This window comes from Peromyscus californicus, unplaced genomic scaffold (assembly GCF_007827085.1).
Source record: "Peromyscus californicus insignis strain IS unplaced genomic scaffold, ASM782708v3 Scaffold_8__1_contigs__length_139910024, whole genome shotgun sequence".
Classification (NCBI taxonomy): domain Eukaryota; kingdom Metazoa; phylum Chordata; class Mammalia; order Rodentia; family Cricetidae; genus Peromyscus; species Peromyscus californicus.
The window spans coordinates 15,479,910-15,624,088 of NW_026294606.1; the positions used below are offsets into that span (position 1 = coordinate 15,479,910).

General features: G+C 42.5%; 1 protein-coding gene across 4 annotated transcripts; it reads left to right on the top strand.

Moving 5' to 3' along the window:
- Positions 1-6,823: 6,823 nt before the first annotated feature.
- Positions 6,824-62,631, top strand: Ptpdc1 (protein tyrosine phosphatase domain containing 1). 4 transcript variants are annotated; one of them, XM_052727852.1, is made up of 10 exons: positions 6,824-7,033; positions 27,185-27,272; positions 47,262-47,433; positions 49,504-49,584; positions 49,798-49,916; positions 51,008-51,145; positions 52,743-53,983; positions 56,853-57,038; positions 58,906-59,016; positions 60,671-62,631. In XM_052727852.1, the coding sequence occupies exons 2-10, from the start codon at positions 27,191-27,193 to the stop codon at positions 60,788-60,790; spliced, it is 2,250 nt and encodes a 749-aa protein (XP_052583812.1). In that variant the 5' UTR covers positions 6,824-7,033; positions 27,185-27,190; the 3' UTR covers positions 60,791-62,631. The 4 variants fall into 4 exon arrangements, with proteins under 4 accessions (XP_052583812.1, XP_052583813.1, XP_052583811.1 ...); XM_052727853.1 differs by lacking the exon at positions 27,185-27,272; XM_052727850.1 differs by lacking the exons at positions 6,824-7,033; positions 27,185-27,272 and adding an exon at positions 46,505-46,828.
- Positions 62,632-144,179: the final 81,548 nt, after the last annotated feature.

Genomic DNA, 144,179 nt, shown 5'->3' on the forward strand with positions numbered 1-144,179 from the left:
TCCTCAGCCATGTATAGTGTTGAAACCTAAATATGAAACCATTTCTAAAACATTCTTAAGGTGTTTATTTGCCAGTCACTGTTCTGGATGATGGTTATGTAGACAAAGAAGACGGGTCAGAAGAAAACAGGAAGAAATGGATATTTCCCGGCAATCCACACTGAACCAGGCACTAGGAACCATGCCCTGGGCATCCCGGACAGTGAGTCTGACATTTGACTCTGATCGTCTTCACATATTCGCTCTTCAAGAGACATTGAACTCATCAAAGCTCCCGTGCTCTCCGATGAGCAGAATCTTTCCTCTGAATTCACTGGGGAAGACGAGCATGCTTCAGAGACCTCCGTGCCAGCCCAGCCTGAGCTGTCTTGGCCCCCTACTGCTTCTCCTCTTTATGGCCCATTCGCAGTGATGAACTATTCCACTCTCTCATCAGAAGCTTGGGTGCCCTGGGCCTCCGTATATGATTTAGAAGGTAATCAATTGTACTGTGGCAAGCTCATTTGCCCTCTTAGTTGAGGGCATCTCCTCCTGGTCAATAAGGCTGATTTATTGCCTTTTGACAATTTTGTATAAAGTCCTGTTAGATAACATTTTTGTGGTAGAAGTTAAACCCGTCCATAAAAATCTCAGGAAGACAATACTGGTTTTAAAAATTACTTAAGAGAACCTCAAGATGAAGAAAATCTCCCACAGTTCTCATTTCCTACAAATCTGTGGCAAGACACTCATTTTATTTAGTGTGAATGTGTATGTGTGTGGATATGCATGTGCCACAGTGTGTGTGTGTGTGTGTGTGTGTGTGTGTGTGTGTGTCAGAAGACAACCTACAGAAGTCAGCTCTCTCCTTCCACCTTGGGGGTTCTGGGATCAAACTCAAAACTGTCAGGCTCAGCAGGAGACATTTTGACCTCTTGAGCGATCTTGCCAGCCCAACAAGACGTTCATTTAAAACCAGTTCTAGAGTTATCCATTTGTGATAACTAAAAGGGGGCTGGAGAGATGGCTAAGTTGTTAAGACTAGTAGTGACTACTCTTCCAGTGGACCCAGGTTCAAGCCTCAGCATCACATGGCAGCTCACAGTCAACTGTAACTCCAGTCCCAGGGGATCCTATGTCCCCTTTTGGCCTCTGAGCATACTGTGTGCACATGGTGCATACACATACATGTAAGCAAAACACTCATGCATATAAAAGAAAAAGAAAAAGAGGTAGAAAAAAATACAAAAGTCCACTTCTCACAGCCACTAAACCTTAATCAATGTAACTTACAACACAGTAATTCTAGAATAATTAAATATAAATAGGTCTATTGAATACATTGCAAGGGAGTTGAGCTGTAACAATATCAATTGCTTGACTAAAAAAATCTTAAAAGTTAAAAAAAATAAAACTATCATGAAATGTTAGAAGAAACTTTGTGAATGTAACATGTTCGTATAGTTTTAGTGGGAGATGTCCTTAAGAAAATGTGAAAGCCTGAAATAAAGGTTGAAAGTCCGGCGCAGTGGTGGATGCCTGTAATTCCAGCACTCTAGAAGAAGAGGCAGGGGGAATCAATGAAACCAGGGAAAATGAGTGTCTTTCCGGGAGGAGGAGACTGTCTCACCTTGGGTGGGCTTACTTCGGTAGTTAGGGTGCTGGACACTCAGTTTTACAAACAAACTGAGCCAATGACCCTGAGTTCTTCTTTAATTTAAATTTCAATTTATTTATTTTATGTATATGAGTGCTTTGCCTGCATGTATATACGTGTACCAACTGTATGCCTAGTGCCTTTGGAGGTCTGAAGGTGTAAGATCCTTTGGAACTGGAGTTACAGCTGGTTGTGAGCTGCCATGTGTGTGCCAGGAATTGAATCCAGGTCCTCTGCAAGAGCAACAAGTGTTCTTAACCACTCAGCCATCTCTTCTGCCCCTGACTCTGAGATCTGGTCTCTCAAACTTATAGAATGAAAGACATGAGGGTGTTTTAAAGGAGTTTGTATTATAGACAGAAAGCCTGAAACAGAGAGAGCTGTTGCAGAAAGTAAGCAAAGCTCCGGAGCGGGCTTGTTGTGGTTTGAATAAGAACGGCCCCCATAGGCTCATATATTTGAATGCTTGGTCATCGGGAGTGGCACTACTTGAGAGGCATTAGGAGGTGTGGCCTTGTTGAAGGAAGTGTGTCACTGGAGGTGGGCTTTGAGGTTTCAAAAGCCCAAGCCAGGCCCAGTGGCGCTCTCTGCCTGCCACCTGTGGATGTTGAACTCTCAGCTACTTCTCCAGCACCATGTCTACCCGTGTGCCTCCATGCTCCCCACCATGATGATAGACTAAACCTCTGAAACTGTAAGCAAACCTCAATTAAATGGTTCTTTTGTTGTTGTTTTCTTGTTTTTTAGAGACAGGGTTTCTCTGTGTAGCCCTGGCTGTCCTAGAACTCACTCTGTAAGCCAGGCTGGCCTTGAACTCAGAGATCTGCCTGTCTCTGCCTCCCAAGTGCTGGGATTAAAGGCATGTACCACCACTGCTTGGCTTGGAAAACTTTTTATTGCTTTGATATCAGAAGTTTATTTTGGTTTCTGTTCAATGACATGAAACTACATTGAGATGGCATTTACAAAAGCTCAGAAAATATTACATACTGAAAAATACTAAATACTGAAAGTCGTGTTTCATCAGAATATAGAATCTCAGTAGATATTATCCCACAGTAAGCTTTAAAAAATAAATCGCCGAGTGGTGGTGCACGCCTTTAATCCCAGCACTCGTGAGTAGGGGCAGGTGGATCTCTGTGAGTTTGAGGCCAGCCTGGTCTACAGAGTGAGTTCTAGGACAGCTAGGGCTGTTACACAGAGAGCCCTGTCTCGAAAAAACAAACAGAAAAGGTGCTGTGGTCATGGTGCTTCTTCGTAGTGACTAAGTCAGTGCCCAAAGAGAGGAAGGAAAAAGAACTTTGTGTTAGGGCTTTTTATAGGACTTCTTATAGTAACTGAATGAGGACTGAGGTCATTTCTGTTGAGATGGGTTAATTCTCGGAGAATATTGCACACTGAGCCAATAGAGGATCCCCAGGCTCTCTATATGTCTTCTTCTGGCCCCACCAGGGAGATAATCACACGCAGTTCATGTGCTGCTCACTCAAGATGAGGAGTAGTCATGCTTTGAAGGCCCCCATGTGTCTGACTCGACTGGTTAACCTGCTGGTCAATAACATGGCCAGTAACATGCACCATGCTAATCACACAGCCTTTGCAGGGGTGGAGTGGTGGTAAATCTGAAGAGTGTGGAACTCGGCTGTCTTTGTTCTCACATTTATGTGACCAGCTATAGTTAGCCTGTGGAAGGGGCTATCACAGTCACTGTGAGAGGTAGATGTCATCGTCTTTGATCACCCCAGGAGGCTCTCACAGTCACTGTGAGAGGTGGATATCGTCATTCTCGATCACCCCAGGAGGCTATCACAGTCACTGTGAGAGGTGGATGTAGTAATGCTTGATTACCCTATATTCAGCTCCTTGTCTATGGGATGATTGGGGAGGTATCCCTTCTGAGATGGGTAGAAACTTATCAGAAGTTGTCCTCAGCGTTTAGTCTGTTACAGTTAGCTGCATTGGAGGCAAGATTACATGATATCCAAGTAATAAAAAGTTTGGACAGTGGTGGCACACGCCTTTAATTCCCAACACTAGGGAGTCAGAGGCAGGTGGATCTCTGAGTTTGAGGCCAGCTTGTTCTACAGATAGAGTTCAAGGACAGCCAGGGCTACACAGAAAACCTTGTCTTGAAAAAAAAAATCAAACAAGTCTCTCCTATACCCCCCAGTATGGTGACAACTCACAAAAGCTGTATCCCCAAAGTACCTGGCATGACTTGCAGTCAACTCTACAGACTAGAAAGTCTATTCTTGCCAGTAGTCCTTACTGCTTATATAACCATGAGGGCCTTTGTGGATCCTGTAAGTTTCAGGAACTTAAGAATTTTCAGTTATTTACTTCCTAGGTCTTAGACATTTTGTTTACTCCCCGAGTCTTAGTAAACATCTCTCTAGGATGCTTCAGTTTGTAAGAAACTGCTGCTACACAACAGCATATTTAAACAGTTCTTATCTCCTATCCCACTATTTTCTCTTAGCAAATAATGTGATTTGGCCTACCTGGTCATTTACCCATCCATTGACTGGGGGCACAGGGCATCGATACTGCCACAAAAGACTGCACACAGGGAGTAATCCCCCCAAAGCAAGGGAGAGAATGGATGCTAGTGGCCAAAGAATACAAATCCCCGGGAGGACAGTGTACAGCTGTTGTGACAGCATACTGCCTAGCCCCTCAGTGTGCTAGTTTGTGCTCTTGTTTACAGCCATGAGTCATATGCTGTCCTTTGATAATAACTCAGCTCAGTACTTGGACTACCATCCTCTTCCTGAGTAGATTCTTTCGAGTCTGCATGGAGATTTAGCTCAGTTATCGTTCCCTAGCAAGTCTTGTCCGATAAGTCTCTCTTCTTCCTCCCTTGAATGGATCCCTTCTCATCCTCACATCCCTTACACAAATAATCTCCACATGTTCATACTATCTGTATACATTTTACAATGTAGCTTAAGTATGTAATAGGCATTGTTTATTAAAGCATAAAACCAGTCCTTCTGCTTCTTAAAAACCCTAAACATAGGCACTATTTGTAACTTGGGATAGTAATAATACCAAGTCAATTTCAATTCTTACTTCCCATTTGACCAAAAATGTTTGTTTTCCAAACACTGCATTGATAATTTAATGTGAAAATCTCGTTTGTATTATATATGCATATGAGACCTGCTTCCTGGGCTACAAGGTGATATTTTTTCCTTATGTTGTTTGTTGATTTTTTTTTTCAAGACAGGGTTTCTCTGTGTAGTCTGACTATCCTAGAACTCACTCTGTAGACCAGGCTGGCCTCGAACTCACAGGGATCTGCCTGCCTCTGCCTCCGGAGTGCTGGGGCTAAAGGTGTTGTGCCACCATTGTCTGGCATTGTCGATTCTTGTTAACTTTAGACAGAGTGAACATTGTTAACTGAGTATACAAAAGTATATTCCTTAGGTTTATGAGCGTGCAACACTGTACAACTAATTCAAATTTAGTATACCTAAAGCCTCTCTGCATCCTAGCTTGTCACTGTTTTCATCCACCAGTGTCACGTGTACCACGAAGGAAGAGACGGCATGAAATAGGAACATATATGTAAAGCACCTAGCACAGGGCACCACAGAGCATACATTTGCCTAGCAACCTGTTCTGCACTAGAAAGACTTATTTCTACCGAGCTGTATGAGTTAATGCAACTTCTTGTAGAGTTTGATACCAAAGATGGAGCAGCAGCTGCTGGATGCCTATCCAGATTCATCCCTCCCTTTTTGGGTGTGGGATGGCCTTCAGCACAGCAATGTGCCTCTCAAAGACATTTCTCAACTACATGAGGCTGTTACTGAGTCTGAGTATATAAGATCTATAATATGGTTACGTTGTTGGGTGGGCTTCTAGAAAGGTCCTTCTATATTAAAATAAGGACATGGTGATTGATGCTCCATCTACCATTTTAACCCATGACACAAATTGGAAGGAAGCCATTTTTTAAGTGACAAAGCAGAACGTTTGGCTCCCTGGGTATAGCCAACTCTTTTATGAGAACAGGGGCATGCCTGTGGGTTCAGGTCAGAATTCTGGAACCTGGGGTTTCTGTTACAAGTCAGCCACTGTTAACTGCAGGGGCCTTGTTCTCGTCCATGGGTTCCACTCCTGGGTGGATTTCTCCAGACCTGGAGTCACAAGAGGATAGGGTGCTGGGAAGGTTTGGACAAAGGGAGGCTAAGAACTGCCAGAGAACAGAAGGAAGCGGCTCTGGTATTACGCAAAATTGACCAGGCAAGAACCAAACAGCTCTTTGAAAGCAGGAGAACTCATCTTTATTAGCAAGCCTATCGGGGCGGGAAAATGCTCTGGAGAGACTTAGGGGTTTCATATAGTATTTATGGGTTTTCAGCATTGGTGTTTCAGCTGCTACAGCACTGTTGGCTTTACATTGATGACTAATTGACCATTTGCAGATGGTCTATGTTTCACGAAACCGAGGGGAAATTTCCACTGTAGTTAAAGCATGTTTACAGAAGCAGATACTGTGGCGGTCAGGAATTCTTTAGCAGAGTGGATCATTGCAGGCACAGTTGTTTCAGCAGACAGCTGGGGAAACCATTTGCTATGACAGCCCTTGCTCTTTTTCTTTTCTTTTTTTCCCCCTCTCCTTAATTCAACTTCCCCTATTAGTTCAGTTCTAGGGCAGAAATTTATATTTAAACTATCATAGTGCAAGTCAATACTTTCATTATATTAATTTTGCACATTAAAGACACTGGATGCACAATATGGGCTTTTCTTCGCTGGGTGCGGCAACGGAACACGTGCATCTGTCAGCGAAGCTCCAGGGCTGTCCTCGCTCCTCCTTCCTCACCTGCGGCGACTGCATCGGTCGGCGCTGGTGGGGAGTCGGTGCCCCTATCTTGCAGGGTCTCCCTCAGGGCCCTGAAAGTCCTCCGGCTTTCCGCGCACCGGCCACGAGCCCACCGCGGGACCACACAGCCCCAGATGGGCCTCCCAGCCGCGCGCGCGCGCAGGTTCGAAACCCCTAGGCGCCATCCCTCGCGCCACGGGCCGCCTCCCGTCGCCATTGGCTGGTGCACGTCACGTGCACAGAGTGACTCTGGCTATTGGCTGGCGGGCCGGGCGCGCGCAAGGCAGCGCGGGTGACGCGGCGTCCTCGGCGGCCGGGCCGCGGAGTGGCCCGTGCGCGCGCCCCGGGGAGACGTTGTGTGGCGCGCCCGGCGGGGAGTCGGTCCTGCTGCTAGTGGCGCGCCCGGCGGGGAGGCCCGGCCCGGCAGGCGGGGAGCGGGAGCGGGGCTGCGGGCAGGCCGGAGCCGCGGAACCCCAGCAGTGCTTGGGCCTCCCGGCCCTAACGTGCGAGCCCGACCCGCCGGCTCCAGGGCTCCGAAGCCGGAGAGCGAAGCGCGCCAAGAGGTTCGGAACCTGCCGCCAGTTAGGCGCCCGCCGAGCGGTCCCCAGACGGTTGTCCTTACGCGGCGGGTTATTAAGGGAGGCGTTTTGTAGGAGCATCCCTAGGGGCGGGGCGGGGGCCAGGGCCGCAGGGCTGCGGGATCCCTTTCTGTCCTGCTCAGTGGGGCGACACTCGGATATCTCGTGAGCAGTTGGATGCCTGGGTGTTTTAGTTGAAATCTCTTGATTAGAAAATATCGGCAACTAATTTTTTTTTTTTTTATTAAAAATACACCAAGCAAGACAGTCACAAGCTGGTATCAGACTAGCACTTTGTGATCTCTAATCCAGACCTATTTCTGCTAGTAAATGAGTCACTTGACCTCGTCCAAGGCACTTTTCTCTGACATGCATTCTCAACACTGATGATGCATGTGTGTTTGTGTGTGTGTGTGTCTGCGTGTGCGTGTGAAGTCTTATATAATACAGGGTCTGTGGCCTTTCAGAGGATTACAACATTGATACACAGTACGTGGGGTATTAAATTTTAATGGAAAAGAAAATATAGTAAAGAAAGGAAGGCCCGGGGTGGGGGTGGAGGGCTTGAGAGACAGTACTGTAGGGAAATAGCTGATCAAATATTCCGCAAGAGTTGTCTATGCTGAGGAACACAATCATACATTGACTGAGAGCTTGAAGAACCTGAGAAGTCATTATCGTGGTGGGCGCTTTTAAGCTGTGTGCACATGTAGACATCCACATATACCCCCCCACCCCACTCCCACCCTGCACATAGCACAATCTTATTTGATTCTAACAACAAAGTGTCATTCTAGTTTTTTGTTGTTGTTGTTGTTTTTCTCTGAGAGAGTGGAAGGCTTGGGAGTGAGTCACCACAATCAGAGCTATTAACTGAAAGAAATAGGATTTAAACACGAATGTATGTCCCCCAAACCACTCACCCAGCATAACGTGGTTTTGGATCTCCTGTTCAGCTGTAGCCAAGTACCCAGGAATTCTACCTGTGGCTTTTTAAAGAGCATGGCTACCCAGGCATTGCTGGAAAACTAGGGCCAGCCTGAAGTTTGCATGAAGCCTCAGATGATTCTCAGCTGGTAACCCTTAGTCCATTTTAGCAATAACTAATTCCTCACCTGATTCCAATGCTTTCATAGGGCTGTGTCCTGGAGACTCAAATTTCCCATCTCAAGCACGGCTTCCATTTTTCTCTTCAAGAGGATGATTTTCTTCAGAAGAAAATCCTTTGTTGGTGGAATCCAAGGGTATGATAGCTCTCCTTTTGGAGGAAGTCCTGACAATTTGAATTTGCTTTCTTACTTTTTGTATGACCTTCCTTGAGTGCTATTGCATATATTAAAACAAAACAAAACAGGTTCAGGGTATTTATTTTAGAGTCAATGTGAATCACAGTTAAACCCTATGAAGAAAAGTTTAAAAACCACAGTTTACCCATAATACCACCAGTCTAACAAAATGATGTTCATGGTCTTTATATTGCTGTATCTTTGTTAGTGACATCTCTGATATCACACAAACTACTCAGGTTCACAAAATTTAGAAAATTCTCAGAGATGAGCTTGAACTTCACAATCCCAAATCTGGAAAAAATCTGAAAATTATTCTGAGGATAAACTTCAAATCACTGTTCTCTTAAAAGCACATTTCAACCCTTTTTCCAAACCAAAACCTGCCCCCGAGGTCCAAAGCTTTTTTTCTTTTTCTTTTTTCCCAGTTCTGATGTAAGCAGTATGGAGGGAGTCTGTTGTGAACAGTGCTAGAAGGAGCTTGGCCGTGCAGATGGCTCTGACAGACTGATTTCAAACTAATCAGTGAATACTAAGTGAATACTGTGAATACTAAGTGCGTTGTGACAGGGGTGAATGGATCGCAAAAAATGGTAATTTAGGTAAGAACTCTTTTGAGTGGCAGGTCTACACAGCCTGGTTCTGGCTGCTACAAAATACTGTCTCTGCTTTTTTTTTTTTTTTTTTTTTTTTTGGTAGATGTAATTCTGAACATTTTTATTAAATAAGAAACACAGAGCCAAATGCAGAGTTAAAAGCCCAGAGATCAGAGCAGTAACCAAAAGCTGAGACCACCTTCTTACCACCAGCTGCCGCTGCTGTCCTTCCCCTGAGAAAGAGCTCTGCTTTGGATCTTTCTGAGAATGAGTAAGCATGAGTCTCTAGACCAGACTTAATGTCTGGATTCTGTAATGCTTATGTAGCAAAGGGAGCTGGCCACCGCAAATTAAGAGAGGACCCACAAACAGTCGTGGGGAGGAAAGAATGTCTTTTTTTTATATGTCTGAGTTATGTCTATTATAGTTCGACTAACATTGTTCTCCACACACCTGCTCCACCTTGTGATTTAGGACATTACCCCTTAAACCAACTTGCCTCTCATATATCTGAGTTCAGAACATTCTTTCATCAGAAAATTTTGAGTACTTTGTACCAGATATTATAATGGTTTAAGCATGCCTTCTATAGCAAATTCCTATGTATTTAAGAACTCTGATGTCACTTGCTCATGGAAACAATTTGCATTTAGATTCACAGCTTTGCAAAGACAGCCTTTGATAGTTTTTATTTATTTATTATTTATTTTTACTACATGGTATGGTGATATTTTATTTGTATTAAAATGTTATTTGTATATTAATAAATAAAGTTGCCCGGGGGTCAGAGCTATTAGCAAGCCATAGGAAAGCAGGGCAGTGGTGGCGTACGCTTGTAATCCCAGCACTTGGTAGGCAGAGCTAGGTAAGTCTCTGTGTGTTCAGGGATACAGCCAGTATTGGATACACATGCCTTTAATCTCAATACCAATCATAGAAAACCTGGAGGTCTATACAGACAGGCTGTGAGGAGGCGGTCATGTGGTTGGGTTTACAACCAATGAGAAGGCAGGACAGGAACTCTATATAAAGACTTTAACACAGGAAGTAGCTCTCTTTTGGAGAGGTAGGACCACCGCAGGAGGAAGGGTAAGGTTTTAGCTCTTAGCTCTGACCTCTTGGCTTTCTTCTTTGCATTGGTTCTGTGTTTCTTATTTAATAAGAAGGTTGGTTACATCTACAACGTGGTTCTAGAGATTTTACATTTCTCCACTGCTTTGAGTCTTCTGTTTTAGGGATTAGTTACCTGTTTTTAAAAACTTGTGTTGTGGCTCTGTTTTTATTTTATTTTGTTCCCAATACTGATTCCTAAGAAGTATAATATAATATTTTATAAATAAAATGTTTTTCTTCAAAGATAAAATATACAGTCAAACTTAGAAAATATCAATAATCAGAGAAGAACATAAAACAAATCTATAATTCATTCTTAATTCTTTGGTGTATATTCTTCCACTCTTTTGTTTGTGTTCTATGTAAAACTGAGAACATACTCTGTATTGTGTGTGTGAACTGTATTATTATTATTATTATTGTAGTGTGTATGTAGAAGTGTGGGTGCACGTGTTAGATCAGAGAACAACTTTTAGGAGTTGTTTCTCTCCTTCTGTGGTAGGATCCAGGGATGGAACTTAGGTCAGCAGGCTTCAGAGGCAACCATTTTTACACCATTGAGTCATCTTGCCAGCCTGTGTATTATATTTTGTGACATATTTTTAATATGATGATACATGGTAAATAAGTATGTTCTTTACTCACATGACTCTAGTTCTTTTTAAATGGCCATTTTGTTCCTAGAATTGGGACTAGAAGAATCTTGTGATACCTTACAAATTCAGAAACATAAACTGCTGACCCAGGAACAAAAGCCTCTGCTCTTTTTCTTTCATTAATTCCTGCCTCATTTCCACGTTCCTAGTCCCAGGACGGTGGGATTCTTTTGGCACCATCCCCGAAGGAAGATTTAGTCAGAAACATAGTCTACACTGTAGCTTTCTTCCAGGGGTAGTTGGTCCTTCTAGAACTTCGTGAATCTGGAAGTTGCAGTTTATTGAAAAGGTGCTCCTATAGCTAAAGCTAGTGGAGGAGGCAGGCTTTATAGGTAGAACAAGAAAAGCAAGGAACGAACCCCAGATTGGTCCTTAGAGGTAGCTGCAGGTTTAGAATGGGGTTTTCTGTGTCTTGCCATTTCAGACGATCTGAATTCCTTCTGATTGGCTGCTGTTGACCACCTGTTTGGAGGACTGGTTCTTTACAAGTTTTGTTTGATAACCTAACATCTAGCACAAGTGACCATTTGGGCTGGGCCTGGCCTATGGGGCCTAGTACAAGAGCACAGTCTAAAACATTGACTTCTTGCAGGTTTTTTGTTTGTTTGTTTTTTGAGACAGGGTTTCTCTGTGTAGCTTTGCACCTTTCCTGGAACTCACTCTGTAGCCCAGGTTATTCTTGAACTCACAGAGATCCGCCTGCCTCTGCCTCCTGAGTGCTGGGATTAAAGGCGTGCGCCACCACCGCCCAGCCACTTCTTGCAGTTTTTAAACTACCACCCTCATTATGTGAATTGAATATACATATGTTGACTATATTATCCTTTTCTCCACCCACACCTCAATGCTAGGAACCAAATCCAGGGTCTGGGGCCTATTAGAAAAGTACTGTATCAGTGAGCCATGCTCCCAGCCACTAAGTATTTTTAACTGAGTCTAAGAATGGATGGTCTTTGGATATCTACAGATATCCAGGCCATCGTGAGCCTTTGAAGAAAGATGACTAATTAACTTTAATAAATTATTTCAATCATCTTAACAAAATAATAAAATATAAAAAGTTATATAGTGTAAAATGTAGAAACATAAGAAAAAAGATTTTTCTTTCCTTTTTTTTTGTGACTTCCTGAGTGGTTTATTGAGCACAGGTGTTGAGGATGGGGTAGCATCAGACTGCCCCATTTTCATAGTAACCCAGGCTCAGTTATAGGCTACAGGTTGTTGCTTCATCAGTGTCAATTAGTAAGCTAAATTTAAAAGAATTGGCTTTTCCAAACATTAAGTAACATTATATTGAAGTTGTGACTTAAAAAACAAGAATGTTAAATCCACAGGTGAAAAACAGCAGTCTGAAATGTCAGCTCTGAATCTTGTCTAAATTGTTTAAGCAGGCAGCACCCGTCTGGAGAGGAAAGGTAGAGGAGCCTGCCCACTTCTGTACAGGTAGCCTCCATACTGTCTTTGGCATATGTGGGTCCAGCCCCAGGCTGGGTGCATGACTAAAGAGGTGGCACAGGGTGGGGCCAAGCCTCGAAGCCAGAGCAAATGAAGAAAGAAGGTCCTCCCTGGCATTTCCACACTGTGGCAGCTCGGAGGTGTTTCCTGCCTGCCCAGCCCCTGTTGTGGCCAATTTCAGGTCTTGGGCCTGAGTTTATGGTTACTGCAGATCTGCTATTGCTCAGCTCCAGGCACTTATTCCCAGTCCTTAGAATCCAAGGGAGAAAGCTGGCCCCATGGCCTCAGGCTGGGGGTGGAGGGGAAGGAGGGTTAGCTCAGACCTCAAAATCAGCTGTTGCTCCTCAGAGCTGGGGCTCAGCACACAGGAGAAAGAGGTACAGCCAGAGCATGGATGTGGTCTCAACTGTGCAGAAGGCAGGCAGGGTGCAAGTGAGGGCATGTGCGGCTGCTAAGAGGCCTGGACTGCTGCATGGCCAGGCCCTTTCCTATGCACATTTATGTTTACCTTCTGCGTAGAGACTTTACATTTGACTTCCTTTGACTTCTGTATTTTTTGTACCATTGTACATTGATTTTTCATATGTTAGCATATTGCCAAAATAGTATGCTATAGTAAATGCCAGCACGTATCTTTCCCAGTTCCTCTTACACGAGGTTTCCTATATGCTGATTGTCCTAATTAGTTTATCATTATTGTTGTCATTTCCTGAATGCTTCTCATTTTTCTGGTTCTTTGAGTCAGTGGCCTATTTTGAACAAGCTTACCTTCTCTATGTCCTATTGAACACTGTTAATCGGCTGCTATGTCTGTCTTTCTACCCAGTAGCTGGGTAAGTTTCAGTCATGAGTCTGTGTACCTAATTCATAAAGGTCCTATGGTGCCACCATCCTAGCCTGACTGACTGTGAGGTAAGGACTGTGCATAGTAGCTGACTTTAGTTCAGGGTTTGCTTTCCTTTGAGCAGAAGCTTCTTAGAAACAAATGTGAAGAACCACAGGGCAGGGCCTTTCTCTGTGATTACTGTGTTCTTCCTGATGCACACGGGAGAAGTATTCTCATTTAGATCCTTCTCTCTTATCTGACGCAGATGATTGATTCCATGGTTCAAAATACGGAAAATAGCAGAATGTTACTCATGATTTGTGGATTTTTAAAGGATAAATGCCCACGATGATTTAAAATGATATAAACATATGGAGACTAATTGTACTCTTAGCCCATACCTCCCATTTCTGTTTTCTTAGTGATTATTATTTAGATCAGTACAAACCTCCTTGGCAGATAAACTCCTCAAATTAATGAACACAGAAATAAAGTTCAACTATTTATCTATATTAAAATTTAGACTTCTGAATGTTTATTTTTAGAAAATTGACTTTTCTAGGTGATGTCAAATTATAGAATAAAATGTTCTTTTATTGTGTAACTTAAGAAGAGGGGTTGGGGAGATGGCTTTGTGGGTAAAGGGCTTGCTGTGTAAGCATGAGGATCTGAGTGTGGGTCCCTGATCTCAAGGTAAGTAGATGAGGGGGCATATGCCTTTAGTAATGTCAGTGCTCCTGCAGCAGGATAGGAGTGGAGACAAGACAGTCGTGGGAGCTCACAGATGGGTTAGTCTGGCATAACCAGCAGTAAACAAAAGACCTTCTCCAACAAGGTGGAAAGCAAGGAACCATACCTGAGTTTGTTTTCTGACCGCCATCATGTGCTGTGGCACATATGTATCTGCACACACGTAGGTTAAAACAAACATATTTCCTGGAACAGAGTCAATTCTGTGTTGGACATGTGGAGATCTTAGCGCCCAGTACAGCCTGTTATAGACTACCCTTAATTCTTGTTGATTCTTGAGATCATATTCAAATCTTATTTCTCTTGATTACAGCAGCCCTTTGAATGTCTACATTCATTAATCCGGGGGTATAGTTTCTCATCCCTTTTACTAAGCACTTCCTTTTTAAAACACAGACTATTTTATTCATCCTTGCACCCTACCATCCTGCATCTCATGACTTTTGTGGTGCCTGTTAAGGGCTTGAGTATTTATCAGATTGAATTGGCTCATGCGTGCCTGTCACATGGTCTCTTTCTCTCTGAACATGTACTGGTTTGTCTATGTCCTTTTTGACCCATGTTTGTGTATGTGCTGTTTTCCTACTTTGGAAAATTAACCTGCCCAATTTTATGTTATCAAAAGTTGGAAAACCTGCAGGAAGTAGCTGAGTAGCCTGAGATGACTGCTGTGCATGTGAGGGGTTGTTGCTGCTGCTGGCCAGTGATGGCAGTGTTGCACTGCTCATTCTTTTCCTCGGCCTGCCCAGCTTTGCCTGCCATCAGAAGTGCTTGCTTTGGCCTGTTCCTGTGACATCTTTGTCTGCTAGGTTCTGAGCCCTTCTCTGCTCTGTAGCACTACAGGATGATCTAGGCTCATCTGGATATTCTCTGCTCTAGCCCTAAAACAAGTCATTTCAACAAGGGTCCCTGGGTCCCATTGTTGGAGAATGGTATTAGAAACCAGATTTGCTCTGATGTGCTCATCACAATCAGGTAACCATCTGTGACCAGAGTTATAAAGTATATATACTTTATATTATTAGTGGGATATATATTGACTTGTATAAACCTACATGCCTGTATTGTAGTGATTTCCCGTTATTTGTGGCTTCAGTTATCTAGTTAACCATAGTTTGAAAATATGAAGTGGAAAATTCCAGAAATAAAAAATGTGTAAGTTTTAAATTGCATGCCATTCTGAGCGACATGGTGCAGTCTTGCCCCCTCTGCTCTCTCCTGCCCTGGACATGAGTCATTCCTTTGTCCAGTGTACTCGTGCTGTGAATGCTCCCCACTCATTAGTCACTTATTCATAGGCTGTCACAATACTGTCTTCAATTATATAACAATGCATGTGTACCTTTGTGTAGCAGGCTAATGGCTTATCACAGTGCCTGTGTCCTTCACCTCACTTTATCTAATCGTGTAGGCATTGTATTATCTCACACAGTAGATAGAATATAATAAGGTATTTTCAGACAGCTACCTAACTATTAGCAGCATAATTATAATTGTTCTATTTTATTAGTTATTGTTAATCTTTCATTTTGCCCATTTTATCAAGTATTTTATAGTAAATGTGTATGCATTAAAAAGAGCAGAGGGCATCTGTAGTTGTTACTATGCATGGTTTCAGACATTCACTGAGGAGCCTTGAAACATGTTGTTGCAGGTAAGATGAGACTATTCTGTTAAGCTTACCAGGAATTCCCACAGTGTGCCAGATTAATGCAGACACTTATGCAGAAGGTTCACTTCTTCCTCATTTACCTGTAACTTCCTAGTTCACAGTTGGTGTTACTCCTACATTCAGCATCTCTTCATGGATATTTTCTAGTTGGTGTCCATGAACTATACTAGGATTGCTAACGTGACCTCCATAAGAAACATTACCCAGTGTGTATGGATAGTTCCTTCTCTGTTTCCATTCGTTTCCAAAGGTACTTGGAACTTTCTTCCCATCTCCTCCGTGAGGTTCTGTCCTGCTTTTGTAATGTAGTTAAATTCCTTTGCCTTAGTCTGAGGTCTGTGCTGAAACCCATCCCCATTTGGGGATTTTTAAAAATTTTTAAAAATCTTGGATTTTAAAAAATGTTAGTAGATATTTTTTTTGTGTTGTGAAAGCCCATGGTTCTTGATAAGTAGATTAACATATATTTATCATGACACTGATAGATAAAATAGTTTCTTGGTCCTGAAAATAATCTGTGCTGTAATTGGTCAGCCCTCTGTCCTGAAAACCCTTGCAGAAACTGACCAGTTTTCTGTCTGTGTAGTTTCTGTCTTTTCCAGAGAGTCTATAAATGTTATTCATATATACATACACACATATGTATACATGTATGTACACACACACTAGAATTTTCACTTAGCACAGTCCCAGAACACATGTAGAGATCAGAGAACTTTCTTGTAGGATTTACCCATGCTGCTCAGATAAACAGCTCTTTCATTTTGGTCACAGAGCAGCATTCCTAGTACGATGTGACATCACGGCTGCCCCTGGCTTGTGCCATCATAGGTAATGCTGCTGCAAAGATTCATGGGCAGGTGTCTGAGTGGATATAGTTTTCACATCAGCTGGAAACATGGTTCCTTGATTTCATGCTAACACTGTGTGTTTAGCTGGATAAGCAACTGCTGAACTCTCCTTCATTTTGTATTTATTTCACCAGCAGTAAAGGAGTGTTCCCATTTCTCTCTCTCTCTGCCAGCGCTTGGAGTTATTGCTGGACTTAGTGTCCACTCTAACTTTTAGTTGATATTATCAGTGCATTGTGTACACGTGTGCATGCCATGGCACGTATGCAGGGGCGAGGACAACTGGGAAGTCCATTCTCTTTCACATGTCGGGCTTATGCAGCAAGTGCTTTTGTCTGCCAAGCACATTAACAGCCCAGAACCTTTTTTTCCCTCTTCATTTTAACCATGCTAATTCATGTTTAGTGGTATATCATGGCTTGTTTTTCTCTTCCCCTATATTGAGTGCACTGCCAAATGCCTGTCTAAATGTTCTTGATGATGTGTCTGTTTTAGTTCTTGGACCATTTTTTTAAAGTTAACAAACAAACTGATGAACTTCATTTTTGTATATTCATACATGTAATTGATTCTACTTTGTTCTTATTTTTCCTCGTCTTTTTTATATCAAAATTTTGTTTGTGATTTAAAGGTCAAACAGTGCAGTAATGTGTGAAGGGAATACAGTGTAACATATTCTATCTTTGTTCTGAACCTAAGTCCCTCAAAAACTGTTGTCATTGTTCCCCACCTAGTAATACAAATGGCATTTTTCTATTGTTTTGCAATTTTTTTCATATAGTTATGTGAAAAATCATTGTACTGCAACTTGATTTTACCTTTTAACTTGTTACAGCCAAATTTCCAGGTCATTATGTATTAGTCTGATTAAAAATGTAACTTATTTGTATTCTGTGAGTATTGCATGCAATAATTTTTAAAAATAGGGGTTTTTTGTCTTGCTTTTTTTTTTTTAGTTCTTGCTATGTCACTCATGCTAGCCTTGAACTTGCAATTCTCCTGCCTCTGCCTCGTGAGTGCTGGGATCATAGACATGTACACTACACCCAGTCTATGCTACCATTTACTCAAGTTTTCTTAATTAAAAATATTCTAATTATTAACAGTTTACTTTTTACAACAAAGATAATAGTGTTTTAAATTAACTTGTTGGTATAAATTGTATAAATTGGATGCATGGCCTTTATCATTGTGTAATTTACAGATACTTTCTCCCACTCTGTTTCTTCTTCTCATTCTTAACATCTTTGACTGAACAGAAGTTTGAAACTTTTTTCCATCTATTGAAAATATTCTTTTCTCATACAATATATCTTGATTACAGATCTACAGCCCCTCCCTCTGCTCCTCCCAGTCCATCCTCCCTGTCCCCTCTGGATTCACTCCTTTTTTGTTTCTCACTAGAAAAGAACAGGCTTCTAGGAGATAACAACCAAACATGACAAAATAAGATGTAATAAGATGAAACAAAAACTTCACATTGAAGCTGGACAAGGCAACCCAACTGGAGGAAAAGAGCCCCAAGGGCGGGTACAAGAATCAGAGACCCACACATTCATACACTCAGGAGTCCCATAAAAACACTACGTTGAAAGCTATAATATATACGGAAAGGACCTGGTGCAGAACTGTGTAGACTGTGTTCTTACTGCTTCAGTCTCTGTGAGTTCATATTGGGTCTTGTTCTCCTGGTTTCCTCCATCCCCTCTGGCTCTTAGAGTCTTTCTGCCTCCTCCCTATGTTTACTCAATTCCCTGAGCTCTTAGGAGAGGGATTTGATGGAGACAGCCAATTTAAGCTGTGTGTTCAAGTATGAAGGTGAATACAAAGAGTGATAGAGGATATTCTTCATTCCTGTGATCTTAGGAAAACACTGGGTATCTCAGTATTAAGGATGATGTTAGCTGTGATTAAAAGCAAAACAGTTTTCTTAGATTTAGACTATTCTTTTCTAGTTTTGGGTATATACACATTTTGTCCTAAATGCTTGATAGAGTTTGCTAGTGAAACCATTTGAGTCTGGTATTGGGGGAGGACTGATGTGGTCAGATGTTTGATAAGTCAATTTCTTTTTTAGGTACCATGACATTGATATTATCTGTATCTCTTTAAGTGGGTTTTGGTAGTTGTGTTCTTCAAGGAATTGGCTGAGTTCTATTCAAATGACAATATCTGTAGATCAATACTTCTTCCTAGATTTCCTTTATTGTCTTTTGATGTCCACGGGGTTAATAATGATAATCCATCTTTTATTCCTGGTACTGATAATGTATAGGCAGCATATAGTTCAATCTTTTACTTTATATCCATCACTGCTTTTGGATTAGATGTGTGATCCATTTGCATTTATTATAATTATTGATAAATCAGAACTGTGCCTGCTATTTCTCTATTTTATATACCTTGTGTATTTTGTATTCATTTGTTCCTTGAGTCCTGCCTTCTTTTAGATTTTTCTTTCAGGCCCTTTTGATTTCCTTGTTCATTTTCTCTCTTTTGAGTAATTTTTTAGTGCTTGTTCTGGAAAGTACAGTTAGCTTCTTACTTGAAGACATCCTGTTTACATTAATACTAATTTAATTTCAATACTATGTGAAAGTTTTCTCCAGTGTACTTCCCTTTTCCTCCCCCTTATTTATACTGTTATTATCATAAAGTACATCTTTACATGATGTAACATTACCAATTCATTTTTATTGTTATTACCTCATGTGGATGTCTTTAAGAACTGGTTAAAAAAAAGAATTACATCTATAATTACCTTTCTTGGTGTTCTTTACTTTTTTCATGTAGATTTGAGAGTTAACCCTTTAGTGACCTTTTATTTCAATTTGAGAGACTGGCATTTCTTTTGGGTCACATCTGCCAGCAAAAATTTCTCTCGGGCTTTTTTCTGCTTTGTTTTAGCCTGAAAATGTATAGATTTCTTCTTTACATTTGAAAGAGTGTTTAGCTGGACATAAAATTTGTAGTTGAACATCTGTTTCTTTCAACACTGAAAAATGGTCATCCCATTCTATTTTGACTTCATCTTTTATTTATTCATTTTTATTTTATGTTTTTTTTGAGACAGGGTTTTCCTGGGTAGCCCTGGCTGTCATGGAACTCTCTGTGTAGACTGGGCTGGTCTCAAACTCAGAGATCTGCCTGCCTCTGCCTCCTGAGTGCTGGGATTAAAGGTGTGCATCATGATTGCCCAGCTCTGATGTCATCTTTTAAAAAGTCTTATTCAGAGTGTGTATGTGTGGGTGATGTGGGGAGCAGGAGAGGCATGTGTGCCCTAGTGCACATGAGGAGGTCAGAGGACGGCTTTATGGAGTCATTTCTCTTTCAGCATTTCTGTGGATTCCTGGGTTAAACTCCAGTCACCAGGCATGTGCAGCAAGCATCTTTACTCACTGAGCTATTTCACTGGCCTGTCATCTTTTCTTGTTTTTCTTCCTCCCTCCCTCCCTCTCTCCCTCCCCCGTCTCTCTCTTTCTTTCTTTCTTCCTTTCTCTTAGACAAGGTACTATTGTGCAGCCCTCCCTGACCTGGAACTTGCTATGTAGACCAGGCTGGCCTTGAACTCATAAAGATCTACCTGCTTTGGTCTTCCGAGTGCTGAGATTGAAGGTATGTGCCACCACACCTGGCTCGAGTACCATCTTTTTTGATGAAACGTAAGTCCGTAACTTTCATGGTTGCATTCTGGACTAAAGCCCTCTGTTTGATTTCCGTTGTCCCTTCACATTCATATGCTTTCTGCCCTCCAGAAGCTTGCTAAGATAGTTGGCCTACTCCTGCTCCTTGTTCTGTGTGCTTACTTTAAAAAGGGTGTATATTTATCTTGGTGTGTGTGTGTGCACACGAGAGTGTATGTGTGCATGCATGTGTGTGCATGCCTGCCTGCCCGTCTGTCTGTGTGTCTGTGAGTTTATGTCATATGTGTGCAGGTGCCCATGGAAGCCAGAAGAGGGCACTGGATTCCCTGAAGCTGGAGCTACAGGCAGTTGTGAGCTGCCTAATGTGGGTGCAGGGAACTGAACTTGGGTCGTCTGGAAGAGCAGAAAGCTCTGTAGCCCCCAGTGTGTGCTTAGTCTTTAAAAAAAATTCTGCAACAATCTTTTACCATGTTCTCAGGAAGAAGGAAAGGCTCGTATATGAGCTTAGCTTAAAGCAGATGTCCTGTGTGTCTTGCTGTGGAAGGTCTGACCTCATTCTGGGAAGCCCTAGGAAAACATTCCTGCCATATTTTTAAGTCACCCAGACTTGTAGCCCAAGTGCTTGTAATGTATTTCACATATTTTCTTGTCAGGAATTAAAGTGGTAAACAGTCTTCAATCCTTTCTAGTCTAGAAATGAGTAGTCACAAATAAAGCAAATAATGAGCCATGTTAAGCTTTTCATGATGAACACTAGTTGATTGAAAAAAGTTTAATATCACCAAGTATGTAAAGATACGCATATATATGTGTTACATAAGTATATATATAGATATATCACTATATATTAAAAGGAATATCTGAATAATGAACATGATAGCAATTCACATAATGGTGTTCAAAGAGGTATGGTATCTGGTACTTAGCCAAACAGTAGCCCATGTTTTGAGCAGCCTGGTTTTACTGACATCAGCCTGATAGCAATTTCCTAATTTCAGGAAATTTGGTTTAAGATAGAAACTTGGTAACTACATTAATACCCAAGTCTCACTCAGGAATATTAGCCAGTTTCGTGATTTAATTGAGGATATGGGACTTCTCAGTATATTCCATGATATTATGGGGATTGGCTCAGAAACTGTAAAAAGATGTTTAATGTTGACAGCTAAAGAAATCCAGGAAGCATTTCTCAATGACACACTCTTAAATACCTGCTGTTAGGTCTGTGTAGACTGCTTACCTAGTACAGTGGTTCTGAGTGTGTGAGCATCACGGGGGCCAGTTACAAGTAAGATTCTCAGCCTCATGACCTTCTGAGTCTGAAATGAGGGTGGAGGCAGGCAAACTGAGTTTTTATAACATTTAACTAGTTTCTTTTTTATTTGTGATACTGACGGTTGTGTAAGACATAGGCTGTACTCCTGAGCCATAATCCCCAGCCCACCCATATCATTCTGATGGGTATTGAAGTGGGAACTGTCTATCTTGATGATGAAGTATCTGTGCCTTCATCTGAGATTGGGTCAGACCTGGAGGGTAACTTGCCAGGCGTAGTTACTAGCAGGAAAAGGTAGGGATAAGGAACGGCTGCAGCTAGGCTACCAGTGAACCTTATTTGTTTTGTCATGAAGTGTTTTCAGAAGACTATGACTCCAGCAGCATCTTTCTTGAAATGATGAAATAGGAGTGTTCCTGAAGTGTTGTTTTTTCCATGGTGTGTGACTTGCCTCCTGGGAGCCTTGCAGTCTTCCCTAAGGTGCAGTTAAAGTGTGAGATCACAGAAGCCAGTGAAGTTAATAGTAAACTGCCAGATAGATTATATTTTTAAGATGGCCTTCAGCCCTGCCCCTGAGGACTATAGGAGGCTGCTTTAATAGTGTCTGAGCCTACATAGACCTAGGTAAACCTTTACTCAGCCCTACAGGATAAGGAGATGTGAGTAAAATATATAATTGGCTTTTGGGGAAGGATCTTAACAGGGAGGAAATATGGGCTGGGGCTGAGAAGAAAACAGATTCAATCCCTTAAGGAATTAGAAAAAAACACAAATTTGTCAGATGAAAGATTCACCAGAAATTAGAGACCTAACTATGTTCAGGAAAACATCGGAGAAGATTATGATGCTATTCCCTGCATTTTCATTGTTCTGTCACACAGCTATGTTCTTGGTGCCACTGAGACAAATGAGGCATGATTCCAGCTCCTACTTTATGGGAAAATGGAGATTCTTATTTAAGTGGTGGTAGCAGGTACCGTTACTGGATGTTCTTTTGTTCACTCCTCTAATCCCGAGTCCTTACTATATGCTGGGTTCTAGAAGTGCAGACGTTGGCAAAGGAGATCCTCCTCAGCAAATGTGTTTTCTATAAGTAAATGCTATAGTATTCTAGAATATTTTTTATCATGATCCTATTAATAAGTGAGAATGTCTTGAATTTTAAGGTGGGTTATGTAGAGGGTTTTTGGAAGTAGAGTGACATGCTAGGCATGGAAGCATGTACTTGTGATCCTAGTACTTGGGAGGCAGAGATTGAGGGTCAGGAGTTCATGGTACATGGGTCAGCTACATGGCCAGGAACCTAGGGGGTGGAACAGGGAGTGGACTGTGGTGGCTTGAGTGGGAACATCCCCCATAGGCTCCGATGTTTGAATACTAGGTCCCCGGCTGGTAGGTGTAGGAGGTTTGGCCTTCCTGGAGAAAGTATGTCACTGGAGGCAGGTCTCTGGAGTTTAAAGACTCACACTCTTGCACATTCTCTCTGCTTCTTGCTGCCGCTCAAGGTGTGAACCTCGGCTTCCTGCTTCTGCTCCCATGTCTAGGCTCTGCCATCATGAACTCTTATCCCTCTGAGACCATAAATCAGACTCTTATATACATCGCCTTGGTCATGGTGTGCTATCAAAGCACTGGAAAGGTAACTAATACATTACTCCATGGCCAAAATAAATGAGTCTTCAGACCATGAAAAGCAATGGAGGAACCTTAAATGCACATTTGTAAGTGCAAGGAGTCTATTGCAGAGGCTTCCCACTGTGTGTGAGCCTAGCATTTTGGAAAAGGCAAAACTGGAGAGTAGTAGGAAGTTCAGTGGTTGCCAGAACCTGGGAAAGGGAAGGTTGAATACGAAGAGCATATGAGGATTTTTAAAAGCGTAAACTACCCCGTAGAGTATTATAAGGGTAGATTTTTCTAAACTTATAGAATGCACACCAGCAAAAGAGAAGCTTAGTGTGAGCTAGGGACTTCGGGTGATAGTGATGTGCCAGTTTAGGCTCACTAGTTGTAGTCACAACTGTCCTACTCTGTAGATTAATGTCAGTCATATGAGATGCTGTATTGGGAAGTAGAAAAGGGCCCAGGGCAGATGGGAAAATTTCTTACTTTAACTCTTTTTCTGTATGCCTGAAACTTCTCTAAAAACATTGTCAGGGCTGGAGAGATGGCTCTTGCAGAGGACCAGGGTTTAGTTCCCAGCACCCACGTGACAGCTCACAACTGCCCACAGCTCTAGTTCCAGAGGATCCAAGACCCTCACCTGTCCTCTATGGGCCCCTGCATACATGTGGTGCATATATACTAAGGCACAAACACATTACATAAACTTTAAAATAAATAATCTAAAAATAATTAAGTCCAGATGGTGGCAAGATGGTTCATGGGCAGAAGCACTTGCTACTAAGCTTGCCAACCTAAGTTTAATCCCTGGGATCCACATGATAGCAGGAGAGAACCAACACTACAAAGTTGTCCTCTGACCTCCATGTGTGTGCTGTGCATACACAATAAATGTAAAAAATAAAAGCCTATTAAAAGGAGAATAACTGTGATATCTCATGTAATAGGGTGTGATAAGGATTATATGAGATAAAAATACATAAGGGAATTGGAATAGTTTCTGACATGGAGTGAGCTAATATCATTTGGTTATTATCATGTTATGAATGGGCATAAAATATGTTTCCATTTGAACCATTTGAAATATGTTTCCATTTGAAACACCATAATGTTTACATGGCTCGGATAAATTCATTCACATTCTTGAGCTTCTGTGGTTATTGTCTGGAATCTTACCATACTGACACTGTTGCCCATAAGAGTGGACACAAGACCTCACACATCAGAATGACCGAGAGTGTAAATTGGTAATACATGAGTGTTGTGCTGCTCCAGAACTCACTTTGGAAGTGGGGACAAGAAGGGATCTGTTCTGCCACAGGTACCCAGGTGATCCTGATACATTTCCAAGGTGGAGTGCTTGAGCTGGGAACATCAGGGAAAGCTTAGAGCCTTTGCTCAGCAAAGCACCTCACAAATTCTTTCTAAGGAATCCGCAAGCCACCAGTGCATCCAGAAAATAGAAGAGAGAGCTGGGGTTCTTCAGTAGCTCACAGCATAGTCTCTGGGAAGTGAATTCATTAGAAAGTAGAACATTACTTCCTGACTGTTCTCCTTAGCCTCATGAGTAATAGTTCACCACTGTACTCAAATTTTAAGTAGTAGGTACTAATTAGTGAAATGTGTGACTAATTCCAAACATTTGAGTCATGGGGGGAGGCTTTTAGGGATAAAAGAACTGTAGGATAGAGTGAGCAAAACACTTGTCATTGAGTCAGGAAGTGGAGTTACATAATGTGCGATCACAGAGTGAAATGTCAGGATTAAAATTGAAACTCTCCTTGTTCTGTAGCTAGGCATATGAATAAATTAGTTGTGAATGGAGCTAATGTTTTCTTAAGACTTCTTGGAAGCTCAGCTGTTATGACTACTAGCCGGACAATTAGACAGGTAATGCAGAGAACCTCTTACAAACTATTTAAGGGAGGAGCAAAGTATAACCTAGGAAGGGAATGGACAAAAATTACAGTATTGTTTGCAAGTCAAATAATAAGCATTTACTCTGTGTCAGGCATTGCTCTAGACATGTTTACACATGCACATACACACAATCTTTCTCTTCCTTACAACCTATGAAAGTCCATATATAATCCTCATTTTGCAAGAGAAAGCAAAGCTTAAACCAGTTCATATAAATGGCAGTTGGATAATTAAGATTCAAACACAGAACTTTGACTTTATGTTTAAATCTTGATTTTTTAATCAGCAATTATGTATAACTACTGTGTTTTTATGCAAAGAAGCACACAGTAGACATTATTTCAGAGATCCGAGATTTGAGTTTCAGAGATAAGTGGAGAGATTTCTGCTCCTAACACATAAATAAGGCAAATGTGTCATCTTACCTTAACTCAAATTTTAGACAACCTTATAAAAAATGATTGGAAAGCAGGCAGCCATGGCTTCAGTCTCTTAAAGATGTAAACACGGTGACTTTAAGGTTGCACCAGCTGCCTCCCTGACTTGGGCTTACAGAGGGGACAAGGCCTTCCCAGAGATGCACAGAGGGCTGAACTCAGTGGAACCAAAGTAGCTAAAATTTGCATAGTTAAGGTCTCTGAGAGAGGGGAGGGAGACCCACCAGAGAACATCCTCAGAGCTTTGCTGAATTGCAGAGTCTGGTGAGTACTGATCTGTACAAACCATCTGAGACCAGGAAAATGCAAGAAGTCAGGGAACTTGTCCCAAGTAGTTCTCTGTCAGCTATCGTGGGAAGGACTCTGGACACCTGGGGCAAATCCATAGGAAGGTTAGCCTTAGTAGTGTGTCTAAACTAGCCCAAAGTCAAGGCCAGGGAGCAGCCCCTACAAACATTTCAAAGAAAATTTCTAAAGAATCCAATGAACTCCTTTAGTAAGTCAAGACCTGCTGGAAAGGTAACCAGGGTTTCCTTGAGAAAGGTGGATGAGATGGGGCTCAAACAGGGAAACAAGAGGGAGGGCTGCAGGTACATGGGCAAAGAGGAAAGCTTTGATTTCTAAAGCGGAGAAACTGAGGCAACCATATTCCCAGATCAGGGCAGATTGACAGCCACAGTGAGAAAGGGTTCTGCATAGCAGTGTACTGTAGGCTGAGCAGATGCAAGAAGAGCTGATTCTGTTGTCAGATACTGAAAAGTCTGTTTCTCAAGTGGACTTTTTATTACATATCTCAGACTTGTGAGAATTGACAGTGTAACTCAAGTTATTAGACAGTAATTAAAACAGTCAGACTTTCAATTCTTCTATACTATTTGTTTGGTTTTGGTGGAGGCGTTTTGCAGTGAGAGGGATTGAACCCAGCCTCCAGCATGCTGAGCAAGAGCACTAGCACCAAGCTGTCTCCCCAGTTAGTACCCTGTATCGACAGAGATGTGCTGCCAGAGCTCAGATCTTAGTGCTACAGTACAGCCAAGAGTTTTGGTTGGTTGGTAGGTTGGTTGGCGTTTTTTTGCTGGTTTTGAGACGGTGCCTCACTTCGTAGCCTCAAATTTGAGATCCTCTTGCCTGCCTCCCTTGTGTGGCTGGCCCTTTTGAGGACACCAATCTGTGTGCTGTCCCAGCCACACATGTAACAATGATGACAGCCAGAGACGTGTAGCTATCACACTGGACACGTGGAGAATGGAGACTGTGCTTTAAAAGCCACGGTGATGGGAAATATTGCTTTCTAAAAAAACAAAAATACCCTCTTCTTGCTAGAGTATTTTTTTCTTAAGGAGTCAAAATGTACTCAAGTACATGATTGTGAGTAGAAAAATAGGGCACAGAAATCAGATATGGGCAGTTTTGCATCTTCATTTTTGTGTGAATTTTCAGTATAAATTCAGAACATAAAGCATTAAGTTAAATGTGACAAAGAAAAGGTTTCAGCAGTTTAACATAATAATTGTAACTAAAAATGCAAGAATTTCTGTACAGTACTAGCATCTGATTTGCCTTTAATTTTTTTTGTATCTGTGTATGATATGTGTGCTGTTAGTATGCGAGAGTGCAGATGTGTGTATGGTAGGGCACATGTAGAGGTCAAAGGACAACCTTGGTTATAAAAAGTTATTAGTGAGACAGTTTACACTATCTTTTTTCTTGAGACAGGGTCTCTCCACATAGTCCTGGAACTCACAGAACTCTAGAACTCAGGCTGGCCTTGAACTCAGAGAGCTCTACCTGCCTCTACCTCCCCAGTGCTGGGATTAAAGGCGTGCGCCACCATACCCAACTTTAGTTTACCCTTCTTTGTACTAAGTTTTAAAATAGTACATCTGGGGCTGCAGCTCACTAGTGGAATACTGAGTTCAGTCACACAGAGAAGGGAGAGAAGAAAGGACCACGTAGTTAATGACTGCCATATTGGGCAGCAGATGTCTAACATGATTAGTTCAGTAATAATCTTTTTTTTCAATTTTCCAACAGACAACTATGGCTGCAGGAGTCTTGCCGCAGAATGAAAAACCATATTCCACTTTGGCAAATGACAGTGGATATGCTGCGAATATGCATGGTAATCATCTCTTTATTGTACTTGGTGTCTGTGGAAACTCATAGTAAGAGTAATTATGGAAAGTATCTGAAAGAAAAACCTCTAGTCTTCACTTCAGCAGCCCAGGTACAGGTGTTGTTTATATCCTTTTCTCTCTGTCTCACCGTTTGGCCTGGTAGAATTCCTTTATAAAACCCTGAGTAATGCTCTTGGCCTTTTGAAATAGAGATGTTGGAAAGAGTGTTTGTCTCCTCCATTATTATCTTAAACTGAGTTGACACATTTGTTCCTACCTTCGAACGCCTATGTGAGGACCAGTCATTTATTTCTTTTTCCTTCAGTTCCGTGCAAGAGGTACTGTCAAAGCATAGTCAAGAGGATGCAGGCCCCGCTCTGCCAGAGTTTTTGTATAGATTTTTCTGTGATACCCAGACAAGAAAGCATGCCATAACTTACACTCCCGTAGCTGTATCTGCCTCTCATCCTTTTGCAGTTCTGATCTAGGAAATGGATGACATGATTCCACTCTGGCTTTGTTGGTTGTGTTAGGCAGTTTTCCATTGCTGTGGCAAAATACCCAGGAAAAAAATTGATTTAGGGGCCAATGAGATGATGACTCCGTGGATAAAAGCACTTGCCACCAGTCCCGGGTACCTGAATTTGACCCCAGAACCCACCTGGCATACAGAGAGAACCAGCTCCTGTAAATTGTCCCTTGAGTGCCTTGCTTCTGTACCCACTCAACATAAGTAAACAGAACATTAATAAAATTTGAATTAATCCAAAAGAGAAAATGGTCATTTGGCTCATGGCTTCGAAGGTTTTAGTCCATGACCAGCTGGCCCATTCCAAACATCATGACAGAAATATATGACAAGGAAACTGCTCACTGGCCTGCAAAGACAGGAAAAATCAGAGTCCCGGTGTTTCTCTTAAGGGCATGCTCACGGTGACTGACTTCCACTCGAACCCACCTCTTCAAGGTTCCACTGCCCTTCAGTAGCACCACAGACTGATGTCCAAGCTTTGAGCAGAGGGGCCGTGAGGTGCATTTAAGATCCCAACCATAAGCCGGCCAGTGGTGGCGCACGCCTTTAATCCCAGCACTTGGGAGGCAGAGGCAGGCGGATCTCTGTGAGTTTGAGGCCAACCTGGGCTACAGAGTGAGTTCCAGGAGAGGTACCAAAGCTACACAGAGAAACCCCATCTAGGAAAATGAATGAATGAATGAATGAATGAATGAGATCCCAACCGTAACATGGGCCTTGTTGCCATCACAAGTGATAGCCAGAAGAGATGATGATCATTTTCTTGGTAGTAACTTGTAGGATTTTCTAACGGTACACGTTCATTTTAGTGCTGTTGAATAACAGACTTTGCAGGATTTCTCCTGGCCATGTGGATGAGATGAGATGGTAGGAAAGTAAAGGAGGAGGCGCCCACTGCAACTGTTGTGTTCAGTGATGCCGGGAACAATCAGCTCTCAGTCCATTGTGTTCTTCCTGGAATCTGTCCACTCTAGGAGGGCCCTCTCTCTCCCATCGAGAGAGAGAGAGAGAGAGAGAGAGAGAGAGAGAGAGAGAGAGAGAGAGAGAGAGTGTGTTTCCCACCTTGTAGCTCCTCCATCTGTCTGGCTCTAGAGGAACTAGTACTGGTAACTACCGTTTGTGGACACTAAGGTGCCAGTCCCCTTACCTGCTGATTTCCTTGGTCTTAGAAGTGCTAAAAAAGCAAATGCAGTGAGTGTCTACCCCGGGCTTCCCTTGTAGATTATTTCCCTCAGTATCACCCCAGGCAACAAAGCCGCCTCCCTTCTCCCTTCATCAGGGTTCTTTTTCTAGTGGAGTTTTTCTGGAGGGGTCTGTTAGCTTTGAGATAGGGTAAACTCTACACAGGGGACAGCGAGGGCTCCACCTACCGAATCCCCTCATCCCAGGTTTCAGGGACACCAGAAACCCTCTGCACATTCCCAGATGCCCCAGCGAAGGAGACCATTGTGGTATACTAGAGAAACTGATTTTTTAAATTTTTTTTTTTTTTTTGGTTTTTCGAGACAGGGTTTCTCTGTGTAGCTTTGCGCCTTTCCTGGTACTCGCTTTGGAGACCAGGCTGGCCTTGAACTCACAGAGATCCGCCTGGCTCTGCCTCCCGAGTGCTGGGATTAAAGGCGTGCGCCACCACCGCCCGGCCGATTTTTTAAATTTTTAATTGAATAATTTATTAATATTTTCTCTAAGTACAGCTAATTTTTAATTAGGAAAAATCTGGAAAATTTACTTAATATCTAATTTTTAAAAATTATATCTCATTAAAGGTAGTCAGTTATATTTTATTATATTTTGGGGTGGAGAATAATTTTTTGAATGTTGGCTAATGAATCATAGGAAAGTTTAATGTCCAGGTACATAAATAAAATACTTAACTTTTAGAGGACAAAGTAGAAAATTCATCAGAAACTAGCTTTATAATGAGACAAACCTGGATTTAAATCTTGGTTCTACCACTTAGAACAAGAAATACCCCTTTCATTAGGGAGAATTTCAGAGCTCACAAAAGTACAAAGAGTGAAACAAAGGTCTTTGCATCCCCATGTATGAGCCATTCCTTAAGTGCACACAGTCAGTCACCAGCTGACAGTTCCTGTCGCTCACAGTAGACGTCACTTTATTCAGTAATTACCTACCTGTCTGCCATAACGAAAATACTAACTCACAGTATCATCAGCTAGCTAAATAGTGTTCAGATTTCTCATTATCTCATAGCTGTGTCCCATATAAATGTATTTATGTATCATTTATATTAGGATCCAAAAGGTGTCAATATGTTGTCACTTTTTGTTATGTATATTAAATCTTGAATTTCACTTATGTCATTTTTTATTGATAGCTTATTGGTTAAAGAAATTGGGGTTTAGGCTTTATAGAGTTTGCCATAATCTTGCCTATTATGTCTATTAGGTGTTATGAATATAGAGGCAAATCAGAATGATTTTTTAATTGACTAGAATATTACAGAGTAATGTAATATTCCTCCATTAGATTTCCATGCTCTTCTTTTTTGTGATGCTTTGAAAAAAAAAGAACTGTATGAGACTTAGAAGTTGGATGAAAAGCATCCATGAAGAGGCTGAGGGGATGGCTCTGTGATAAAGCATTTGCTGTGCAAGCGTGAGGACCTCAGTTCAATCTCCAGCTCCCAGGTTTAAAAAAAGAAGCCAGATATAGTGATTCACAGTTGTAGTTCCAGCACCAGAGAGAGAGATGGGGTTCCTGGGGTCTGACTGACTGGCCTAGCCTAAGCCTTGCTTAGCCTAAATGGTGAACTTCAGGCCAGCAAGAGACCCTGTCTCAAAGAGGTGGATCATACTCTTAAGAATGACACTTGAGGTTGTCCTCCAGCCTGTATTGCATATATACAGACAGACAGACAGATGCACTTGTGCGCGCGCGCGCGCGCACACACACACACACACACACACACACACACACAGTCACAGTCTTCTGTTTGCCTGCAGGTGCCATTCAAATTTTGTCAGCTGTTCCTATAATATCCTTTAATAGCAAAAGGGTCTTTTTTTTTTCTTTTATTTTTTTTTTTGAGATGAGGTCTTCCCATTTAGTCCTGGCTGGTCTCAAACTCTGTTTCTCAAGCCAGGTTTGAACTCATGTTGATCCTCCTGCCTTGATCTCTCAAGTGCTCGATTACAGGCATTCACCATAATGTCCTGGCCTTGTAATGATTTTTAAATCTCTTTCAATGACCTTAGACCTTTTCTTATGACCTTAGTTTGTTTACTATTATGGCTTAATTATATTGTAGCATGTGTTCAGGTCTGGATTGTCTGCTCTCTACTAATGGTACCTCTGAGGTTATGCACTTTGGTTGGAAGCCTTACAGAAGTGGCCCTCAGATGATGACTCAAGATGTCATTTTGCTTTATCACTGGGAATGTTAAGTTTGATCATATCAGTAAGCTGGTATCTGCCAAGATTTATCCAGTATAAATTATTATTTCTCCATTCATAATTAATATCTCATAGAAAGATGCTTTGAAGCTGTGTAACATCCTGTTCCATATCACCTTTGACTCAGTAGTGTTATAGCACCTATTGATCTTTCTTCCTGAGTCGTTACGTGATAGAAATTGTGTTAAGTGGCATTATACTGTAAGGAACAATCTTCTCTTCTTTGTTGGCTCAGTTATTTCAGTGTGGATTCGTATTTTGTTCAATGGAATCTGGTCTTCCTATTTGTCTTGATGTTTCAGCTTTTCTATTTCAACCATTCAGAGCCCTGTCAAACTTTTTGCTGTGTCTCCACCATTCCTAGGACACAGAAAGAACTTCTAGCTTGTTTTTTGTTCATTTTTGCCCTAGCTTTGAAAGCAGATCTTTTTCCAAGAAGTCCTAGTTCATTTTAGTGGGGAATGGCCCTTTTTAAAACCTAAATCTGGAGTGGGAGAGATGGCTCAGCAGTTAAAAGCACTTGCTGCTCTTCCAAAGGATGTGAGTTGAGTTCCAGCAGCCACATCGGTAGGCTCATAATGACCTGTAACTCCAGGTCAAAGGGATCTGATGCCTCTTACACCCTCTGTACGCACTTGCACTAATGTGTGTATGTTCGTTCATGCACTCACACACACAATTTAAAACAAAATAAATCCTCCCCCCAAAAAAACTGGGTATGCCCACTGCAGTTGCCATGGTGAGGTTCCCAAGCCACCTCAGTCAAAGTTAAGGAATATAGGAACACACACACACACACACACACACACACACACACACACACACACACAATATACATACCCATTTTAATATCTTTTATTTAATGCTGCATCCCTCTGTGTGTGCGTGTATGTGTGTGTGTGTGTGTGTGCGTGTGCGTGATGTATGCACATGTGTGTGCAGGTGCACACAGAGGCCACAGGAGGAAGCCGGGGGTCCTGCTCTATCACTCTGCCTTCTTCCCCTTCGGTATGATGTCTTACTGAAACTGGAGCAGGGCTGATGAGGAGCAAGCCCCAGAAAGTTTCCTTTCTCAGCTCCTGCCCCCATCACACTGCTGGGTTACAGACTCATGTAACTGCACCAGATCCTTTAGTTCTGGGGATTTGAACTCGAATCCTCACATTTGCACAGCACCACTGAGCCATCTCCCTAGGCCCCATTTTACTTTCTTTTAAATAAATTATTATAGTCTATAATATTTTTACTCTTTGAGGATTTCATTTATGCATACAAATTATTTTGATCATATTCTCTATTTCTCCCTCTAAGTCTTCCCAATCAAAAATGTTCAATTTTTAGTTTATTTTACAGTTATTTGCGTGTGTGTGTGTGTGTGTGTGTTTGTGTGTGTGTGTGTGTGTGTGTGTGTGGCACTGCACTCGTGTAGAGATCAGAGGACAACGTGCTGACGTCAGTTCTTCCTGTGGCTATGTGGTCCCAGGATGGTAGTCAGGTTGTCAGTAGTCTTGGCAGTGACCGCCTTTACTCACTGAGTTATCTTGACTGCCCTATTTTACTTCCTTGTCAGCAGTGTCTAGTGTTCAAGGTCTCTGCGTCTTCGTCGGTTTTAGGTGTTGTCATTAATGAGCTGTTCTAGCGGGTGGAGAGACACTTCTTTGTGGTGTTTTGTTTTAGTGGTGCTGGGGAACAAATGCAGGCCCTTGTGCATGCTATGAGAGCGCTCTGCCACTGAACTAAGCTCCAGCCCCTCTTTATTTGTAGTTCTGTATTCAGATTGCATTTAGCTTTGACCCAGTAAAGAACTGAGGAAGGCTAATCTATCTTGGCTAATGATTGTAACCGTCACTTGTTTATGTGCTTCTCTGTCATGTGTTTACCCTCCTTTGCTTAAGTCTGTGATGCCTTTTATCCACTTTCTAATTCAATTGTTAAGTTAAAACAACTTAAGGGAGGAAGGGTTCATTTTAATTGATGGTTTCAGAGGGTTCAGTCCGAGGTTGCTTGGTCCCAGGTCTTTGGACAGACATCACATGTGTAGCTGGAGCGTTTTCTCTCTGGGTCCTGCCAAGCACCGGCAGTCCGACAGCCCACTTATAAAATAAACATACAGGCGCTTATATTATTTAAACTGTTTGGCCTAATGACTCAGGCTTCTAGCTATCTAGTTCTTACATCTTAAATTAATCCATTTCTATAAATCTATACCTTGCCACATGGCTCGTGGCTTACCGGCATCTTCGCACGCTGCTTGTCATGGCGGCGGCTGGCAGTGTCTCCCTCCACCTTCCTATTCTCTCAATTCTCCTCTCTGTTAGTCCCGCCTATACTTCTTGCCTGGCTACTGGCCCATCAGTGTTTTATTTATTGACCAATCAGAGCAACACATTTGATATACAGACCATCCCACAGCACACATGGTGGGAATGTGTAGCAGAAGAGAGCTGTTCTTTTCTTAACTGCATCAGAAAGCAGAGAAAGGAAGAGCAGAATAGGAACCCAGCATTACAGAGGCACATCCTAAGGACCTACTTCCTCCAGCTGGGCAAACCTCCCAACATTTTCATAACCTCCCAAAATATGGCCATTGGCTGCAGACCAAGAGTTCAAAACATGGCATCTCCACTTGGCCCTTATATCGTGCTGGCCATGTGCTTGTGTTCTGTGACAGCAGCTCTTAGTCCTCATGAAGTTCAGTTTCCCTTCTCTGAATTTTCCTGGAGTTAAGTCTTAAGAACTCATCTGTCCCATTGTCCTGAGAGGTGTGTGTGTGTGTGGTTTCTCTTTTCTGTCTCAGTTGATCTGTCCGTTAACCCCCAAGCAATGCCATCATGTTGTGATCACTGTAGAGTGACTCTTTCCACTTCATTTTCTTTTTAAATATTATTGTAGCTATGATCTGTGACTTTCCCAATAAATTTTAAATAAGTTTGTATATGTCAACAAAAAAACCTGCTGGGAGTTTGTTAAGAATTAAATTATATAAATGAAATTAAGGAGATTGCCCATCTTTACTCAGTCCATAATCATATTGTCTCTTCATTTATTTAATCTTGATTTTTATCAGGATTTTAAATCTTTCAACATATAGATCCATACATTGTTTTTAGAAGTTTATACTTGAGTGATCTATTTGGAGTGTTTGTGACTGGTGGTGTACTTTTAGTTGCCATTTTCTCATATTATTTTGTTTGCAGAAATGCAGTGGATTTTTGTATATTGTTCTGTCCTTATCCTGCAACCTTGATTGAACACGTTGATTGAAAGTTCTGAGAAGTTTTGAGATCCCTTGTGGTTTTCTGTATAAATGCTGATGTTGTCCAGAGATAAGGACAGTTGAATTCTTCCTCCCCAATCTGTATGCTTGTATGTGTTTTTATGTTTATTGTTGAAGCCTAGAACTCCCAAGCACAAAAGCAGCAGAATAGAAAACAGATACCATGACCTCTTATTGCTCTTAGGGAGAGCATATGGTCTCCTGCTTGATAGGCTTTTGTTTTTCTGTTAGTGTCAGGAATAGGTGTTGGATTTTGCCAAGTACTGTTCATGTGTCAACTGATAGAACCATGTAATTTTTTCTCTAGCTAGTTAATATGGTAAATTATATTGGGGGTGTTGTGTGAGTAGGTATATGTGGTGCCCAGAAGTTACGCTTGTGTGTCTTTCCTTAGCTGTCATCTGTTTTAGATATTGTTTGTTTGCCTGCTTTTGAGACAGGGTCTCTGGCTTGGCACTTGCCCAGTAGATTAGGCTCTGCCCATCTCCCCTTCCTCAACTCTGGGATTACAACTACTATGCCTAGATTTTTTATGTGGGTACTGGGATCGCATTCAGGTTCTCATGCTTGCACAGCAAAGCACTTCATTGACTAAATTCTCTCCCCAGCCCTATATTGATTTTTGATTGTCTAAACAGCCTTAGATACTTGGAATAAGTCCCATTAAGTGGTGGTAAGTAATGCTATTATGATGTATTGCTGGATTTGGTTTGCTAATATTTTATTGAAGTTTTTTTTTAACCTAACGTTCAAAAGAGGCATTAAATACAGTTTTAAAAAATATTTTATCTTCTTTGTACTATCTTTGTATCAGAAAAACTCTAGCTTTATAAAAGAGGGTTGGTATATGTCCCCCCATTTATGTCCTAGAAGGTATTTTGTGTAAGATTGCTACTCCCTCTTCTTTAAATATTTGCCAGCATTCTCCAGTAGTCATGTAAGCCTAGAGATTTCTTTTCCAGGACTTTCTTATTTATGAACTAGGTTTCTTTATTTCTGCAGGACTATCCAGGTCTTCTCATGTTAAGTCTTGGTAGTTTGCAGTCTTTAAGAAGTTGTGTATTTCTTCTAAGTTGTCAAATTTATGAGCATGAGGTTGTTCTTATTAGGTCCATATCATCCTTTCAGGTGTGTCCAGCCCATGACTCAGGTGAAATACAGCCAAGAATAGTTAAGAATGTGGCCTAACACAACATTGTAAACTTACCAAGTTTTCTGTGTGTGTGTGTGTGTGTGTGTGTGTGTGTGTGTGTGTGTGTGTGTGTGTTGTTGTTGTTGTTGTTGTTGTTGTTGTTATTTGTAACTTGCTTGCACAGTTCTGAGTGTGAACTGTGAGTTTCATATATGCATGGTGTCACAATATCAGAAGGTTGGGCACATGGGAATGAGCACCTGATTGAGTGACAGCTCATCCACTTGTGTCTTTTGATCTTTGGACTTTGTGTCAGCTTTTCGGGAAGTTTACCAGTTACATCAATTAGTTTTTCCATAAAGTAGAAAAGCAAATCAGTAGAAAGCTGCCACTGTTTTCCTGTTTAGAGTTCTTTTGATGTCTGCCCTTATTCTTACCCTTCCAATGCTTGCTCCGGGTTTCTGTTTGTGTTTTTGTTTCTCCTACCTTTCTTGCTACTGTGGTTGGAACTTGGATTGATTTGAGATCTTTCTTCTTTAAAGTGGTGTAAGTTTCCTTTATTACTGTCCCATGTCATTCAGTATGTTCCATTTTCATTTTGATTCAATTCTCTGTGTTATGTAATTTCCTTTGAGACTTTCTCTTTAACCCACAAATTAGTTTATACCTTTGATATTTAATTTCGAAGTCTTTAGAGTTTTTTTTCCTGTTGTCTTTCTGTTAGGGATTTCTAGTTCAATTCTTTTTTTTTTTTTTTTTTTTTTTTTTTTTTTTTTTTTTTTTTTTTTTTTTTTTTGTTCGGAGAACATTCTAAGCTTCCAGTTCTTTTAAAAATTACTGCCAAGGCACGTTATAATTATAGTCCTTATTGAGACTTTCAATGTTTCATATCTGCTGATCATTTCTTCTCATTCAAGTTGTGATTTTCTTAATTCTTGGTGTGACAAATGATTTATGACATATTTTTGGACCCTGCTTTTTGTTTTTTCTTATGTATCAGTAGTCTCCTTCTGGGCAGTCAGCTCCAGATACATGTGAGATATGTCTGCTCAGCCTCCCACTGGCAGACTGCTCCCCATACAGCCCCATGGCATGCAGGTGGGGTGGAAGTGCAGCTTTCCACTGCTCTGTCGACACCTTCATGGGAGAAGTGGAGCAGTGCCTTGCGTGGTCAGGTTGCCTTTGAGTCATGTAATATTAGCTCCTTGAGAAATGAAATGGTGATCTGGGCCCTGCTACCATCCAGGGTGAATGGGAGGTGACTCATATGCTTTGCTGCAGTTGTGGTTGAACCTCATTTCCCTGCTGTGCCCTGTGAGTCACTTTCCCACCCTTCTGTTCTAATGGATACCACATAGAGCTGGGGGCTCAGCTCCCCACTGCATCCCAGTAACACCAGGGCATGGGAAAGGGAATGCAGACCACCATATATCACACCTCCTTCCTTCTCATTGATGGGCTCCATTGACACTGGAGGCAGCAGTGTGAACTAGCCCTGTTTCATGCTTCATTGTTCAGTCTGTTTTTACCAGGGGAATGTGTAGGTCTGTCTCCCTACTAGGCCTCACTAGACCAACGTTTGGGGAACGGAGAATGCTCACCAGCCATAATTTGCACTGCTTTCTTCAGTCTTCTTGATGCTGGGTGAGGATGGAGGCTCTGCTGAGGAATGATGTGGGAGGGATGGCAAACCTAGTATTAACTAGCTGTGCATCAGGCTCCCATTGGGACTTGCTGCTGCAAAGTTAGTGTGGCCCCTAAGACACTGCTTGCCAGGAGAATTGCAGCATTGTCCACTTGGGCTTGGTAAGGATGGGAAAACATCTCTACCCAGCTTATCATTTCAACCCCAGCAGGCAACTCAAAGTACCACATCCTTCCTTCAAACAGGTGCAGAAAACTAGTCGTCATTCTGTGATGAATCCTCTGCACCCTCTGATAGATTTGCTCTTGTTCGCCCTTCTGATACAGCTGATTGGGTCAAGTCTACCTCCTTTTCTTCAGGGTTGGGATGTTGGGGGATGAACAGCTTTCTGTTTGTCCCCTCTGAAACTGGAGTAAAAGAAAATATGGCAGTCACTACCCCCATCTCCACAGTAACTCTAAGAACCACCAGTCAACTTTCTGTTTCTACACATTTCCCTTCCCTGAACAGTTTATGATTCTGTTGAAAATACACTATGTGGTCTAGTGATTTACTAATTTCACTTGGCTTGATGATATTCCAAGTTCATTTGGGCTGCCCGTGTCAGTACTTAGGATCTCTGATTGCACAGATAATACTGTATTTTAAATGTACCAATTGATGAATGTTTGGGTTGTTGCTATGTTTGGGCTGTTACAAGTGCTGACTGACTGTACAGAGCTGTGTATAGACTGTCTTCACTTACTTGGATTTATACCTAGGAGTCAAGTTCATCTGGTCACTTTATTTAATCGTTTAAGGAGCTGCCGGACTGTTTTCCACAGAGGTTGTCCCATCTTATATTCCCACGGGCAGTCAGGGAGGGGCTGGCTCCCTGTCTCTCTATTATCATAAGCACTTGGAGCTCATCTGACTATTCAATTATAGCCATCCTGGAAGGTGTGAAGAGATAGTTCCTTGTAGTTTTTATAAACATTTTCCTAATGACTGGTAGTGTTATACATCTTTTCATCTATTTGTTGATCATTTCTGTATCTGTTTGAGAGACATTCTCATTCAAATCATTTGCTATTAAAAATTATTAGTATAGAATTTGCATATCAAACCTTCACCCTTTTAAAGAAGTCATTGGATGTTATTGTAGACATAAAGCTGGGCAATAGTCACCACTATGTTAACCCAGAACATTTCATCAGACCAGAAAGAAATCTTCTAGAAACTAGAAGCTGACTCCCATTCTACTGTCCCTGGTCCCTAAAATCACTAATCTTTCTATCCCTATAGATTTGCCAATAGATTTTATTTAGCATAAATAAAATAATACAGTGTGCTGTTTTATATCTACATTTAAAAATACTATTATCAATCTTCAACCTCATTCAAGCAAAATAGCATTTGATCCTCTTTAGTACCAAGTACTATTCTATTACATGGATATAACAGTTTATTAATCCATTTGGGTTGAAGGACACTTGGGTTGTCTGCTTTGGCTGCTGTGAGTAAATGTTGTTACAAATATTTGTGTACATATTTTTCTGTGGGTGTATTTTTTTTATTGTTCCTGGGCACAAACCTTGGAGTGGAATTAAGAGTTCATGTGGTAACTGTATGTCTAACATTTTGAAGAATTATAGCCACCAAATAAACATTTTTGATTTGCATTTCCCTACTGACTAATGATGTTGAATGTCATTTCAAATACATGCTGGCTACTTTCTCTTCCTGGGGGAAATGCCTATTCAAATTCTTGGTCCATTTTGAAGTTGGGCTGTTGGTCTTGTGTTGTTGAGTTGTGTCTGTTGTAAGAGTTCTTCTGGACTCTAGTTTATTATATTATATCCACCTTTTCTTTTTGCTCTTTCTCGTTCTCTTCCATGTAAGTGTTGCGTTTCCGTGTCCATTTCATCATTTGGGTATAATTTCTGTTCTTACCCACTTCTTCTGTGCTAGTCCATAAGTCACCTTTCTCTGGTTTATGACCAACAGTGAATGCAATTACATGCATGTTGTTTTATATAGTCCTTTTAAACTAATGAGAGAGAGAGAGAGAGAGAGAGAGAGAGAGAGAGAGAGAGAAAACATTTATACCATGTGCTGTGACTTGTATTTTCTATCTCACTAACCTCTGGAATTTCCCATTGTCTCTTCTTTCTCATTACCGGCTTGGGTAACCTTTTTTCAAAACAAAGAACTTCTAGACCCTCCTAAATGGGCCTGCCACACAGCAAATTCTGTTAATATTTATCTGAGATTGCCTGTATTTCTACTTCATTTTTGAAAGATGATCTTGTAAGATTTTTAACTGTTTTATTTTTAGCAATTTGAACATGTACCCCTCCATTTGAGGCCTCCATTGTTCCTAGTAAGAACTTAGTTGTTAGTTTATTGGGGTTTTCTTGTAGGTGAGGAGTAGAATGTTTATCTTAAGATGTCTTACAGACTGCGTCTGGGTGTGGAGCCGTGGGTTTTACTATGGGAGCCTGCTGAGCTCCTTCAGTGTGTTTATCACACCCTTCATCACGCCTGGGATGTTGGAAGCCATCATTTCTTCGTTCTTTTCTTTTTCCCTCTTCTATTTTCTCTAGTCTCCTGGTACGTTCTTTGTATATATGTTGCTGACCACATTTTTCTTAATTCCTTTTTCTCTTTGTTCTTCCATGTATATAATTTTTGTCATCAAGTTCTCTAATTTCTGGGTTTAGGTCTGCTGTTGAGTTCCATAGTAAATATATTTTGTTATTTCTGTACATCTGCACTTCTGAGTTTTGATTTGCTTATTTTAATACTTTTCTATGTCTGATATTCACGGCTCTCCTGAGATAGGACGCCACTACAAATGAAGTAGAGTGGGGCCTTTTTGGACCTTGATACTCTCAGCATGCTGCACTGGGAATAGAAGAGACGAGTAAGAAGCCAAATGCAGTGCAAAGACTGTGTTCATGAACCAGAAGACTGTGTTATTAAGATGTCAGTGCAGTCTAACATGATCTACAGGTTCGGCACAATCCCTATTAAAATCCACTAGGCATCGAGAAGAAAAATCCATCCAAAGTTGAAGAAGAGTCTCAAAGACCTCCAAACAGGCAAAATAACCTTGAAAAATAATGAAAAGGATTCATTTCCTAATTTAAAGACTTTTATGCAAAGCTACATTAATCAAAATAAAGACAACTGTATAGTGTAATCGAATGAAGAGCCCAGAAGGAATCTCTGCACATAATGATTATCTTTTTCTTGAAAAAGATTTATGGCATTCATTTGTGTCTATGTATTCATTCATGGAGGTCGGAGGACAACTTGCGAGGTCCATCAGACTTAGTGTGGCAAGTACTTTTACCAGCTGAGCCATCTCCCAGTCTGTTTTACTTGGTTGTGGTGGGGATTAAACTTAGAACCTCAAGTATGTTAGGCAAATACTCTGCCACTCCCCAATCCTCAAATGATTTTCAACAAGTGTAGCAAGACTGTTCAGCAGGGCAATGGCAGTCTTCAACAAAGGATAACAGAAACACAGGCGTAGGGCTGGAGACGTGGGTCAGCAGTTTTGAGAGCACTGGCTGCTCTCCCAGAGGACCAGGGTTCAATTCTCAGCACCCACATGACAGTTCACAACTCTCTGTAACTCCAGTTCTAGAGGATCTGACACTGTCATACAGATATACATGCAGCAAAACACTAATGCACATAAAATGAATAAATAAATCATTAAAAATGTTAAAAAAAAAGAAAAGAAATACAGACTTATTCACTGTGAAGGAATGATGTTGGGCCTGTCCTTATGCTGCATACAAGCATTAACCCAAAAGCCATGTTTTTAGAGAACAGAATCAGAAAGCTAATTCAGTTCCCATCTCATGTCTTACACAACATGGATTTTATTATTTTATTTATTTATTTTTGGTTTTTTTGAGATAGGGTTTCTCTGTGTAGCCTTGGCTGTCCTGGAACTCTCTGCAGACCAGGCTGTCCTCAAACCCAGAGACCACCGCCCAGCTACATGGAAATATTTTAGGGTAAGAGTAATGTTTTGAAAGGCCGTGCTTTCTACAAATGCTTAACAGATGAAGAGGTTTTTACAGAGCAAACCCTCAAAAACTGGTGCTGGGTGGTTGGTGGTGCACGCCTTTAATTCCAGCACTCAGGAGGCAGAGGCAGGCGGATCTCTGAGTTCAAGGCCAGCCTGGGCTACAGAGTGAGATCTAGGACAGCCAAGACTACATGGAGAAACCCTGTCTCAGAAAATAAAAAAAGGAAGACCAGCTACAAGAAAAAGCAGGAAACAGTACCAGATGTAACCCACAGGACCATAAGGCATAAGAGTGTGGAGAAATGTGTGCCACCGTCTCAGCTAAGAGCCCTTGTAGCCACTGCCTGTTTGCAGCTAGGCAGAACCAAACTTGAGAGTAATAAGGAGTAAAATGAGATATTTTATACAAAATGCGAAATTATACATTCTCTTGATAAGCACAATTAAAGCAACAAGCTGACTAAGCACTACCAAGTGAGTACTGGGCCTTTTCTTCTTCACTTGTTCCCATAGGTAGTTCAAATCCCAAGCATCGGGGCCAGGCCTGGTACTCCAAGCTGGTCATTTTCTTATGTCCAGGATTTCAGCAAGGGCTGTTTCCTGTCAGACAAACCCATAAGAGGTCCCGGGGAGACAGCGGTCCAGCCACGCACGTTCTGGGGCCCACATGAGTACATCCAGGGGTGGGGCTGCCAGCTGACTGCGGCTTCACTGTCCTCTCTGCGACAGACCCACTTCGTACAGAACACTGCTGTTCAGCCGCTAGTTCAGAGTGTTTGCGGATGCCAGGTCAGATCTGTTTCCCAATAAGCATCAATTCTAATCCATCCTCAACAAACGAAACAAAAAACATTCCTTGAACTTGAAATGGTTTCAAATATCTGAAGAAGCCAGAACTTCTCATATTCCTGCTACATGGGATTGTTTCTAGACCTCTCACTATAACTCATCTGAGGCCCTTCTCTTCCTGTCACAGCTAAATCTTAAAACAAAAACCCTGCTGACTGTAGTTGCCATCTCTGTTGCTTGTTCGGTCTCATGTCAGCTCTGGCATCTGTCGCTGGTGTCCACGGCAATTGTTCTTGCAGAAGTCTCTGATGACCATTTAAAGCAAACTCTACAGTTCTCTTATTTGCTGAGACCCTTGAGTTTTAATTGTTGAGTATCTTTTAGAGGATTTGTTTTCATTTTGAAGCAATCTGAAACTTGGGGGGAAAGTTGCAAGTACAACAGATGTTTTTCTTGAACTGTTTGGGTGTGAGTTGCAGACATGATTCTCTATTACTCCCACAAAGACATTCTCCACACTCCCCACATCAGCAAAGTAGACTGAACTATCACGGCCTTTCCTCTGCTCTTCAGCTTCCCTTGAGATTCGCAGATTGTGGCTGACAGTCAAAGAGCCAAGTCTAGGTCACACACAGTATTTACTCTCCTGTTTCCTTCACCTGTTTCACACCAGGACACATTCCAGACTGTCCTGGACTCTGATGACCTCAGTACTTCCGAAGAAGACAAGTTATGTTACCAAATTCTCTCAATTTAAGTATGTCCATTTCATCAGGATTATAGCCACAAAACTGTAGTATTTATTGCTAGAAAAATTGAACTTAAAAACCAATGTCTGCTTGTTGTATGTGTTTGTTACTATCCTGTTATTTTCCACAAGGTCTTCTTAGTTGTCATAGTTGAAGAGTAAGTACATATTCGTATATGGATAATTGTACCTACCGTGTATCAACACTTGTGCTTATTTATATTTGTGTATGTACATATGCATATGTATACACACACATACACACCTATACACACACATAAAATCCTGGTTCCAACCCAGCCTCACAGGGTCCCTGAATCCTGAGTGGAGTTGCTGAACATGTTCCCTCTTTCTGTTTATTTATACTTAATTTTTAAACATGTAAAGACTCCACTAAATAAAACTTTGCACTTTGAACATTAATTTTACTCATGAGTCATATCTTCCCTAAAAGTTTACTAAACCAAAAATATTAAAGATTTTGGTCTTCAAAATCTTATTTTTAAAATAAAAACCATTGATAATGCCCTGAATGTCCGACAACTAAGGGATTAGATACATTTTTTGTGGTGTATTAGCTAAATGAGTTTTCATAGTCATTGTGCTTCATTAGATTCAAATTTAAGACTAAAGCAAAATGGAAGATGTCCCTATCTTGATTGGAAAAAGCAGGAAAACGTGTGTGCATTTAAGTTTTAAATACAAAAAAGGCTGAGTACGGAATTAGTCCACACCCCTAATTCCGTACTCAGAAGGAATCTCTGTGAGTTCCAGTCCAGCCTGGTCTACATAGCAAGTTCTGGGTCAGTAAGGGCTACACACAGTCTTTAAGTAAATAACCCTGGAAAACCCATAACTATATGAGCACATTGGAGAAGGAAACCAAGCTAGCATGTTGGAGACTAAAGGTTGTATGCCAGTTGTAAAGCCCTCTGATATAAATAAAACTTAGATTCTTTCTTAAATATTTTTATGTGTTTGGATATTTTGCCTGCATGTATGACTTTGCACCACATGAATGTCTGGTGTCCATGGAGACCAGAACAAGTCATCAGATCCCCTGGATTGTGAGTTATCATGAAGGTACTGAAAATTGAACCTGGGTCCTCTGGAAGATCAGCCAGTCCTTTTTAATGCTGAGCCATGCCTCCAGCCCTAAAGTTTATTTTTGAAAGAGGATTGAGTGAATTGGGTACTCGGCCAAGGTGTAGTTTTTGAGGATCCCTTCAAATGAGCAGGAAAGCAAAGGCTAGGGTGCCTGTCTTTCGTGAAGAGGTGAGCACAGTTCCAGTTTGTCTGCCAGGTGGATGCAGGATGTATCCTTGGAGCCGTGTTGGCAGTGGAGGAAGGGGGCTACATTTGCCTGCCCAGTCCTTGTTTGCACCAGGCTATACTTCCTTAGACCCTGACACAGGGTTACTATGCTAACATGTTCAGTCAGCTCAGTTGTGTGCTGTTTTTGTGTTTGAAGTTAGCTCAGTTCTTAGGATTTTACAGCAGAAGTTATTTTTGAGGTGATACTTAAACCTTCCTGTAGCTTGAGTTTTCCTGCCTGGCCCACAGTCAGGACAAATCTCTGACACCCGCCAGTCCCACAGCCATTCAGACCTGACCAAGTAAACACAGAGACTTATATTGGTTACAAACTGTATGGCCATGGCAGGCTTCTTGCTAACTGTTCTTACAGCTTAAATTAATCCATTTCTGTTAATCTATACCTTGCCATGTGGCTTGTGGCTTACCGGTACTTTACATCTTCCTTGTCCTGATGGCGGCTGGCAGTGTCTCTCTCACCCAGCTTCCTGTTCTCTCAATTCTCCTCTCTGTTAGTCCCACCTATACTTCCTGCCTGGCCACTGACCAATCAGTGATTTATTCATTGACCAATCAGCAACACATTTGACATACAGACCATCCCACAGCACCTTCCTTAGCTTAGTCCAAATAAGTCCCCTACATCAGGTTACTTTGGAATTTTAGTACAATTGAGAGCAGAGCCACATTTGAGTTCCCTCTGTAGACATCCTTCGGTTTTCTGGAATCACCGACTGGCACCTCCTCCCTGTTGCCTTAAATATCTGTGCCTGCCACAGAGCTTGCGGGTTTCTCACACCCCCTATGCATGGGCTCTGTGGGAGCCAGTGGAAAGATCTGCTGGCCACTTGAGCTAAACTCCCAGCACCACATTGGTGCCACAGCAGTCCACCCCTTGACATGTCCTCCATCCACAGCCACTGTCTTTATCAGGCCACAGGGAGCTTCCCATGCTTGTCTCTTTCAGACTCCACATGTGCTGCCAAATGTGCTGTGTTAGAAGTCTTCGCAGACTCTGTCACCAGAGTAGCAAGCACACAGCACTTAGGGCCCCCTGCCTTTAGGTCCCTTCTTGCTCTCTTATGGTATCTTCTGTGCTCTCCTTTCATGTAAACCCTTGTAGAACTGCTCTGTATCATTCTAAGCATCAAGTGGGCCTGGGCTAGAATCTTTCTCAGGTCATTCTTTCAGGCAGAGTAACTGCTTTCTGAATTAGTGTGTGTGTGTGTGTGTGTGTGGTGGGGAACTTTTCCGTTTCTGTATGATACTACAGATAAAGTAGCAATTGGAGTGTCAAATTAGACTTCTCTGTCTCCGTCTTATTTCACAAAAGTGCGTGATGCCAGGGATATGAGGGTGGAAATTGAACAGCGTAGATCAGCCTAATCTACAGCAGTAGTTATGTTCCCATCCGCACACCACTGAAATACCATTTGTGCAGAGAGCGCAGGGGAGAAAGCGCGGGCACAGCCTGACATTAGCGAGGGAGGAGGCGGACAATAAGAGCTTTGCAGTTGTTGAGTTTCTGTTTTCTTTATATCCTTTATTCTCAAACTGCCACCTCCCCCTCATCCAGTTCCTTTAAAAATGTGATACTTTAGAGAATTTTATTCAAATGCCTCCTCAGAGACTTAGAAGCTGGTTTTTTTTTCCTCCCATAGCAACGGGAGGCAGAGAATTACCGTTTTGAACTTTGGAAAGGCATGGCTGCTCATAGTTACTCTTGCTCACAGCTAAGTTGTTTCCAACAGCATAGAACCAAGAATTGAGTTTTCACCTCTGAAAGTAAAGTATGAAACTGTCTTCTTAGCTCTAAAGTGTCTTTATTTGTTCCATTCAAGTGTTTCTTTAGTAGTTCTATCAAGAAAATATAGGAAGGTACTTGGTTCTGAAAAAATTGAATGATCCTTTAATAATGTTGTAGCATCTAGCATATACTGCTGAATTACAATAAACTTTTTTCTCTGTCCTGTTCCAAAGAAAAGTACGAGACCAGCTATGAAAGGCACAAGACAATTTAAGTTTTTTAATGTATGTAAAAGGCAGTGTTGTAAAAAAACAAAAACAAAAACAAAAAATCCCAAAAAACATTTTAAAACTCATTACAGTATTTTGGAAGTGATTCTTTGAGGACTCAGATCTTTAAGTGTATTTAAGAAACAAAATAATCTCAATGTAAGAACAGTCTACTTTAAATGCATATTATTCTTCTCTGTATTTGAACAGTTTGTCCAAAACACAATCTATTCGTGTAGGATTTTTGCCTGTTCACATCTAAGTGGCAATCAGTAGTTTCTTTGTTGGTCACTATGGAAACGAGTCAGCCTATCCTGGAAAGCTCTTAGATCATACAGAGCGATGCCTGTGTCTCAGTGTAGCTCCTCACTGAGCGAGCCCGAGCTGGCTTCTGCCTGCCTGCCTGCCTCCAGCTCTTGCCTGCCCAGAGCCAGCGCCATGCAAGTGCAGGACCCATCCCGGAGGCCTTCGGCTGTGCACTTCCTCAGTGCTTTTCTGCAGGGCCGCCGCCACTCCACTTCTGACCCCGTCCTGAGGCTGCAGCAAGCCCGGCGTGGCTCTGGCTCTGCCACCAAGCTGCTGTCCTCATCTTCTCTCCAGGTGATGGTGGCTGTGTCTTCTGTCAGCCGTCCGGAGGGGAATCCAACTTTTCCTGAGAGAAAAAGTAAAACTCTTTCTTAGAATTTGCTACCCTTTGTATCTAAGTTTTAGGAATGGGAATAGACTGTAGTTTTGTCTGTACTTTTAGAACGTTGACAGTTAATTCTGCTCATGCTTTTTACTCTGCTCATGCTAAGACCTAATGGATATGGAAGAGGAGATAAAATGATGGAATGATTTATGGCGTTTTTGTTGTTGTTAAAAGTATAGTTTTGGACAAAATTCATCCTCTTGAAAAAGATGAGCTTTTGCATTTTCTTCTCATTACCAATATAATATGTAGAAATTGTTGCTTGTGAAAGCTTTTTTAATATTAGATGAAGGGACTTAACACTGGCTCACATCTATAATCCTGAGGAAAAATGAAACTGTTTCCCATGTAACATTCTATTGGGAGGATAGAATCTTGAACCTTACTTTCCTTGTATATGTTCTAGAAAATTCGGAACGCCCAACACCAAAGTACACAAAGGTGGGAGAACGTTTACGGCATGTTATCCCTGGGCACATGGCATGTTCCATGGCTTGTGGTGGGAGAGCCTGTAAGTATGAGAACCCAGCCCGCTGGAGTGAGCAGGAGCAAGCCATTAAGGGAGTTTACTCCTCTTGGTAAGTATGGCTCTGGGTCTTGCCCAGCTCTGTAGGATGAAGGAAGCAGGAATGGTGTGAGCCAGCAGGCGGGCACTGTGAAGGAGACATGGGCCTTGAGTTCAGGGGACCTTATAACCATCCCTGGGTTTGCCAGTAGGCCGTCTGTGGGATACTGCGTACTCAACCTTAGTTCCTCATGTGCAAATGGAAATAATTAAGCTCAAAACCTTTACGTTAAGTGAAATGATATGCATGAAGTATCTTAAGTTAGTGGGTAATTAGGTAGTTCTTAAATTTCAGAAATTGATGAAAATAGTAAAATTGTTCAGCTATATGTTTGGGAAAATTACATGGTCCATGTGTAGTCCTCAGATCTGTGCAGTTCAGCATTCACATCATTTGTCTGTTACTGTGAAGTAGACTCTAGTCTCTTAGCACAGCTGGTGCTGGCTGCCAGTTGAGCAGGCAACCGTGAGATGCTGGCATTGCTTCTGTGTTTAAGCACAACTGATTCTACTCTTAAGACATACTGCCTTTATTATAGCAGTGAGCTAGTCAGGTATGTATTTGTGGTCTGGAAAATACTGATAATTGTATTTGAGCTGGGCATAGTGGTGCCTGCCTTTAATCCCAGGACACAGGGAGCAGAGGCAGATAGATCTCTGTGAGCTCAAAGCTAGCCTGGTTTACAGAGTGAGTTCCAGGACAGCCAGGTCCTACACAGTGAGACCCTGTCTCAAAAAACAAAATCCTATTTGGAACACACTTAGAATTTACTGTTTAAAAGGGCTTTCCTCGTGAATTATTTTATGCAGGAAGAATCCATTTTAAAATCAGATGTTTCCTGACCACTTCTTTGACTTGCTGTCTCTACTTTTTTGTGTTGCGTTTCCGGTATACCTGCAGTGACACAGTCTGAGGCCCACTGTCGTTAGTGTTCTGTATGAGTCATAGGCAAGCCTAATGACACTAATGGCATGAGGAAACCAACACTCCTGAGTCAGAGACCTAATGGCACGAGGAAACCAACACTCCTGAGTCAGAGTCGGTCGGACGAGCAGACGTCCAGTGTGGCATAGCTCACATGGACACTTTGCCTAGTTGTCAGCCAGCCATGCGGGCCCTTCCCAGCTCCGCTGCTCTTACATCAGTTCCATCTCAGGTCTCTTGGAGCCCCTGTTCTGCCTACCCTTGCTCCTGAGTGGGATGCTGTCTTTAGATGCTGACCTGCCAGCTTCATGGCTTTGCTGCTCCTCTGAGACTCATGTGAGTCACAACTTTCAGTAGACTACCTTCCATACCTTTTACCGTCTTCCCGATGGCAAACTTGAACAGAGTAAAGCTGGAAGTCTAACGAGTGGCAGGCTCTTTATGGCCGACTGTTCATTGACTCACTCTGTTCTGTTCATGGATTCATTCATAAACATTTAATTGTAGGACAAGGCACTTTGCTACTAGGTGCTTTCAAATTATCACCAGTTTTCATAAAACACTGTGAGTTGTTAATGCCATTTTCTTGGTAGTCCAGAGAGATGAGTTCATTTGCCTCATAGATAGAAAGCAGAAAAACAAAACAGCATTTGAAGTCAGGCCCAACTGACTCTAAACCCCCACCTTCTCTCTTTGCTTAATTGCAGCACCTCAGTATTTATTTATAGCCACAGGCTAGGATTTTTGCTATATTTGTACATCCACATCATAGTGAATTCTCACCCCAATCCCATGCATGTCTGGCATTATTACCCCATTTCACACCTCGGATAACAGGTGTCCAATGCCAGCCTCCCAGTTGTCCTCCATTTAGTTGACTGGCCACTTTGTCACAAGGTGAAGGTCCCCTTTATGTCTACTGGAATCTCTTTAGAGTCCTTGCAGATGTTTTGTCAGGATCCAGAAATAACTTAGGTCTTGAAATTTTTTCCTGGGGATTTAAGGAGCTACAAGATTTCTCAGAGTTCTAATTGTGATGCAGAATTGAAGGCAGATTTATGAAAGAATATAGAAGTTGTTGAAATGATAAAGTTGCTGATCCTATCAGGTAGTATGCTCTGAGTTTTGTGTATCTCAGCATCCTATACCCATCTTCAGGGTCACTGACAGTATCCTGGCCATGGCTCGTCCATCCTCTGAGTTGCTGGAGAAGTATCAGATCATCGAGCAGTTCCTCGGGTAAGTACTGCAGCATTCACAGCTGTAGTGAACACATTCAACGTGCTTTTCCTTAATTGATTATGGCATCAAGTGAAAAGGACTTCACTTAAACAAAACAAAACAAAACAAAACAGGCAGTGAAGAGCTGATTTTAATAATGTCTTACTAATGCTAAAATCCAGTTTCTCATGACTCCAGGTCCTTATAACTAATTGCTCTTTTTCTGTTAAGTCATGGCATAAAAACAATCATCAACCTTCAGCGCCCTGGTGAGCATGCCAGCTGTGGGAACTCTCTGGAACAAGAAAGTGGTTTCACGTATCTTCCTGAAGCATTCATGGAGGCTGGCAGTAAGTTCCTTCCCACCCTGTGTTATCCCACACTGAATTATCAAGGACAATACTTAGACACTTTTGTCTTCCAGGGTCTTAGGTTAAAGAGGTAATACTTATTTACTTTTCAATAGAATCTGCATAGTAGTGGGGCTTCTAATTTCACTTAAAATGATGCTGCCTTTCTTTGATTGCTATTGTGAGTCCAGGGTTGTTTTTTCCTCTAGGAAGGGCTGGGAGGAGACCCTTCAGTAAAAAGGCTTTTTTTAGTTAGAGCCTATACCATGTCAGACATGCCGACCTCATTTTCTCTTTACAGCGGTTGTGCAACTCAGCTTAAGCTTAGAGAGTTATCAGCTTGTCTGAGATCACATAGCTTAGAAATTCCAGTGAGGATTGGAAGTTGAATAATTTTTGACCCCACAAGCATATGTCCTCGTGGCCAGCCTAGAGCTCATCACAGGAGCTTTGGAGAAGAGACCACTCAGTGGGGTTATTCCAACCAGGCTGAGCAAGATGAGCATGTGTTCTGGGAACATGTTCTCAAGAGGCTTATGTCTAGCTTTTTTTTTTTTTGTCACCCTTAAGTAGAGAACTCATCTATATATCTATATCTATATCTATATAAAACTATATCTATCCATTTATTGGCCTTTTAGAGAATATCTATTCTTAAACAAGAATACACATTATTTACCTCCACCTTAATTTTTAATTCTATTCTGTTATAATTCTTTCCATCTGCACTTCAACAGAAAATGTATTAGGCAATAAAGAATGTGCTTGTAAGAAATGTTAAGTTAAACTTACTAGAAATATAAAAATGCTGTTCTATGGGCATGGTGGCTCACACTTAATCTCAGCACTCAGGAAGCAGAGGCAGGCAGATTTCTGTGAGTTCAAGACCATCCCAGTTTGCTTATCAAGCTCCAGGCGAGCCAGGCCTACACTGTGAGACCCTGTCTCAAGAAATAAAAAAAACGAACAAAAAAGCCTATTATTGTAAGCCTGCTTATTCAGTGAAATCTTGTGCCTTGTAACTCATTTTCTTGAACTGTCCTTGCAGGTTTTTATGCATATAAATTTTGTTTTTCTCTTTCACTGTCTAGTTTATTTCTACAACTTCGGGTGGAAGGATTATGGTGTGGCATCCCTCACTGCCATCTTAGACATGGTAAAGGTGATGACGTTTGCCTTACAGGAGGGGAAGGTGGCTGTCCACTGCCATGCAGGCCTTGGGCGGACAGGTAAATTTAGGAAGTCATGTTTTTGTGTGGGCATAATTAAATATGTAGGAATGAGATTTCCTAAGTCTAAAGAGAAATAGTTTTTAGAATCATAACAGAGTTCTGGAATTAAAGAAATAAAAGATATTTGAAGCGTCCTAGAACTGTATAATAACCATGTACTGATAAGAGTATTTCTGAATAATTTAGAGCTGAAAACTCATTGTGTTTAAGCATGTTTCTAAAACTATTTAAATGATCAGCTTATTTAAATGGAGCATCTCATGTTAATAAAGTATTTTTTAATACTGTTTTTCTTTTTTCTTTTCTTTTTTGTTTTGTTTTTCAGGACAGAGTTTCTTTGTGTAGCCTTAGCTGTCCTAGAACTAGCTTTGTAGACCAGGCTGGCCTTGAACTCACAGAGATCCGCCTACCTTTGCCTTCCAAGTGCTGGGATTAAAGGCATGCACCACAACTGCTTGGCTGGACATTGCATACGTTATACCTCTGCAGATACTTCTCCTTATACTATAGATCTCCTATGTCCCCATGAAAAAGGCTATATTGTATTCACTACAAACTGGAGGACATGTAGTTTTTAGAGGTTCTGATTTCATAACTAGATGTTCACAAATTTTGGAATTGTGTGGGTGTCTTTGATTTGCCTTTTACATTAAGATTTGTTGGCTATTATATTATAATTAATTGATTATGAATTCTTACCAATAACTAGTGAAAAATAAGTCATCATACTGTTACAGCTGACATCCTTAATAGCATTTGCTTATGTAACAGGGTTACATCGTGGTCTGGAAAAAAACACAGATTAGTATAGGCATAGTTTGGAAGAACTGTCAGGCAGAGAAGTAGACTCTATGAATGTAATAATCCCAAAGCAAAACTTTTCCAGTATTGGGGAGGGCTCAGCAAGAATGTCCTGGCAGTGGATGGCAGAGATGACAGAGCAGGAAGTGCCAAGGGCAGAGTGGGTGGTAGATTAGATGGAAACATCAAGAGCAGTTTACCCCAGAACACAGAAGCAGGATTTGGCTTCCTGCCATGCCAGAGTTAGGCAGGAGGAAGCTAGACCAGGCCTTCAGTTCACTTCTTCAGCCCTCCTCACTTCAGCACCCCCTAACCTGCCAGCCGTACTGGCTCCACCTCAGCACCCCTTCATCTGCCAGCTGTGTGCTAGCTCATCTCGGGTGCAGAGCTGACTCAGTCACAGGAAGGAACTGCCACAAAGACCTATAAAAGTCTTTGCAGTAATAAATACTTGATGCCTAGCATACATGAGGTCCTGGGTTTGATATCCAGTACTATATAAAACCAGCCTGGTGGTGCACACTTGTAATACTAGCACTTGGAAAGTGGAGGCCAGAGGATCAAGAGTTCAAGGTCATCCTTGTCTGTATACAGAGTTCCAGGCCAGCCTAGGTTACATGAGATTCTGTATTAAAAAAAAAACAGCAACAGAAAACTGGCAGGTGTCATTATTACTATCCTTCAAATGTGTTTGTGTTTATATGATTTCTTAACAGTATTCAAGTATTCTTAAATCATCAAAGACTGATACATGAACGAGCCTTTTCTCATATTAATCTTCTTTACTGTGTAGGTGTTCTAATAGCATGTTATTTAGTTTTTGCAACAAGAATGACTGCTGACCAAGCAATTATATTTGTGCGGGCAAAACGCCCCAATTCCATACAAACCAGAGGGCAGCTACTCTGTGTACGGGAATTCACTCAGTTCCTGGCTCCACTCCGTAATATTTTTTCTTGCTGCGACCCCAAAGCACATGCTGTTACCTTAGCCCAGTACCTGATTCGCCAGCGGCATCTGCTTCATGGTTATGAGGCACGACTTCTGAAATATGTGCCAAAGATCATCCACCTCGTTTGCAAGCTGCTGCTTGACTTGGCTGAGAACAGGCCAGTAGTAATGAAGAGCGCGTTGGAAGGACCTGAACTCTCTGCTGAGATTGAAAAGACTGTGTCTGAGATGGTTACGATGCAACTGGACCAAGAGTTACTGAGGCAGAACAGTGACGCACCCGACCCGTTTCACCCCACTGCAGTGGTGGCCGAGTTTGAGAATCAGGATGGGATCCTTTCTAATGAGCGTGACTTTGACCCCCTCTGGAAGAGGAGGAATGCTGATAGTCTTCAGCCCCTGACACGTCTGAAAAGGCAGCTCAGCTACAGTGACTCAGACTTAAAGAGGGCCAAAGCTATCCTGGAGCAAGGGGAGACACCTTGGACAGTGCCTGCCCAGGACTTGCTGGACCTCCAGCATCAGAAGCACACCAGCCATTGTTATATGCCACCAACTCCAGAGCTAGGCCTAAATAAGGAAGCCTTGGTTCACAGCACATTTTCCTTCTGGACTCAACCTAAGTGTGGAGGCTTAGAAGGACTCAAGGATGATGGATCACCACTTTTCTGTAGGAAGGACATCCCAAAGGAAGTACAGCGGAGCAGAACCTTCTCTGTGGGCACTTCTTGTTCACACAATTCTGGGGAGCCAATGCCCCCCAACTTTGCAAGTATCCATATGGATCCAGAGCAAGTCACCCACTGTCAGTGTCACGCTCCTGGTGGTTGGGTTCCAGGCTCTGTTCAGGAGGAAGGGAGGACTCCCTGCAGCCCTCTAAACTGTGGCTCCAGTCCTAAGGCACAGTTCCCACAAGGACAGGAAACCCAAGACAGCACATGCCTGTCGGAAGCAATGCCGTATGCTGGTTTACAGTCTGAACTGAGTGCCGAAGCTAGGCGAATACTGGCGGCCAAAGCCCTTGCAAATTTAAATGAGTTTGTGGAAAAGGAGGAAGTGAAAAGGAAAGTGGAAATGTGGCAGGTATGTGCATTTCATTTATATATATATATATATATATATATATATATATATATATAAAATATATTTATATATATTATATGTACTTATATATATTTATAGAGAGGAGATATATATATATATATATTACACAACACACACAAACACACACATGCACGTAGAAATGGTTTCATTAGACCAAAAATATGTAACACGTTTTTCCAAACTCTTTGTTACAGAAATGGGAAGATAGGAACTTGAAGTTTCCCAAGTATGATGGGAACCTGATGTAGAAACGACCCAGGGTGTTTGTGTAGTTGCAGCTAGATTTCTATGTTCAAGAATACACCTAGCATGATGCTTGCTCCATACATGATGTTCGTGTTGGTAGCTTTCTTCTCAGGGCAGCCAAATCCACAGCAGATGATGTTAGGAACTAGCCTGCGGTGTTCTTCTAACTGAGGGCCTGGAACAGGGAACCACAGTTTGGGGACCACTGGCCTAGTGATAGAAAGAAAACAAATTTACTTCCCAAAGCTTGTTGGTACAAGGGGTGAGTCAGGCCTCCCTTCTTGGCCTGCTCTCTCACAGACTTGCTGGCCCATTCCAATAGGGTCACTTCAGACTTAGAGATGGCAAATGAAAATGACCGTGTGCATCTGTCATATCTGAGAGGAGGGCTCGGAAACCCACCTCTTGGCTCTTACTTGGGATGTGGAGTTTTACATTCAACTCCCTTTTTGGTGTTTCCCTCGTAGTAGGACAACAGTCTTTGGCTGTGCTTTCTCGCCTGGGATGAGCACCTGTCTAGAGAAAAGATGGGCCCCTAGAAACTCAGTTATCAGAAACGGGGAATTGAACTGAATAAAAGCTCATCTGAATTAGAGTATCTAACCTAATAAAAACTCAAACATTGTTTTCCTTCCAGATAAGGTTTCTTTATTCCCCACTATAAACTGAAAAAAGTCTCTCATTCACTCAGCCAGTATTTCTCATGCATTATTGTATGTTGAGAGCTAACAAGTAAGGGGATCTTTGGTTAAGAATGTCATGGTGCCACTCCCGGGTGAGCCCTGCGTGTCCCTCAGCCAAGTGCCCATATGAGCTGAGAAGAAGCAGGTTTGGGCCAGGTGCTGTCAGCTAGACCTTTAATCAAAGCACTTGAGGCAGGAGTAGTCAAATCTGTGCCAGTCTGGTCTACATAGTTTCAGGACATCCAGGGCTACATAGAGACCCTGCCTCAAACAATAAAAATGTGCGCATTTGGTTGGAGACAGGCTATTTCTACATGTAGCACGTATAAAAGCATTTTCTGGAGCCACGAAACTTCTACCTTCTTTACCTTCTTAGATTTATCTCAGGACTTTGAGTAAGGAAAAAGCCAGTTGTACTCTGGGAAAAATAGTGTTATGCGGACATGCCTTGTGCCTTTCACAGCACCCCTAGACACAGTGGACTGTTTATAGACTCCTTGTGACTTTTATGAATCAGTGTCCTAGGCGAGGACCAAGGTCTCCAGAAGTCAAGTGGCTTACTCGAGGCCGTGGTTCATGTGGCAGTATGTAGGCAGACTCTCCTCACATGCCTGCCTCACTGGGAAGCTTTGTCAGGCATCACGGTACAATACTCACTTCACTCAGACAGTTTTTGTTCTGCCCAGTTTATCTCCTAGATCCATGAGATTCAATAAAAAGCTCTCCTCTCCTGCACACGATACGTGAGACAGGTAGAAGTACAGACAACCCCAAGTGTGGGCTTATTTATACGATACAGAGAAACCCATGGCCCAGGCAGTAAGGCAAGCCAGTGGAACACCTCCCTGCCATTTTCTAGCTTTGAGCTATGCACAGGTTACTGTTTCCATCTCAGTGTTTATCTGTGAGGAGCCTCCCTGTGGGGTGCTGTGAAAGTCTGAACTAAGTCCGGTGTTACCTTTCTAACCACTTTGTGGTACAGGCTACAAGTATTTACTGGGCAACTAAAGGGATATTAACAACTACTGTGTTTTTTATCATTGAGAAGTTTTATTTGATTTACCAAAGCATAAATCTGATCCCTGTCAGAAATTTCTTAACTCATCTTTGTGAGGTGAAGTCTTAAATTCTCGTGTGAGGCTGGTAGTCTGAGTCATTAGAAATGAGCCCTCCAAGCCTGAGTTCTGGTTCCTGGACTCACATATTAGAAGGAGAAAACAAAGTTGTCTTCTGATCTCCACACACACATGCTGGTAGCACACGGGCACATACACAAATACACACAAATAAATAAAATAATGAAAGCTCGTGCTTAAACTGTCTCCAGATATTTGGGAGTGTTTACAAGGTTTCCCACTTGTTTTCACCATCCCAGATCTCAGGGTGCCAGGCTTGATACTTGAGTCATCTGTAGGATTCTAAAAGGCACTTTAGAAAAACACACACCACATTTACCAACTTTCATGCAATTTTCTCTGTCTCTATCTCTCTCTGTCTCTGTCTCTCTCTGTGTGTTTAAAAGGTTTAGCTGAGACCCCAAATTAACTTATAAATGATCCCCTATTTCTAATCTACCATTTTACCTCATTTGCAATCCAAATTTCTGTTTTGTTTACCAGATGCCTGGGAAAGAAGACTGCCTCTTGAACTCCATCTGTGGCCTCAGTCAGACAGGGCTGCTTGCTTCAGTGGCCCTTCTCCTGGTAGTTAGCCTGCACTGTGTGTGGCAGGGATGAGACTAAGTTTAGAGAAGCTCCTGTGTTACCTGGGCATCCCTAGCTAGAGGTGCAGGCCCTGAGGAAGGTCCAGATTGCACCTCAGAGCCCAGCCTTCACTCTTCAGCCGCTTGTGAATCCTCCAGTTGGGTCTATATACTTGCCTCTCCCCATGTCCATCTCTCTCTCCCTCTTCCTTTGCAGAAAGAATTAAATTCCCGAGAGGGAGCCTGGGAAAGAATCTGTGGTGAGAGAGACCCTTTCATCTTGTGCAGTTTGATGTGGTCTTGGGTGGAGCAGCTGAAAGAGCCTGTAATCACCAAAGAGGATGTGGACATGTTGGTGGACAGGCAAGCAGATGCTGGTGAAGCCCTGTTTTTACTAGAGAAGGTAAAGTAGCTATTGGACCAGCTAATGAGTTTAATTTAGGTCCTCAATTTAAGTTTCACACATGTGCAAAAAAAGGAATGAAAATTGTATTTAGGTCTATTTTAGTGGGTTTTCTTTTCTTTTTCCCTAATTTTGTGTCTGTGGTCTCCGTGTGTTTGTATATGTGAGTGCAATGCTCAAAGAAGACACAAGAGGGCATCCAATGCCCCTGGAGCTGAAGTTCCAGGCCCTTGTGAACCACCTGGTGTGGGTTCTGGGAACTGAACTCAGGTCCTCTGCAAGAGCAGCACATGTTCCTAACCACTAAGCCATCTCTCCAGTCCCCCAGTTTAGTAGTTTTTCTAAGATAAGAGAAATTGGGGCTGGAGATGTAGCTTGGTGGTAGAGGACTAGCCTAGTGTGTGCAAAGCCTGGGTTTGATCTGCAGCACTGTAGATATGGCAGTGAATACTTGTAATCCCAGCACTCAGGAGGTAGAAGTAGTTTTACAAATTTGAAGCCATCCTTGACTACATACTGGATTCAAGATTATCTTGTATGCAGCAAGACAGTCTCAAAACCAAGCTGGGGAAGTAGCTCTGTGGTAGGTCATTGCATAGTGTGTACAAGGGCCCAGGTCTAATGCCCACCCCTAAAAGGAAGATATCCATAGCCTGGGAGACAGAAGTGATTATACTTTAGGAATCATTTCTCCATTGTGAATGCTGAGAGAGTCATTAAATCCTTCCAACATTTCCTTTTTAATCTTTCAATATACATCTTAACATAGTAAATATCATTAAATTTTGGATTTCATTTTGGCTTAAAAGTATGGTGTTTTGTCAGGTGTGGTAGTGCACACCTTTAATCCCAGCACTTGGGAGTCACATCTCTCTGAGTTTGAGGACAGTCTACATAGTGAGTTCTAAGCCAGCCAGGGCTACATAGTGAGATTCTATCCCAAAAAAACCAAATGGTATGATTTTTTCATGAATGGATGAGCATCTCAGTGACTATGATGCAGACTGGAATATATACTCCTTAGAATTTTTTTTTAAAGGGAATGTATGTATCACAGGCACACATATGTGTGCATATGTCTATATAGCTCAGTCGGTAGAGCATGAGACTCTTAATCTCAGGGTCGTAGGTTCATGCCTCACATTGGGCACCAATTGTAGACAAATTTCTAAACAGTCTTATTAAATAAGAAACACAGAGCCAAATACAGGGGTGCAAGCTGTCAAGATCAGAGCAATAGCCGCCAACTAACCTTAGCTCACCACATCACCATAGCTTCTCAAGAGAGCCTCTTCCTGTCTAGCCTGTGCCTTTATTGCCTTCCTGTTCTGCCTTCTCATTGGCTCTAAGCCCCAACACATCACTTCCTTGTCACTGTCTCGAGGCAAACAAATAAAATATCACATTTCAGCACAAATAAAATATCACCACATGCATCCTTACATCCAGGTTGCTACTGGGGGCTTCATCTGCCCACCTTCCCAGGTAGTATCTGCAGTGAGCTGGGCACACAGTACTGACTGCCTGGTGCCCAAGTAAGCTGTACACTCCAGTACAGCATCAACTGACCAAGCTGGAGTGATTATATCCAGAGATGGTAGGAAAGAAAGTCCATTCCGTGCACTGCAGGAGAAGCATGTGGTTTAGAACCAATCTTCAGGTGTACCTGATCAGACCTGGCGACAGAACAGCCAGCTCTGCCGATGCATCTGAGCAGTTCCTATACCATATTCATCTGCTCCAGTAGACTCTTGACCGAGTGCTCGAGACTAAGTCAGAGCCAGCAGCTCCTTCTATAATTATTTGAGTTGATTTTTTGAGGTACTTTCAAATTAATTTCTTTTTATTTCTGGAAAAAACAAAACAGGGGCAGTACCAGACCATCCTCTGTGTGCTGCATTGCATAGTGAGCCTGCAAACACTGCCTGTGGAGGTGGAGGAAGCTTGCCTTTCCCATGCCATTAAAGCTTTCACCAAGGTGAGTCCCTGTGTCCTCCACACCAGTCACGCCATCTCTGTAAGTCACGGGTCCAGGGGTCCCCTTCTCTTCTCAGGTAAAACTTTCAGCTGTTTCCCCTTAGTGCACATGTGTTTTAGAAGAAGCCGGGGAGTGTCCTAACAGTGGTGTCAGGAAAAAGCTGAACTGTCTGGTTGTTGAAGGGTAGTATGGGAACAAAGCTTTTATATAGGCAAAGAGAGAAGCAGCTGAGTATTCAGCAAGTGCTTTAAGTCTTGTCCCTCCTAGGAGGCAGGGGTATTTGCTTGTCCAGACAGATCCACCTTGGGTTTCAAAAAGAATCATTTAAGCAGAGGTAAGCATCCACAGTTATCAGGTCAGCACCCCCAAAAACATGAAGTACATGCTTCCAGGAGAAATGCAGGTGTTTATTTCTGACCCTGAGCCTTGTGAATGCCACTACCAAGATCCTGACAACCAAGTAGAGCAGCATTCCAGATCCCTCATCTGCTGATGAAGGGAGCAGCCTTTCCCTTGTCAGAATTTGTCTAAAAAGGAGCAATTTGTGGCAGCAAGAAGCTGCACCAGGATCCTCGTTCTTTTTCAGTAGGACACCCCTCACTCTGGGGACAGTGTGGGGCTGCTCTAGTCCCCGCCCCGTCATCCTCACTCCTCAGCAGAGAATGACAGGCATGGCCAAGGCCCCGAGTGTGTACAGTGCCTTCCAGCAGAGAGGGAACCCTCAATCGCACTGAGGTTCTTATGTGTACAAAACACTTGCAGGTGCCAGATCCCATTTAAACTCCAAAAAAATGTTAAGGCAGTGGGTATTGGGTTTATATTTTCACATGAGGAAATTGAAGCCCATGGACCAGTGGTTCTCGGTCTGTGGGTCATGACCCCTCTGGGGGTTGCATATCAGATATTACATTATGATTCCTAACAGTGGCGAAATTACAGTTATGAAGTAGCAACTAAATAATATTATTGTTGGGATCACAATGTGAGGAACCATATTAAAGGGTCTCAGCATTAGGAAGGTTGAGAACCACCACAGACATTACGTAAAAGATGGATGGATGGCAATCCACAGCGAAGGTGGGAAGCCAGACTGTTGAGGTCTTCCGACTGCAGTCCAGAGTGGCCCTGGGGCTTCTGGACACCACACACCAGCTGCTCTGCTTCCTTTGGAAAGGAGATTTCCCTTGCAACATCAGTGACTCTGAGCTTAATGCTCACGACTGACTTCCTTGCTGGCCAGCTGTGTGGATTGTAGTCAACTCTTGGTACTAAAGTCTTGAGTTTCACTCTAAGGTTTGATATTGACGTGATTGATAGCTCTAATGTAGTCTTTCAGTTCAAATGTATGAAACCCATCCTGTGTGTTTTGTGACTATATGTATTTCTATATAAATCTTTGTTGTAATTTTTCCAAATCCTTTTTTCCCCCTGAGACAGGGTTTCTCTGTGTAGTTTTGGTACCTGTCCTGAATCTTGCTCTGCAGACCAGGCTGGCCTCGAACTCACAGAGATCCACCTGCCTCTGCCTCCCAAGTGCTGGGATTAAAGGCATGTGCCACCACCACCCCGGCTCCAAATCCTTCTTTCCTTTGCAAACAGAAACTTGCTAAAATTTTGCTACAGTGTCTTAAATAGGAATTCTGTTTGTCACCAGGTTAATTTTGATTCTGAAAACGGACCAATAGTTTACAACACCCTGAAGAAAATATTTAAGCACACATTGGAAGAAAAGAGAAAAATGGCAAAGGACAGCCCTAGGCCTGGCCTCTCCTGAAGCTTTCCTCTCTGGACAAGTATCCGTCCTGAGGGTCCATCCCACCTAAGAGTGACGCTTCTGTCCCCGTGTGGCCGTGGCATGCTGGCACTGCCCTTCCTTGCCACACTCCATTGTCAATGCTGTGTCTCTTGTGCTGAGAATAATGGTTCCTTTCTTGATAAGTTATTTATTTTAAAATATCCTTGAGCTGTGTCTTGAAAACTTGCCATGAAGTTGGTGCCACTTTATTTATTTATTGAATTAATATAGTTGTGTTGATATTTTATGTTTGTTATATTTGTGCCCTTACTCTTTTTGACGTTTTGGAGGAAAAAAAAAAACACAACTCTTCCTTCCAAAACAGTTATTTTCTTAACAGAACTCTTCCTGGAGTTTCTACTAAATAGATAATTTTAATAGCAAAATTTTACTATGTATCCACCCACAAGACATATATATATCCCCCTCCTTCAGAAATATGACCTAAGAAAGTCACCAAGTGTCTTAACCTGCTTTATATTTGTTACTAAGAAGGCTATTAATACATTTTAAAGGATTTTAAAAAACTTTGAAGCTTTTTGGTTTTCTTTTCTTTTTTTACAGATGTGGCAAAGGCTTTCAAAGTATATTGTTTTTCAATGATCCAATGATTCAGTTTACTTTAATAGACTGACTGGAGTGGTTGGGGTTTTGTACTTGTAGAAAGTAGCCTTGCTCTTTGTCAGGCTTCTAGACAACCTCTCCCTTGGCTGTCCGAGGAAGGAGCAGCTCTCAACCCAGAAGCCTTATTCCACTTCCCCAAGCTGTTGCTGAGCCAGTTCACTTCTTTACAGAGAAATGGGATCAGAAGTGGCCAGTGTGGGCAGTTGCTAAGCAGCAGAACTGGCCTTTGTCCTCATGGGGATTGTGCAGGAGGGACCCCAGTGCTGAGAGGAGGCTCCTCGCCAGCCCTGCTCTCTTGGGGGCACTGGCCATTCTACACAGGCAGCTCAGAGCTGGAGCAAGTGAAGCCAGCCACTCTCTGCCCCACCCTTCCACAAGCCCACTTGCCTCGGCCCCTGACTCTAGCTGCTGCTTTCCTTTGAGGACTGTAATTTTTAAATTGAATTTGACCCCAGGTTGCATTCATCTTAACTGGCTTCAAATGAGAACAGTTGACTGCTCAAACTTGTTCCTTTAGATTAAACTATTAATCCGCAATTGAAGCCTTACCTTATTTACATTAAATTAATATATAGAAGCAGCAGAACCCATGCCATAAAGAGGAGTGTCTTAATAGAGGTGACAACCAGACCAATTCAAACGAAAGAAGTAACTCTTAGCTTCTTGGAATTTTAGGAAAGAAGCAAGACTGAATTAGAACAACGGAAATTTCTCTAATTCATACATTTCTGAATTATATAAAAAACTCTTTTAATCATTAGTCTCACCAACTCTGATGGCAAAGGCTAAGTACAGTTTTCTTCACCCTGAATTTTCTTCTTAGGAAATGAAATGTAATAGTTGTTAATGAACTGGCTTACCCAGTGTGGAAATGTCTTTTTAAGTGCCTAGCCTAGCAGCAGGAAATGGTTGCATTCTGTCTCCTGTGGTACATTCTGAAATCTGACGTTCAAAGAGAACGTTTGTCTTCATCTCTGTCAGCCTCGAATGGGCAGTGATGCCATAGAACTTCGCCACCCTCATGCTCAAAGCCAGCTGCACCAGTGCATCTGGAGCACTGTGTTAAGTTCTAGAACAGTCATGCAACCATGCCTCTGCATGTCAGAAAATCCAAATACGCCAGCCTGAGAAGACACAGTCAGGCTCTGTACAGATATTGTGTTTATTTGAATAAAGGTCAAAAGAACAACCACTGACCCGGACGTGTGCTTCTTCACCATAAGTTCCTGGGCATTGTGTGTATGCCAGAGGTATTGGTAAGCGATGGCTCTTAACTGATTTAGCAGCTGAGTTAGCTGGCCATGCTCACCTTCAGTTGGAGTGACCAGGTTGGAGAGTGGGTTCTAAGAGAAACGGTTAAAAAAAAAAATCCAGTCAGACAAGATTCTAGCCTTCCTCTATCTAAATGAAGAAAGAGTTCTTTCTAGCCAAAAGGATGAAATTTTCACATATTGGAGAAGATTTAAGTTGCAAACTCTGCTGAAGAAGAAGCAACAGAGAGCACGCCATACTGAGAACTTCTCACGTGTGTGGCCAGGTGCTACCTTACTCCTCCGAGCACCCTGAAAAGCATGGAGTGTTGATTTGATGAAGACACAAGCCAGGCAGACTCCCCACTGTGACCCCTGCCCACCCTGCAGTGGACCTTCCCGGTCTGGACACCCTCAGGACACCAGTCATTGACCCCAGAGCCCCCCAAGCACCGGATTCCAGGAGAGCGTGCCTGTTGTTTTCCCTAACTTCAGAGGCAACAGCACATGCCTGGAAAAGGCTGAGCCAGCACGATATATCTGGTGGTCTCCATCCAGCAGACCTCACCCAGAGAGTAAAGCAGGGGCTTTCTGGCTACTCTCAGGTCCCCTTACTTCTAAGACTTGCTAACTGCCCTCTGGGAAGAATTACTGTCCCTGCTGCAGAATTTGTTTTGTTTATTTGCATAACTCAAATTCTGTGCTGATTTACTTAGTCAGGTCTTCACCCAGCTTCCCAGTTTTACGTGCATATGCCGTGGTGTTACAGGCACACATAGGAGTCTAGAGGGCAGATGCTGAAGTTTCTAGAATCTGTGCCAGTTTGCAATGAACTGTCCAGAAACGCCGAGATCGTTAGAGGCAAGGAGCGGGTTTCTTGGGGAGACACAGACGGGCCTGAAGGTGTGCCATGCCTTCCCTGTGGCCTGGCTTCAGGAGAGCTAGAAGGGTGAGAAGGGCTGAGGTGAGGTCTCAGTGGCAGTTCATGAGTCATTAACGTGGAACTCCAAATTCTGTGACCCAGCGTGGAAGCAGTTGCATGAAGTTTTATCATTTTAAAGAACAAAGAAATTCACAAATCAAGGCAAATTTAAAGTACATTGGTGGGTACCTCAGAGAGTCAGGTTCAGCAAGATGGGGGAGATTTTCTATAGGCCTAAGATGCTATCTGATGACACCCTTAGCTTCTGGGTTGGTGCAAGCTCGTGGTCTGCTAAGTTAATAGTTTTCTAAAAGGCTTTTTATCTATTAGTCACAAGTTTTAAGTTCCAGCAGAGGTGGGACAAGGAATGACTGTTCTCAGGGGCCAGAACTTAGCCCAAGATAAAGTTGTTAACCCCTGGACACACAGCTTTCCAATCTCCACAGCACTGTAGTCCAGTCAGTCTCTGCAGACACAGCTTCTTCCCAGGAGCTCTCCTCCACACCTCCCAAGTGCATGGAGCACTGTGCCCCTGTGTGCACTGTGCCCGCCCAGGCCTGTGTACATGCTAGGCAAGTGCCCCTACCATTTTTTTAATACAAGATTTTATTTGTGTGTGCGCATGCACGCAGGCGCGCGCGCGCGCGCGCGCACACACACACACACACACACACACACACACACACACACACACACACTCATAAACATGAGTTCAGTACCTGCAGAGGCAAGAAGAGGCATCAGATCCCCTGGAATTGGAGTTACGGGAGGTTGTGAACCACTAACTACATGGGTGCTGAAATCCAAACACAGGTCCTCTATAAGAGCAGTATACATTCTTTTTTTTTTTTTAATTTATTTTGTATACAGTGTTCTGCCTGCATGTGTCCCTGCAGGCAAGAAGAAGGCATCAGATCTCATTACAGGTGGTTATGAGCCACCATGTGGTTGCTGGGAATTGAACTCAGGTCCTCTGGAAGAGGATTCAGTGCTCTTAACCTCTGAGCCATCTCTCCAGCCGCAGTAAACATTCTTAAGCGTTGAGCCATCTCTCCTGCCCTCTACCCTTTGATTTCTTATGAATTTTTCTCACTTTCTTAAGACAGGGACTGGGGAAATACTCAGTGGTTAAAGCACTTGCCATATAAGCCCAAGGGCCAGAGTTCAAGTCCCCTAATCCCATATAAATTCAGGTGGGCATGCAGGTCCTCCTGTGTTTCCAGTGCTCAGAGGGTAGAGACAGGACCCACCCACCCAAGCTAGCTAGCCAAACTAGCTGTAGCTGCAGCTCTGGATTCACTTAAGAGACACTTCCTCAATCAGAAAAGAAAAAAAAGTAAAAACAAAACAACATAAAAAAAAAAAACCACCAAAACACCAGGCTTTTGATTTCCAATTGATGTGGAGGGTCCACAGGTGTAAATGAGCATCTTAAAGGAAATGAGGGGAAAGGCCATCCTTGTTACAAAGTGGCAAAGAGTTTAGCATCATGTCTGTTCTAAAAGTTTCTAGGAAGCCAGTGGGTAGTAGCGCATGCCTTTAATACCAAGCACTCCGGAGGCAGAGCCAGGTGGATCTCCGTGAGTTCGAGGCCAGCCTGGGCTACAGAGCGAGATACAGGACAGGCACCAAAACTACACGGAGAAACCCTTTCTCGAAAAACCCAAAAAACAAAACAACAAAAAGAAAAAGTTTCTAGGAATCAGAACTGAGGGCTGACAGACTAGTATTTTCAGCAGGTTTCTTCTGTCATAGAAATCTCTAAGCCCCAAAGTGTTCCTGATGCTACCTGGCTTCTCTTAGCTGCTTTTAGTAAAGCAAGGGGAGAGATTATTCTAAACAGAATTTAGAAGAGAGAAGGAGGGAAGCAGAACACAGAGCTTCAAGCCAGGCACCCTTAACAAGAAGCTCAATATGGCCAGAGAAAGCCTGGCACCATTCATCAAAACCCAGGGAAGATGTCCTGGAGGGTTTCGGAGATCTCTCGAGCCACTGTGTCCCGAGCCCTAAGTGCTTGAAAGGAACTGGATGCCTGCAGTCCCCCGGGCTGCTGCTCAGGCTCACCTCCAGCCTCTTACTCATCTACTTCTCAACCTCGCTGGTTATGGCTGTAGCGATCCCATCGTTGCAAGCATCCTCCCCAGTGGTGGCACTGTTGGGGGGTGTGGAGAACTTTTAGGAGGTGTGACTTGGTGGAAAGAAGTTAGGTCATTGGGGCCATAGCTCTGGAAGCGATGATCAGGACTCTGGACGGCCTCTGCTTCCTCAGTCTCTACATCCTGCTTACAAGGTGAACAGATCCCCCTTCACCACTCCCACCAGGGCACTGTGCTACCACACACCCAGCTAGTGGGGCCGAGCCCCCACAGAGGGAAACCTCTGGACTGTCAACCTTTGGGTCCATAAATCTTTTTTCCTTTACGATGATTCTGTCAAGATATTTTTTCCCAGCAATGGAATGCTGACAGCAGCATTACTTACAAAATTTCCAAGTATCTTATTTAAGAAAAGACAGCTGGATTCTCATAGCTAGCTGCCTTTTCGTGCAATCTGTGATAGTGTCACATGTCACGCTGCATCTGGGAAGTTCCATGAGAATTGAAAAGTGCAAAGTTAACCTTACAGATACCTTGAAGGAGTCTGAAGTCCTAGATATGGGGCTTGGGAGACAGCTCAGTTTAGTGTTTGATCTGCATGCACAAGGACCTGAGACTGGGCATGGTGGCGTGTGCTTTAATCCTAGTGCTGGGGAGGCAGGGATGGGCAGATCCCTGGATCTCAATAGCCAGCCCGCTTAGCTTACTCAGTGACTTCCAAGCCAGGAAGAGACCGTCGGACAAAAGGTGGACAATGACTAGAACAACACCAGATACTGTCCTCTGATCGTCATGTGTATGCACACCATGGCATGCACATGCACGCACACACACACACACACACACACACACACACACACACACACACACACCATACATAAGGTAAGTTAACTTTTAAAAAAATTCGTATCTGGTGAAATAAGACTTAAAACTGTAGATATATTGTAAATCACTCCACTTAACTAAGAAAAATCAACCTATTTGACTAATAGTGAGGAACAGTCTAGAAAAGTTATCAGATTTTAAAGGGGAAATGGAAATTTTTGGACAACCAGACAAAAAGACCAATATTTACAAGGAAAACAAAACCTGTTAGCCATCAATTTGCTGAAAGCATCCTGGTGCTGGAAGCCAGCATCTTGTTAGGTTTGGGTGTTCCAGTGGGGGCCTCCTGTAATCCTAGCTCTTCGGGAGGTGGAGACAGGAGGTTCCCCAGAGCAAACTGGCTAGTGTGGCTACTCAAAACAAAGTTCTGGGTTCAGGAAGAGCCCCTGCCTCAATATGTAAGGTGGGGTGATCCAATATAACCTCAAGCCCTTCCATACATGCACACACCCATGCACAAATTCCACACACATACATATGCAAAAAGGACATTATGAATTCCTGAAGATACTATATCTGAGTCATGGAGATTGTATTGGAGGCAGTTTGTAGATATCCATGCAATGGGAAACTACAGGACCAAGGACCTATTTCCTTCAGTAAACAAATCACAAGAGAAAATGGGAGAGGAATCTGTGGATTGAAAAGAACCTGTGTGGACCTGGTTTTGATCCTGACGTGAACAAACTATCATAAAATGTTGATGGCAATGCCCACAGTAGATCTGGAGATGCAGGAAAGCACTGCAATTTTTGTTTTTAAAATGTATATATTTTTAGTTATCTTTACTAAGGGGGTGGAACATGGTCGTCTGAAGGTCAGATGACAACTTGCAGGAGTCGTCCTTTCCACCATGTGGGAAGTGAGGATCAAATTCAGGTCATCAGACTTGGTATCAGGTACTTCTACCTGCTGAGCTATCTCACTGGCCCAAAATTCATATACATTTTCAAATTTTTATATGTATGTCTACGAACCTCAGAACGTGTATATCCACTACATATATGCAGGTGCCTGTGGAGGCCAGAAGAATGTGTCAGGTCCCCTGGAGCTGGAAGGTGGTGAGCCATCTGATGTGGGTGCTGGAAACCAAACCCATGTCCTCTCAAAGGGCAGGAAATGCTCTTAACTACTGAGCCATCTCTCCAGGCTCAAAATTTATATATTTTAGAAATACCAACTGAGTTATTTCCCTTTTGTTTGTTTTTTGAGACAATGTCTCATTATGTAGTCCTGGCTAGCCTGGAGCTTGCTATGTAGACCAGGCTGGCCTTGAACTCACAGAGATCTTCATGCCTCTGTCTGGGTGCTGGAATAAAAGGCATGAGTCACTACTCCTAATCTTAGTTATTTTTTTTGTTATTAAGAAATTCCCTATTCATTTTACATACCAACCAGGGGATCCTCCTCTCCTCCCATCTCCTCCCCCCACCTTAGTTATTTCTTTACAAATGTCAAATGTCTTAAACTTTAACTAGACAGGGTGGCACATGTCTGTAATCCCAGCAATTGAGAGGTGGAAGCAGGTGGATCTCTGTAAATTCATCTCTCTCTCTCTCTCTCTCTCTCTCTCTCTCTCTCTCTCTCTCTCTCAAAAAAAATAGTATTCTATTGAGTTGATTTTTTGTTGTGGATTTTTTAGTTTGTTTTTTATTTGTTTTTAAAACAGAGTCTCAACATAACCCAGGCTCACTTCAAACTCATTTTGTAGCTGAGGATGACCTTGAACTCCTGATCCTCCTGCCTCCATTGCCCAAGAACTGGCATTGCAGGCAGATGCCACCACTCCTAAAAAGTGTCCTTGTGGTCTGGAGAGATGTGTGGTGATATTGTGTTCCCCAAAATATTGTGCACCCTAATAAACTTATCTGGGGTCAGAGAACAGAACAGCCACTAGATATAGAGGCCAGAAAATGGTGGCACACACACCTTTAATCCTAGCATTCCAAAGGCGGAGATCCATCTGGATCTCTGTGAGTTCAAGACCACACTGGAAACAGCCAGGCATGGTAACAAGAGCCTTTAATCCCAGGAAGTGATGGCAGGGAGGTACATAAGGCGTGAAAACCAGGAACTAGGCAAGTTAAGCTTTCAGGCTTTCAAGAAGCAGTTCAGCTGAGATTCATTCTGGGTGAGGACTCAGAGGCTTCCAGTCTGAGGAAACAGGATCAACTGAGGAACTGGCAAGGTGAGGTAGCTGTGGCTTGTTCTGCTTCTCTGATCTTCCAGCGTTCACCCCAATACCTGGCTCCAGGTTTGTTTTTATTAATAAGACCTTCTAACAATTCGTGCTACAGAGATGGGTCAGTGGTTCTTGGCAAGCGACTTGAATTCAGGGGGCAGCTCATAACTTCCTGTAACCACAGCTCCAGGGCAATCTGGCATCTTCCTCTGGCCTCTGTAGGCTTGAACCCATGTGTACAAGCTCGTCCACAGACACACACATATACATGTACTTAGTGATCATTTTTTAAAAAGTGTCCCTTTAAGATCTGCCAATCAGCAAGTGAAAAGAATTACAGATGGAGCAAAAATGATCATGAATGAACTATTTTTCAATTAAGGTGATATGGAGATACTTGTATGTGTGTGAAATGTTTCATAATATAAAGCTTTAAAGGGCAGCATGTGGGCTGGAGAGAGGGCTCAGAGGTTAGGAGCTTTTCCAGAGGGCATGGATTTAATTCCCAGCACTCACATAGCCATTCACAACCATTCCTAACTGTTCATAACTCCAGTTCCAGGGACTCTAGTACTGTCTTCAGGACTCTGTGGACACCAGGCACACACAAAGTGGACGGACATACATGCAGGCAAAACACTCATATACATAACATAAAATAACACCTTTTTAAAGGCAATATTATCACATATTTTTTAAAACTTAAAGCTATCTATAACCTTCTCTTCCAACCAAAACAGAGTAATGGAGACCAGATGTACCTCCTTGAAATAATCAGACATATGTGCACACAGGTGCATAGACATACTCCCATGCATGTACACACATACACGTGCAAACACACATGCACATAGAACACCCACACACATATGTGTAAGCACATACAGGTGCATGTGCATATACACTACATACACCAACACTACCAAAAATGCTGTTTCAAACTCTGCTCCTCATTCAAGGAAAGGCCACAAACATCTAAATGCCACAGCTTACTGCCTTGAGAGAGTTCTCAGGGAATCGTGGAGGGAGAGGTGTACAGGCAGAACCCCAGGGACCGTCCTTTGGGGGATTAATAAAAGATGAAGAGGGAGGAAGTGGGGGAAGTGGTGCATCATCTCCAGAGATGCAGGAGAAGTGCCAGGCAGACCCAGCAGCCATTCTCAGTAAGAACTCCATGAACTTGAATTAGGGGAAAAAAAGCTTTTTAACCCACTCAGGACATTTACAGAAGTGCTGTCTCACGTAGCCTGTCTCACAGACTGCATGCCATTCCCACACGACCCGGAACAAACCATGAATGTCACTCTCTCCACACCAAGTAGACGCTGTGTTGGAGATTCCACCTAGTGCGACTGGGCAGGAAAGAGGAGGGAAGGGCTTGGAAAGAGACAGTATTTGCTGCTCTCACTGAATTTGTCCACATCCAGTGAGGGACCCTGCCTCAAAAACAAAAGGTGCAACATGATGGACGAAGACACCTGATGTCGGCCTCTGGTGTAAACACACACACACACACACACACACACACACAAATTTGATAAGATCTACAAAACAGACAACAAAACATAACTATGAAATGGGTTTTGGGTTGCCTTGTCCAGCTTCAGTGGTTTTTTGTTATAGAATATCATCATATTTTATAGGTATTTATTATATATATTTATATTTACTACATTTTATCATGTTTGGTTATTATTTCCTCAAAGCCTCTTCTAATGAGAGACAGAAAAGGAGTGGATCCAGAGGGGAGGGGGCAGAGGGGAGGGACTGGGAGGAAGGAGTAGGAGGAGGGGAAACTAATCAAGATAAAGTTTATGGGAAAAGAATCTAGTTTCCACAAATGAAAAAAATAAATAAAAAAAAAGAACTGAGTTCAGCAGAGAGGAAGAAATATATAAAAATCAGTTGTCTCCCGTCTTCCTTCTTCCTCTCCCTCATCTCTCTCACCTCCTCCTTTTCTCTTCCTTTTTCTGGGTTTTAGAGAGTGTCTCCCTCTACAGCCCAGGGTGGCCTGAAGCCACCTAAGCCTCATGAATTCGGAGGCACCACCATGCCTAACCTTCCACTGTATTCACAAATGCCAGCAATCCAAACTTGAAATTGCCGTTTGTCCTGGCATCTAACAGGTAAGGTGCAGGACGCGAAGCCCAGGGGTGTGAATGGCCTGTTGTAGGGGTGCCAGGGCAGCTGCAACCAACTGTCAAACCTGTGCCTTGCTGGGACTGAACGCTGTCAGCGCACAAGTCTGAGCAGCAGTGAGGAGGGCTGTGGTCCCTTGGGATGCTCTTCCACCACCACTGGCAGCCAAGAGCCTGTGCTGGTTGACGTGTTGCTAAAACACTGCCTAGCTCCAGTCTGTCTCCGTAGCTGCCGCCTTCACAGCACCTCTTCTCCCTGGCCCAGCCCTCTCCTGGTCTCTCCCCAACCCACCACCACCCAGCCATATATGAACGTTATGGCTTTGGGGCCATCTGGATAACCCAGAATGATTCTCCCAAGATACTTAACTATATCTGCAGAGCCCCCCCCCACACACACACCTTTTTTTTTTTTTTTTTAAACAGATGAAGTCACGTCCAGGTCCTGGAGATGAGGTTAAGGATGGCATGCTTTGGTGAGGGTCATGGTTCACCTTACTCAGATTGTAACTGGAAACTATGATAGACCACAACACAAATTAGACAGCTATTAGCTAAGTGAAAGACATACCTTATTTATAAGTGGGAAGACTCCAGATTATCAAAATGTTACACCCTTGCTGATTTATATTCCAGCATAGTGCTAAGCAAAATCCAGCAGCTTTTTCTTATAGAAGTTGAAAACTGATTTTCAAGTGTGTATGGGGAGGGAAAGGACCCGACAGGGCTTAAACAAACAGCACCTTTTGAGTGATCCTTCCAGATTGTTACTGTGTGGTCCTGGGATAGAACATGTTCTTCCTCATTTATAAATATTATTCATTTAGATAGAATTATCACACAATGTTTGGCAATTTGGTATGGTTTTCTTGTGTGTGGTACCAGAGATCCAGCCCAGGGCCTGCTGCACACCAAGCATGTGATTTTTTTTCAAGGAGCGACATCTCTAACCCTAATTCAGTGAGCTTTGCATAGTACCCTGGAAATCAACACCACAGTCAGCACACTGGGTGTCTCCAGGACCGAGACTTTCCCGAAGCACCTTTACAAGACCTCCCTCCCAGCCCAAGCAGCCACAAACCTGACTTCCGTTGCTTGGAGGGCTGTGTACTGTCTGCAGTTTTACGTAAATGGAATCAGACAAAATGTTCTCTTCTTCTGTCAGATTTCCATCTCATCATCATTCGGCTGAAATTCATTCCTGTTATTGTAGGTATCTTATTCCTTCTATTGCTGAAGGATATTGTCCCCCGTGGATATTCCACCTTGGTTTAGTTTTTTTCAAATAGAGTCTCTCTATATTATAGCCCTGGCCGCCCTAAAAACTCACTCTGTAGACCAGGCTGGCCTTGAATCATCATAGATCCACTTGCCTCTGCCTCCTAAGTGCTGGGGTTAAAGGCGTGTGCCATTATGCCCAGCTTATTCCATAACAGTTTATCCACTCACCTGCTCATGAATGACATTGGTGTTGCTTCCGGTGTTCCCAGCTGTCATGAGCACTTGTGTTCAAGTCTTTGTAGGTACATGTTTTGTTTTCTTCTTGGAGAGATATCTAGGAATAGCTGGATCACACAGTGGCTCCATATTTAAGTGTTTTTTTTTTTTTTTTTTTTTTTTTTTTGGTTTTTCGAGACAGGGTTTCTCTGTGTAGCTTTGCGCCTTTCCTGGAACTCACTTGGTAGCCCAGGCTGGCCTCGAACTCACAGAGATCCGCCTGCCTCTGCCTCCCGAGTGCTGGGATTAAAGGCGGGCGCCACCACCGCCCGGCTATTTAAGTGTTTTAATGTCTTATAAAACTATGTTCCAGAGTGATTGGGCCATTGTGTTTCCCACTGGCAATATCAGAGTTTAAGTTTCCTTATATCTTTAGTTATTTCTGGTATGGTGAATCCTTCTTGGTATTTTTTTAAACTTCCTCCCCCGTGTGTACATACATGCCCAAGTGTATGCGTGGAAACTAGAAGCTGATACCGGGGTCTTCTCAATTGCTTCCCCCTTTGTCTTTTAAGATGGGGCTGGTCTCTCACAGAAAACCTGAAGCTCACGAATGTGGCTAGACTGGTTGGCCTCTGAGTCCCCAGAATCTACTGCCTCTGCCTCCAAGCACTGGGGTCACAGGCACAGGATGCCTGGCCTGTGTTGTTGTCAATGTGGGTGCTAGAAAATCTGAACTTGAGCTCCTACGCTTTCACGGCGAGTTTTTCCTGACTGAGCCATCGCCTCCTACTATTACTTTCTTAAAGTTAAAAAGAAATAGACCTCCTAACTGAACTCGGATGCCTGTTGATTCCGGACTTCCAGTGGACCTCTGCAAGTTGCTCTATTTTGGCAATAGGAGGGTTGGGTTATTTCATTTTATATCTAAAATGTCTTTAAATAAGTTGAAATTTATTTCTTAAGGTTTTTTTTTTTCCTTGAGAATTTCTGAAGGATTGACTTTGGAAAACAACAGTCAGAGCTGTAACAGCTGCCTTCCATCCTCCCTCAGTCCTGTCTCTAAATATTACTTAGTAAAAGTAAACCATGGTTTTCCTAGACTCTGACTAATGCTTTTTCTTCTTCTCGGTTTTTCTGGCCACCACACACTCTGCACACAACCTTTCTTGCCAGATGTCTGACTTCCTGCTTTCTATATTTAAAACACACAGAGGAGATGGAGCTGCCATAGTCACATCATTTTTGATTTTCTTCTTTGGGTCGATGATTTAAAATGTTGACATCATTTTAATTTGAAGGCACAAGAATGCCGATTCCCCGACCTCACTGAGGAAGAAAACAGGGTACAGGCGAACTGCCTTCTGCAGGGCTGGGAGGGAGGTCAGGCCAAGGCCCCGAGGCCTCCTCTGCAGGAATTCCGAAGCCTCCTGGCTGTGGCCCAGAAACTGAGTCATGGAGGAAAAGCTGCCTGAAAAAGAAACCTTTGGGCTAATGAGAACCGCGGCGGCTTTAGAAGGCCTTCCTTTGTCGGAGCTGCACATCGGGGTCCGAAGCAGCACCGGCCCCTTCAGGCCTCACTGGAAGTAAACCTGGAGGGGGGGTTGGGAAGACCCCCCCTCCACGTTAGGGACACAGAAATGCTTTCTGCCCTTGAGCAGCCCATCGAGAAGGAGGGGTGAACTTGGGGACAGACAGCAGCCCCGGGCAGGATGGGTCTTTACCCTGGGACATGCCAAGCCAGGTCCCGGAAACACAGGCAAAACAACGGAGGGGGCTGCTGTGCTCACCCGACAGAAGGACCCACTTTCTGGACACGGGAACACTAAATGTGTGCTCTTTGTTCCTATGTTCTGAGAAACCCAAATAATTCTCTGTCCCTGCATAGAAGATGAGATTCAGAATCAAATGAAGACAGAGGGACATTCTGGTGACAAATGTCCAAGATCCGTATTCCCCAGGTTGTTTGTTTTGAGACAGAATTTAACTATGTACCCCAGGCTAGCCTCAAACTCACAGGGGCCTTCCTGCCTCTGCCTCCTGAATGCTGACATAAAATGCATGGGCCACTAAAGCCCAGCCTTTTTTTTTTTTTTTAAATCCAGTGTTGGAATTCTTTAATCTCAGTGTTTAAGTCAACCTGATGTTGTCTCAGGGCCCCCCACCGTGCCCCTCTAGGCTGGTGAAATTCCTTACTCTTCCGAACCTCCAAGACAGAGCCAAGGCTCAGGACTGTGTGGGTGGCCCTAGACTTTGCTTCAGTTCCTTGCCTCCGCACTCCTGCTGCTCACCGGGGCTCAGGCAGACACCTCCAGCGTAGTAGGAACGTACACACATCTTTTCCTCAAAAGTCTAGAGTCCTTTTTGGAGACCAGCCTCTCCAAAGGACAGATGTCTGTGCTCTGACCAAGAGGTAAAAGCAAAACCTTGACCTCCAGATGCCCTCATTCCACACCGAGACAGAGCCTGGGACCTCCAGATGCCCTCATTCCACAGGAGACAGAGTCTGGGACCTCTGCAACTCTAGATACGCTGTTAAACACAGTCCAGGCTCAAAGATCTGTTGTCAGGTTGGGTGGGACCAAGGCTTCATGTATTTCAGGTTGGCCTTGCATTCACTATGTAGCCAAGGATGATCTTGAACTTCCAATCTCCCTGCCTCCGGCTTGGAAGTATGGGACTCACAGAGACACCCTCTATGCCCGGTTTATTCGCGTCTGCACGGCAAGCACTCTATCAGCTGAGCTACATCCCCAGCCCTCTTTCACTGCCCTCTGTGCAGCCCGTGAACAGGATGCATTCTCGGCCATACCACTTCCCTGCTTCAAGCCTCAGTGTCTTTCCAGAACTGCCTGAAAAGTACCAAAGCAGGCTCCAGCCAGATCCCTGCTCATCTCCACCACTCAGAGCCACTGTCCTGGTCCCTTACACTAGCGGAAGACTTGGCAAGTCTTCTGAAGTGAAAGGAAATTAGTGCCAGTTTCGTGTGGTGGCCCTGTGATGAGTGGGACAGTGCCAGAGGAAGGCCGAATGCAGTGCTCAGCATCCAAGAGAGTTCAAAAAACTGTCAAGATCCTCCATCCCAGCTCTCCAGTTCCCGGGGGACAGGCTCTATTACACGGTACAGTCCAGCTGGGCATGGTTCGTCATTCCTGAAGTTCCAGCACTCAGGAGGCTGAGGCAGGAAGATTGTGAGTTCAGGGCTAGCCTGGGCCACATAGAGGAAACCTGTCACAAAGCACAATCTATCCTCCCCTCTTGGAGCACACAGCGGCAGGTGATTGTTTGTGCAGGAGCAGAACCCTTTGCCTCTATTCCAGTGCCCCATGAATGGTGTCCCACAGGGGACATAGGTGTGAAACAGGCCAGGCCAGTGTACTCCAAGGATGCTCACCTTGGAGTACAGGGTGTAGACAGTGGGATGTGAATTTAGAAACAGCACTGATCTGACAATGTCTGATGGCTAGAATAATTTCAAAGTTGGGTTTGTATTCTAGTTATTCTTTTTGTTTATTTTTTATTTTGCAGCATTTTATTTTATTTTGAAATTTCATTGAATATATTCATTTTACATAGCACTGTATTACATGAAGATACCTTTGCATAAACATATGTTGTACGTTGGACACACTCCCCCTAATTTATTTTTGATTACATCTTATAAAAGCATGGATTTTTTTTGGGGGGGGGGTTTTTCGAGATAGGGTTTCTCTGTGTAGCTTTGCGCCTCTCCTGGAACTCACTTGGTAGCCCAAGCCGGCCTCGAACTCACAGAGATCCGCCTGGCTCTGCCTCCCGAGTGCTGGGATTAAAGGCGTGCGCCACCACCGCCCGGCTTTTTTTTTTTTTTTTTTTTTTTTTTTGGTTTTTCGAGACAAGGTTTCTCTGTGTAGCTTTGGAACCTTTCCTGGAACTCACTCTGTAGCCTAGGCTAGCCTCGAACTCACAGAGATCCTCCTGCCTCTGCCTCCCGAGTGCTGAGATTAAAGGCGTGCGCCACCACCACCTGGCAAAAAGCATGGATTTTGAGTGGTGGTGTAGCTAGAGTTTTCCTGCCTGGCCCACAGTCAGGATAAATCTCTGCCACCCGCCAGTCCCACAACCGCTCAGACCCGACCAAGTAAACACAGAGACTTATATTGGTTACAAACTGTATGGCCGTGGCAGGCTTCTTGCTAACTGTTCTTACAGCTTAAATTAATCCATTTCCATTAATCTATACCTTGCCACATGGCTCGTGGCTTACCGGCATCTTCACATGCGGCTTGTCATCATGGCAGCTGGCAGTGTCTCTCTGACTCAGCCTTCCACTTCCCAGCTCTATTCTCCTCCTTGTCCCGCCTATACTTCCCGCCTGGCCACAGGCCAATCAGTGATTTATTTATTGACCAATCAGCAACACATTTGACATACAGACCATCCCACAGCATGGTGGTGCACATCTGTAATCCCAGAATTTGGGATGCTGAGATAGGAAGATGGAAAGTTTGAGCCTATCCTGGGAGAGACAGCAAGACTCTCTCTCGAAAACCAAACCAAAAAACAAAACAAAACAAAACAAAAACAAAAAACACCAGGGGCTGGAGAGAAGGCTCAGTAAGTAAAGTTTGCTGGCCAGTGGGTTTAGCCAACTCCCGAGCTCCAGGATGAGCATGTCTCATAAGGTGAAGAGAAATAGGAGACATCCAAAGTCAAAGACCTCCTGGTACATATATATGCATGCATGCATAACGAACATGTCCATACACACACACACACACACACACACACACACACACACAAAATAAAAAGTATCACTCTGTGTTATGTTAGATTTTTGTTTTAAACTAGCCTTTCACTTTGGACAGTTTGAACAGCCCTGATCTAAACTGAACTGCAAATCCAGGTCCATCCCTGACTATCAGTATGATCCAAAAAACTCCCACAAGGGCCCTCAAGACAGCTCTCCTCAGTCCTGGGTTGCATCACAGCAGGCTGAGGACAAAGGATGCCGAGGTCAGCCTTCATTTTGTTGCCCTGTATTCCAGGACCTGAGTGATCATAAGGCCCTAGGAAGGCTGAGAACACACTGAGGCAGGTGGGGGTGGGCAATAAGTGGTCAGCAATGCAGACAAGAACCGGGACTTATCCCAGGATCCATGTTCCTGTATAAAGGATCATTCTCACTGTCATTGTGGGCTTGGGTCTTTGAGGCAAGTGTCTGACTTTGGCCCTGACTGCTAGTCTTGGCAAGACTCTCTTCTGGACTCTCTATTCTCAGTGGGGCTTCACGGTGGGTCACATGTCTCTGCTGCACACTAATGACTGCTCTCCTGGAATAGGCACCTTCTCTCTTCACATTTGCATGTCCAAACATGACTCATCCTTCAAGTTCTGCTCAAACACTAAGTCCTCCACTAAGCCTGTGAACCAGCCAAGAGTGAACACAAGAACTGCCAAGGCCTAAGCTAGAAAGATGTGGCTCTTTACTGTGGAAGTTTCTAGCAAGGAGTCTCCAGAGTTCCCCCTCAGCTCACTGACTCACTGTCAAGGTCACAATCTTGGTAGATCTGGGGGCCCTCCTCCTTCTCCTCTTCCTCCTCCTCATGATTTACTTATTTTTATAGTATGTGCATTGGTGTTTTGCCTGCATTTCTGTCTGTATGAGACTGTTAAATCACTTCAAGCTGGATTATAGACAAGTGTGATCTGCCATGTGGGTGCTGGGAATTGAACCTAGATCCTCTGGGAGAGCAGCCAGTGCTCTTAACCACTGAGCCATCTCTCCAGCCCAGGGCTTGACTTCTTAATCATAAGACAGCTACCATAGTTCAAAGATCTTCTTGAACATAAGACACGCAGTGGATGCTAGGAATGGTAAAATAACAAGCCAGGGACCATAGCTGTACAGAATTAGAAACCAAAAGGGATCCAGGATGGCCATGTTTTGCAGACCATGGGTGAATAAACAGGAGAGTTGGAGACGCCTGGCCCGAGATGGTCAGGTCCAGTCAGCAGATGGCAGCTGGAACCTGGAGCCGAGGTTCCTGCCCCCTCTCCATGAGTCTCCCTTTCCAAGCTTACTGCAGATATGGAAATGACTGTGCATAGAAGGGCAAATGTCCAGCCATGTTTATCGCCTAGATTGTAAGGGACCACAAGCTGTCGAAAGAGTCAGCTAGTAAGGCCTGGAGAGATGGTCCAGTAGGTAAAGTGCTTGCATAAGGATGTAAGAGTCTGGGTTCAACCCTTAGAGCTTATGTTAAGAAAAGAAAAGGAAAAAAAGCCTGTTATGCCGTAACCCTACCACTGAGAGGAGAGGCAGCCACTGGCCACCCAGTCTAGCCTACTTGGAGAATCTTAGGCCAATGAGGGGTGGGTGAAACCTGAGGAATGACAGCCAAGATTGTCTTCTGGCCTCCAGATACACAGAAGAAACAAAGAAAGTAAAAGAAAAAACACCCAGCAAGTGAGTATTTTAGAGTTGGGAGCTCAAGTGGTTTCTTCTTGATAGCCTTGTTGTTGTTTCTATTCTGTTTCATTTTGTTTTGGTATTTGTTTTCTCAATTTCTTAAGAAGGTGAGGCCCATCCTCAGCTAAGAGTGGCAGGCTAGGTTGGGTGGCTGGCTCCCTGACATGTTCTGGCTCTCCCTGGAGTGTCTGAAGCACTTTCCAGGCTTCTACAAAGACCTATCTCCCAGAGTGGAATTCTTCGACTGTTCTCAAAGCTGGGAGAGCAGGAATGTTAGCATATGGCTGGGGGACACAGGGACACTGGGATGGAAGTGACCTGTCCCATGCAGGATGCTATTCATGCCCTGCTTCTGCTGCTCTCCTGCCGTTACTGCAGACAGAGCCTAGAGACAATCCTGGTCTACCAGAATAGTGCTGAAGATGCTTGTACTTCTGCTGTGTGCTATGTAGGAAAGTCAGAGACCCTGGTTTCCACCACCCAACCCCCAGAGGCATGTAGGAACAGATTCTTTTCTGGTCTCTGCTCCTCAAACCTTGTTCCATCTGTCTGTGTGAGCTCTCCATCACTGGAGAGAGTACACATCACAAAAGACCTGAGAAAACCAACTTACTAGAAGGGAAGACTTATTTGGCTCACAGTGTTGGAGATTTCAGTACATGTACTCTTGGTCCTGTTGCTTTGGGGACTGAGGTAATAGCAGTGCCCACAGAGGGAATATGGAAGTCTGGAAAATTGGAAGCATGTCATTAAGTATCTTATGAGTAAGGCATGTCTCAGCACCTATGATCCATTCCCCTCATTCCTGATATTTTTCCTATAATACATATTTTTTAAAATAAAAAATTATGTTATTATTTTATGTGTGTGGGTGTTTGACCTATGTATGTGTACCATGTATGTGCAGTGCCTGCAGAGGCCAGAAGAGGGCATCGGATATTGTATAACTGAAGTTACAAATGGTTGTGAGCCCCTCTGTGGGTGCTGGGAATAGAACCTGGGTCCTCTGGAAGAGCAGCCAGCATTCTGAACTGCTGAGTCATCTCTCCAACCCCTGCAGTATATATTTTAAGGATTAATTTTTGAGTACATTTGCCAAGAGAGCAAAAGTCTCTAAATCACATATATGTATGTGTGCAAATACACACACTAAAATATTAGATGGTCATTTGGAAATAAAATTTTGGCTCTTGTGGACAATGATATCAGTAGAATGGCCAGGGAAGAGGCCCTGGGGATGTTGTCTGGGCCAAGAGGACTATCTGTGAGTTAGCAGCATACGCTGGGTTTCCTGGAAGCAGAAGTTGAGGATTTGGGTTGCAAGAAACCCAGCACTGTCCATAAAAGGACCCATGTGGGGCTGGGGTGGCAGGTGCTGAGGGGAAGTGGCTGGGGAGGGCTTAGCTGAGGAAGCCTGCAGGATGTGGTGGCTGGAAGCTGATGAGACCACAGGACAGCAGGCCCAGCTTGGAAAGAAAATCTGGGCTGGCAATACCTGTGTCAACCTCTGTATATCTTTCTTCTGTACTAGACAATGCCTGTTGAAATGGAGTCTGTTACATTACCTCTTCTTCTATCCAGGTTGGGGTAACAGGGACTAGATTTACTCTGCCTTTTGAAACAATAGCAAAAAACATAACAAACAACACTTTTAAAGGCACTGGATGTATGTTCACCAAAGACAGTGCCTGAGACAGAAATCAAACAAGGTGGATGTACAAATTCTCCACCTTGTCACCTTAAGAGAGTTCTCCAGCCTTGGAACTGACAGAGGGAGTTCGTGCAAGGTGTGACAGACTCTCTGAGTTCCAGAGATAGAGCTGAGAGTCTGGGGAGACCAAAGCATTAGAACACACAGGAAGAGTCCCTAGAGAAGAGAGCGCACAAAGGGCCGTGGCACACATACATATATGTGATTTAGTGGCCGTCTGAGGAAAGGGAGCGCACAGAAGATGGAGCAGGCCTAGAGCAGTGCCTGCCCCACCAGTGTTAATGGAAAGCCCCGGGAAGTACTTGCTGGGTCTTATTTCAGGAGTGGAAACAATCCGCCCTGTGCTGACCATTGCTCTGCCCCTAACAAACCATTTCTAAGTCATTCAACTGCATCCCAGAACAAAAATGTAAGGTTTGTAGGAATGTAAAAATACCCAGCATCCAACAGAGTAAAATTTACTGTGTCTGGCATCTAATCAAAGACAATCAGGCAGGCTACAAAGTAGGAAAACATGAGGGCAATAACCACAGGCTCACATCCAAGTCAGAACAGACAGATGGTAGACTTTGCAGGCAAAGACATGAAGAAGTGTAACTGGCGGCTGGGAGCTAGCTCCTCAGACAAAGGCACTTGCTGTCAAGCCTGACCACCTGAGTGCTCAGAACCCACATGATGGAGAGAACAGACACTGCAATTTTTCCTCTGACCTCCACATGTGCTCACGGCATACAGGTGCCCACACACATACATACACACAATAAAGAAATAGAACATAATACAATTAGGAATTATCACGATTGTATTGCATAGATTTTCAAACAGCAGCTGGAGACATGAAAGATAACGATCTAGGTGGAAGGCCAGAGAGATGCTTGTAAAGTGGATGACGTGCTCACTGTGCAAGCATGACGACCGAAAGATTCCCCAGCACCCACACGAAAGGCAGGAACCGTGGCATATACCTGTAACGCCAATGTGGGGGTCGGGCAGAGACAGGCAGATCCCAGGGCTCAGTGGTCAGCAGTCTAGCTGGAATGGATGGAAAGCTCTACATTTAGTAAGAGATCCTGTCTCAATAAGGTAGAGAGTGATCGGGCAAGATACTCAATATGTTCTAGCCTTGCACATACATACATAGGCAAGTACACCTGCACACACATACACACATATACCACACACTTATATATATACAACATACACACATATACTGCAGATATACTTACTTACCATGCCCCTCTTCCCAAAAATTTAGGTTGAGGTTTTGTTGTTTGTGGGAGCCCGTTCTCGGGTTCCTCGTGGCTTTACCCAGCAGGTCCGCATAGAGGATGATTAGGATCACGGGCCTGAGTGCAGGTGTCTGAGATGGTCTGCACTTGGCTGTGCTGGGGGAGGAGGTCTTTTGCTCCGCCTCTTGGTGTCTCTATAAAAACCCTGGGGCAGAGACAGTCGGGGCCATTGGAATAGGTTCCAGGCCCTCTCGAGGCTATCCTTTATTTTCTATCTGTTTATCTCCACAAGATTCTCCGCAATAAATCCTTCTATCTAATATTTCCTGCTGCTCGCACTCAAGAAAACTCTGGGGAACTGTGGGGGTGGTGGGTAAACGCCCCACAGAATGGCGCCATGAACAGGGACTAAAGAAAAAGGGACTAAAGAAAAAAAAGGGGGGGACTAAAGACAAATGAACAGGGACTAAAGACAAAGTAATAGGGACTGAAGATAAAGGAAAATAATAGTTTTATTACAGAGTTTTTGGCTAAAGTGCTGAGTCAGCCCTGCCAGTGGATAGGCATGCTGGTGTTATGGAAAATATATATTTTTTATATATTATTGAGAGGCAGGGGTTTTATCCTCGAGAGAAAAGGAAAGCGGACTGGATGTCCGATGCTGCAGCAAAATTCTCTTCTGTCAAAATTTTCTATCTTCTATCCCTTTCTCAATTTCTATCTGAAAAATAAGTATAAGGCATAGGGTAGTAAAATAGCGTAGGAAAAACTTAGTGTAAGATTGTGTAGGAAAAAATAAGTAAGGCAACTAGACAGAAAAACTCTTCAATTTTCTAACTCTGGGGGCTATGAATGCAAACTGGGGGGAAAAAATCTTTCTTTGGGCTTTACGGGTAGTAAAAAAAAGCTCTTCTCTGAGCTTATGGGGAAGAAAAAGTTTCCTATGGAAGCTTTTGTCCTGGGGACAGCTGAAATGCAAAGTCCAAGGGGCAGGAGAAAGTGTTTTCTCCCTGAGGCAAAAATGGGGGTGTAAGAAGTCAAAGTTTAAAGTTGGGAAGTTTTGGGAAAAATTGGTCATTCTCCTGGGGGGGGGAAATCTTTCTCTTAAACTATAAAGCTTTTCTTGGAAAATTTGGGGGGGAAATCTCTCAAAAGCCTTTATCTTTCTCTAAAGCTCTCCTCAAAACTAAAGCCTTTAACTTTCTCAGAAGGACAAATTAGAATCACCTGAAGATATTAGTATGGGGACCACCTGTGATTAGCTCAAAGGGAAAACAACAAACCTCTTAAGACAGCAAAACCTAAGTTCTGACTTTCAAACCTTAAAAATCCTCCCTGCAATGCAGGAGGCAGGGACAAGTCCCTAAAAACCTCTTCTAAGCTCTATCTCTTCAAGCTAGTAAAAGACAGTGGGTCAGAGTACCCTGAGGGAAACGCTTGGGAGGGTGTGGGTGAAGAGCTACAGAGAGCCCAAAAGGGCAGGAAACTTTACCTGAGAAAAGCAAAAGAGTCAAGCTTTTCAGTTACAGCTGAGCTGAGGCATCAAGGGTTTTGTTTGAGCGTTTCAGAATGAAAAGGTGCTCCTAATCATCCTAATGCAAAGATCCCCTGAAGCATGCAAACTGTTAGCATTGTATCCTCACTTCTGACCAAAAACCCAGAGGCGACTGGCCAGCGTCTCTGAGTTGGAGTGCATTTAGGGGATACTAGGGTTCCTGCAGTTGCAAACTTTCTGGAGCACAGAGCTGAGGCAGGAAGGTGCAGGATCCAGGGGAAAACTGCTAATGAACAAACAAAGCTAAAGCCAGTGGGAACAGCACAGTTGCCTGCTTTCCTACAAGTCCCAGGTTGATAGGTCCACAGCTGAAAAAAAATCTGAGAAAAAAGCTTTCCTATCAGAGAAAGGACCTTTCTGGGAAAACAGTAAAGCTGAACTGTGTCTGAAGCAGTTGTGCTGTTGAGTCAGAACGCTGTCTGGGGAAAGAGCCCTAGCCAGGGCAGAACAGATCTATCCAGGAGTAAAGCTTTCTTTTCTGTCGGAGAAAGCATCTCTTTGAGAAAAGCTTTGTTTCAACTGACTCCCTGAGATGAGGGAGTGTAGCCCTAAGGGGTGATTGCCTCTGGCATAAGCTCTGTCCTTGAGCACCCAGACAAGCAAACACAACCCACTGGGGGACTGGGCCAGGTGAAGGCCTGATGAGGCAAAACACCTGTCCTAATGGGAGTTTAGAAATGGCAAAAACCTCCTTTGTTAGATTTTCAGTCTGTACACAAACCACACAGACCCTGAAAACAGAAACGGACAAAAAAAAACCCTACCTTCAGTAGCAGGGAAAGCCGCCACTGTAGTGTCGGAAACTGTTTCTGGGGTAGCGGGATAAACTGAGACCAAACTGGGAACTGTCTGGGAGAAAGACTCTGAAGAAAGAGATGGGACATAGTCCTCCCCAGAAAATATGACCTGAAAAAGCTGCTAGAATTTGAGGCAGTTTGGGAGGGGGGAGCCCCTACCTCCAAAGGCAGCTAGCAGAGGTACAGAGCCGCAGACAGATACCTGAAGCTCTGCATCTGGGGAAGGAAGGAACAAGCAAAATGAGATAAATCAGTGGAAGAAAATCTCTGAAGGAGCTATGGAAAAGCTGTTGTGAATGTTTTTCACTGACTGGCTAAGGCAAGCACAAGCCCCGAGGAAAGTTGCTATCAGAAATGCCAGTCTCAATGCCCGTTCATCAGGTGCAGTTCTGATTTGGGGGCCGTGTCAAATGAAGGAGAGACACCTGTTGAAGCCAGCTGAGAGACCAGAAACCTCCCAATGTCCCATAATTGAAAATGTAAAATGCTCGTTCAAATCTCCCGTTGCAAAAGCAAAAAACTTTGTTCAAACCTCCCGGGCAAGAATTTGTAATCAAGTCTGGTAAAAAAAAAGAACTTAGAAGTTGACTCTCAGACCCAAAAAGAACTATGGGAAACGACTGATATAAGGGAAATGATATAAGGGACTGATATTATTATGGACTGATATAAGGGAAATGCATTCTGGGAAAGGTAGTTTTTCCGCTAAAGATGGCGACATTGCCCTGAAACACTTTTGTCAGCTCGAAAATACGTTCATGGTAAACTTAAAATACAGCTTTTAAAAGAATAAGGAGGAAAGTCGTCTAAGAGTTTAAGTATCAGTTCCAATGAAAAATTGGAAGGATACGGAACTAGGTGCTTCGTGGTTTGGGGCTCCATTGGTAAAATGCCTTATTTACCCTAATAGCTGTGCAAATTTTTACGGTAGTTGGATGACAAAAAGCTACCTATAAGAGCAAACAAGCCACTTTAAAATCCTTAAAACAAGGGAAAGCAGTTTATACACTGAACGTTGTCTTAGATATGAAGAAACTTATGTTGAAATTAAAAAAGTTCTTTGCCTTTTGAACAAACTGCCTGCAAAGAGTGATTCCTTTGCAAATCTAATAAGGAGACAAAGAAACAGGCATTCAAAAAAAAAAAAATGACTGCTTTATAGATGGGGAACAAACTTCAGAAAAATCTGCCTTTAAAAAAAAAAAAGCTTCACCTGAAAGTTCCTTATAAGAAATCAATGCTAAATATTACAGCTGCTAATAACATCAGGAGTTAAAGCTAATGAAGTGAAAATACTAAATACAGTTCGGAGCTGTGCCACTTGTGGCTTTACTAGCTCCTTTAGAAAAATACTTTATATCACCTAATAGCTGCGCAGTATTGGTGAAGAGCTTTACAGCAGCTAAATACGGTAATTTCACCCTCAGTATGAAGTGAAGTTTTTCCGTAGAACAAACCAAAAGTATTGCTGTAATAGAAATGTTTGTCTGAATTGAAGCACTTAGGGGAGCTATTATGAATTTGGGTGAAGGGACAGCCTCTAGTTAAAAACCGGTTACTGCTGACAGTGCATCTCTGCCGGTCCGGAATGGCTGAGAGAACTGGCAACTTTGGAGTGTGGCTTCATCCTGGGAAGGTTACAGTCCCCTAGCAACAACTATCACAATTCTATAACAACAACACTCACTAAATCCCAGTGCTTTATAACAAAGCTGACTATAAACTCTAAACTTTAGAAATGATGTACGTAATTCCTGTCTAGTTAAGAGAATCTTTCTAATAGAGATAGTGATAATAATTAAGAGTAAAAAGTAGAAAATATGTAGGAATTATTCTGTTTTGTTAGATCTGTGTTAAGAAATCTTTAGGTGTTTGCTAAATTAGATATATGCTAATGGTAGCCCTGTATAAGTTTGTAAAATAGATCTATAGAGTTCCTTTAAGAATATAAGCTTGCGCCGGGTGGTGGTGGCACACGCCTTTAATCCCAGCACTCGGGAGGCAGAGCCAGGCGGATCTCTGTGAGTTCGAGGCCAGCCTGGTCTCCAAAGCGAGTTCCAGGAAAGGCGCAAAGCTACACAGAGAAACCCTGTCTCGAAAAACCTAAAAAAAAAAAAAAAAAAAGAATATAAGCTTGCAAGAAATATTTAAGGTAGTCTTAAGACATGTAGTAATAAGCTTGTAAGAAGTAAAGATACTAGTTGTAAATGTAAGTTTAAATAAGAAATAAGATAAGAAGTATATAAGAAGTAATAAGAAGAAATCTTTAGGTGTTTGCTAAGTTAAATATATGCTAATGGTAGCCCTGTATAAGTTTGTAAAATAGATCTATAGAGTTCCTTTAAGAATACAAGCTTGCAAGAAATATCTAAGGTAGTCTTAAGACATGTAGTAATAAGCTTGTAAGAAGTAAAGATACTAGTTGTAAATGAAAGTTTAAATAAGAAATAAGATAAGAAGTATATAAGAAGTAATAAGAAATATATTTGCTAAAGTAGTTCTATAGTTTCCTTAAGGAGTATAAATAAATAGATGTTAATACGTTATATGTGAGTTTGTACAATGTAAATGTTGAATGTGAGTCTAAATGCTTTGCAAGGCAAAAAATGTTAAGAGTGAGTCTATTTTTAATGTATATGGTGAAAGAACCTGAGACACACAGAAGGTAGTGTCCCAGTAGACTGCAAAGTAGGCAGTCTGAATGGTTTCAAAAGCTCCAGAAGCCGCTAAGAAGCTAAGAATGGCGGACGCCAGAACCAGCACAAGGCATCCGCAGCTGAGATCCGTGGAAAATCGATGCAACACAGAAAAACCTGAGCTAACATCAAAAACGGTGCGGTTTAGAATACTATTGTACCTAAAAAGGTCTCTGGCTTGAGAGTAAAAGTTCAGAGACGCTTGTTTGAACAAAAATTGTTAACTGCAAAAAGTTTTGGTTGAAAAACGTCTCTTCATATTTGGAAGTGAAAGCCTGATACTAGAATTTATTTCTTGTTTGAACTTTTTGAACTTAAAATGAGATAAAATTACAAAAAGATTTTGGTTATGGATTTCTCATATTTGGAAGGCTAGTACCAGAATTTATCGTTTGAATTTTAAGACTTAAGAAATGAAATAAACAATAGATTTCATTGCAATGGGACAATTTTGAGTTTATTCATAGTAATGACCTAAGAACTGTTTGCTGGAATTGGGTTTAAAATGGAACTGTTTAAATGAAGAAATTTATTATTTCTACCTAGAATCAAGATGCAGTTTTGTGTATGCATATATGCTTTATTAATTGGTGATTCATGAATTGTTTTGTGGAACTGTTTATGTAAAAATGAAATTACTTACAGAACTGGTTTTGTGTTACAAATGGAACTGTTTAAATGGAAAAGTTTGGGTTTTCTAACTAGGCTTGAGATTTTGCTTAAATTATAAAGAAAAGGGGGAGAGTTGATATTCCTTAGTCTAATTTCAAAAGTTGTTTGAGTGGATTAATGTCATGTTTTTGTTAGTAAGAAATGCAAATGGGGTATATTAAGAGACTACTTTTAAAGTGTAAAGAGTTTATTAAGAACCTGCTTTTGGATGTTTTGCTAAGTTTTCAAAGTGTTAATGGTTAGATTGAGAAGATTGCTTTTCAGTATGGGTTTGTAGGAATTGTATGAGTTTGGGTTCTTCTAACTAGGTTTGAGATTTTGTTTAAAAAATTATAAAGAAAAGGAGGAGTTATGAGGTTGAATTATGTTTGCAGAAATTATATTTACCCTATTGATATTAATGCACCCTGGTTTTGTGGAGTTAAGGAATATTTAAGTTTGATGTGAATACATCGAAGTTTTTCCTATGTTAGCAAGAAAATTCAAATGATTAAGAGTTAAAGTTGTAAGACGGAGAAAATTGTTAACTATATATAGCACCATATATGCTAATTCAAATGGTTCTGTTAAGAGTTTGCTTTGAGTTGTAAGATTGAGAGAATTGTGACTATGTATAACAATATTTATGTTAACCTGTTAATGGTAATGGCGAAGCTAAGGGATTCTTTAAGTTTGTAGTTGCCTTAAGAGTTTTTGGTTTAGAAAGGGCTTGAGGCAGCTAAGACCGCTGTAGTCACCTTGGACCTAATCCAAAAGAGAAATGCCATCTTTATCATCCTCTGCTCCCATATTGGGAGGTGTAACAGCTATAGAGATTGCTGTAAGCCATTAATAGTTATTTTTTATATATTAAGAAAGGGGGACCTGTGGGAGCCCGTTCTCGGGTTCCTCGTGGCTTTACCCAGCAGGTCCGCATAGAGGATGATTAGGACCACGGGCCTAAGTGCAGGTGTCTGGGATGGTCTGCACTTGGCTGTGCTGGGGGAGGAGGTCTTTTGCTCCACCCCTTGGCATCGCTATAAAAACCCTGGGGCAGAGACAGTCGGGGCCATTGGAATAGGTTCCAGGCCCTCTCGAGGCTATCCTTTATTTTCTATCTGTTTATCTCCACAAGATTCTCCGCAATAAATCCTTCTATCTAATATTTCCTGCTGCTCGCACTCAAGAAAACTCTGGGGAACTGTGGGGGTGGTGGGTAAACGCCCCACAGTTGTTGTTGTTTTTATGAAAACTACAGTCAGTGTCTTGAAAAATATGCTGAATGGGGTTAACAGCAGGTCAGCTACTGTAAGAGAAAAGAAGAATGAACTTGAAGATCTAACAGTAGGAACTACACAGGATGAAACAGAGTAAAACAAGTGTTTTGTTTTTGTTGGAACAGACCGCTGGTGAGCTGTGGATGATGACTGCAAATGTTCCAAACACACGGGTGTATAATCTGCTTTCTCTTCAGGTCTTGCAATTTTTTTTGCTCTTAACAAATATTAGGGTATGTGGAGTCACCGAAGGAAGAGATAGAACTGGCAGAAGATTATTTAAAGAAAAATATGGTCAAAAGTTCTCCAAATGTAAGACCTGACAAACAGTTATATATGCTGATGTGTTTCCTCATGATGGTATGTGGGGTGCATGTGTGTTTGTGATGCACACATGTGCACATGTTTGGATGTGTGCATACATATGCAGGCCAGAGGCTGACACTGGTGGTCTTCCTCTACCGTGAGCCACCTTAGTTTCTGAGACAGGGTGTCTCACTAAACTCAGAGCTGACCCATTCAGCAAGACTAGCTGCCCAATGAGCTCCAGGGACTCTCTATCTTCATCATCTGAGCGCTGGGATTATAGGCGCATACCACCAGATTGGAACGTTTTGTTCATTTGTTTTTTTGAGACAGGGTTTCTCTGTGTAGCCCTGACTGTCCTGGAACTCACTTTGTAGACCAGGCTGACCTTGAACTCACAGAGCTCCACCTGCCTCTGCCTCCTGAGTGCTGGGATTAAAGACGCATGCCACCACACCTGGCTCTAATCTGGACTTTTAAAAAAATGTGTGTGAGTCCTGGGATTTGAACTCACATCCTCATGCTTATGTGGCAAGCTTTTCACCAACTGAGTCATCTTCTCAGTGCCCCACAATAGTTTGTAATGAAACGTTTGGTGACGGGACTCGGTACGTCCTCAAGTCCTAATGGTGCTGTCCATGTTCTTCTCTGGGATAGGTTGATACAAAATGCCCAGTGTGTGCTGGAAGCTGGAACACAATGCCCAGTGTGTGCTGGAAGCTGGAACACAATGCCCAGTGTGTGCTGGAAGCTGGAACATAACGCCTAGTGTGTGCTGGAAGCTGGAACACAATGCCCAGTGTGTGCTGGAAGCTGGAACACAATGCCTAGTGTGTGCTGGAAGCTGGAACATAATGCCCAGTGTGTGCTGGAAGCTGGAACATAATGCCTAGTGTGTGCTGGAAGCTGGAGCACATCACATGACGTACGTAAGTCAGGGAACTTGGAGGAGGGTATGCTGGACAATACACTCTGTTGCTCTGCCAGGATGTTCTCTGAAAAGGTTAAGAATCAACTTTTAAGAATTCTATAAAGAAGCCCGGTGGTGGTGGTGCATGCCTTTAGTCCCATCACTCAGGAGGCAGAGGCAGGAGGATCTCTGTAATTTCAAGGCCAGCCTGATTTCCAAAGGGAGTTTCAGGACAGCCAGGGCTGTTACACTGAGAAACCTTTTCTCAGGGTAAAAAAAAGAATTCTGTAAAGAGATTTGAGATTTAATTACTGCATCTCCAGGGCCAAGGGTATCTCTCAGTTCACTCAGCTCCACAAGTCAGATACGAGTTTCTTAAATATTTCCAAACTCCCCTGTAAAGACTGTGAGCCTCATCTGTATAGGCAAATGCCAACAGAGGCAGCCCAAATAGGAATTAGTTTAATTCACCAGATTACTTTGTTAAATAAGTGATTCAGTGTTGGAACTGTCTCCTTTGTGTTTGCCCAATTTGCAGACTGCCACCATTCAGCACTGTCTTACGTTTTCATGCTTTTGTAACTTAATCATAATTGCTTAATTTTATTTTTTATTTTTATATATTTATTTATATTTATGTATTGGTTTTTCAAGACAGGGTTTCTTTGTGTAGACTTGGTTATCCTGGAACTTCTGTAGACCAGGCTGGCCTTACACTCACAGAGATCCACCTGCCCCAGCCTCCTGAGTGCTGGGACTAAAGACGTGCACCACCACTCGGCAATTTATTTTTTAAAGCTTACTGTGGGATAATATCTACTGAGATTCTATATTCTGATGAAACATGACTTTCAGTATACAGTATTTTTCAGTATGTAATATTTACTGAGCTTTGTAAATGCCATCTCAATGTAGTTTCATGTCATTGAACAGAAACCAAAATAAACTTCTAATATCAAAGGAATAAAAAGCTTTCCAAGATGGGTGGTATTGGTGCACGCCTTTAATCCCAGCACTTGCACTTGGGAGGCAGAGGCAAGTGAATCTCTGAGTTCAAGGCCAGCCTGGTCTGCAGAGTGACTTCTAGGACAGCCAGGGCTACATAGAGAAACCCTGTCTTGAAAAACCAAACCAAACCAAATCAAAACAAAACAACTTTTCCAAATTTAATGAAAACATAAACTCACATCCATCAATATGGTGTTGTGGTTTGAATATGAAATATCCCCCACAGGCTTGTGTGTTTGGACACTTGGTCTCCAGCAGGTGGCGCTGTTTGGGAAGGTTATGGCACCTTTAGGAGGTGGAGCCTGGCTGGAGTATGCCATTGGGCAGATTTTGAGATTTTAAAGGTTGACATATACTCTCTCTCTCTGTCTCACTCTCTCTCTCTGTCTCTCTCTCTCTGTCTCTCTGTCTCTCTCTCTCTGTCTCTCTCTGTCTCTCTCTCTCTCTCTCTCTCTCTCTCTCTCTCTCTCTCTCTCTCTCTCTGTGTATGTGTATATGTGTGTGTGTGTGTCTGTCTGTCTGTCTGCCTGCCTGCCTGCCTCTCTCTGTCTGAAGGAAGGCTTTTCACTCACAGAGGAACAAACATAAGGAAGTATCATATTTCTCCTTAGAAACAATATAAATAAGAAAACAATGAAACAAAAATCATAAAAACATGAATTAGAAGAGGATTTCTACCTAGAATTCCATGCTGCAGTGAAGAGAACATTCTCAGACAAACAAAGCGGGAAGAATCCATTGCTAGCAGGTCCGCCAGACAAGAAAGTCAAAAGTCATCCTTTGGCTGGAGGAAATCTGGATCTACACAACACATGAGGGGCACCAGCCTGGAAATTAGGAACAGAATGAATCAACTGTTTTCATACCATTTAAATATCCAGTGGACTGCTTAAGACAACAGCCAGTGATGGAGATTAGAAACTGTGTTATGCAAATGTATGATAACGGAACAACGCCCCGGATGAGTGATGTGTCAGTACACTACCATAAGCCATATGTTGCACGTGGAAAGGTGTGGTGTCACCTGGTGGACCAGGGTAGATCAATGACATATACCTCAAGGTCCTAGCAGCCACTAAAATAAACAAAGAGTCACTGCCACTAAAACCGCAAAGGAGACTGAGTGGAATCATAAGAAATAAACAAACACTCAATTAACCCTAAGGAAGATTTTAAAAAGGAAAAAGGAACCAAGAGGCATGGGCTCCATCAAAACAGATGACCAAGTGACAGAACTCAGACCTAGCTAGATCAGTAATCACATGGACTCAAAAGTCCTCTGGGTGTCTATTGAGTGGCATTTGTCAGGTGAGTAAGAAACCAAGGCCTCAGCATCAAACACACAGTTCAGGAAGCACCCACGAGATGGCTCAGTGGGTGAAGGCGATTACCGTGGAAGCCTGACAAGCCGACTCCCACCACCAGGAAGGTGCAAGGAGAGGACTGACCGCACAAAGCTGCCTTCTAATGGCCGCTGGTACCTGCACCCCTAGAACTGTGGCGACTACACTACCAACAACAATAAAATAACGACTTAAATCTTAAAACACTTTAAAAATAAACTAAATGCAAAAAAATCACAATTTAGATTAAATTCTGCGGAGGGTGCAAACTATACAATTTTTTTCCATGAAGAAATAAATACCCATAATAGCCATTTACCTAGTAGAGTGGATTTTTCCATTAAAATTTTTTCATAGCTGGGTGTGGCAGTGTACGCCTTTAATTCTAGAACTTGGAAGGCAGAGGCAGGCAGATCTCTGTGAATTTTAGGGTAACCTGGTCTACATAGCAAGTTCCAGGCCAGCCTAACCTACGTAATGAGACCATGTCAAAAAAAAAAAATACACACACACACACACACACACACACACACACACACACATATATATATATTTCACAATGAAAACCAGGGAAGAGTTTCACTGGTGGAGTCTACCGAACATTTAGGAAGAAGCAATACCCAAAGCATACACACGGATGTCCAGAAAGCTGAAGGCATGGTGTTACTTCCTCACCTACTCTGTAAGACCAGCTCTAAGGTTTCAATGTACAGATTTTGAGGAGACATAAACATTAAGAAATTGCGGCTTCCTTTCCAAAACGAAGTGTTTACCGAACCTGATTATTTGAGGATTTTGATTGATCAAATCATTATCCACTGGTGATAAACTCAGTCTCCAGCTCTCCTCTCCGCTCTCTCTCTGGAAGTTAAAGTGGTGGGTGATGCTGAAAGTTCCAGCCTTCCAGCTGTAGCTTTCTGGTGACCAGGCCTTATCCTGAAGTCATATAGAGGCTCTGCTGCATTGCTTTATGTCAACTCGACACAAGCTAAAGTCATCTGAGAGGAAGGAACCTCAACTAAGAAAATACCTCCATAAGATCAGGCTGTAGGCAAGCCTGTAGGGCATTTTTTAAATTAGTGATTAATGGGGAAGGGCCCAGCCCGTTGTGTGTGGTGCCATCCCTAGGCTGGTAGTCCTGGGTTCTACAAGAGAGCAGGCTGAACATGCCATGTAGAGCAAGCCAGTAAACAGCACCCCTCCATGGCCTCTGCATCAGCTCCTGCCTCCAGGTTCCTGCCTGTTTGAGTTCCTGTCCTGACTTCCTTTGGTGGTGAACAGTGCTTTGGAAGTGTAAACCAGATAAACCCTTTCTTCCCCAAGTTGCTTTGGTCATGGTGTTTTGTTGTAGCAACAGAAACCCCACCTAAGACAGGGGCCCACAAAGACTCACCTCATAGCTCAGTCAGGTTTAATGGAAAGGCACTTTTTTTTTAATTTTATTTCTGAGCTGAGGATTGAACCCAGGGCTTTGCGCTTGCTAGGCAAGTGCTCTACCACTGAGCTAAATCCCCAACCTCTGAACTTCTTATAAATAACAAAAGATGTCACAGTCACTCAGGGGACCCCAAAGCTTTTAGGAGCTCTGGATCAGGAACTAGAGACAAAGATCAAACATGTAATTCTCATTATACCACAGAAAAATGTGATAAAAGGCATCTAGGAAAACCAATAAGAAAGCTCACACTTACTCTTAAAACACCGAATTCCTTGATCTAAGACCAGAAAGAGGACTGGGATCCTGGCTTTCCTCCAGGCAGCGTCCGCCAGGCAGCATCTCACTAATTGTCTGGCCAATGCAATCAGGCAGGAAAAAGAAATAGAATAATATAGTGAGAGAAGTCAGAACGGAAAGTGTCTTCAATGACATCATTTCTGGAGAAACAAACAAACAAACAAAAACAAGCAAGCAACAATAACAAAAACCACCAAAAAACCCAAATCTGATCAAACCAAAGTAAGTTTTTGTTTTGTTTGTCAAGCTAGGGATCAAATCCAGGGCCTTGCCCACTGGCAAGTCTTATACCACTGGGCTACATTCTAGCCCTCTCTTAGCTTTACAAATTTGCGACAGGGTCTCATTCAGTTGCTCTGACTGGCCTTGAATTCACTCTATCCCAGGCAGGAATTGAACTTGTTATCTCTCCTCTCAGCCCTCTGAGTAATTAAGACCACAGGCCTGCATCTCTGGGACTGGCTTAAGTAGTTGTTTGCTATCTTATAATAAAAAATGTGCTCTGGAAACAATAGAACTATTTGGATGAATGGATAAATGAGTTGATACATACAAGAACCTTTTATTAATCTGAAATTTTCTGGGTATAAGAAGCTAGACAACCCCCACTCATGTCCAGGCTGTTCATGTAGATCTCATTCCATATGTCTGTCACTGGGCGATCCCCATGTCTTTCTTGGGGTCCTGTTTTCCAGGTAGCCTCCCTGGTGATGTGAGTAGCAGTCCAGTCATCCTTGTTCTACATCTAGTATCCTGCTATGAGTGAGTACATACCATGTTTGTCTTTCTGAGTCTGGGTTACCTCACTCAGGATGATTTTTTCTAGATCTATCCATTTGTCTGAAAACCTCATGATGTCATTGTTTTTCTCTGCTGAGTAGTATTCCATTGTGTATATGTACCACATTTTGTTTATCCATTCTTCAGTTGAAGGGCATCTAGGTTGTTTCCATGTTCTGGCTATTACAAACAATGCTGATATGAACATAGCTGAACAAGTGCTCTTGTGGTGTAGTGAAGGGTGAGGGTCGAGGGAAAGAGAGCTTGGGGGAGTGGGAGATCCCAGCTGGATCAACAACAGAGAGGGAGATCAAGGAATAGGAGACCATGGTAAGTGAAGACCACATGAGAATAGGAAGAAGCAAAGTGCTAAAGAGGCCCACAGAAATCCACAAAGATACCCTCACAACAGACTGCTGGCAATGGTCGAGATACAGCCCGAACTGACCTACTCTGGTGATGGGATGGTCAAACACCCTAATTGTCGTGCTAGAAACCTCATCCAACTACTGAGGGATCTGGATGCAGAGATCCATGGCTAGGCCCCGGGTGGATCTCTGGGAGTCCAATTAGTGAGAATGAGGAGGGTTTATATGAGCGAGAATTGTTGAGACTAAGGTTGGATAAAGCACAGGGACAAATAGCCAAACGAATGGAAACACATGAACTATGAACCAATGGCTGAGGGGTCACCAACTGGATCAGGCCCTCTGAATGGGTGAGACAGTTGACTGGCTTGATCTGTTTGGGAGGCATCCAGGCAGTGGGACCAGGTCCTGTGCTCATTGCATGAGTTGGCTGTTTGAAACCTGGGGCCTTTGCAGGATCGTTTGGCTCGGCCTGGGAGGAGGGGACTGGACCTGCCTGGACTGAGTCTACCAGGTTGATCTCAGTCAGCAGGGAAGGCTTTGCCCTGGAGGAGATGGGAATGGGGGGTGGGCTGGGGGGAAGGTGAGGGGGGCGGGAGGGGGGAGAACAAGGGAATCCGTGGCTGATATGTAGAACTGAATTGTATTGCAAAATAAAAAAAAATGAAAAAAAAAAAAGAAGCTAGACAAAAAAGAGTGGGATTTCTACTAATATAAATTCCCATAACTGTGAAGTAATATTGAATTAGAGAATGAACATGTGTGAATGCTAGGGGAGGGGAGGTTGAGAATGGGTAGGAAGGAGGAAGTTACAAAAGGGGGTGCTGGAGAGTTGGCTCAGCCATTAAGAGCTCTTGCTCTTGCAGAAGATCTGGTGTCGTTTGAATGGAATTGGCCCCCATAAGCTCATAGGGCGTGGCACTATTAGGAGTTGTGGCTTTGTTGGAGTGGGTGTGGCCTGGTTAGAGGAAGTGTGTCACTGTGGGACGGGCTTTGAGGTCTCTTTGCTTAAGCTTCCCTCAGTGTCACAAACCATTTCCTGTTGCCTTCAAGATGTTGGGCTCTCAGTTACTTCAACAGCACCATGTTTACCATGCCATGTCCCACCATGATGATAATGGACTCAATCTCTGAACTGTAAGCGAGCCACCCCAATTAAATGTTTTCCTTTCTAAGAGTTGCTGTGGTCATGGTATCTCTTCATAGCAATAGAAACCCTAACGACCTGGGTTTGGTTCCCAGCACCCACACTGTGGCTCACAACTCCAGTTCCAGGGGATCTTACTCCCTGTCTTCTGACCTCCATGGGCCTCAAGCATGCATGTGGTGTACATACATACTTGTAGGCAAACACTCATACAATTTTTTTAAAGATGTGGGGACATTTTTGGGAAAGATAGGTATGTCTATTTTAAGTTTGTGGTAATGGTTTCAAAACATCAAATGAGGTTGGTTGGTTTGTTTGTGTTGGTTTCTCTGTGTAACAGCCCTGGCTTGCTGTGAGATCATCTTTCTGTACACTGTGAATATATGTTGTTCCCATTGGTTAATAAATAAGCTGATTTGGCCTATGGCAAGGCAGCTTAGAGGCAGATGGGAAATCCGAGAGAAACAGGAAGGAGAAAGGCGGAGTCCGGGGAGAAGCTGGGAGCCGCTGCCAGGAGAAGCAAGATGTAAAAGTACTGGTAAGCCACGAAGCCATGTGGCAATGCATAGATTAATAGAAATGGATTAATTTAAGATATAAGAGCTAGCTAGCAAGAAGCCTACCATAGACCATACAGTTTGTAAATAATATAAGCCTCTGTGTGTTTACTTGGATCCAAGCAGCTGCAGGACCGTGCTGAGAAAGATTTGTCTGGACTGTGGGGGCTGTGTGGGACTGGAGAAACCTTCCAGCTACACTGGCTGTCCTGGAACTCCTCATGTAGACCAGACTGGCCTCACACTCACAGAGATCTGCCTGCCTCTGCCTCCAGAGTGCTGGGATTAAACGCATGCACCACCACTGCCTGGCACAAATGTGTTTTAAAACAACACGAGTTTTAAAACTCTTGGCTCTCACACATCATTTCTACTTAACAGGGCAGATTTAAAAACAGTTTAAGGGATGTGAAGAATCAGGCTTACTGAACTTGAACAAGCATATATATTATCAGTAAATGAAGTATAGTCAGCCTGCCTGCCTGCCTGCCTTCTTTCCTTCCTTTCCTCCCTCCCTCCCTCCCTCCCTCCCTCCCTCCCTCCCTCTGTCCCTTCCTTCCTGTGTGGGCCTATCAGGTCATATATTCTATGATGGTGATTCAGTATACACATGACCAGGACAGAGGTCCTCATCAAGACAGGTTAGGCCCTCACTGTGTTCACTCCGAGTCCTGACAACATCAGTGTAGATGCTGCCAAACTGCCTCTTTTCCCTGTTGCTAGGGCTTCCTCTCAGGGCTTCCGCTCATCTCTGGCCTGACCTCAGTGGTAGCTCCCATGGGGCCTACTCTGCTTCACTACAGAGCCGGAGTTCCCAGCAAGCATTTTAGACCTGGTCTTCCCCTTGTTCCCCATGTTGGGTCAAAGTTTACACAGAACATTACAATATTCTTCTTATACTATTTTGAACTATGATTCAAATTCTCATCAAATGAAATCACAGTATGTTTACAAGACAATAGGATGCATATACATTAACCTCCCTTTTTCTCTAGATTTGCTTCCCATGGTTTCAACTGCAATCTGCAAATATCGAAGGAAAAATTCCTAAAATAGTTCGTAAGTTTTAAATTGGGCATCACTCTGGGTGACATGAAGCATGTTCATGTTGGACATTCCACACCACCCTGGATGTGAATTATCCCCTTGCCTGTGTATACACGCTGTGTATACTACCTACCTGTTAGTCCCTTTATAGCATCTCGGCCGTCAGTCAGACTGCTGTGGTATTGCGGGACTTATGTTTAGGAAACCCTGATTTTACTCAGTGATGGCCCCACAAGAAGCTGCAAAGTGCTTTCTTTAATTATCATTGCAAGATAATTAACCATCATTCCAAGAACAGGAAAAATGAGTAACAATAAGGCATTTTGAGAGGGCCCCCGCCCTCTCATAGCTTGTACATAGTGCTAGAATTGTCTTACTTTATTATTGTTGTTAATCTTTTTTTTTTTAGATTTATTTATTTATTATGTATACAGAAGAGGGTGCCAGATCTCATTACAGATGGTTGTGAGCCACCATGTGGGTGCTGGGAATTGAACTCAGGTCCTCTGGAAGAGCAGTCAGTACTCTTAACCGCTGAGCCATCTCTCCAGCCCCTATTGTTGTTAATCTTATTATGCTTAATTTGTGAATTAAAACTTTACCATTGGTAAGTACAGGAAAAAACATAGTCCACACAGAGTTGAATATTGGATACTGTATCCAGCTTCATGGATCTACTGTGGGCGATAGAACACAGCTCCTTGCTGATAAATGGAAGAGCACATTGTTATCCAGAAGGAAGCAAAATCACAGAAGGGCAAAGGGATGAATTGGTTCAAGTGCTTACTGCGTGCCTGGCTCGGTCGCTGGGTCTGCATATCCGTCATCTCATTTATTACTCTTCAGATACAGGTACCCTTTTCCACAAGGCAGGGAACTGAAATGCAGGGCTCACAGCCACTACAAGCCAGACCCCTCAAGACTCTACATGGATTGCCATGGGTGTACTTCCCCTGCCTTTGCTGGGCACAGTAGGGAAGGCCTGACCTCTGAACTCCAGACCACAGGTCCACTGGATCAGACAGGACGATATTGACTACAGACAACCCAGAGTGGAAGACTTTGGTTATTGTTTTTGTTTTGGTTGTAGAATATTACATGGGGAGTATCTGAGATTTCATCTTCTTCAAAATATTTTGGTAATTTCTTCTGTTAAGAATTCTTTCAATAAAGATCTGCATTTGGCTACAGCAGAAGTAAATGACAGTGATTCAAAAAAGAAGTGTGTGTTGGGCTGTTCTGACTTAATGTCTCCAGGTTGCAAGTGGAAGGTGGTTGACTTGGGGGACCCAGATGCTCCCCACCCTGGGGTCTCAACATCTTGTAATCATTCCACAGGTTAGGAAGACTGCTGACCCATACAGGCAACTGGTCCATAGGCTCTATAGGTGAGCAGGAAGGACGGGGGTCCGTCCACATTTCTCCCAGAGGCACTACCAGCTTTCAGGAGCGTTCCTAGAAGCTCCATCCCAGGATGTCTGCATCTGCTTCTATTGCACCCCGACTGTAAAGGAAACAGGAAATGAATGTAATATTTTTAGCTACCCACATTGCTGCCCCCAAAGAATCAGGGCTCTTTGGGTAGGAAAGAGTTGACAAATAGATCCTGGGCAGATGGCCAACGGTGCCTGCATGCATGCCTTGGGCCTCCCATCCTAGAAGCAAGCCTGTGGCCTCCTGCTATCTCCCTGGATATCTTTCCTAAGGAGATACTCTTGTTCCCTTCAGCAGAAACAGGCTTGTCTGGAACTTTCTACCAGCCAGCCACCACCACACGCGCTGAACTGGAGACACAGGCAAAATGGTTGCTTACGGGCATCCAGCGCGGGAGGGCTGCCTCGCAAGAGTGGGAGCTGGAGCTCTCCTCGTTGGAGTGGCTCCAGCTGGCCGCCTCCAGGCTTGGCGCCAGCTCTCCCGCAGATGAAGAGGCTGTGCTGAAACACTGGAACACAGCACAGTCACTGCACTAGGACATGGCTGACTTGAGGAGGCTCCTGAAGCGTCCGTAGGAACAGACACCACTGATTAGGTCCAGCCTTGGTGTGTGCAGGACCCAGTACCCGGGCCTGGCTCCAGGAGGCTGGGCTCCCGGAGTCTGTGCAGCGGGCTGGGAGAGCAAGGGCGTGGGTGGGCCGTGCAGCCCTGGAGGAAGTTCTGTGCCTGTCAGGGCCGGCTCCCTGCCGAAGTTCGAGGAAGCCAGGCGGACCCACCTTCTGCCTCCTCTGCGTCCTCCACTCAGGTGCCCTCTGCACAGGGAAGTGGGCTTGGGGCCATGGAGTCCATGGTGTAAAGTCCTGTTTGGGGCCCCAGAATGTCAACAGCTTTGATTATTTTGGCTGCAATTAGAAAGTAGCTACACTTCAACTTCATGGGTGGGGGTGGGGGGATACTTGCCACGTTGTGATTTCTCTCTCCATGCGGGTCACCCATCTGGTAACTGATATCCAAGGCTTCTTCCTTTGTAGGGGAAACCTACTTATTAAGAGGCTTTCTTCTTCTTCTTCTTCTTCTTCTTCTTCTTCTTCTTCTTCTTCTTCTTCTTCTTCTTCTTCTTCTTCTTCTTCCTCCTCCTCCTCCTCCTCCTCCTCCTCCTCCTCCTCCTCCTCCTCCTCCTCCTCCTCCGCTTTTTTGTGAGTTTTTGTGAGGGTTTCTTTGTGTAGCTCTGTAGACCGCAGTGTTTCTTTGTGTAGCCCTAGCTCTGTAGACTGGGCCGGACTTGAACTCACAGAGCTCCTCCTGCCTCTGCTGAAATTAAAGGCATGTGCCACCACACTCAGCATGGCTTGTTGCTTCTTAAAGAGGCTTCAATACCCTGGAAATGCTGGGCCTGCTTGTAAGATTATGTCCTTAATTACGTCACCAGCCTGCGATGGCATCCCAGCCTAAAAAGCGGGCGTGCCCTCTGTGTGTTCTCTTTTCCACTCTCTCTCCTTCTGTCTGTTCTCTCTCTCTCTCTCTCTCTCTCTCTCTCTCTCTCTCTCTTTTCTCTTTCACTCTCTTTCACTCTCTCTCACCCTCTCACTCTCTCACTCTCTCCCCCAATAAAGTTCTAAAAAGGTAACTATGGCTCCTGATTCTTCTGCGACCTGCAGCATCCATCGGCATGGCCGCTGCTTAACCAACACTGCTCACCTGGTCTAGTGGTGGTATGGTGAGTTCTTGGGGCAACTACACAGGATAACAGGGTCTCTGATTACTTACTATGCCAATTTTAACTCAGTGGAGTGCAAACACAAAATTACAATAGCCATGATTTTCCTAGAAGGGGAGCCTTTGGCTAGCCCTAGTGGCTTGTTCTTTTTCCCATCACAATAATAACTGCAGTTTATTGAATGTTTACTATGCACCATTAGGTACAGTTTTATTAAGGATTTAATTTAGTTTTGGAAATAACTTGAACTAAGACTTATCTTCTAGGAGATAGGTTTACCTCCTATTTTTATCTTCTAGAAACAAACTTGGAGGTCAGTGAATTTAAATAACACGCCCAAGATGACACAATTATTTAAATGGTAAACTATATGCAAATCCACATCTACCTGGCCTGGGCCTGAGTTTTAGGCTACCCCCTGTATCCTCGTAAAGAACACTGTCAGAGTTCTTCGGAGGAGTTCGTTCTTTAATTCCAGTCTATCAGTTTTCGTTAAACATCTACCATGAAATTAAGTAGTTGTGAGTGTCCATTATGCACACACATTGAATTACGTATCCCAGGATGGTCTTCAACTTGAACAAAGATGGCTTGAATCTCCTGATCCTGCCTCCACTTCCCAAGTGCTGGGATTAAAGGTGTGCACCATGTAGTTCAGTTTATGGGGTATAGATTTTATTTATTGATTCACCTTCCTGCCTGGTAGGCAAGTACTCCACCAACTGAATTTTGGGTACCCCACAATGCAGGAGTAAGTAAATATGAGAGTATCTGAGGTCTAAGGAAAGCAACAATATTTCCCAAACTACAGTTATTAGATGATGGAAATGTGGATTCTTAATCTTCTTATGCCCCTCCTCCTCCTAACTCCCTTACCATTGAGTGTTGGGGAATATTATTTTAAGGTGTTTTACTTTTGTTTATGTTGCATTTGTTTAACTCTGTGAAGCAGTGTTACTGTGCCTGTGTAAAACACCTGATGGTCTAATAAAGAACTGAAAGGCCAATAGTGAGGCAGGAGAGAGAAATAGGTGGGGCTGGCAGGCAGAGAGGATAAACAGAAGAACTCCGGGAGAATCTAGGAGCCAGAGGAGGAGGACATCAGGAGCCACCTACACAGCAGGCCATGGAGTATGAGTAAGATTTACAGACGTAAGAGAATGGGAAAAGCCTAGTGGCAAAAGGTAGATGGGGCTAATTTAAAGTTAAGGCGATGCCAAGCTAAGGCCAGGCGTTTATAAGTAAAAATAAGCCTATGTGTGTGATTTATTTGGGAGCTGGGTGGCAGCGCCCCCCCCTGAAAAAAATCAAAACAAACAACAATTGAGCATGACTCATGGAAGCTCCATGTAGTTTCTATAGGGAAATGGGTCTGACCCTGGGGAAAGGTGCAGCTGATAATCCCAAAGAATGGAGGAGAAAGACTACTGACCCAAATCATCACAGCCAAATTAATTAAAGCAAGCTTTTTCATTCATGTACACCGGCTGTCTCTCCCTAAAAGCAGAGTTCAAGAGATCAGCATTGGACATGAGGAAGTGTAGCTCGAATGTTAAAAGGTCTTATTAATAAAAACTCCAAAATCAGATATTAGGGTAAATGCTGAAAGATCAGAGAGGCAAAGGAACAAACAAGCCACGTATTACCTCTAGGATTCCTCAGCCTGAAAAAAACCCTAGTTCCTGTCTCCTCATGCCTTGTATATCTTTCTCCACCTGGCCGTCACTTCACGGAATTAAAGGTGTGTGTGCTTCCCAAGCAAAGGCAGGAGATCTCAAGTACTGGAATTAAAGGTGTGTGCCACCACTGCCTGGCTCTGTTTCCTCTCCTAGACTGAGTCAATCTCATGTAATCCAGGGTGGCTTTGAACTCACAGAGATCCAAACGGATCTCTGCCTACGGAGTGCTAAAATTAAAGGTGTGTGCCACCATGGCCTGGCCTCTATGTTTAATCTAGTGGCTTGTTCTGTTCTCTGATCTTTAGGCAAATTTAATTAGGGTATACAATATATCACCCCAAGGAAGACAAGAGTTTTATAGCTCAGGTGTAGGGGCTTTCCAAATGCGTGATTTGGCAGGCAAAATAGGCAGGGTTACAGGAGCAGAACATAACAAGGTGGTCATAACAAGGTAGTCATAATAACCTTTTGAAACAAAAGTAAGGTTGCAAGATGGTCATTGCAACTTTTTGAAACAAAGGCATGGTTGTGGTTTCTTGGAACAGGCACTACAGAACCATTTATAGTTAAAGTTACAGGTGGGGGGGGCACAGCCCAAGCCTTGAGAAACAGATTTAATTATAAACAGGAGTGAACCTAGTTTGTCTTTACTATAAGATGGTTTTCAAACCCAAGATGGAGGCAGGCTGGTTCATCACTGTGACCTCAGGAATCCCAGAATGCAGGGAGTCATCTTCTGTTACAACCCCACTCTCAGTCTTTCAGCTCTGTTTCTACACACCTGTGTATACATGTGTAGCATGTGCGTGTGTATGTATGTATACCTGTGGAGGTCAGAGGTCAATGTCAGGTGTCTTCAATTGCTCTTTACTTTTTTTTTAGACAGGTTTTCTCACTGAACCTGGAGCTCACTGATTCTGTTGCGCTGGCTGGCCAGCAATCCCCAGGGATCCTCCTGTCTTGGCCTCCCCCAGCAGAGTACCAACCACACTTGACTTTTTATGTGAGTGCCGGGACTGACTGAACTAATGTCCTCTTGCTCGTGTGGCAAGCATTTTCCATGCTGAGCCATCTCTGCTGTCCCCTTGCTTCTCCTGCTTGTATCTTGTCTGCAGATGGGCCTCTTCTCACCCATCACTGCAGCTTTGGGGCTGAGTTCCAGGGATTTCTTCTCCTAGTTCACTTTCAATACACTGTTAGTTAGGGACTCGAACTGACCTCATCTAGGTACTTTTGTAGGACTTCGGCGGGACTGCTCAGCTTGCGCCACCGTGCACCTCTGTGGGGAAGGTGTCAGAATTAATAGCTAAGACTGAAACCTCACAACTGAAATGGGTCAGGATCCCCACCTCCCAAAGAGGAGTCTGTGCTTTAAGTCCAGAGGAATCATTCAGTGACGTCAAGGACCAGGCTTGTAATAAAAAGGAAGCAGGCTCATAGGTGACTGACAAGTTGCATGGCTCACGTGTCACATAAAGAAAATATTGTCATGTTGGAATGCAGACTGAATGCAGAGATTCCAATTCTTTTTTTTTTTTTTTTTGAGAAAACCAAGAAATCCAGATATTTTCACATTAAATGTCTTGATTCTTTTGAATGCTATCAGCCAATTTAAAATAGATTCAAGAGCCGGGCAGTGGTGGCGCACGCCTTTAATCCCAGCACTCGGGAGGCAGAGCCAGGCGGATCTCTGTGAGTTCGAGGCCAGCCTGGACTACCAAGTGAGTCCCAGGAAAGGCGCAAAGCTACACAGAGAAACCCTGTCTCGAAAAACCAAAAAAAAAAGAAAAAAAATAGATTCAAAACATTGCCCAAGAATAACAAAGCGTTTCTGGGAACTACATGGGACCCTGGGCCATGACCCATTTGTAAACTGGTTGAGGAAGATAATGTAAGATAGATAATATAACATGTCCACCCCATCCCAAGGACAATCCTGAGGAGAGAAGTGTCCCACTTTGCCTGAGGTGTTTTCGTGGAATTTCTTTCTGTTGTAAAGTAGCACTTCAGGCCCTTCAGGAGTCATGGACATATGGAGTAGGTTGAGGTTGTGGATAACACTCACTGCGTGATACCATTCTCTTGTTAGCCAAGCCATGCCATAACAGGGCCCAGGCGAACTGCTAAAGGAGATCCAGTGTATTAGTCAGTATCCACCAGGAAAGCAGAATCGCAATGCCCCCAACAGATGACGGTTTAACTTACAACACTGGTTTATTAGGTCCAAACTTGATCACAAGCCAAAGAGCATCTACATGTAAGTGTGCATGTTCATCGTTGGCTCAAATGTTATGAAGTCCAAGAAGTCCTACAATTTTCTTGAAAAAAATATTTTTTTCCTCTATTCAGTTAGTGTTTGTGTGGAGGTCAGAGGACAACTTGGCAGGAGTCGTTTCTCTTCTACCATGTAGATTCTGGGAAATGAACTTAGTCATCAGCCTTGGAGGCAAGTGTCTTAATCTACTGAGCCATCTAACTGGGCCAAGTCCCACAATTTTCCATATGCAAGCTGGAATCTTAGGAAAGCTGCTGCTGGTGTAATCTGAGGGCCTAGGAATCAGAAAGCAGAGAATTCAACCACCCTGTTTGCCTGTACCACTTTGGTTTATTCAAACCCTGGATGGATTAGATGAGGCCAACTCACACTGAGGAAGGCCATCTGTTTTTCCTCAGTTTACCAATTTAAATGAGAATCTCTTCTAGAAACATCCTCATAGATACATCCAGAAATATTATTTAACAAGGTATCTTGGTACATGGTGGCTCAAACTAACACATTAAAATGACCCATTACACCCAGGAATAAGGATGCAGAGTCTAACCTATGAACAGTAGGGAGTTCAAGAGGTAAACTGATCATTTTGAAGCCATGTAATGAATGTTGGGCCAAAGAGGAACAGAAGACACGAAAACAAAGACAATTTAACAAGGGAAGGGCTGAGGCCGAGGCCAGAGAACATTTCCAGAAGCATGTATGCTTTATTTTGATAGTTTTGGTTACATATACTGATTTGTTTGTCTAGTTTGAGAAAGTTGCCATGTAAACTGAGAGGTCAAAGGATCGGCACGGGTCTGTTTACTCCAAGAGCCTCAGTTGCAGGAATTCGTTCATCTTTGGTCTCAGTACGCACCCAATTCTTTGTGGGCCCAGTGGGTTGCTTCTCCATGGGTTATTCCTATTTTTAAGGGCCTGATTCCCTTAGTCTGGAATTCCCCTCAAGAAACCCAGGGAAAGCCCTTTCTCCTAGGACAGAAACCAGAAACTTCACCCATTTTCAGTCACATGGCTACATTTAGGCATTTTGGGTCTGTAATCACCTTCAAACTAGGTTTCTATTTAACACACACACACACAGCTATGTCTACGAAGAAAAACCTACTGTGAGGAGTCTAGTTTTATATAAAGGTAACAGTTTATGCCATCATTTTCTGTATTTTCTTTATCATCCTCTTTCTCACAGGACATACACTCTGAGGGCTGAAGCCCTCCCAAAATCCTGCCCATCCCACAAGCTCAAGTTCATTCCCCTCCTCTAGTTTCTTGTAGACCAAAGCCCTCCATCTTAACTCCTTTGCCATTTACTTGGGACGAGACTAAGGAGAGCTGACCGTCTGAGTTCATAATATAAGCACATTAGTGAAGTGTACAACGCGATGTCCCCTGGCTGTATGGCAGATTTGTACTCATATTTTGTTTTTTTCTTTTAAAACTAGTAAAAAACAGCTAGAGCTCAGGTCTTGCGACTTTAAAGTCCTAGTATGGAAAGTTTTAATAGGAATGGAGAAATACTTTTGCAGTGATTTAAAAACAGGATAATTAAGGACTGCTTTAAAATAGTACAAGAAAAATCAATACATGGCATGGAAAAAAATAATAAAAGCGACAAAAGTTACACTCTAGGTGACATAACTACTTATGTGACAGATGGGTGAATGGAGGGAGGCACAGGGCAGCTTCGGCCCCAGGCCTCTGAGCCGCCGAGAGGGAAGAGTCTGGGGGGACCCAACACCGCGGGTGCACGTGAAGATCGCCCGGGACACTCCGGCACCTCCCGCCTCGCTGCTGGGCAAGCGAGCAGCGGCCATGTGATGTGGCTTGTCCATCACCGCGGAGGGCGGGGCCGCGGGGCCGGGCCTCGCTATTCTCCCGGTTCTCCAGTAGGGAAAGGGGAGCCGAAACGGTGGGCGGGCTCGACCCGCCCTCTCCGCGGCGGCCGCCCAGTGCGGGGCGGGCTCAGCCGCCACCCTCCAGTGGGGGTCCGGGTGAGCCCCGACCGGCTGAAGCGAACGGGTGAGGCGCACGTCACTCAAGAGGCGCGGCCAATGGGCACGCGCGCTGCCCGCGGCGCCCGCCCCCGCATCGGATTCCCGGCGCGCGCGTAGCCTCCCCTCAGGCCGCCGAGGCGGCGCCCGCCCGCGCTTCCATCCGGGTTCTCGCGCGCTGCTCTCCGGGCGCGGCGGCGGCGGCGGCGGCGGCGGCGGGCCGCGGAGGGGAAGGCCGGACCGTTCCCGCGGCGGCGGCGGCGGCGGCGGCCGGAGGTCTTCTCCGCCAGCCTGAGGTGGGTACCGCGGGCGAGAGGGCGAGCGCGGGGCCGTCGCCATTTTTCCTCCCTCGGACTCGCGGCGGCAGCGGGCGGGCGGGCGGGCGGGCGGGCAGGAGGGAAGACTTGTGGGCTGGCACGCCGCACCCCGGCACCCGTGGGCTGCCCCGGCCGCCGCGGGCAGGCGGGGGTTCCCGGGGCTGGCGGCACGCCGAGGCTGCGGAGCGCGGGGTGCGGGCGGGGGAGGGGTGCCGCGTGGCCGCTGGCCTGCCCCAGCCCCCTCCGCTTCCCGCCCAGCTCCTCGGCGACCGGGCGGGGGAGGGGGGTCATTCTTCGCATTCCTCACCTCGCCCCTCCCCCCGCCGCTTCAATCAAACTTGCGGCGGGCGGAAGTCCCGCCCTCCGGCGAGCGCCGGTTGGCCGGTGCCCGCCTCCTGCTGTGGCGTGACTGGCTGCGGGCGGTGCCGTGCCCCGTGACGTCACTTCCGCCATCAGGTTTGTGGGCCGGGGAGACCTTGGCTTTGGGGGTTGGGATGAAGGAAGAAGGTAGGAAGTGCGGGGGGGAGGGACGGGGCGGGAAGGCGCTGGCGGGGAGGGACGGAGAGCCAGCGCTGGCTGCTTGCCCCTGCTCCGCTCGGCCAACTGCGGCCTGCGGGGCTGGAGCAGCTGCTGGGGCCGGAGGTCCGCTGCGGCGGCCCGTCCTTGGCAAGGGGGAGGGGAGCCGAGAGCGGGAGGAAATTGTATCCCAGGGGATGGGGTAGGAGATTTGCAGCTCGGTGGCACCGGAAACGAGTGTGGCCTTTTTGACTGGGAGGCTGCAAAACTCTCGGGACCGAGTGCCTCTCGGAAGGCTGGCTAATAAACTTGTCGGCGCTCTTAAGCGGAGGCCACGTTAACCTTTATGTCCTTGGCCAGCAGTGCCCTTCGGTGATCCAACTTGCTAGTGTAGGGTCTGTGTTAGAGGGGGTCGTGTATATTGTGCTTCCAAACTTTTTGTGCAAAAAGTATCATTATCCAAGGCTAAGAGGGGAAAGAAAAACTTGAGAAACAGTTAAGAATGGAAAAAGATAATGACAGATTTCTTTAACTATTGAAAAATGTTGCCGCCTTGGCACCCTGTTCTTAAAGAACATTTAGCGTTCTCATTTTTGATTGCTTGACAATCTTGTGATGAAAAGTGAATGTCACGTTAAGCAACTTTATAAGAAAACACAGTTTAATCCAGATTTTTCTGCATTCTGGCTTCCTTTTATTTTCTAGTCTCAGCCAAAGCAGTAGAAATTTGGAAAATTTGAATATTGTGAGTCTAACAATTAAAAATACCACTTGGAAACGTCAGAACTCTATTAGGGATAGAAATTTTCCAAATAAAGTCAAGACTGAAAAATATTTTTAAAGTTTGGTAAATGGGGTGTGCATTTTACCCTTATGGGTAATTTTATTGTAGAAATTGATAGCTTTTGTAGTTCTGAAACAGACTGTACCCTCCCTCAGTATAAATTGAAGTTGTACTGACTCTGAGACTCAGTAATTTTGCAGGTTGGAAAAGCAGAGGAAAGCAAAACATAGTTATAAAGACCATGTAGGGCAGTGGTGGCCCACTCTAATCCCAGCACTCGGGAGGCAGAGGGATACAGATCTCTTGAGTTTGAGGACAGCTAGGGCTACACACAGAAACGCTGTCTCAATCCCCCCCCCCCCAAAAAAAAAGGTAATTTACTGAGTTCACAGAGTGAAGTATTAAACAAATGGTCTTGGCTGGAATTGTTGCTCAGTGGTAGAAAGCTTGTCTAGCATGCCTGAATTGGTGGGTTGGGTTTCCAGTACTAATAAAATAAATGCTCTTAATCGTTAAATGTGTAGTTGGTCATTGTGAATTAAATGGGTCTCATCTTAATTCATAAGGTTCGTGGGAGTATCCCCAATAACCCTCCCTCACCATCAAGGGAACTAATTGGTGTTAACACAAATCCAGGGAGTGGAGACAGCTCAGTGATAAAGGCCTGACAGTGACCTGAGTTTGGATCCTAGAGACTCACTTACCCATATGGTGGAAGGAGAGAACTGACTGATGCAAGTTATCCTTTGATCTCTGCATTTGTGTGGACACAACACAAAATAATTGTAAAATAATCTTACCACCACAGGGTTTCTCTTGTCTTTGCATAGCCCTGGCTGTCTTGGAACTAGTTCTGTAGACCAGGCTGGCCTTGTACTCAACAGAGATCCGCCTGCCTCTGCTTCTCGAGTGCTGGGGTTGAAGGCACGTGCCGCCACTGCTGCCAGGCTAAAAGAGTTCTTTTAAGAAAGACTGCAGAGCTGGAGCTCAGCTGGTAGAGTGCCAAGTATTCCTGATGCCTTGGGTTCCATCCCCAGAACTCTAGTTAAGCATGGTGGCATGTGCCTGTAATCTCAGCATTGTTAGAAGTTATCCTTAGCTACATAGAGGGTTCCAGGATAGCCTGGGCTATATAAGACCCTGTTTCAAAAGAAAGGGAGATGGGGGAAAACCACACCAGTTTTCCAAATCCTGTATTACTGTACTGTGTGATCAGAATTTTTTTTTTTTTTTTTTTTTTGGAAAAGCATGAAATAAGGAGCTAATTCAGCTGTGTACATTTGTATACTTGCAAAGTACCATTTTGTGAGTAGCAAAGAAAGATTAATGTCCTCCTGAATCATTTCTTCTCTAACATTATTAGTCTCCAAGGAGTATTAGTGACAGTGCTCTATAGTCATTCATATTCAGTGAAATTTGTACACTTAAGTGTGTATGAGTTGGTAAGTATATTTTACCACTCAAGGCTAGCATATGTTTCAATCATGTAATAACTTTCAATGCCTTTAGAAACTTATTTACATTATAAAGGATCTTCTCAGAATGCTAATCGTCAATTTTTTTGTTGTTTTTGCCCTCACATTATCTCAAGGCTAGAGTAGTGAGGGGTCTCCAGATCCTTAACGAGATCTTTGCTTGTGTAGGTGTTCTATGCATTATGTAATCACTTAGGAGTGGACTTCATTAACTAGATAAGAGTATTTTATTAGTACTTAGTATTTCACATTTACAGCAGGAGTATATTTTAGTTGCAACGTGTATCTTTTTGAGCTGCTTAGGTTTCATATGTGTATTGTTGATAAGTAGTTGTTTCTTAATGAATAATGCAACTGTGATGAATTGTTTAGCTGCTTTTCAAAAATCAGATTTTGATAGCTGGAAACAACTGTAAAGATAGATGTTTTCTGTCTACAGCCTTATCTCAGATAAGGCTTTTTCCAGATACAAGATAGATTTATATTCTCTAAGGCAACTGAAAGGTATCCCTTTGTTACTTTTGCTAGGACTATTTTGAGACATTTCAGATAATTTGCTTTAAATTGATTAAGTTTGGTGGCTATGGTTTGGGAGCATTTTAATTAGTTACCCTTTTCGATGTCACCTGGCATATTTCATTAAAGTGATAATACATTGAAGACCTGGGAAGGAAAGACTGACAAAACCTTGAATCGAATCTCCATACCTCTTTTTCTTTTTTATTTGGCATCGCTAGCTAGCCTGGAACTCAAATTCTCTTGCCTCTGCTTCGTAAATTCCTGGATTAAAGGCGTGTGCCACCATGCCCAACCCCATATCTTGTTTTCTTTTGGCTTCTTTGATTGGCTAGTGCCTAGAAAGGAATTTAGACTGAATGAATTGTCTGTTAAGAATAGTTAATTTTAGCAAGTTGTGTGATCTATATTAAATAACTAGATTTAGGTTAAAGATAATGGTGACTGCAGAGTTTTTGAATGTAGGGAAGGAAGGTAGAAGATTTTAGAGTCACCCAGGTTGGAGTCACTACCTTACCCTAAGTGCACATGTTTAGGCTTTAGAGCAGAGTGTATTTAGGTATATGGGGATAACATAGAACTTGCTTGTGTATGATAGAGGATTTGGCCTAATGTTCCATTTTATAATGGGAAACTTAAAAGGGAGCACTGAGGATTGACTTGGCATTGATTACCTTTTAACAGTTTTCAGAATTTAATTAGTTATATTGATTTAATAAAAAGAGTGTCTTAAGTATCTGCCATATGTCTAAGAAAGAAAATGGTCCTTTTGGGGAAATGTGACCTAGTAAATACTTGGCTATTTAAAACTTAACATGAACCTCAGCGTTAGTGCAGTGTATTTAATAGGTTGATAGAGATCGTGGAATTGGGTTAACTTTGATTAGAGAAACAAGAATCAAATCAAAGTTGAGTGCTCATAAATTATCATTGCTAGAAATACTGAAAGTGCTTTATGAAAGGCAAGCAAAAATACCATTGGAGAGTTTGTTTAGTAATGTTATAATGTTGAAGCACCAGCAGTTCGTTTCATTCATACTCAATTGAATATTTGAGATAGAGGGAAATTGTAAGTGGCTAGTATTCTAATTTTGAATTGTATATGATAAGTAAGTGAAACTGAAGGTGCAACTAGAGGAAACACTTTGTTCTACTTGTAAGAAAGTTGGACCCAAGTATAATTTATACAAAAAAGTAGCATCCTAGGCTACTCTGTAGACAAAGGAAAATACCAAGAACCTAATGTACTACAAAGTTACTTGTGACTCACAGTATGCAAGTGTTACATAGTTGTCAGCTGTTTTAATTTCTATATGGAGTAAGATGGGTTTTCCCGTCTGTTTCTCTAACTTTGCTTGAACTGAACATTGTTTCCCCTCAGCTTTTAGATTTTATTTTAGTTTTCAGTGTTTGCCCTAATGAATTTCTAAATAGCAGACTGGGAACAGTTATTACTACAATCAGTTTGTGATTATAATTATATACAGGAGTTAAAGGTTTGTATTGATTTGTGAACAGTACTATTTTTTGTATAAATGGGTCAGAACTGTTTAGAATTATAGATGCTGAGTGATGACTCACACACCTGTAATCTCAGCACTGGAAGTCTGGAGCAGGAGGATTGTTGATGAATTTTGGGCCTAGGCTGTGAGACCTTATCTCACACGTAACAGAAAAGATAGGAAAATATTTCTTGCTGTTGGGTTAGGAGAGGTGGAAATAACTATAATAAATATGATTCCATGTAGTAGATTTCTGTGCCCCTTGTTACAACACAACTTAAAAAATACTTTATAAAAATTGGGAAATTTTTTAAAATAACGTTTTTTAGGTTATGTGTGAGTTGTTCACTCACATGTTTGTCTGTGTGTCAGAAGAGAGCATTGAGTCCCCTGGAACTGGAGTTATGATGGTTTTGAGCCTCTGTGGATGCTGGGAATTGAACCTACTTTCTCTTCGAGAAAGAAAAAAGTACCCTTAACTGCTAAGCCATGTCTCCAATTACTAAATTGATTATTGGCTTGAAGAAACAGTATAAAGTAAGCGTGCTGCACTCATCAGGATTGAAGAATAATGCATTTTAGGGCCCAGTGTATTTCTAAATGTTATAACACTTGCTTAGCATGTATGAAGTCCTGGGTTTTTTCAGCACCACTCATATGCACATGCACTAAAACACACACACACACGCACGCACGCACGCACGCACGCACGCACACAGGGAGGGAGAGAGAACATTTTATAATGTTATAAGAATTTACACTTTTTGTTTTGTGCAGTGTTGGGAAGGATTGAACTCAGGGTCTTGAAATATGCTAGACATACTCTACCGTTGAACTGCATCTCCAGCCCCAAGCATGCTTTAAATGAGGAAGTTGGTTGGAGGTTAGTGTTGAACTTGGAACAGAGAACAGTCTTGGATCTGGGGGATGATAGTGTTTTTTTTTTTTCAGTTGACAAGGATTCTTTTTTTTTTTTTTTTTATTGATTTATTTTGCAATACAATTCAGTTCTACATATCAGCCACGGATTCCCTTGTTCTCCCCCCTCCCGTCCCCCTCACCTTCCCCCCAACCCCCCCCCCCCCCCCATTCCCAAATAGCCAAATGAATGGAAACACATGAACTATGAACCAATGGCTGAGGGGTCCCCACTGGATCAGGCCCTCTGAACGGATGAGACAGTTGATTGGCTTGATCTGTTTGGGAGGCACCCAGGCAGTGGGACCAGATCTTGTGCTCATTGCATGAGTTGGCTGTTTGAAACCTGGGGCCTATGCAGGATTGTTTGGCTCGGCCTGGGAGGAGGGGACTAGACCTACCTGGACTGAGTCTACCAGGTTGACCTCAGTCTGTGGGGAAGGCTTTGCCCTGATAGTGTTTTTTACAGAGGTTTGGCTTGCCTTTTTTTTTTTTTTTTTTTTTTAAGATTTGTATGTATGTGTGTGTACATGCTCAGGACCTCTAAGTCCCTGGAGCCTGGAGTTAGAGGTGGTTGTATGCCACACAATATAGGTGCTGGGTCCTCTGAAAGAACAACAAATAATCTTTACCACTAAGCTATCTCCAGCCCTGGGTTTGACTTTTCTAGAGATAATAATTATAAATGCATATCTTGGCCTTGTAGAATTGAAATGAGCTCTGGTGGAGTGTGTTGGCCATCCTGTGCTATTTCCTCCAATTTGGGGCAAGCTGGTAAACTTAGTACCAACTTTTCCTTAGAAATAATGGAAATTTGTGTGTGGTAAATATTTCCCTCTGTTCATAGATTGTTTTGTTTATTGTGTTAATATTACAACTAGGAAAACTGAGAAGCTTGAAAGGCTGAATTAATTGTACAAGGTTTCAGTTTGAAGGGAATGATTAGGAGAATTTGAAATGTGTGTGTCCCCCGTCCTCCCCCCCAGACAGGGTTTGTCTGTGTAGCTTTGCGCCTTTCCTGTATCTCGCACTGTATACCAGGCTGGCCTCGAACTCACAAAGATCTGCCTGCCTCTGCCTCCCAACTGCTGGGATTAAAGGCGTGTGCCACCACCGCCCGGCCTTGCTTTTCTTAAGTGTATGCTTAGGAAGGAAATTGCTAGGTCTTAATGGTAAACTGTTTTTACTCATTAAAAATCAGTTCTGACCAACTTGACATTTTTTTTTGACACTGACAGTCAATTCTCTTAACTCTGTGAACACTAGTTGTGGTTAATACAGCTGCCATAAGAATGCCTGTCCCATTTCAGAAGCTACTTTAGTATGTTAGGGTGCTACCTGAATTTAAACTCAGTGGCTGTGAATTCACAGGCTTGCCAAAACTCATTCCTTAAGCTCAATAATTTGCTAGAATGGTTCCTAGAACTCAGGAAAGATATCTTAAACCATCACTGATTTATCTTAAAAGATTATTTAAAGTGGTGCCCAGAGTGTTTTTAGCAGGAGCTTTTGTCCTGGTGGTCAGAAGCCATATTTGCATGAGGATGTTTCTAGACTGAAAGCTTTCTGAAACATGTCATCCCTTTTAAGGTTGTCCATTACTTAAGAGACATGATTGGTTTACACCACTGGCCATTTTGTGATTAACTTTCCAGTTTCCTTCCTTGTATGAGAAGTGAGGCTGAAAGTTCAGATTCTTTAAGACCTTGGTTTTTCTGGTGACCAGCTCCCATTCTGAAAGTAATCTAGAGGGAGGCCCCTGGTCATGCATCATCTTTTTGGTATTAAATCAGAGTCATCATTTGGGAAATTGGGGAGGAATTTAGGCACAGTATTTCAGGATCTCTAACTTGGGACCAATACTAAAATTTGTTATGTTATATTTGATGAGAGTTTAAATTTTTAGTGAATTTTTAAAAGCAGCTTTGCCGTTTCACTATTCTCAACAGAAGTCTTTAAGTTCCACTTGGTGTACATCCTTGCTAGCGCTTGTTAATAACGTTATTAAAAAAAATACATGTTTTGTGTGTGTCTGTGTCTTGTGGAAATTAGAGACCATGTGGATCAACCATGTGGATCCTGAGGATTGAACTTAGGTCTTCAGTCTTGTTGATAGGTGCCCTTACTCCTTATATATATCTAGTCTTCATTTCCTTTCAATTAGTAGCTTTAATGGATGTGAGATGGTGTGTTTTGGATAAGCATTTTCCTAATGACTGATGAATGATGTTGAGGATCTTTTTATGTACTTATTGGGTATTTGTTTATGAGCCATATCTTTGCAATAATTACATTGTCCTTTCATTAAATTACTTAATGCTGTTACTTCTGTAGGTGGTGGTAGGTAGGGGTCCAGGTTAATCTCTGCTTCTAGATAAGTAACTGTTCCCGCACTGTCAAGACAGTTCTTACTCCATTGACTAGTCTTGCCTGACTTGGCTTTTGAGATGGAATTTAATTTTGTAGCCTGATTTGGCCTCATTTGTGGCAGTCCTCCTGCCCTAGCCTCCTTAGTACTCTCACTGAAAATCTGTTGACTCTACCTAGTATATGGCTTTATTTCTGAACTTTAAACTTTTATGACATTAAATTATATGTTTTTGCTTATATTTGTAATAAAATGAGTCTTCACTACTAGGTCCTCTACAAAATCTTCAGTGTTTAATTTAGTGCCTACTGAAACTTTTATAATAGCTGCTTAAGTATTGAAGCCTTTTTTTATTTGTAGCAGTTATACGAAAAAAGACCAAAAGTTGCTAAGACAGATAAAACTGGTTCTTTATCTGAGAGATACTTGGGACTTTGAAGGGTTTTTTTAGATTGTTACTTGAAGTGTTTTAGATAATTTGCATATATATAATGAGATCTTGGGAAGGGAACCCAAGTCGAAACGCAATGCATTTATGTCTCATAAACACGTTTATCTACTGCTTAAAGATAATTTCATGCATATTTAACGTGCCCATATTTTGGCTATGGTACCACATATGTGGTCAGCTATAAAGTTTTTCATTTGGTGACCTCATATTGGTACTTTGAAAACTTAAGGCTTTTGGATTGGGGACATTCTGAATCTTGTAACATACTGAATTAGGGGTTTATAGATGCCCAAGTGTATTGTATAAAGTCATAATAAAACTACAACATAGGTCATACATGTAACAGTGTTCACTTAAACTTCATATTTCTTTTTCCTCATTATGCAGGGAACCAGGATTATGAAGGAGAATGGCTTCCTGGGGAACTCAACTGTGATTACAACGTTCACCGTGGATGTCCTCTTCACTGTGGGATGAGGTAGTAGGTTGTATAGTTTTAGGGTCACACCCACCACTGGGAGATAACTATACAATCTACTGTCTTTCCTAAGGTGATGGAAAAGTCTGCATTCATGTGGTTTTATAGAAGATCAAGAACTAACTGTTTTTAAAGTGTAACGTGCCTTGAAAGGCATTTATTTATAATGTGCATGTCTTTTAGTGATTAAAAAAATTAACAAGTAGAAAATGGGAATGGGACAAATTTTTACTTACGTGTATTCTATGTCAGTGTAAATGAAGATTTAATTTTGATTGATGCTGATAATGTAATTAACCTTTCTTGAAAGAGATTGATGATTGTTCAAGAAGAAAAAATTGCTCTATCAGAGTGAGGTAGTAGATTGTATAGTTGTGGGGTAGTGATTTTACCCTGTTCAGGAGATAACTATACAATCTATTGCCTTCCCTGAGGAGTAGACTTGCTGCATTGTTTTTATCTAGAGGATATTAAAACACTTAGGTGAATTTTGACTTTTTTGTTTTACAGATAATTTCCTCAATGTGCAATAAACATTGTCATGTAACATTTTTAGTGTTCATGTTTCAAGAAATTTAGACAAATATCTGAATGGGGAAAGTAAGTATCTAGGACCAGGCATTTTGGGATAATGAACTGATTCATTCATTGCTCTACATTTCTGTCTAGGGAGAGATATCTTGGGTAAATGGACATAGCAATTGGAAAGGGAACTTCTGGGCTAGATTGAAATCAAGTTGCTTACTTCCATACTTAGAATGCTGTAGGTATTAATACTACTTTATTGGTATGTTGGTTTGGATAGACTTTACTGGCCAACAAAAAGGAAAGAGGGGCTCTGGCTTCTGCCCTTGCTCTGCTAATACCTCGGTTTTGCCCACAAAACAAAAGAATCACCCAAAACTCAGGTGTCAAAGTCCATAATTGTAACTTTAAAGAAAACATGAGAGGGGTGTTAGAAAAGGTTATTTGAATGTTAGCACCATCAGTGGGCTCATGTTCCAACTTTTTCTAGTGATCAAACTATCTGTGGGCCTTTTAAGCAGAGCCAAAAGCTCCAGGTTTTAAGTATTTGCTGTTCAAATTATTTGGAGTGAAGTAGGGGAAAGGCAGAATGTGGAAGGCATGAGCAATTAGAATATCTGATTATAATTGCAGTGCAATGCCATAGTCAGTATGATCTTTACATGAAGCAAAACTGTCCTTTGAATAAGCTCAATCCAAGTGATTTATCCTGAACCAGACTTAAACTTTTTATTTAATATCTGGCATAGACAGGCACTTTGGAAAATTGGTCTTTGTTCTCAATTTGATGTATAAAACATTGAGGGGGGGGGAGGACTTACACAGCTAATTTAATCCCCCCCCAAAAGTGGAAATGTTTTAAGAAATTCTTTTTTGCTTAGTCTTAAATTGACAATATGTATGACCTGTTGGATGTGTTGCAAGTAGCTGAGGAATTTTGTGGTTTTCTGCTCCTTCTACCATGGAAATCTAGTTTACAGTTTTGAAACATCCTGAGGCCTGCCTGGAGACAGCACTTTATATTTTGGTTATTAATTGTGTGAGGTCTAACATCCTTCAAGTAGATGGAACTTGGAGAACTGGTGTATTTTGTAAAACCACTTAAAAGTGACTATGGAGAGAGGATTTCTTAAAGTTAGTCTTTGCTAGTGGCAAAAGTCATGACCAGAATTTGCTTCTGTTTAAATTCAGGCATCAAAAATTGAAATAATTCCTTGGGTCAATGGAGATGCTAACCATAAGTGAGAAGCATGTGGCCTATATATGGGATAAGCTTTAAGTTCATTTGTTTCAATTAATCACAAGCAAGATTTATATATATATTATCAGGTAATTTTCTAGTTACCAAGAGGCCATTTTGTGAGACTTTATTTGAATTTTGATAATTGTTTTAAATGTGACTCTAGTATGCAGTGGCCTGAGTGTTAGACTTGCTTTTGATTTTTTCTTTTATCCTCATATAATTGGATTTTAATTTTGTAACTTAAGTTTGATTTTTTTTTTAATCGATGCCTTTTGGCTTTTGCCAAGATCAGGTGGCCAAGAACTTTTAAGAACATCAGTGAAAGAAGTCTTAAGTGGTTGAATTTTGAAACGACTTAAAGGCCTGAGTTAACATGTGCTTGAAGCATCTGCCACGTAGAAGACCAGCAAGAATAAAATGGGTTCCTAGGAAGAGGTAGTAGGTTGCATAGTTTTAGGGCAGGGATTTTGCCCACAAGGAGGTAACTATACGACCTGCTGCCTTTCTTAGGGCCTTATTATACCACCGTACCATTTCCTTTCTGCCTTGACTTGGTGTAAGAGAGTTCTTCCTGCAGGTATTCTTGTAAGTGGAAACAGTACAGGCATCCTGAAGACAGTGTTTGCATTGATGATTAGTAAAGAGCAGCATGCCACCAGTGTCCATTATAGTCATCTAATGAGAAATTGAGATTTCCAAAGTAAACTTTAGCTGTTTATGTCTCTTATATTTGGGTCACTGGGAGGTTTTGGAAAGAAGCGTTTTCATATTCATCTTTTGCTTAGTTTTCTTTGACACGGAGGGGTTGGCTATTCCTGTATTATATTTGAAAAAACATTTAACAAAATTCTGGATATTTGGCTTTAATACTGTAAATATGTAAAATTTATGTTTCCTGTATAGTGTGGGAAATATTGCATTGGATGGCTCATACAGCATGTAACTTGACAATATAAATGAAAATAGTTGTTAGGATAGTAGAATAGCATTTTCAATAAAAATATGACATTCTTAAAACTTGTGCTTTTCTATTTTGTGCTGTGTCTACCTCACCCAGTATTATTGTGTAGGCTGGCCTTGAACCTATACCACTACTCAAATACTAGGATTGCAAGTGTGCCCCACTATACCTGACACCAAATCATTATTTGTTTTAAAGATTTATTTTTCATTAGTAGCTACTATCATTATTCACAGATGGATTACTAAAGGTAATTCAATAGTCAGTGTTTCCTATTTTGTAAACATTTGTATAACTTTGTATTATGTATGACTAAACGTGCTTATATTTGCTTAACAGCTTTGAATCTTTGAGTTTGCACAAGCAAAATACTACCCCTCTTTATTTACCAAGTCTGGGATCTCAGGGTAACTTTACTACTGGTAATGTGTTCTATTTATTACCACTTGGGGTAAGGAGGTTGAACAGCCTTAGTTTGCTTTCTGTTGCTGTAATAGAGACCATGACAATATTTGAGTAGGAAAGTGGGTTTATTTCAGCTGAAAACTCATGTTACTCCACCCACCACTGAGTAAAATCAGGAACATGAAAGCAGGACCTGAAACAGGCCATGGAAGAATGCTGCTTGATGACTTGCTTAGCCTGTTCTCTTAAACAACCTAGGACCACCTAACCTAGGGGTGGTACCTCCTAAAATAGACTAGGCTGGGCTCTCCCAATTTAATGTTTAGTGCCTCAGACTTTATTGCAGACCAATCTGATGGTAGTATTTTCTCACTCAGGTTCCCTCTTCCTAGATATCTTGTATCAAGTTGACAGAAAGCTAGAACAAATGGGAATTCAGGGTGTGCATATAATGGCATCTGATTATAATAGATGAAGGAGTTGTGAGGGTTTTTGTATTGTTTCAGGAGAAACTGTTATATATTGCTGGTGCTTGGTGATTTCTAACTGTTTTGTGACCTATGTGGGGTTATAGGTTTGTCAGTGAAGTTAGTCTAGACTTTAGACATTAAATTGTTAAGCAAGAACTAGCATTTGTTGCTCTTTGTCTTTTGAGACAGTCTCTTTGTGTCCTTGGCTGTCCTGGAACTTACTATGTAGACCAGGCTGGCCATGAACTTGCAGATTTGCCTGACTTAAATATTAAGGTTTTGTTTGTTTAGTGGGAAATTCATTAACCTATAATAGAAGTTAAATTTCTTGCAGAGGAAATTCAGTGTCTCACATGTGTTGCGGGGGGGGGGGGGGGGGGGGGGGGGGGGAATGGAGTCCAGAAAGTTTGCTTAACCCTGAAGGAATAGTGGAAACATTAACAAGCTCTCAGGGAAAGGCTTTGTAGTTTAGCTATGAGCAAAGCATTCAGTGGGGAGAGGCTGATGTCCCAAATACCTGGATCTTGAAATTTGGCATCCAGACTAGGTTTATCAAGCTCAGTGTATCAGATGTCCCAGCCAGTTGGATTTTTATTAAGGCTAGCATCACTATGTCTGGTTTTGTTTTTGGGTTGAGAATGCCACAGGACCAAGGTATTCAGTAGAATTTTTACATTGGTGTTGACCTTCATGCTGTTTTGGTGACAATGGGCTTTGTGCTCAGACTGAGCGTTGTAGAGTTGGTGGCCATAGGATTGTTTGATATCTCTCCATCCCTGACAGTACAAGATGGATTAGTTTGGAGAAAAAAAGGCAAGTTGAGTTGGGCTAATCCATCCACATAAGGCCCAGAGATAGGATTACAATGCCTCATCACAGGCGAGTGAGATACCATTGACCTCCAGCCTCAGACAAAGGCTTGGAGTGAGTTCTTTTCAGTCATTCAGTTAATTCTGAATGATTCCATTGTGGTGATATATTGTGTACCCTAATAAACTTATCTGGGCATCAGAGGACAGAGCCAGCCACTAGATTAGACATAGAGGCCAGACAGTGGTGGCACACACCCTTAATCTTATTATTTGGGAAGCAGAGATCTGTCTGGATCTCTGAGTTAAAGGCCACACTGGGAACAGAGGCAGTGGTGGCACACACCTTTAAGCCCAGGAAGTAACATGGCTGGGTGGAGAATAGTATATAGGTGTGAGAAGACAGGAACTAAGCAGCAGTTCAATTGAGACCCTCAGGGGTGAGGACTTCAGTCTGAGGATTCATGGAAACAGAATCGACTGAGGAGTTAGCGAGCTAAGTTGGCTGTGACTTGTTCTGTTTCTCTGATCTTTCAGCTTTCACCCCAATATCTGGCTCCGTTTTTTTTTTAATTAATTTATTTTTTATTAATAAGACCTTTTAAGATTTGTGTTACATTCCGTAACTGCTCATTGAAACAAAGGAGCGTCAGATGGCCTCTGGTGGTTTGAGACTACTGAAAACTACCGAAGATTCCAGCTAGTGCTGAAGCAGTGGAAGTGACTACAAGCTAAGAATTAGCCTGCTTCTTACTGAACAGCAGGCACAAATAAGACCAGATTGTTAAAATGAGAATGAAAGCCTCAATCTTTCACACATAGCTGACATTGCATGCCAAGGGACATCAAGAACTTTCTGGAATGACTTTAATAAATAAAATGGGCATCAGAAATGAGCTTTCAATTTTTAAAGTAAACAAGCTACAAGAAAATTGTACTTGGTTAAACAATAAAAACAGGCAGCAGAATAAATAAAACAACCTGAAGATAGGGTATTTTAAGATTGAAGGGGGATGGTGTGGTGAAAGGATGAAGCCGATTGGGACTTTAGGACTTTACGAAAGATTTGGGACGATTACTCAAAGAGATGACAAAAAACCTTACCCTGGTAAAGGAAAAAATACTACACCTAACAAAGCTATCTTAAAGAAAAATAATCTCAGGCACCAATTAGAATTTGTCACTAGCATTCCTAGCCTGCCCCCAAATAAGTTATACTGAAAGATGCTAAAGAGTTAGAACTTAAAAGTCACTGGGAAGGGTCTGGACATTCAAAATCTAGTATCACGGTATATAAACAGTATTTAAGTATGAAGACTGAAGATAATAAACAGTAGGTAATGCATAAAAATGATGAAAAATTCAAAATGTAGGGAGCAAAGGATGGAAGAGATTTTTTTTTCCCTTTGTAATTTTGTATGAGTGTGTGCACATTCATTGGGGTCAGAACAACTTGCAGTTCTCTTTTTACATGTGGGTCCTGGGACTTGAACTCAGGTTGTCAGGCTTGATAGCAAGCATCTTTACCCATAGCCATCTTGATAGCCAAGTTACTTTTTTTTTGATGGTGTCTGGGTTTCTTTTGCTTAGTAATTGATGCTGTGCTCCTATCGTTTCAATATAGGTTTTAATTTTAAAAGTTCTGTGAGTCTCATGTTATCCATAAAGTAAAAATCTACTACACACGTATATCAAAAAATAAAAAAAATCCAACAAGAAGAAGCAAAGAATCTGAAATACCTTGCTTAGTAAAATGACCTCACCACAGGAAGGCTATGGAAAGAAGAGAGGAAGGAAGATAGAAACTACTATCCAACTAGAAAACAACAAAATAGCAACAGAAGAGTCTGACTTGATAATGAAATGTAAGTTGTTTAGTGGATAAAACCACAAGATTCAAATATATACTGCTTAAGAAACTTAAGGACAGAAACTGAAGGGGGGTGGTGGTGGTGAGAAAAGTGTCCAATATGAACAGAAAAAGCAAGAATGGACCTACTTGATTCAGAATAGAAAAATCACAAGGAGCGAGAAAGCTGTAAATACTAAAAGGATCAATTTGGTGAGAGGAAATAACCCCGAATGTATCTATGAATATAAATGGATTCAGTATCAGAACATTCAGATACATAAATAGTAGGGAAATAGATCACCTAAGACAATAGGGGAACTTTTAATCTAGATTACTTAGACCAAAATGCACCAGTGTTAAACCACTCCAAACCAAACAACACATTTACAGACTGTTCCATCCAAAACCTGCTGAATACATGTTCTCAGCAGGACATGAAACATTCTCCAGAGTAGATAACATGGTAGTTTACAAAACAGATGGCCAGCAAATTTTCTTTAAAAGTTGGGAGTCATGTTGTCAACCATAATGAAATAAAACTAGAGATAATAACAATGTTACAAACTATACAAGCAAATGGAAATTAAAGAACTTATACTATAACCAATAGATTAAGGAAGAGATTAAGAAAATTTAAAATTTCACAAAACAAAAATGGTAATCACATACTAATACAAATAATACTGACAGGAGTTTATAGTGACCAGTATCTATGTCATGAAAGAAAGATCTCAACTAATTGTTACACCTAAAGTAACTGAAAGAGAACAATCTCCAGATTGGTAAAGAAATAAAGATTAGAGCGGAACAAATGAAGACCTAGTTTAACAAGCAAATAAAGTGAACAAGCTGGGGGTAGGAAAGGGGACAACAGTACTCAGAATCAGAGGAAATAAAGGAGATGTTACAATTGATACGCAGAAATGGAGAGATGATTGTGAATAGCTAAACATAGTTGATATCTTAGAAGAAATGTACAGAATTTCTGAGATTAAAATGGTGTAGAAAACCCTAAACAGATCAAAGATCAATGAAATGGTATCAGTAATGAGGTCCCCCCCACCCAAATAAAAAGCCTTCACTGCTGAAATCCACTAAGCATTTGAAGAACTAATGTGAACTCATTCTTTTCAAAAGTATATGAAGAGGAAAAAGAAGGCATTCTTCCAAACTCATTCTCCAGGGCCAGAATTACCAATATAGTAAAACTATACAAAGACACTCAATGATCAATGTGCTTATGAACATGGGTGCAGACCTCAATAAAACTAGAAAACCAAATCCAAAAGCACATTAAAATAGTTTTCCACCATGATCAAGTGGAATTCATTCCAGGGTTTCAAAGGTGGTTTAACACAATGCAAATCAATAAGTATGACATAGCACATTAATGAAAGACAACCATATTATTTGGTACATGTAGAAATGGCATACATTCATATTTAAATCCAGAATGAATTAATTTAGGAGGAATGTAACTATATATAGTGTCACATTCAACAAGCTTATAGCTAATGCACCAAATGGGACAAGCTGCTAGTTTTCTCTTTGAAGATCAAGAACAGGACAAGAGTCTATTTTTACCATCTTTTTTTAAAATGCTGTACATCTAGCCAGAACATTAAAGCAAGAGAAAGAAATAGAAGACATCTGTGCTGGGGATGTCTTTCTGTATGTTGTGAATGTGTTGCTCTGATTGATAAATAAATAAAACACTGATTGGCCGGTAGCCAGGCAGGAAATATAGTACAGGTGGGATAAACAGAGAGGAGGATTCTGGAAAGTGGAAGGCTGAGTCAGGAAATGCTGCCAGCCGCCGCCACCATGAGAAGTAAGATTTAAAGTACTGGTAAACCACAAGCCATGTGGCAACTTATAGATTAATAGAAATGGGTTATAATTTAAGATAGAACTAGATAGCAAGAAGCCTGCCACAGCCATACAGTTTATAAGTAATATAAGTCTCTGTGTGTTTACTCAAGTCCAAGCAGCTGTGGGATCAGTGGGTGAGAGATTTGTCCTGACCATGGACCAGGCAGGACACAGAAAAACTCCAGCTACACATCTGAACTGAAAAGGAGGAAGTAAAATTTTTACTATTGGAAGATGAGGTGGATGTTATAGATAGAAACTCCTGAAGATTCTGTTTAAGAGTACAAAATCAATGTAGAAAAATTGATAGCATTGCTAGATGCTAATAGTGAATTACCTGAGAAAGAAAAGCTGTCTTATTTGTAACACCTACAAAAATAACTAGAAATAAATTTAATTGAAGCATGGACACTTTATAGTAAGAAATTTTGATGATAAAAACACCCAAGTAGTCTGTTTTACTTTTCAACTGCTGTAACAAAGCACCACAACCAAGCAAGGCAACTTATAGAAGAAAGGGTGAGTCCATGGTCATCATGGGGGTGAGCATGGCAGCAGGTAGTATTGCTGCTGGTATAGTATCTGAGAGCTAACATCTTGAGACAACAACCAAGAGACAGAGTTAACTGGGAATGGCATGAGTTTTTGAAACCTCAAAGCCATTCCCAGTGACATACCTCTTCCAAAAAGATCACACCTTCTAAGCCTTCCTGTCTTAGTCAATGTTCTATTGCTGTGAAGAGACACAATGACCACAACAACTTTTTTTTTTTAATTTATTTTTATTTGTGTGCATTGGTGTTTTGCCTGCATGTACATCTGTGTGTGTGGGGGATTGGGTTCCCTGGAACTAGAGTTGTGAGCCATCATATGTGTGCTGGGAGTTGACCTCAGAACCTCTGGAAGAGCAGTCAGTGCTCTTAACCACTGAGCCATCTCTCCAGCTCCCCCCACAGTAACTCTTATAAAAGAAAGCATTTAATTGGGACTGGCTTACAGTTTCAGAGGTTTAGTCCATTATCATGGTGGAAATCATGGCGGCACTCAGGCAGACATGGTATTGGAGAAGCTGAGAGTTCTACATCCTGATTCACAAACAGCAGGAAAGAGAGAAACACACTATGCCTGACTTAAGCATTTGAAACCCCATAGCCTACCCCCAATGACATGCTTCCTCCAGCAAGGCCTCGCATAACCCAAGGCCACACCTCCTAATCTCTGTCAAGTAGTGCCACTCCCTAATGACCAAGCATTCAAATATATGAGCCTATGGGGGACATTTCTATTCAGATCACCACACTTCCCAAACAGTTCCATCAACTGGTGACCAAGCATTTAAATATATGAGCTTATGGGGGAGGGTATTCTCATTCAAACTACCATGTAGTCATTCCACATTCATGGACTGGAAGAATTAATAACATTAAAAGTGTTCCTAATATTTAGTTCACTTTCCATCTGAATATCAGTGGCATTCTTCACAAATTAGTCACTGTAAGTGAATGAGATCTCAGTGTTTGACATGAATTGTAATTACAATCTTTTTTTTTTTTCCTTTTAGGCAGAGTCTCTGTGTCTCCCTGACTGTCCTGGAACTCACTATGTAGCCCAGACTTGCCTCAAACTCACAGAGATGTGCCTGCCTCTGCCTCTGCCTCTGTCTCTGCCCACAGAGTGCTGGGATTATAGGAGGGTGCCACTATACCCAGCCTCTGTAATTGCTATCTTAGCAACAGTGAGTTTTATTGCCCACAAACCTGGAATTACTTCTTCATTTATTTATATATTTTATGTTTCATCTGTGTTTTGTAGTTTTTTACTATACAAGCCTCAGATTTGTTAAATTTATTCTTGTCCTATCTATTTTGAACCCAGTGTAAACAAAATTCTTTTTAAAAATTAGTAGGACACAGTTGATCATGTATTTTTGTCATCTTGCTAATCTCATTGATTAGTTCTGATAATACTTGGGGGAAATTCTTAAGATTTATTGTATCATATAGAATCATATAATCTGTGAATAAAGATAGTTTTTCCTTTCTGTTTCTAACTTGTGTGTGTTTGTGTGTGTGTGTGTGTGTGTGTGTGTGTGTGTAGTATTTTTTTTTTTTTATTTCTGTAAGACAGGGTCTCACTATATATGTCACCAGACCAGGCTAGTTTTAAATTTAAAATTCTCCTGCCTCAGCCTCCCAAGTACTGGGATCATAGATATATACCATCACATCTGGCTTCCTTTCCAATCTTTGTGTCTGTAAATTCTTCCTTCTGTTGTTCCTCTTCCTTTTTCCTCTCCTCCTCCCCTTATCTTCTATCTCAACCTTCTTTTTGTTTTTTAAACAAAGTCTAGCTATATAGCCTATGTTGACCTTGAATAAACTTAATTCTTTTGCCTCTGCCTCTGGAGTGCTGGGGGACAGGCATGAATCTTTCTTTTTCCCTTTAGTCCCTGTGGAGGAGACCCCTACCATAGAGTTATCCCCTAGATCTCTTGATTTAAAAAGTTGTCTTGTTTGTCAGGTTCAGTCAAGTATTATGATACGAAGTCAAGGGGATTATGAGTTCAAGGTCAGCCTGGACTACATAGTGAGATCCTGTCAAAAAAACAGACACCATCACCACCACCATAAAAACAAAAAGCCTCATTGCATTGGCTAGAACTTATAGTATAATGTTAAATATGGTGGGAGGTTAGAACATGGTATTGTAGGTTATCTACGTTTTGTTTTGTTGTTAAGGTAGGAAAGACATTTCCGATGACTTTCTCCTTTCTCAGCAGAAATTTCCTTCATGCTTTTTGAGTGCCGTCCCCAGCTCTCTATGAGCTCTGCCAGGCATATTGCCCTATCAACTTTCCATCAAACTTCTCTTGCTTCGGTGAGTAAAGTTGGGCTTGCCTCGCTGTACCCCAGTTGTCCTAAGCTGTGATATAGCTATGATATAGTTGATATAGCTATGGGGGAAGTGATGCAGGAAGTAAGTCTGCCTTCTACCAGAAATGCTTCAACTTCTTTACCTGCAGAACATAAAATATCCTGCCTTGCTTGCCTCACATTTCTTCGGAGATTCTTCTGGAATAATGCATGCAAGATTGTTTTATAAAACATATTTTGGCATGCCATTGATATTGACAAAATTCTGTTTGTCTCCCAGTTCAATATCCAAGGAACCCAGCTAGTCTCTCCTTTGTTACTTCTACTTTATGATTTTGGCCTGTGTTTTCTCACCCAGGGCTGCACCCTTTGACTGAGACTGTCGTCACTTCTACTATCCCTATCACAAATATTCAGTGGGGTTTTTACTCCAGTTCTCACTCAGTATGTAATGTTGGAGAAAATCAACTCACCCCTTAGTTTCTTATGACTGTATGGTGGTGGTATGAGAATTAAATTGTGTGTGTGTGTGTGTGTGTGTGTGTGTGTGTGTGTGTGTGTGTGTGTGTGTGTGATGTGACTGGCATGCTAGAACTGACTCGACCAAGTGTAGAATCCACATTGCTGATGCCCAAGTTATTGTTTAGAGTCACTGAATTCTATGGACTCTAAAAAGCTTCCCTGGGCTCTGCTTAACCTTAAGTACATAGAATAAAACACTGCTTTTAAACTCCTTGCCCCAAACCCTCTCCCTTGCCCTAATCCTTTGTTTGCTCCTTAATCCTAAGGACTCTCTACTACTCCAGATTAATTCCTAGCATTCAAGGTTCCCGAAATCCTTGACAAAACTTATTTGACATTCCTTACTGCTATGGTCAGCCTATGTATGCCTCAACTATGTCTGGAAAGATGAGAAAAATGGGCCTATGGAAAAGCAGAAAAGGCTTTTGATAGGTTTTGTAGAAGGATATTTCTGGGGAGAAATAATGGGAAGGAACTCAGTACATGGGAGGAAACCACAGATGGAGTGAACAGGAAGCAGTGAGTGGTCCTGGTTGGCTGTTGGGTACATGAAAGGTGGAAAGTTGAAGATGGAGCTGGGAATATCTTCTCCAGATGAGCTTAAATGATCTTGAGTACATGTCTACGATACTGAATGCTCAGTCTTGGGTAGTAATATGGTTTGAATAGAAATGTTCCTTAAGGGCTCATGTATTGTACTCATGGTCCATAGCCGATGGTGCTGTCTTGGGAAGTTGTGAAAACTTTCAGAGGTAGTGCTTAGCTGTTGAAGTGGGTCCCTGGGATGTGTCTTTGCAGTTTGTCTCTTGCCCTAGCTAGCTCCTTTCAGTCTCTTTCTTCCCACTTACCGTAAGATGCATAGCCTCTGCCATATGCTCCTGTTATCAAAATGTTCTGTCATAATGGGCCCACAATCAGCATCTCAGACTGTGAGCCCAAATACCTTTATTTCTTGTGTTGCATATGCCAGTGACTTTTATCCCAGTAACTGAAAAGTTCAACCCAGAGCCTCTCAGCATTCCTATTCCTTGTCACCCCAGCCCCACTTCCCATCAGGGGCAGCCTGTAGCATCAGATGACAGAGAGGCTTGTGAAAGACGTGTACGGGAAGCCTGGCATACAGCCACACAGCACAGATAGCTGAGAAACCTTAGCTTTGACTGTTTGTCCAAATGGAAATATCTTTATGCTTCATTTTCTCTCAACTATCACACTAGAATGACAGCAGATATTTCAAAGAAATGGTGTGCAGAATGAAGGAAATAATGAACAACACACAACATAGGGTCTGGCATGAAAGAAGTTTCCAGCAAATCCTCAGCTGTGGCCTTCCTTACACACTCATTCCATTACATGACTCATTCCATACACACACTGTGATCGGAGGATATGAAACAACTTGCCCACTGAGAGGCCTGGGAAGTAGCTGATAAGCTTGTGTCTTTAGGACAGCGCAGAAACACTGTTCATGTTATGAGGTCTCCAATTGCTTCTGCTCTCAATCCCAGCAGCAATCTTCATTCTTGTGTTTCCGAAAGTGAATTTAGACAGGACACAATGTAGTTCAAGCAGTCAGGAGTTTAACAAGCTCAAGCAAAGGAGTAGGAATACACTCTTTAGAAAAAGAGTGGGTTCAGCAGAGCAACCACAGACTCAACCCTGGCAGCCATGGGGCTTTAGACCGCTCCCCGTTGTCCTGGCCTTTGTGTTTCCCATAGAGCAGGCACTTCTAGGAAGGGGTATGCTTTTTTCAGAAGCCCGCTTTGCTCAGAATTCAGTTGAAGTAGAAGTATGAGATACAAGAATATATACAACACATATACATGTATATGCATATGTGTGTATGTGGGGGGTGTTAAGTACCCCTAAAGTTTTAAAGCTTGCCAGGTAAAAGGGCAACAACACCCAGCACACACTCTCCTGGAGAGGAAGTCTTGAACTGCTTAATCTGACTGAGCTATCACCAGCCACCATAGCCTATTATCTCTTATAACTGTTTTTGGAACCTGGAGATGGCCCATCTGGAATAGACCATGGCTGCTATCTTTATAGCCTGTTTCAGGGCCTTGAGCTAGCTCACCCATTGTTCTTTATGTCTTATCCCTGGGGGCACTAACTTTGTCTAAAAGTCATAGAGCAGGTGACCACTGGCTCAAATTTCCCATGGCATTGGAGGAATAATGGAAGATATGAAGATATGTCCCTTTTACTCCTATAAGGAGGCTTCAATGTGGAGGGCAGTGGGACAGAGTAAGAAACAGGAAGTACAGTTGGTCACATGACTACTGGTTATAGCCCACGCTTTGTCCATGGGTGGTTCCTTCCCTTCTCTGTTTCTGTTTCATCATCATCATCATCATCATCATCATCATCATCATCATCATTTTTGAGACAGGGTCCCACTGTGTAGCTCTGGCTGGCCTGGATCTCACTCTGTAGACCAGGCAGGCCTCGAACTCCCAGAGATCCGCCTGCCTCTGCCTCCCGAGGGCTGGGATTAAAGGCGTGCGCCACACGGCCCGGCTCTATTTCACCATTGGATAGAACCAGGTGAAGCCCTGGGTAGAGCTGGCACCGTTAGTTCCTGAGGGAAGTGGCCTCGTGCATCCAGCAGAAAGGACCATCCAGCATGGCCAGAGGCTTCCTGGTGGCTTTCAGGGCCTTGGTGTAACTTATTCCTTTGGACTGGCTCTGCTGCGGTGGTGAAGTAGTTCCATGATATCCACAAACCTGTCCTTTTGGACAGGGACAGGAATATTGGTGTTTGGCTCCATGTTGATACTGCTGTGAGGGTTTACAGAGGGTCTGGTGAAACACTGTCCCCTAGAAATATAATAATGCGAGCCACATGTGTAAATTTAAATTTTCTGATAATTGCATTTTATTTTTGTAAAAAGTACAAAAATAGCAGGTGGAAATAATTTTAACTGTATATATAAAACATTAATTTCCACATATAATCAATACTAAGCATTAATTAGATGTATCAAGCTTCCTTTTCATTCTCAGTTTTCAAAAATCTATGTGTGTTTTATGTGGAAAACAACCTTAATTAGAAATAGCCCCATTTCAAGTGCTCAATGGCCCTTTATGTGGCTAATGGCTTCCTTATTGGATAGATGTAGTCTTGGATTTGACTTTCTACAAACAGAGCCATGCTGCCATCTGGTGGTAATTTAGTCAAATAGCACCCAGGCGCCACCGTGGCCCTGGTCTTTGGCCTGCCAGGAAACTTCCTTCCTGTGCTTGCCTACTTTCAACCTAGACTTGAGAAGGTTGCGCATTCTGAGAAGCAAGGCAGGTCCCGAAGCCTTGCAAATGAGAAGGCTGTAGGAATGAGGACATGCGAGGTAAGAGGACAAAAGATCGGCTCGGAGCCATCCCCTCAGGGAGCCCTTTCTCCAGGGAGGCCACAGACAGCTCTCATCTAGCATCTAAACTAGTTTTTCTTCTTATTGATTAATACCTTTGTGTGATGAGTCTCTCTCCCAGCCCCAGCCCTTAACTGCTCAGCTTCCTGTGATTGAAGAATCTAAAGTTGAGCTGTGATAAGCCGGTGAGCGTTGTCATTATGTGTGGAAGTCTATTTGTAGAATAGTGGTGTGTGTATGTGTGTGTGTGTTCGTGTACACGTATGTAGATGTGCCTGTGCGTCCACTCATGGAGGCCACAGAATTCCTGTGTCCTGCTCTGTCACTGTCTTATTTCTTTGATATAGGACTTCTCCGTGAAACTGAACTAAGCTAGCAGCCAGCCAGCCCTCTGGGCTATAAGCAAGTGTAACTAGATTTTTACATGGATGCTGTGGGTCTGAAATCAGGTCCTAATGTTTGCGCAGTAAGCGCTCTTACCCACTATCTGTCTCTCCAGCCCATAGGACAGTTTCATGAATGGATTTGTTGGGCCCAAGGGTATGTGCATCTATACATTTTTAAATTAAAAACCAGCTTTATTTAGATATAATCTGCATATAACACACTTGCTATTGTACAGGGTGATGAGTTTTGGCTCTATGGCCACCACTGCAATCACCCATCCCACTCTCCCAGAGTTCCCCTGTGACCTCAGCAGTTAACTTCCTTCTGCCCTCTCCTACTCTGACAAATACTAATTAATGGTCTGCATTTCCAGTGTGGCCCCTTCAGATTCTCATACAAGTGCAGCAGAGAATGTAATATTCTCTCTGAATTCTTTCATGCCTGCATCATGCCGTTCATCCATGTTGTTGTATGCATAACATGTCACAGTAATTTCCTTTTTATTGCTAGGTAGTATTCTCTCTAGAGCTACTCCACATGTGATGGTTACTTGATTGTTTCTAGTTTGGGTGCTATTAACAACAATGCTGCTATGAATCCTCAAGTCTTCAGTCTTTACATTTTAATTTTCCCTAAGTATATACCTAGGAGTGGAATGTCTGGATCACATGCTAAGTGGATACTTAAATTTATAAGGAACTGCCATACTGTCTTCTAAAGTAATATTTCCATCTTGTATTACAACTAAGGACTAGCATTCCATTTCTTCTGCGTCCTTGCCAACTCTTTGTACAAATGGGCCTTTAAATTACAGTTGTTCTAGGGGGGCTGTAAAGGGTTTCCTTGTGGCTTAAATGTATACTTCATTGATGACTGATAATACTATAGCTCATTTATGTGTTTGCTGGCTATTTGTATACATTCACTGGTTAGGTGCCTATTTAAGTCTTTTGTGTTTTTGAATTTATGTTTATGTGTGGTGCTAGACATTGAACCTATGTTAGCTATGAACTCATCACTAGGCTCTACCTACAGCCAATATTTATTTCTTCCCTCCCTGCCTCCCTCCCTTCCTTTTCTGAGACAAGGTCTCATTATTTATCTTTGGCATGTAGACCAGGCTGGCCTCACAGAAATCTGCCTGCCTCTACCTTCAGAGTGCTGAGGTGTGCCCCACCACTATTGACCTCAATATTAATTTCTTTAGTTAGACCACTTGTCTTAGTATTGAATTAAAAGAGATTTTGTATGCCCTACATGCAAGTCTTTTGTCCAAGCATGTCTGTGTCTCTTTCACAGTATTCTCTGTGTCTTACCTATTTATCATCAGTTGCTGTGGATGATTGATTGATAAATAAAATGCTGATTGGCCAGTAGCCAGGCAGGAAGTATAGGCAGGACAAAGAGAGAAGAGAAGTCTGAGAAGTGGAAGGCTGAGAGGAGAAGACACCAGCCTGCTGTCCAGGGAGCATCATGTAAAGACAACAGGTAAAGCCACAGAACACGTGGTGACATATAGATTAACAGAAATGGGCTGAGTTTAAGTGTAAGAACTAGTCAGCGGTAGGCCTGAGCTAATGGCTGAGCAGTTTAATTAATATGAGCTTCTGAGTGATTATTTTATAAGTGGTTGTGGGGTCCGTGGGGCTGGGCAGGACTGGAGAAAACTCCAGCTACAATCAGTGACTTTTTTGTTTTATTTTTTTAAGACAGAGTTTCCCTTTGGTACCTTAGGCTGATCTCCAACCTGGGACCTTTCTACCCAACCTGTGACCTTTCTGCCCAACTGTTGTGGAATATTCCTTTACACTGTGTAGAGATGTGTCACTGTGACTGGTTTAATAAAAAGCTAAATGGCCAATAGCCAGGCAGGAGGTATAGGCAGGACTTCTAGACAGAGGGAGTTCTGGGAAGAGGAAAGACAGAGTCACCAGCAAGATGTGGAATAACCAGGATGGGCACAGTGGAGATGAGGTAAGGAGTGGAAGAACATAGATTAAAAACTACGGGTTAATCTAAGTTAGAAGAGCTAGTCAGAAAAAGCCTAAGCTAAGGCTGAGCTTTCATAATTAGTAAGAAGTCTCTGTCATTATTGGGGAACTGATGGTCCTGACAGAAAGTCCAACTACACCCAACTTGTGACCTTCCTATGCCTGCCTTCCAAGTCCTGGGGTCACAGGTCCACGCCATTATGCATGACTTTATCAGGACCTTTTGGTGGACAAATGTTTCTGCTTTTGAGGGAATGCTTCCCCAATTTCCCTCTGTTGCCAGGGCTGCTCCTATTCTTAGCTCTACCAGCAAAAGCAAGAAAATCTTGTTTTCATAGTTCATTAGGACAGTCCCACACTGGTTCCAGACTGTTGCCTGAGGCTGTATCTTTCATTAGCTCTTTCTTTCATTCTTTTTCTTTCTCTTTCTTTCTTTCTCTCTCTCTCTCTCTCTCTCTCTCTCTCTCTCTCTCTCTCTCTCTCTCTCTCTCTTTCTTTCTTTTAAATTTTTTGAGACAGGGTTTCTCTGTGTAACAGTCATAGCTGTCCTGGAACTTGTTCTGTAGACCAGGCTGGCCTTGAACTCAGAGATCCACCTGCCTCTGTCTCCCTAGTGCTGGGATTAAAGGCATGCACCATCACTGCCCGGCCTTCATTAGCTATTTCAAATAATGTTCCATTTCTTTCTTTTACTGACATAGTATTATTTTGTTTTTGTCTATAAATCTACAACTTAGAAATTGATAAGGTTGGGGCCAGTGAGACGGCTCATTGGGTTAAGGCATTGCTGAATTAGATTCGTGGGACTCACTTAGTAATGGAAAGAGAGAAGTAATTCCTGCAAGTTGTCCTCTGACTGCAAGCAAGCATGTGTATACACACACACAACATAAATCAAATGTAATAAAAATAAAACAAAACTGATAAAGCCATTTTACAGAGATATCAGCAATACCCCTATAGTCAAAGACAGACTTGTTTGTTCCTTGTTACAGTACAGGAGTATATACACACAATAAACCATGCAGACATCTGTGACAGTTAGTATTCATTGTCAGCTTGACAGGATCTACAGTGCCCTGGGAAATGGGCCTCTGGGGAGGCTTGTGGGAAATTCAAATTTTTTTCTCTCTTTTTCTCCTCCCTTCCTTCCTTGCTTTTTTTTTTTTTTTTTTTTTTTTTTCCTTTGAGACAGGTTCTCACGCTGTATCTCTGGCTGGCATGGTACTCACTTGGTGTATCAGGCTGGCCTCAAACTCCCAGAAATTTTCTGCCTCTGCCTCCTGAGTGCTGGGCTTAAAGGTGTGCACCACCGTGCTTGGCTTTGTGAGGGATTAATTGTCTTCATTCTGTTCACGTGGATCAGACCGTCTCCTGGACAGGGTGTAGTAAATGGAGGAATGGAGTTAGCCCTACTTTTGTGTCTGTCTTTCTCCAGTTCTAATTGTATCAACTAGTACCTGAAGCTCTTGTCCCCTGACTTCCTACCATGACAGTCATACTTTGAACTGTGACCTGAGAGACCCCTTCCCCTTTAAGTCGCTTTGGTTAGAGGAGTTTATCACAGGAGGAAGAAAGAAATGAAGGCAGAGTCTCAGGACAGCAGAGGTAGCGTAGCTCTGGAGGCAGAGCAGGTTGGAGGATGGATTTCAGAATTTATGAACTGTGGAGATGTGGTAGTTTGAGTGTAATTGGCCCCTATAATCTCACAGAGAGTGGCACTATTAGGAGGTGTGGCTTTGTTGGAGTGGGTATGGCCTTGTTGGAGGAAGTGCATCACTGTGGGGGCAGGCTTTGAGGTTTTTCCATGCTCAGGATACCACCCAGTGTTTCAGTCGATTTCATGCTGTCTTCTCATCAAGATGTAGCCAGTACCACGTCTGCCTGCAAGCTGCCATGCTCCCCATCACGATGATAATGGACTGAATCTCTGAAACTGCAAGCAAGATACCCCAATTAAATGTTTTCTTTATAAGAGTTGCCGTGGTCAAGGTGTCTCTTCACAGCAATAGAAACTCTAAGACAGGATGTAATAAATTGTGACCTTATCTTTAGGACATATGAGTTTTTGTGACATATTGCTCTGTTTGTGGTCTTAGAACTATTAAGTAAAACATTAGCCATTTGATTGGACTAAATGCCTGCATTCAGCTTCAATAGACCAAACCAAAATGTACCCACTCATGCCAAAGTTCCAGTTCACCAGTCCAAAACCAAGTTGTTTACTTGACCTTTTGAGAAATCAGGAGAGACTTCATTGTATGAATCTTTCTGGAATAAGCATTCCAACACCAATGAATGGAAGAGAGGGGATGTCAGTGTGAATGGAAGCCAGGATGCTCTTGAAAGGCTTCAGTCCTGGGTCCAGTTTGCATTTTCATTTTATACTCCAAATCCACAAGGTGGAGGTGATCAAGCAGCTGTGATTTTACAGACGCTACCTAGCAGTCAGCTTTTTGTTTTTGAAGCCATATGTTGTAGTTGACAGGAGTAAGCATTCGTGGTGAGTTGTGTTTTACCTGTGTCTCTGTGTTGCTCTGTTCCAGGTAGCAAAGTGAGGTCATGTTTGGAAATGAGCAGGACAACCGGTGCTCTGAGTAAATCTAATAATTGGTCTTTTCTACCATATTCTGCTTTCACGTGGTAGTGGCGGCTCTCCGTCAGGCTGGCTTTATCAGCTGCTCGAAGTCTCAGAAGGAAAGTTACTGATATCAATCAACCACTTACTGTGTTACGCTGTTTCCTTGTTAAAGCTGCCTTAAAAACAACCGACAGTTCTGTTATGCCCGGCTTACCATGTCTCTATTTTTAGAAGAAATGCTACCTGATTCATGAATTGCAAATAAAGGCAAATTAGATTATTTGACTGCACCTATTTTGAAAATTTGTCTTTTGAAAGAATATATGGTCTAGCTGAGCAAATTTGTGTTTTTGTTGCTGTTGGTTTTGTTTTTGGACTAAGAGGCTATGATGCAAGGTTTTAGTTTGATGCATGTTGTCTGTCTTATAAATCAGGTTATATTTTACAAATGGTGGTTTCCTTCTCCTTTTACCTTTTATCTTTTATGCCACTCTTGCGAATTTGGTACAGAAAATGCAGTTTATTGTGATAAATTTATATATCACAGCCACAGTCCTAAAAGGCTGAGGTAGGAAGATCACAAATTCAAGGCCAGCCTGTGCTACACACCAGAAACCTGCCTCAAAAACCAAATGAGCAGTAACAAATGAGGTAGTGTGATAAATAAAGGGAAGGGTATAAAGGCTAAAACAGGGACTGGGGCTGTGTTTGCTACAGTGCTGACTTTTCACGGGGCTTAAGGAACAATTAAACGCAGGATGAAAGCTTGGCGTCTCTGCCTTAATTTTCCATCTCTCTCTTTTGTCATAAAGTTTGGGTCAGATTCCTGCTCAACTGTGCATGTGGACATGCTAATTAAAGAACATTCAACTAAAGCTGAGTGCCCTCCTCCTTCAAGAAATCTTCAAGGGTTAGGATGCCAAGGCCTTTGCCTATGGCTCTTCAGTTTCCCTAGCAGCATTTGGTGAAATTTCCCCATTGAATGGTCTTTGTATCCTTGATGAAAATCAAGTCTCTCTCTCTCTCTCTCTCTCTCTCTCTCTCTCTCTCTCTCTCTCTCTCTCTTTTGTGTGTGTGTGTGTGTGTGTGTGTGTATTGGGGGACAGGTAATTCTGGAGTTGTTATGTTCTAATAATCTATATACTGCCCCTATGACAGTATCATAATTTAATTACTATAGTTTATAACAAACTTCAAAGTCAGGAAGTTCCCTCTAACTTTATTCTTTCTCAAGATATTTTGGTATTTCAGGGCCCCTTGTAATTCCTTAGAAATTTGAAGATAAGTATCACAAATGAGTCTGTCAGATACGCTAAGCCTATAGGCTGAAGATGATGCCCTAACACTGTGGAGAAACCTCAGGTGACTGTCCAGGCAGCTGGCTGTTTCTGTCAACTCACAATTTTTTTGGAAGTTTTTATTTTTGTTAGGTAATATTATTTCCTTTTTGGGTCTCTGAGGGAGTTGAAGATTAATTAGTTATAGCTGAAGATTAGTTTGTTGCTAGAGTTTTCCTGCCTGGCCCACAGTCAGGGCAAATCTCTCTCACCTGCCAGTCCCACAGCCGTCAGACCCGACCAAGTAAACACAGAGACTTGTATTGGTTTCAAACTGTATGGCCATGGCAGGCTTCTTGCTAACTGTTCTTACAGCTTAAATTAATCCATTTCCATTAATTTATACCTTGCCACATGGCTCGTGGCTTACCGGTATCTTCACATTCTGTTTCTCATCGTGGCGGCTGGCAGCGTCTCTCTGACTCAGCCTTCCACTTCCCAGCTTTATTCTCCTCCTTGTCCCGCCTACACTTCCTGCCTAGCCAATGGCCAATCAGTGTTTTAATTATTGACTAATCAGCAACACATTTGACATACAGAACATCCCACAGCACAGGTTCTGGTTCGGAGAGGTAGGACCACCGCAGGAGGAAGGGTAAGGTTTTAGCTCTTAGCTCTGACCTCTTGGCTTTCTTCTTTGCATTGGTTCTGTGTTTCTTATTTAATAAGAAGGTTGGATACATCTACATTAGTTAGTTATAGTTGAAAATTAGTTAGGATAGAAAGTGGATTAGGTACATTTTGGACTTACCAAAATAGGATAGATAATGGAATTATTTTCTCTGAATTTGTCAAATACAAATGGACTAGACATTGTTTAGGTATTTATCACTTGTATATATTATATATAGTTATTGTACTTTTGTGTATAGTTTTTCTTATGTTAGTTATAACCTTTTTCCTTTTTTCTTTTTATTAAAATAGAAAAGGGGAAATATGGTGATATTTTATTTGTACTGAAATGTGATTTTATTTGTATGTTAATAAATAAAGTTGCCTGGGGGTCAGCTAATAGCAAGCCATAGCAGAGCTGGGCATTCGTGGTGCACGCCTTTAATCCCAGCACTTGGTAGGCAGAGCTAGGTAGATCTCTGTGTGGTCAAGGATACAGTCAGCATTGGAGACACATGCCTTTAATCTCAATACCAACCATAGAAGACCTGGAGGTCTGTACAGACAGGCAGTGACGAGGAGGTCATGTGGTTGGGTTTGCAACCAATGAGAAGGCAGAACAGAAAGTCTATATAAAGACAAACACACAGGAAGTAGGTCTCTCTTGGCTGAAGAGGATCGCTGAAGCAGGAAGGGTAAGGCTCTTAGCTCTGACCTCTTGGGCTTTTATTTTTACATTGCCTCTGTGTTTCTTATTTAATAAGACGGTTGGTTACTTCTTCATTATTTCAACAAAAAGTGAATTTGGAATTTTGATGACTTTATTATCTATGGTTTACTTTGGGTACTCTTGACTTTTTTGTGTGGCGATTTGGGGATCAAACTCAGGATCGTGTGCATGCCAGCCAAGTGCTATTTCCACCATTGTGTATGATGTCTGTCAGCCACAAGTGTAACCTTTCAACACGAAGTTTCCTTCTATTCCCAGTTTGTTGTCTTTAGCTCTTAGCATGAAGGGTGTTGGGTTTTGCCAAATATTTTTTCTCATGTTAACTGCAATGATCTTGTTTGTTCTTCATTCTATTAATGGGACCCATTACTCTGGCTGATTCTCTCTCTCTCTCTCTCTCTCTCTCTCTCTCTCATTTTTGTTTTGAGACAGGGTTTCTCTGTGTAGCCCTGGCTGTTGTGGAACTCACTCTGTAGCCCAGGCTGGCCTCAAACTCACAGGAATCCGCCTGCCTCTGCCTCCCGAGTGCTGGGATAAAGGCCTGGGCCACCACCACCACCACCACCCGGCTTTTGGCTGACTTCCTTACATGAAAGGCCTTTGCATTCTTAGTGATAAATCTCAATGATCATGAATGATCATCTGAATATGCCGGTAAGTTCAGTTTCTAGCTGTGTTGTTGAGGATCTTTGCATCTATATTCATAAGAAAATTCACTGGAATTTATTTCTTCTGATGAATTTTTCTGGCTTTGCAGTCAGGGTGATGTGATGAGCATCCTCCGAGTGAAGGGAACCTCCAGAAAACTGTCTTTAGATCTCCTTTGCTCCACAGCTGACTTGGTCTCTGTTTGTTGACCTTCACATCAGAATTCCAGAATGACACCATTCTCTCTGCTTGGTCTCAAACCTGCCAGCGTTGCTGTAGGTTTTAGACTTCTCAGCCTCCGTACTGTGGCAGGCAATTCCTTATAGAGTCCATTGCCTTTGTTTCTCTGGGGAACTCTGACTAACACAATATGGCATATGAACTTTAGCTCTATAATATTATTAATATTGTTATTAGATAACTAGCAGAAGCAAGAAATAGACTGATCCACAATTATAGATAGATGCTTCAACACCCATTTCTCAATTCATAGAAAATTAGTCAAAAATATAGAATTGCGTAACAGCATTAACCAACAAGATCATATAATCATTTATAGAATATTCTACCCAAGAACAGCATAGTATATACTCTTTAGAATTTTATTTATTTTATTTTATGTGTGTAAGTGTTTTGCCTGTATGTACATATGAGCACATTCATCCTGATGTTCACAGAGGTCAGAAGAGTGGTTGGATCCTCTGAAACTAAAATCATGGATGGTTGTGAGCTATCATTTGGGTGCCAGGACCCAGACTCAGGTCTTCTGCAAGATCAGCAAATTATCTGAACTTCTGAGTCATCTATCTAGCCCCTAAAATTTTTAAATTTTTTTAAAATTTATTTTGTGTGTGGGTGCATGCATGTGGCAGTCAGAGGACACTTTCAGGAGTCCATTCTCTTATTCCACCATGTGGATCCTGGGGATTGAACTCAGGCTTGGCAGGAAGTGTTTTTACTACTGAGTCATCTTGTTGGCCCATATTAAAAATGTGGGACTAGGTATGAAGAGGAAGTAGATTATCAGGAATGGAGAGGGATCAGGAGAAGGTAATGGGGGTGAAAATGGTAAAAATACATTATAGGTGCATAAAATGTCATAAACTCATTGATATGTATACTTACCATACGCAAATAAAATTTTAAAATAAAAAAAATGTAATGGGTGATTAAATTACAAATAGGCAACCATGACTGTCTTCGTTAGGGTTTCTATTGTTGTGAAGAGACACCATGACCACGGCAACTCTTACAAAGAAAACGTTTCATTGGGGTGACTCACTTACAGTTCAGAGGTTCAGTCTATTATCAGCATGGTGGGACATGTCAGCATGTAGGCAGACATGGTGCTAGAGAAGTAGTTGAGAATCCTACATCTTTTAGGAAGTAGTCTGTGATATTGGGTGGTATCTTGAACATAGGAAACCTCAAAGCCTGCCCCCCACAGTGACACACTTCCTCCAACAAGGCCATATCTACTCCAACAAAGCCAATTACATTCACACTACCACAATGACTTCAGATAATCAATAGTAAATGAATCAAAAGTTAACGGGGAATGAAGTATTTACCTACTTCCAAAGCACTTCCTCATAAAATACTCTAAGGTTCATAGAGTAACCTTACTCTAAGGAGGCCTGTCAGATACTTCCCCATGTAGTAACCAGCATGACCATCACCAATTATAGACTAAATCAAAGTCAAGCACAAAATAACAAGCATAATGAAAACAGAGATTCCTTTTGTATTTGAAGATGTCTAACTTGGAGGCATTCACTGGGAGTACACCAGCTGAGCAGAACAGGGAAACAGGTAAGCTAACTGAAGACTCCCAGCACTCCCTGCTCTCCTCCAGATCCAATCTTCCAGCCTTGCCCCTAGCACTGCAACAGAACATCAGATGCAGTCTTCCTACTGCTGTCCACATCTCCTGTCAATCCCACACATCATCCCCTCCTAACTTCCTCCTCCCACTCAGTCATTGTATCCCAGCACCCAACTCCAGCTGGCAACCCCTGCTAAACCACAGGCCACACCTGCTAGAAAACCAGGTAGGCTGCCCACAGACCTTCTCCTCTTTTTTCTGTTCCCCCAAATCTAATCTCCCAGTTTCATCCCAGCTCTGTAGCAAGAATCCTGCTGTGGTCTCTCTTTCCTCCCTGACCTCATCCCCAAGGGACCATAATGACTCTCTCCTCCAACCTTCCTTCCCTCAATTCATCTCAGTATTTCAGCCTCCATAATCAACAGGCATTCCCTGTGAACACACATCTGAGCAGGCCAGGAAAACAGGCAACACATAGCCATCACACTCTCTGAAAATCCAAAGAAGCAGAAACCAAGTAAGAAAATACCCACCCAACAAACACAAATCCAGAAATTAGCACCTAGATTTATAATCATCCCAAACTCAGATGCCTATATGCCAGCATGAAATCAGTAGCATCTAGGGCAATGTTTCCACTAGAGCCCAGCTATCCTACCACAGTAGGCCCTGAATATTCAAACATAGGTGAAGCACAAGAAAAAGACCTTAAAACCAACTATGTGAAGATGATAGAGGTCCTCGAAGAGGAAATGAATAAATCCCTAAACAAAAAATTGAGGAAATGAATAAATCCCTTAAAGAAATCCAAGAAAACACAAACAATTAAAGGAAGTGAATAAAACTGTTCAAGTCCTAAAAATGAAAGTAGAATCAAATAAAGAAAACATAAACAGAGAATTCTGGAAATGAAAAATTTGGGAATTTGAACAGGAACTACAGAAGCAAGCTTCACCAGCAGAATGTAAGAGAAGGAAGAGAGATACAGGCATTGAAGATACAATAGAAGAAATGGATACATTGGTCAAAGAAAATATTAAATATAAAAAACTTACACAAAACATCCAGGAAATCTGGAACACTATGAAAAGACTAAGCCTAAGAATAATAGAAATATAGGAAGGAGAAGAATCTCAGCACAAAGGCCTAGAAAATATTTTCAACAAAATCATAGGAGAAAAATTTCCTAACCTAAAGAAGGAGATGCCTATCAAGGTACAAGAAGCATACAGAACCCTAAATAGACTCAACTAGAGAAGAGAGTCCCCTTGCCATATAATAATCAAAACATTAAACATACAGAACAAAGAAAGAATATTAGAAGAATATAGAAGGGAAAAAGATCAAGTAACATATAAAGGCAGACCTACTTTTCAACGGAGACTCTAAAAGCCAGAAGGGCCTGGATAGATGTGCTACAGACTCTAAGAGACCACAGATGCCAGCCCAAACTACTATACCATGCAAAACTGTTACTCACCATAGATGGAGAAAACAAGATATTCCATGATTAAGTCAAATTTAAACAATATCTTTCTACAAATTCAGCCCTACAGAAGGTGCTAGAAGGAAAACTCCAGCCTTAGGTTAGCTACACTCATGAAAACACAGGAAATAAATAATCTCACACCAGCAAAATCAAAAGAAGGGAAACACACATATACACACCAGTAGCAGCAGCAACACCACCACTACCACCAAAATAACAGAAATCAACACTCATTGGTCATTGTTTTCTCTCAATATCAATGGTCTCAATTTCCCAATAAAAAGACACAGACTAACAGAATGGATATGAAAACAGGATCCATCCTTCTGCAGCATCCAAGAAACACATCTCAACATCAAGGATAGACATTATCTAAGGGTAAAGCATTGGAAAAAGATATTCCAAGCAAATGGATCTAAGAAGCAAGTTGGTGTAGCTACTTTCATATCTAACAAAATAGACTTCAAACACAAACTAATCAAAAGAGACAGAGAAGGACACTACATACTCAAAGGAAAAATCCACCAAGATGCCATTTCAATTCTTAACACCTATGCCCCAAACACAAGGGCACCCAAGTTTGTAAAAGAAACAATATTACATCTTAAATAACATATAGACCCTCACATTCTGATAGTGGGAGACTTCAATAACCCACTCTCATCAATGGACAGGTCATCCAGATAAAAACTACACAGAGAAATACTGTAGTTAACTGATATTATAAACCAGTGGACCTAATAGACAGTTACAGAACATTTAACCCTCAGACAAAAGAAAATACCTTCTTTTTTGCACCTCATGGAGCTTTCTTCAAAATTGACCACATACTTGGACACAAAGTAAGTCTCAACAGATACAAGAAAATTGGAATAACACCCTGCATCCTAGCAGACCACTATGGATTAAATCTAGATATCATCAACAACAGAAAAAATAGAAAGCTTACAAACTCATGAAAACTGAACAACCCTTTACTGAATGAAAATGGGTCAAGACAGAAATATAGAAAGAAATTAAAGACTTTCTAGAATTCAATGGAAATGAATGAACAACATACCCAAATGCATGGGACACAATGAAAGTGGTGCTAAGAGGAAAGTTCATGGCACTAAGTGCCTACATAAAAAATTCGGAGAAATCTCATACTAGCAACTTTTTTTTTCTGAGACAGGGTTTCTCTGTGTAGCCCTGACTGTCCTGGAACTCACTCTATAGACCAGGCTGGCCTGAAACTCACAGAGATCCCTGCTAAGATTAAAGGTGTGTGCCATCACCATCTGGCTTCACACTAGCAATTTAACAGCATACCCAAAAGCTCTAGAACAAAAAGAAGTAATCATAC

Excerpts from the sequence above, each read along its gene's own strand:
- Ptpdc1 (XM_052727850.1), top strand. The coding sequence starts at position 46,507 with ATGCCTGTGTCTCAGTGTAGCTCCTCACTGAGCGAGCCCGAGCTGGCT. Across the intron at positions 51,146-52,742 it reads TGCAGGCCTTGGGCGGACAG|GTGTTCTAATAGCATGTTAT; the intron begins GTAAATTTAGGA and ends TTTACTGTGTAG. Across the intron at positions 59,017-60,670 it reads CCATTAAAGCTTTCACCAAG|GTTAATTTTGATTCTGAAAA; the intron begins GTGAGTCCCTGT and ends GTTTGTCACCAG.